The 106597-nt window shown below is 38.5% G+C and overlaps 7 protein-coding genes and 1 long non-coding RNA gene across 9 annotated transcripts; 7 read left to right on the top strand and 1 right to left on the bottom strand.

Moving 5' to 3' along the window:
- Positions 1-17159: 17159 nt before the first annotated feature.
- Positions 17160-59491, top strand: si:dkey-234i14.2 (heterogeneous nuclear ribonucleoprotein C). Its single transcript, XM_044347899.1, has 7 exons — positions 17160-17346; positions 22745-22820; positions 50179-50229; positions 54450-54619; positions 55040-55153; positions 56276-56433; positions 58161-59491. Exons 1-7 carry the CDS (start codon positions 17325-17327, stop codon positions 58197-58199), a joined length of 630 nt encoding a protein of 209 aa, XP_044203834.1. The 5' UTR covers positions 17160-17324; the 3' UTR covers positions 58200-59491.
- Positions 59492-60408: 917 nt separating this feature from the next.
- Positions 60409-61198, bottom strand: LOC122980201. Its single transcript, XR_006403008.1, has 2 exons — positions 61113-61198; positions 60409-60999 (listed from the first exon to the last, which is right to left on the bottom strand). It is a non-coding gene; the product is annotated as an uncharacterized LOC122980201 (long non-coding RNA).
- On the top strand, positions 60988-63332 carry uraha (urate (5-hydroxyiso-) hydrolase a). The gene is made up of 5 exons (XM_044347926.1): positions 60988-61072; positions 61159-61217; positions 62303-62442; positions 62550-62685; positions 62970-63332. Exons 2-5 carry the CDS (start codon positions 61164-61166, stop codon positions 63057-63059), a joined length of 420 nt encoding a protein of 139 aa, XP_044203861.1. The 5' UTR covers positions 60988-61072; positions 61159-61163; the 3' UTR covers positions 63060-63332.
- Positions 63333-65860: 2528 nt separating this feature from the next.
- On the top strand, positions 65861-71413 carry pdcd5 (programmed cell death 5). Its single transcript, XM_044347939.1, has 6 exons — positions 65861-66081; positions 68998-69038; positions 69608-69669; positions 70084-70175; positions 70263-70334; positions 70423-71413. Exons 1-6 carry the CDS (start codon positions 66016-66018, stop codon positions 70468-70470), a joined length of 381 nt encoding a protein of 126 aa, XP_044203874.1. The 5' UTR covers positions 65861-66015; the 3' UTR covers positions 70471-71413.
- Positions 71414-72416: 1003 nt separating this feature from the next.
- Positions 72417-77010, top strand: mvda (mevalonate (diphospho) decarboxylase a). The gene is made up of 10 exons (XM_044347885.1): positions 72417-72649; positions 72878-72948; positions 73872-73986; positions 74101-74247; positions 74511-74710; positions 74954-75028; positions 75176-75394; positions 75967-76082; positions 76264-76372; positions 76858-77010. Exons 1-10 carry the CDS (start codon positions 72574-72576, stop codon positions 76936-76938), a joined length of 1209 nt encoding a protein of 402 aa, XP_044203820.1. The 5' UTR covers positions 72417-72573; the 3' UTR covers positions 76939-77010.
- Positions 77011-78217: 1207 nt separating this feature from the next.
- Positions 78218-81422, top strand: LOC122980158 (cytochrome b-245 light chain). The gene is made up of 6 exons (XM_044347914.1): positions 78218-78457; positions 78815-78884; positions 79646-79720; positions 79813-79896; positions 80048-80129; positions 80589-81422. The coding sequence occupies exons 1-6, from the start codon at positions 78400-78402 to the stop codon at positions 80781-80783; spliced, it is 564 nt and encodes a 187-aa protein (XP_044203849.1). The 5' UTR covers positions 78218-78399; the 3' UTR covers positions 80784-81422.
- A 1758-nt stretch (positions 81423-83180) lies between these two features.
- tcf25 (transcription factor 25 (basic helix-loop-helix)) lies at positions 83181-98326 on the top strand. 2 transcript variants are annotated; one of them, XM_044347813.1, is made up of 18 exons: positions 83181-83530; positions 84669-84803; positions 84912-84983; positions 85235-85365; positions 86745-86810; positions 86901-86983; positions 88789-88919; positions 90103-90202; positions 91148-91241; positions 91366-91458; positions 92749-92854; positions 92943-93102; positions 93293-93380; positions 93672-93830; positions 94064-94154; positions 94849-94928; positions 95077-95152; positions 97812-98326. In XM_044347813.1, the coding sequence occupies exons 1-18, from the start codon at positions 83318-83320 to the stop codon at positions 97977-97979; spliced, it is 2046 nt and encodes a 681-aa protein (XP_044203748.1). In that variant the 5' UTR covers positions 83181-83317; the 3' UTR covers positions 97980-98326. The 2 variants fall into 2 exon arrangements, with proteins under 2 accessions (XP_044203748.1, XP_044203740.1); XM_044347805.1 differs by having other exon boundaries at positions 84669-84815.
- A 3046-nt stretch (positions 98327-101372) lies between these two features.
- Positions 101373-105855, top strand: mc1r (melanocortin 1 receptor). Its single transcript, XM_044347797.1, has one exon. It carries the CDS (start codon positions 103275-103277, stop codon positions 104250-104252), a length of 978 nt encoding a protein of 325 aa, XP_044203732.1. The 5' UTR covers positions 101373-103274; the 3' UTR covers positions 104253-105855.
- The last annotated feature ends 742 nt before the right edge of the window (positions 105856-106597 follow it).

Raw genomic sequence — 106597 nt, 5'->3', positions numbered from 1 at the left:
GTGGAGGGACATAGAGCCAGACTGGGAGAGAACAGTGACACTCAGTGCTTTGATGGCAGCTGAGAGTGCACTGACCATCTTGTATCTGAAAGTGTATTCAGTGTTTCGTTGTGGTCTTTTTCATTAGCTTTCAGTCCCACAGTGATAACCCACCAGCGAGATGTAGACATGGAAGAGAAGTTGAAGAGTGTTTGAACAAAACTAAAAAACTTCTGTTTCTTCACAGCAATTTACACTATTAATTCAGTGTGTGGGTGGTGCAGGGTGCCCACTTTGCCGGTGGATTAATCTCTTGATAAAGGACTGCAAATTTTTGTATGTGGCCGACATGTTGCTTGCATTATCATAACACTGTCTGTTGACAGTGACAATGACCATCTCTTGTAACACACGTAAAATGGAATTACAGAGGGCTTCTCTGGTGTGGCTAGTGATTGGCAGAAATTTAAGGAAACACTCCTCAATATGGCCCTCCAGGAATACATGGCACAGGATGAAGGTAAGCTTATCAGCAATGGTTATATCTGGCGTGGAGTCAGTGCTGATTGAGAAGTATTTTGCCAATTTACCATAACTGATGATTCCAGTAAGAACCCTCTTTCCCATTATTAGTTCAATAAATTCTTTGCACACATTCAGGGACAGATATGAGGGGCTCCCCCTGCCAGCATTTCAATACTTTTTGATTTGGCCTTTCAGGAATGGATCAAACTGGCTTATAATCTCCAAACTACTGCAATAATTTCCATTGTTAACATCTCCAAATTTGTGGCTATGACCCCTCAAAGGAAGTCTGTGCTCTGTCAAATACTTAATGACAGCAGCTACTCTCTGAAGATCCTGGGTCCAATAGTTGCACTCGTCATTGAAATGTTTTTTCAGTTCACTGTCAGCTGACTGGCTGATATAAGTGTTAGTAGCTTTCTTGTCGTAGACAGAGCCTTCATATTCTTGTATTCGCTCCATGGCATGCTTCCAGTTACAATGGCCTACACTGCCAAATGGTGACTTTTTTTTATTGCCAAAAAGCAAGAAACAAAAGATGCTACATTGAGATGGCGAGTAGCAAAGCTCTCTGGATACATACTCCCAATTCCCCAGTTTTTGTTTGAAATTAAATTTTGAGAAGTATCTATTCTGTTTTCTGTATTCTTCTTTATACTGCCATTCAGAGGTGAAGAAGTTGGAGTTTTTATTCTGGTAGGATTCAGGTCCCATTTTGTCCCAAAAGTAAAGTAGGCTAGTCAACATTCTGAAAGCCAGTGCACTGTGCTACGGCTACCTGATTGGTGATTTGACGAATTATAAGACATATATTTTGTTCTACACTACAGTGTGCTGATGCATAGCTAGCTAGCTATGCATGGGAAACCTCTGGGACTTCCGTAGCCCAATATTGTTCACGGCAGTGGTGCAAATATATAATATTATAATTTCTAACATATATATTTAAACTTTTTTTTTTTTTTTAAGCACATATCTGGTGAGGCCCCTGGTCCTTGGTCTTGGTTACAATAGCCTTTACTGCCAAATGGTGACTTTTATAATTGCCAAAAAGCAAAAAACAAAAGATGTTACATTGAGATGGTGAGTAGCAAAGCTCTCTGGACACATACTCCCCGTTCCCCAGTTTCTGTTTGAAATGAAATTTTGAGAAGTATCTTATCTGTTGTTTATGCTGCTGTTCAGAGGCAGAGAAGTTGGAGTTTTAATTCTGGCAGGATTCATGTCCCATTTTGTCCCAGTAAGCACGCACCTGTTGGTCTATTATTTTGCCCCAGCAACCCGAGACAGTACTGTAGGGGTCTGACGTGTCTCCTACAGGCGCTTCTCCTCCGATTGTCAGTGCCACTCCATCTCTTCCCTCTACCTCAGCACACAGTCCTCCGTCCTCCACAGCAGCAGACGTAGTAGCCCTGTTTTCCTCATTAGGTGGGATAAAGACTTGTTCGTTTGGATTTTTTGCACTTGAAACTCAGCTACAGCTAACCTGAAAGTAGGCTAGCCAACGTTCCTGAAAGCCTGTGCACAGTGCTACAGCTGCCTGATCGGTGATTTGATGAATTACTAAACGCAGATATATTTTGTTCTACACTACAGTGCGCTGATCATAGCTGGCGGCGGTGCAAATATATAATATTATAATTTATAATATATATTTAAAAAAATTTCTTAGCTCATAGCTTGTTAGGCCCCTGGTCCTCGGTCGAGGCCTCAGGCCTTGGCTTAAGTCACGGTAAACCCGTGCATTAAGGTGCAATTGATAGTATGTGTGTGTTCATTCCCTGATACAAGATGTACACAGTCTTGCACTCTCAAGTCTTTGCATTTTATAAATTTCCAAATACTTTATTACCCCCAATCTGTTATTATAAGGTCATGTCTGACAGCTGGCTGAACAAGATGAAAGATTCATGGTTCGCAGTTGAATGTTTAAAATGCTACATACTGTATATGTGAAAGAAAATGAGAAAAGAAAATTAATAGAAAATGAATAAGACATTTACTATCATAATTCACACAGACATGTAATGTTTCAAGCACCATAAAACAAACTGACACTGTGCCTCGAAAAGCCTCTTTTTTTCACGATGCATTGTCAAGAAAGATCAACAGCACTAGTTCAGCACTGCATTATCTGCTTACAATCTGCTGTCAATTTTAAATGGGAAAGCAATCTTCACAAAATCACAGAGATAACCCATAAACTTTTTGTGTTAGCTCAACAACTTTTGGAGTATCTAAAAAAGTAGTGGTGCAATTTTACACATCAGTTGTGGCAAGTCTGCTAACTCTCCCCATTAAAGTTTGGCTTGTTATCCTGTCCTCTACAGAAAAGAATCAAGTTAAGACTGCTTCCAAAATCACGGTTATTCCCTCCTCTATTCCCCCTCCTCAATCTATCGACTCTCCTCTGCCAAAAGGGGTTTGAATGCTATAAGAGAAAACTCTCACCTAAAAAAGAAACTCCTTCCGGGAGAAGATTTAGACAACTTTGGTTCAAAATGGATCGATTTGAGAGAAACTATCCAACTTCTGAACATTCAATTGCAGGCGATGTACAACTTGACTTTTTACATTCTTTTGTTATTTTTAATCTATTTTCTGTATGGTATAAGTCTTATATGTGATGCATTTTTAAATGGTGTCTTTAGCATTCATGAGATGTGATGAATTTTAGTATTTTGTATTGAGTTGAATGGTGTTCACACAAGCATGTTTTGTGTTAATATCAATAAAGTCAACTCATGTTTCTCTACAGTATGCTGTTGATTGAAACTATGTAAGATGAGGCAGATAGTGATGCTAGTAGAGGGAAAAGGTTCAATATGGGAGAGAAGGAAACAAAGTCCTTGAGCAGGCAGGGTGAGAGAGATTGGAGAGGGACCAAAAAACAGATCAAGAGGAAAAATATATCTAACAGGAGATAGAATGAGTCAGGGAATCTGAGGAGAAGTGACCAGATGATTGTAAGATGTCAGTAAAACTACACATTAAGGGCAAACTGAGTAAAGCAATGGGGGTGCTCAACAGAGAGGCCTAATTTGTCTTTATCCACTGATGAGAAAGACCTTTAACGTGAGAGGAGAGGAGAGGAGAGGAGAGGAGAGGAAGAGCAAAAGGGACCAGGAGGCAAACGGGTGGAACATCTTGAGAAGGGTGCTGATAAATGAATAAATAAAGAGTTAAGAGGGGGGAGGGCTTCTCAAGGATGTCATATCTTAATTGAAAATGACAGCTTCAATTAAAAATGTAATCATTCTGTCCGTTTTCTAATTAAAAGCGAAACGACTGATAGTTTTGACTCATTAACTTCAAAGAGTGACACAGCCCGACAGAGTGGGGGGAGTGTATCATTTTCAGAATGGAGAAGGAGCGAGCAGATGAGAAGTAGTACCAAGGATGAAGAGGACTGATGTGGCGAGTGAGGATAATCTGCTACAATGACTCTCTATGAGAGACATGGAACTTTTGGTTGGTGGATGAGTGGTTAGATGATAATAACCATGCTGGAAGCAGTGAGCTACTACTCAGTATCGTTACAGAGGTTGCTACAGGCCTGACAAAAAGCAGACCGTTCACAAGAATAAGTGACAATTATCAAAAAAAAAAAAAAAAAAAAAAAAAGAGCAGCTTCTTCATCATTACTGCTGTTCTGAGCTAATACAACCAGCACTGATACAACCTTTTTCACAGAGTCAGTGATCTGAGCCCATTACCTGAGTCACACATAAGATCATGTCGTCAGGAGCCATAATGGCCAGTCCAATTTTTGATGGGGTTGTTCACTGAGTGTGAGGACGACAGACCTGTCAGGGCAGCGAGTGTTTTCTTGAGTTGTTAAAGATCCCCATCAGAAATGTTTGAAGACTTAAAAATACTCTGCTTTGACAAAAGTTTGTTTCTGATATGTTTTTTCCATAAAAAAGTCCAGTTACTTCCTTAAAAATCTTTAAATTAACATTGATTCCTTCTCCCTCCTTGAAAAATCCAGAATTTATGAATATGCAAATATTTTTCATTTCAAAAGATTAATTGCTGAAACAAGATGTCCCCTATTCATAACCTGGATATAAAGATGGACGTATATCAACAATCACACAGCAGACATCAATTTTACCATAAGTCTTCAAATCTTATTAACTAGCAATAATTTCCAAAGTGACCACGAGCACACTTATTAGACTGTCTGAATTTAGCAATTGAGGCCAGAATGGCTTGCAAAAAATTACTAGCTTTGTTTTTCTAGAAAGAAGTTGATGCATTTGAATGGGATTTGGAATTTGGAGCCAGCATCTTGCACTTTAAGGTACTTCTGCATTGTGCTGTACAGAGGCACAAACAGATGACCTAATGGCTATTTTAGCATTTAGTTTAAGATGATTTTCTCTGGCCTAAAACTGACATTTAACTTAATAATTTCTGAATATTACAGTTATTTTGTCCTCTCTTCTTTCCCTCTCAAACTGTATGTATTTTAAGGCAGATGAAGGTCATTCAAGCCTTGTTTTCCACTTACCTCAGCAATATGCAAGCTAATGGTCTAATGATACACCTCCTTTTGTTGTGAATGATTATCAATCTGGTTCAATTTCAGATCAGAGGAAAATTTTTTGTCATGCCTGATGTTATTGTGCTGTGTTGGCCTATTTGTGCTTAGAAACAGTGCAACTGTGTAGTGTGTATAACTGTGTAGTGTGTGTGGGTATTTTGGTTCTCTAGTGGGGTCAACATTATACGCATCAATGTTTGCAAATGCAGGATTAAGGCCAGACAAGCTGACCAAAGGGTATTTAAGGACAGCAGGACTCTGATAAAGAAATGTGTTTGTGATGGGAACAAAGTATGACATCTGGATGAGAAAATCTGTGCCGAAAATGGAGGCTGAACAAGGCACTTGTTGCCCAATAGAAAGAGAAGAGGGAGCAGCTGCTGGCTCTGGAAGAGTTATCCCCTCTTATAATTAGCATTTTGAAGTTTCTGATAACCTCAATGTTACAGAACTCCGGCCTGACCCTACTCAAAACAAAAACAATCCTGGATAATTGAATGATTTATTATTATAATTATATTATTATACACTCAAGTTTGTCCCAGTGGTTATACATCCTTCACCTTTATTCACCTTATTAATACTCCAACCAATACTCATGAGCTAACAACAAATTATTGTTAAGGAACAAAACATTATATTTGTACTACAACATACTGTATCACTTCAGTCACTGCACTTCTTCACTGCTACCTGTGAATATTAGAGCTGATTTTAGGATATAATCAGCCATTTTAAGGTACAGTTGGTCAGATTTGTCATTACATTATGAGCCAGAGTGCTGCCAGAGATCCTCAAATATTTCCTCTCTGATTCGTCTTTAATCAAGGCTAAAGTCGACTACACCTTGGCCTGTTGAGCCTCTGGCTTTTTGGAAATATATGCTTGAGGAGATCAGATAAAATACATTTTTATACTTGTGATGCAACTAAGGCGATGTCCATTCAAGTGTTGCAGAAGCTAGAACAGCCATTAATGTAACATCCTCTATTGGAAAAGTGAATAATGCTGTTAATATTCAGTCTGTAACTGGATATATGTGAAGCAGGATTATAAAAAAGAGCAGACAAGATGAGCCTGTCATGAATGCAGAATAGTTTAACCACTTATGCTGAATAACATTTATGATAGTGGATTTAAATAAGTGGCTACTGTGGTACTGATTTGAGGTCTATAATCTTATTTTTTTGTTAAATTAATTTGTTTGAAAATATAAGTCCACTCCTTATGAATACACATTTTGCTTATCATATTGTTTTCTTCTATGGTACCAAAATAGATTTTGCACAGTAAAGGAAAAATCAATATGTTTCTTTTACATGTGATAAAGAAATGGCTGTTAAAGGTATTAGGAATGAAAAATCAAAGGGAGAGAGAGAGAGAAGGGAGGGAGGGAGGTGCAGCATAAGAGGCGCCTCTTTGTCTGATGCACCTTTTTCATGACGATCGAAGCGTCTCAGCACACGTCTGCTGGTTCCTGTCAGAGTCTGTAAGACAAAACAAGACTAAGGCTGCTTACATACTACTGGGAGGAAACCAACGCAGTAATGATTCATGCTAATGACGAGACAAAATGTAATCCTCCAGGAAATGCCTTAGTCACAGTTTGTGTGTGTGTGTGTCTGTGTGTAGTATTGCTGTACATGTATTATTGTATTTCTTCAAGGATTCATCTTCAAATGAAGACTTCAAACAAGTAAATATCACATACTGTGTAAACGTGACTGACTTTTATAATAGTTACAGGTAAAGTCTGTGTAGCATTCAAGTTTGTTCTATTCCCAGCTCCTCCTCTCCACAGTGTCCTTGAGCATGACGCTAACCCTAAACTGCTCCCAATGTCTGTGTATGAGGAAAAAATGTAAGTATGTGTAATGAACCAACAATATGATATTATGTCATAAACGTTCATTCTTCTTTGTCTTGCTCTAGTGTGACTATAAGGAACCTGAGATGAGAACAACTGCATGTTGGTTTGATATTATTGCCTAGTAGCTATACAGGACATACACTAACTTTTTGCTCTTAAAGCTGCCACAATCAGTATTAACAATGGATCATATATGGGGATATAGTAAATAAATAAATAACCATACTTATTTATAATTTTATTTATATTTATGTTATGACAAAACATCAACATCAATTCATCACAGAAACACTGCAATCTAACTACAAAACACATCAACTTACATTAACATTATCATTTCATGACCATAATATTAATCTGTGTGTCTATGTATGCATTTGCTTTTGAGTTGATGTGTGTGTTGTTGTTGTATGCTTGTTTAAGCTAGTCTAAGTAAACGTCTTAGCTCCTGTCTCTTTAAGGTCCCCCTCTAGATGATCCCACTCTGTTTTGATTGATCAGCTCCTCAAAGCTGCCCCTCAGCTTGGGAGGCTACATAAACAAACAGTTGTAATAGGATTTCACTTCTTTTTCTTGTTCTTTACTCAAATGGAAACTTCTAAAATACATCTGTACATGTTCAAGCCCGAATCTGATATTTGAGTGGACAATATTAACAACCAAAACTTTAGCAACAAAGGCTACTGAACGGACAGATGTTTGTGGGTGTGCACAAACGATATGATTTCATCACGAGGAGAAGGTAGAGATAAGAACAGAATATAAGAATAAGAATAGTATAAGATAAGAATAGTGTAAGAGTAACAGAAAATCCCAAAAAGCAAGATATGTCGCCTTTAAGTAGAATATGTTGTATCTCAGATACTCACCTGAAATACCCTGAATTGTCCACAACAGCTGATATTTTGAGGTCTTAGCCTAAACAGTAGACATCAAAATAATTAACTTTTGCAGTGTAATAAACACATTATGGATTATTCAGCTCCATTTAGATTCAGAGTCAGGCTGACGCAGAAACGTCTGGCTAGTTAAGAGTTTTGTGGGGGTTTTCGTCACAGCCTGGCAGTTCGAGTGAACAAGGCTATCCCTGACGCAGAAAGATAGGGCTGTGGAGGATGATGAATGGGGCTGTTTGAGAATGCTACTCAGTTCAGCCGAGCTCTCCATTGTGTCTGTCTCACTGCACGCAGTCGCTGCTTGCAAGAGACGAGGAAAAAGGCGCTAATGCAAAGTTAACTTTACACTCACTATCTCAGAGCATACTTAAATCCTCCTTCTAATTGCTCATCAGAGACTGGCCAGCATAAATTGGATTATCCTCTGAGGAACCTGCTCTGCTCCTAGCTCTGCCAGTTTTCTTTGTTCAATACATCACAAGTTTGGAAACACTGTGTGTGAGTGTGTGTGTGTGTTCTGTATTCTGAGAGATGCCTATGGGATAGACAGCCTCATCCAAAACTGAGATCAAACTGGACAGAGGACACTGTTATCGCACATCCAAGTGACCAGCATTAAAACCAAATCCAAACCACAAAAACAGTCTAATTCCATGTTTTACAACACTGTACACTGGCCCACATTATTCAGTCAAAGCAGCAAAAAGGAGAAGAAGATATAGATTGTTCTCCACAGATTTCAACATTTTAAATCCATAAAAAGCTGGAGATAGAAGTGAATCACAGGTTCCCATGTTAAAATATATCTACCTACATTCTGTATGAAAAAAGACACAGTGGTCCTAAAGAATGTGTTTTATTGAGCAGGAGAATGTTTTAAGTGTAATAACTGAGGGCCGGCAGCAAAGCAAAGTGAATGAGGTGCCAGTTAAAGCTTTGTGAAGTGTGTAGCTGGCCGCAGGCCTCTTATCATCAGTCCAGCCAGCTCACGCTACTGCCACAGTTACCTAATGCTCAAAAAAGGGGAAAATCTCACCACCTAGGCATTGTCACACTGATGTAGCCCTTCCTGATTCAGTCACCACTGATCCAACATACAGGTACCCACACACACAAATGCAGGCATGTATGCATGTGCATCCACACTCACACAAAAGCACAATACAGACACACTGATTCTAGCTGTCTGTCCAATTGAGTTTGCAGGTCCAGTAGCAGAACATAATGAGCTTTTCACACTGAGACACTCCAGCTAGAGAGTGGAGGACGGTGTGAGGGGGAGGGAGGGTTGGTGGGTGTGACAGAGAGAGAGAGGGAGAAGGAAAGAGAAAAGGCACTCAATGATAATGTATGAGCTGAGTGTCTGCAGTGCTCCATGGTGGGGGAAAAGAGTGCAGTGGTGCATTTAAAAAGAAGATTATCATGTCAAGATACAGTAATACCTCGGTGAACACTGATTTTCATTGGGTGTTGGTGCTCTGGTCGATCTGTCTGGGTGTGAACACTCAGACTAGCTAATCAGGAGAGGAGGATGTGTTGACTCAGAGCAGTTTCATAAACTGACCAGCTTGAGTAAGAATGAGAACCAGCATCTGATGGTTTCTCTTGTGTGTCATACAAATGGCTACTGACACACCTCTATCGCACATAAATGCCCTTCTATAATGTGCTTGCTCATGTAATGACATATGTTTTGTACATTTTGTACATTTTTAGCAAAATGAAGATAAAAAGTGCATCTTTTGTATGCATTTTTAAACAAAATGGATCAATGACAAAAAAGAAATATTGTACAGACTGGAAAAGCAGCATGCAGGTGAATGTGCCAAAATGAAAGATGTGTTTCACTTGCAAACAAGCAGGTCACCAGTGGGCCCACAGGCTGATAATGATGATGATGTGGCAGGTAGAAGAAGAAGGAAAACCAAACTGAATCATGTGATATGGCTGCAATTTCAGTTATTAATGCTGTTCTGCTAATTATACAGTATATATGCTTTATGTGAGGGAAAATGCTATAGTTTAATATGTACAGGAATGCATATCATGCATATAATGGCGTGTAAGAGTGTCAGTTGTTGGTGCTTTTCTAAGTTATTGATGAGGCAGAGTCAGGAGCGTCCTTGAGGTCAGGATGGCCAGAGTTATCACCAAAAGTGAAAAATAGCTATTGTGGATGAAAATATATCAAGAGTAGAGAAGTGCATTTTCTCTTAAGCATTTTTTTTTTGGATTGAGGCATTCCTCTTCTCTTCAGAATTGTGATTAAAGTCATGAAGTCAAAAGCATGACATAGCAAGCACAGTTAATCTGGCACATCAGGAAACATCACACAAGTTATAATTCAGTGGGATTTTGGACACCACAGTGAGCTCCATTACAATTTGGATACAATTTAGCTCCCCCTTCTATCTCTAATTCACAGCTTGTTTGTATGTATTTCTTGCCATATTCAATGTAAAGCTGAAAAATTGTTTTGAGGCATTTTTTTGGAGTATGTAATCACAAAATATTTGTCCACATATGATTTGTGGGTGTCACAAGTCGATACTGAGATCCATACTCTTGATATCACATTTCAGGTTTTTCTCTCAAACTGATTTGCATCTCAATCTTCATGAGAATTCAGCTGTGACTTGGCTTTAAATCACCCAGTTTGAATGCAGCAGCAGTTAGTGGATTCAGTATGAATGAGCACAAGCATGCAAGGATCTTCATTATCAAGCTAGTTGTGACTTGTCAAGTTCTGGAAACACAGATTCAACCAAACTGCAGCCAGTTTTTTCTAATCTTAAGTTTCCATACAGGAAAAATGTTCATATTTTTTGGAAGGCTGACACCAACAATCTTTTCAGTCTGACGGCTAAACCTCAGTATGGCTGTCTGCCTCCCTGTGTGAGTTCATCAACAGTATGTAGCCAGCAGCCTTTATCCTTTGCAATGTGGTCAATGTGTCAGTTGGCTAAGCACAGTTTGAGTATGTCAGTTAAAACAAACCTCTTTCTGTGGGCCTGTAGCCCAACTTCAAAAGACATGCTTACTTTAAATATATTAACACCAATTTATTTTCCATACACAAGGAAACATTTTACAGTTAGAACCAGGTGTATTTGCAAGAAGTAGTTATGTTTATCAATACTTTGTTGGGCAAATAGCAGACCAGCAATAATATCTGTGACCTGTTTTGATTCCCAATCATGTATTCTTTCAATTTTCACACCTAAAGTATAAAATGTATAGGCCTATCTTAAGGTAAAACTATTCCTCCATTAGGCGACTGTATATCAGCTCAAATTTTTTCTGAACTCTTTCTCCTACTCTCATAATTTTTCATTTCTCCTTATTATTTCTCTCTGTAATATTCTGTCTGTTCCTTCTACATTTAAACTCATTCCAGCCATTTCCTGAGCCTGCAGGCTAATTCTCTCTGTCCTTGCCTTCCTTCCTTTGTTTCCGCCCTCCCCCTCAGCCCTTTCAGTTTAGGTGAGTCAGTCCGCTGGGCTGCATCAAGCCAAGTTCTGCTCCACCAATTCTTTCCCTCTCTCATTCCCTTTGCTTCTCTGCTGTCTCTCTATTTAATAGATCTGATAGCTGACAGTAAACCCCAAATCAAATCATTCCATGAAACTGCAAAAGAATGTCATTCCACATAATACAGACAAGGCTTCATCCATTTTCTTGTGACGTACCGTGGCTTTCTCCAGTGAAGTTGTTTCTAAAAACAAAAACAAAAAGCTCTGTCACTTAAATAACTAGGCTGTCAAGTACATTTAATTGACTAGCTAGCCACAAGTTCCAAGTGCACGCCTCCCTTCACAGTATGCCACGGCAACATTAATTCAGCACTCTGCGTCTGTGGACAGCAAAAAATAGTAAATGGAGTTCCCTCCTTATCAGTAAACAGAATATGAAACCCACCAAAATAAGAAAAAACGTCAACAATAAGTCAAGACAAAGTGAGGTTATCAGCCAAGTAGGCCTGTGTGTGTGCACAGTGGCAGCAAAAGAAGATCAGTATTTTCAATTAAAAACCAGCAAACATCACAAGCAAAGAACCAGTACAAAAGAGCATATTGTCTTGCCTTCAGAAGTGCTTCCTTCTGGTCTTCTTCACCACAAACTCCTTGATTGTGTCTTTAAAATCCATGGTCCAAAGAATGTCATGTCCGATGGACATTAGGGTGGGGTGGCCCAGTCTTTCTTGCTGCATAGTTGACTACCACCTACTTTTATAAGAGGAAATTTTTTACAAAAGAAAGATCGCTCTCTGCTTGCACTGGTGATTGGAATGGTAAGAAAAAGGCAAAGAGCTATGTCCGTACACGGTCGGCAATTTTCCTTGCCTCAAGAGTTTGAGCAGTTCATGCCAGTTCAATTCCAAAAATTGAATAACTTCTGCCACAAAGTCCTCCTCCAAATCCATGTGATATTTTTGTTGGCGGCTCTACACTGATGAGTGGAGCTCCTGTGGGGAAATTGCCTGAAATTTGTTTTAAAAGTGAAAGCTTTCCAGAATATCGTTGTATGACTGGTATCTTCTGTCCAGCTCTGCCACTAGCCTGTCAATCACAACGGTAAACACTGACATGGAAAACTTGCTTTGGCTTGACATCTGACAGTCTGGTTCAGACGATTCATTGGCCTGTCTTTTTCATTTTCTCACATGTTGTGTGTCTGCTTTATAGATCTCTGATACAGTTGGAGACATCTTCTTTGCTGTCATCTCAAAACGATCAAATTGATCGTATAAGCCTGCCACATACAGCATTACACAGGTCAAGTTCAACTGCCTGTAGTGGAGCGCTCACTCTACGAAGCTGCAGAAGAATGTCATTCCATATATTGCAGAGAAATGCTTTTTCCAGCTTATCCATTTTCTTATGAAGTACTCTGGCCTACTCCCATGTATTTAGGGACTGGTGCTTATTGTCAGCAATGTTTCATAGTGGTTGCTGGATAAATGCATAATTCAAACTCAGGGCTTTGGTGGCGTCTGAGTGTACTGACCATCTTGTATCTGAAAGTGTTTTCAGCATTTCAATGCAGTTCTTTTCATTGTCCTGCAGTTCCACAGTGATAACCCGCCAGTGAGATGTAGACATGGAAGAGAAGTTGAAGAGTGTTTGAACAAAACTAAAAAACTGTTCTGATTCTTCACAGCAATTTACACTATTAATTCAGCGTGTGGGCAACACAGGTTACCCACTCTGCCAGTGGGACTGCAAACCTTTGTATGTGGCCGACATGTTGCTTGCATTATCATAACACTGTCCGCAACAGTTGTTGATGTCAATGCTTGCAACACACTTAAAATGGAATTAAAGAGGGCTTCTCTGGTGTGGCTAGTGATTGGCAGAAATTTAAGGTAACACTCCTCAATATCGCCCTGCGGGGACATATAGTGCAGGATGAAGGTAAGCTGGTCAACATGGGTTACATCTGGCGTGGTGTCCATGCTGATTGAGAAGTATTTTGCCACTTTAACACGACTGATTTCAGTAAGGATTTTTTCTCCTAGTAGCTCAATATATTCTTCACACACATTGAGAGACAGATATGAGGGGCTCCCCCTGTAGGCATTTCCATACTTTTCAATAAAGTTTTTCTCTTCTCTCTACCTCAGTACACAGTCCTCCATCTTCCTCCACAGCAGCAGAAGTTGTAGCCCTGTTTTCCTCATTAGGCGGGATGGAGACTTGGTCATTTGCTTGCAGCTGCTGATTGACATTGCTGCTTCTAGGCTTACTAGTAAAAAAGTCGGTGACCTTTGGCAAAATTTCATCATACACTTTCGTCTGTTTGTTTTACTTAATTATTTTTCTTTCATTTCTGAGCACTGCTAGAATGCGAATGCTTCATCTTTCGCACTGGAACCTCAGCTACAGCTAATCTGAAAGTAGGCTAGTCGACATTCAGAAAGCCAGTCCTACAGCTACCTGATTGGTGATTTGATGAATTACAAAACATATGAATAAATTTAAACATTTTATTTTTTTGGTAAAAGCTACGAGATGTCCTTTCTGTTGGATGTAAATATAAAAAGAAATTACACTGTTTTCACACTTAACATAATTTTTACAATATTTAAAGGTACTGTAATCAATATTATTTTGTTAACAATAGATCAAATGACTGAATATGTATGAAAGGGGTTGCTTGTGGTGACAAAGCCACAGGTAATTATCACCTGTGTATTTTCAGTTCATTGTTTTTGTTTTATGGCCCACAACTTTACTGTTTTGGTCCAGTCTCCCTGATAAAGTTAGTGACTAACTGGTGAATGTAATGGAGCATTTAGCAGCTATAGAGCCAGATATTTATTTCAGGAGTTGGTGGAGAGTAAAACAGAGCTAAAAGGAGAGTGAACATTGGACTTACATTTGCCAGATGGGCAGAAACACAACTTCAAATGAATGCTAACGTTGCTCTGTGTTTGCTCAATGTGTAAATAGGCAAGTCTGCTAACACATTTGCCATAGTAGCTTTATAAGCTGCCCCCCAATGACCAAAACATTTATCAATGCAGGTTTAAGTATATCCAATATCCATCCTCCTGATCATCCTCATGGTATTATTTTTATCCCCATTCTTTTGTTTTGGAATCATGTTTGAGCCATTACACTTTACATTACAACAAATGCATAATAACATACATCAAAGCTGAGAATGGACCCTAACCCAAGCAAGGCAATGAGAACACTTGGCTACAATATGTGTAGTTGAAGGGAACCAGAGGTCAGCCTGGCTTCTATAATCACCAGCTGTCGTTGAACCACTCTGAACAGGCCTATTTAGTCAGGAATGCCTGACAGCCGGGTCGCAACAAAGTGTATTGGTGCAAATAGGTGTTGGAGGTTTGAAAGTACCCCAAGATGGCCCTCTAACGGGTCATCACTGGAGGAGGCCCACTCTGATGGTCGTGGTCATTCACCTGGTTTTATAGGGTGGCTTTGATGCCCTGGCCCTAACAGTTTAGCCATTTAAACACCTATAATAAATATAATAAACCTTTCAATCTGATTCTGTGCAGAAATTATACATTATCTTTAGCAAATTTCATTATAAATTTGTAATCTAAATAAATTTAAATCTCATGACAGCCTGATCGGAGGGGGGCGACTTCTTACCTGGAAGGAGATACCTAAAGACCTCAGAGATGAGCACAAGTCAGGAACTTTGCTTGGAGTGTACAAAAACACAAACCGGTTTTATTTGGTTTTCACAAAAATGAGTAATACAAAATACAAAAGTTTGAGTTAAAAATTAAAAATGCAAAAGAAAAAAAGCAGACCTCAAGTGACGACCCAAAAAGGAAGCCCAAAAAGAGAGACCCCCAGTCTCTCTTGGCTTTTCTTTTTATATCAATACATCTCCCCCTTCTTACATTCCTACACCCATATATGGTCTTCCACCAGGACATCTACCAGCTACATGCTGATGTTTTATGACTTTGCACAAAACAGGGACCTTTCTTTGTCTGTCACTTATAACACGTTCCATGGAACATTTCAAACTTCTACTTTTTTACGTTTGAGGTTAAAATTTTAGGGATGTCTGCTAGGTGCAGGAAACCACAGCTTCTCCTTTGGCCTGAGGTTCTTTACGGGTTATCTAAGTCCAAGGTGATTGTTTATGTCTTTTTAGTCTCACTTGAAAGTTCAGATGTAGTTCAGTAAAAATTGTGCAAGTTCTGCACAAATGGTATAAGACATTTGACCATATTTTGACTTATCACCAATTATAATTAAATAATTTAGTCAGAGGTAGGTGTGAGTGGAGTTTGTCTCAACCACTTATAGTGGAGCTTTCAACAGAAGGACAAACTGATGCAAGGTCATATGAGTCAGAAACACCTTTTTGCATGCAAATAATAGTATCAGTTTATAATTTTCTTATTTAATTAAGCACAAATGTATTTTTTTTTTTTTGCAATATGCACCTATGTTAAACTGTCTTCAAATATTTTGGTAGCTTTATTACTATCATTTTTCTTGTATGTTGTTAAAAAAAAAATGCAATGAGCATGAAACTATCCATATTAAAATCACACAGTTCTTTATATTTTGTATTGAAACAGAAACATTACATGTCACATTATATATTTCTTACTTAGTGCGATTGTACCTTACAGGCTCAGGGCTAATTTAGCTCCTTGTCACACAATTGACAGCACAGTTATCCAATGGTTAACAGTTTAATAATGCAATTGTGACTGGGTTAAGTGTAGTGTGAAAAGAGGTAATAATCATTTTAGAATTGAGTAAGATTAAAGTTTGACTCACAGCCAGTCTTACCCTGTGTTGGTTGTTAAAGAAGCTAATTAAACCCACATGAAAGCCTCTCCTCGGGAGCCAGAAAGATTAAACACCCTCAGGTGAATTCTTTCTCCAACTACCACACAACAAAAATAGAGCAACGATTAGACTGCACGCACAGTCATGCAATACGGATTCATATTCATTAATTAATTCAGATGCAGGATTAATGAGAATCAAGATCCCAGTGATGGAAATAACGTGTAATAATAATGATATTACTAGAGATGTAATAAAAAATGTCTCTTTACTTGTAGTTCACCCACAGTATTCAGTATGGTTCAGGCTGAGTGCAGTGATTAAGTCACTGTGAGTTTGAGCGTCTCCAACTTATAATTGCTTGTAAATTCATAAAATATGAACAGCAACAGCAGCAGTGAGCAGCAATTTCTGTACTTGTCATTAATCCCTTTGTCTCCTGTCTTACATAATTACACTGTGTTGAAGGCAGTTTGTGCTTCTTTCTTCAACATGTGTGTGCTTGTCCTCAGTGTGTATATTTTTCCCTGAATGCCTCTCTTTTAGATTACCATTAATTAATGCATTAATGACACGTTGAGTCTCTTTTTTTCCTGCCAACCTCATTGTGAGTGAGTGTATAATTTTGCTTTTTTCATATGAATATTATATGAGAAATATGAAGTCAGGCAACTGCACAGCTGTGTCTTCAGGTTTCTGTGTTTTGACATGTGAATTAAGATACACGCACATGCACGCATACACACACACACACACACACACACACACACACACACACACACACACACACACACACACACAAACACACACACACACACACACACACACACACACACACACACACACACACACACGGCAGCTTCCTCTTCGCCTGGCTGGATTTTGTAAGCCCTGAGCTCTAGCCAAGCTCCTGTTGCTGAGGGGAAACCAGCTGCACACTCATCCAATCCTCCTGCCAGTTCTCCCGTTAATGGAACAGCCCAGTGCACCCTTGTCCACCCCTGCCAAAGAAAAACACTTGGTACATCCCATTGGTGCTTCTCTAGCTGGTTTGTCACTGACTCAGTAGTATCATAGCAGTCAGCCAAAAGCCAGCCTGAACACACACACAGCAAGAGTGAGGACGTAAAAAGGAGAGAGTTGCAAGAGAGACGCAAAGAAATCAGCTAGCCTCTGTTATCTCAGTCGCCTGGTTGTTTTGCATCCCTGATATGACCCTGTTCAGCCCAAGATGTGAGTATACCGGAGTGCATACCTCTGTGTTTGTGTGTGTGTGTGTGTGTGTGTGTGTGTGTGTGTGTGTGTGTGTGTGTGCATTTGTTAGTGGATGTTTGCATGCAGCACTGTGTGTCTGAAAGACAATATTTTCCACAGTGCCTCTCATTTTTTAGCTATCCCCTCCTATGTTTTGCCTCTCTGTCTACTAGCCCTTCTCACAGGAGAATCATGCCTTATTATTTGCTTGTCTCTGTACTTCATTGTGAAGCCCAGGTTTCCTTTCACTTTTGCCTCATATGGCATGTTTTCTCTGGCTTTTCTTGTACATTCACATTAATTTAACCAGATGGTGGTTTGGTAGTGAGTCAGAGGAAACAGGGATGTTGGAGTTAATGATGGTAAACACTGGGGTGAACTGAGAGGTGTTTCTGACAACTTTATGTCTACATTAGGTATGGTGAGAGGTATGATCCAAGCCCAACCTGTCTCTCACATTGGCAAGGTCAGCATGCTCTTTGGGCATAATGGCTCTGGCCACAGGTTTAATTACTTTATAGTCCTGCTTTCTGCTGATTAAAGCTTAGATTTTGTTTTCTTTTTTCTAAACAATTAGCATGAATAGTTCCTTTCTTCTGTAATCAGAGCATTTTACCAGACATGCAGGCAGAGCAGCTACTGTACAGCTACACTCACAACTTCCACACTTGATCAGAAGCAGCACTCAGCTCACAAAGCTACATGTCTGTTGGGAAAGAAAAGGATTCAGTAGAGTTCTGTAAAGGCTGAAAGACTTTATGCTTAAGTGAAACTCATCTTAGACTGTGGCTGTGTCATTCGCTGTGATGTGGATGTCAAGAGGGTTTTCAGGATCTATAACTCAGATCATGTGTAGTCATGTAACTGCAAAAGCTTCCATTTGCCTCTTTTTCCACTGCTGTGGTGTTAAGAGCCAATCTTTTCACTTTGGCACACCACAACATCTCCCCCTACATGCAGTCTATCCGTATCCGTACCATCTCTTTGTTTCTGTTAGGGTTATATTCCTCCCTTTTATGTTGACAGCCATGTCTGTGATCACTCTGCATTTAGCCCCGAGCATGGAAACTAAACCTCTTCCTTCATGGTTACAGACTTAACTCTAGGTCTGACCTGAGGTCAGTTGCAGTGCAGGAAATGGAGAAAATGCAGCATGACAGAGTGCGGAGCCTGTCAGCAAGAGGCATGCATGTTGTACTATTACATCCACATTTCATTTCATATGTAGGGGTCAGACTGTGGCCTGATTAATAAACTTCATGGCAAGTCAGGGCTAAAAAGCTGTGAACGCATTAAAGTGGAAACAAGCAAAGAATGGCCTCTTTACTGATCTACAAAATGTTCTAAACATCAGCCAAATACACAGCAGGCTGCAAACAAGGTGTAACAACAAAGCATATACTATATAATATAAAGTATGCCCAGTTAATTTGAAGTTTAAGACCTTAATTATATTTGAAAAAAATCAGCAAACCTAGGTGAAGAAATCAAGTTGAAAATTTTCTCGCTTGACCTTTTTGCTGCTTGAAAGCATGTAGCATTATATCTTAACTTTTCTGCGAGCTAAGATAAAAAATTGTAGGTTGTACCAATATCGTTACCACAATGAGAAGAAGCAATCTGCCAAAAGCAGTTAAAGTGAAATCAGTTTTGCAGTCTCAGTTGTCCTCGGTTAAATGATTGTTGCAAAGGCATTCAGTCATAATTGCTTTGCTTTTAGGCAGAGAAAATAAAGATATGTGAGCAGGATTACTAAACATTATTTTTTCTCTGATAAAAATGTTTGTGTCACTCATCCACTCAAGCGTTTAATAAAAGTAATTTTGTGTTCTGTTTTGAAATTAGTTGTTTGATTTAGACGTTAATTGAAAATTACATAAAAATGTAAGGATGCGGCTCAGCCCATCACATGAAAAATGAAAGAATCAGGAAGAGAGCAAATTATGATGAATACAGAAGACAGAAATTTTAGTGATGTTTTTATCTGATCACATTATTATTCCATCTCCCACACATCAGTGACTTCAAAGTGCACAGATTAATAAGACATACAGCGGTAATTTATAGTTTGTTACGCACATTACTGTCTGTATGGGTTTCAAGGCAAATTTTAGTGGCCTTACTGCAAGAATTAATTTTTGGGGGAAACAGTAGTAGTAACAGTTGTGTGTGTGCGTGCGTGCACATGTTGTGCAGAAGATAAAACTGCTTGCCAAAAAGTCTGTGAACATAAAGTGCATGCTCATGTGTTTCTGCAGAGCTGATGACCGCATGTCTCATTCTGGAGTTTTAAAGTTGCATTCATTAAAAAAAATCACATGAAGCCTATCTTGTGGTAGTAATAAAAACAATAGGATACTTGATTGACCCTGGTAGGAAAACTCTCTTTTCAGTGTATGCAGGGAGGTCAAATCACAGGTGGAGATCCGGTGTTTTGCTCAAGGACACTTCAGCAGGGTGGATGCTGTCTGACTTCAAAGGCTGCCCAGTCAGTTGAAGCATTCCCCCCCCCCCCAGAAATTTAAAATCAGTAAAAGCTTTTCCACTGTGTAATTTTGTTTCCAGGTAGGGTGATTAAGCCGGCTCTCACTCTGGCTTAGTACAAAGTGACAGTCTGGCACTTGACCTGACATCCGTCGATATAAAGCACAGTGACAAACTGAAGACCGAGGCAAAGGCTTTATAACTCATTATGGCTGATCGTGTGTGGCCTTGATGTGTCCTCTGGTGCCCTTTGCTCCTATTTTACAAACATGCTGTTAAATAATTGTTGATGTCTGTTTGATGTATTCACACTTTTTCAGCAAGAGTGTGTTGAGCTTATCTCTGATTCAGCTGATATATAGTAAGAATCATGTGGTGACTCATCATGCGTTCATGACATGCTGCCCATTTTGTCATATGCAGTATAATGTAAAGCAGCTGTTTTAATACTGTTGTAAAATATCTATTTTAATACAGAGGAAAACGAACCTCTAGGATGGCAAAATAATCTTTCAAAAGTCAACAGTTCCTCATAATACTGTTCATGATTTCATGAAGTTCCATCATTTACATTTTATAGACAACCAAGGCGAAACAAAGTGCATCAAAGGGTACAAAGCCTGAGCCATTTCAACACACATACAGATGCTATCATTCTTTTTTAATAGTTTATTATGTTGGAGTCCAATTTCATTGGCATGTTACATGTTGCATGTTAAGTTGTAACTTAAAAAAGTAAATAAATAAGATAAAATTAGAAAGGCACACATGAGAAAAAATTAATCACATATCTATAACGATATGGGCAAAATGTATAATTACTTAACATCAATCACCATTATCATTGCATTCATCGTCATCACAGCCAACACAATTACTGAGCATAATGTGGGTTATCACAGAGGACATCTGCCTTAAGTGGTATTTATAAAGGCTCGATGTTTGGGTTGAGAGCACATATGGCACTCACCAAAAAAGAACAAAGAAGGGAGGAAAAAGACATCATAACAATCGTCATCGTCGATTTGACTTCATTCTAATGTAAAACATTCATACACCTCGCTAAAGATTGGACTGTTTTCAGTAAATGAAGGAAACACAATGTACTAAATTTAACTCAACACAAACCTCAAATCAGAAAAAAAAATTCTAATGTAAAAGCCACCATCCATCCATCTAACAAAAATACACATGCATCTATGTTTCTTTATTTGTGCATGGGTGTGTATGTGAAGTCTGCACTGGAGAGGCTAATTGCAGCGTATACGATTTTGTTTACCAAATAGCAGTCTGATTACCTCCTGAGGTTTTTCTCCTGTGGAGCGAGACAACTGTGCTCAGCAGCATCCTCCCCTCTTTTCCTGTGTAATGGCTTCATCATGCAGTCAATCATACAGTCATCATGTTGCCAGCAAACATGCCATAAAATGCAGTTTTGTTTCTGTCTGACACATGACTTCAGCACCATTTTGTGTAGATGAAAAACAGTCCAGTATGTTTTTAAAGTGGTCTGTCTAATACATATTGTCATAAACATAAATCTTTTGTCATCTTAGTGGAAGAAGATATAACTAAAAAGACCGAAGATCACATTGCATCTGATTTTATTTAATTTTATCTTGAAAAACTTTAAATAGATTAATTTTCTGGTCTGTAGGCTGCAATACAAGTTTATTTTTGCTGTTTTACCTATGTTACATGAACAATGATTGGCCATCAAGTTAAAAAATCATATTCATCATATTCTAAAAGTAAAATGTGTTCACGTATCTCCTACAAGTACCAGTAATATTCCTTCAAAAATTGTCACTTTGATCAGCATTTAGATATTTAAAACATGTCATAATATTTGATAGGGTTATTACACAGTAGTAGTTTTCCATCTGGATGCAGGTGTGCATGCATGTATAGTTCAGAGAAGTTAGATGTCAGCAGCAGGGGCCTGTTCCTCACCAGCAGAGACACTGTTGGCTGCAGACAAGTCATCCAGTGGGTCACTGTTTGACTATAAACTCAGAAAATAATCTCTGCTGTGGGAGGTAAAGGCACTTACACGTGTCTATTTTTTTTTTTTCACACATTCAAACCCATACTTAATTAATTGTAGCTTCCAGCCATTTGACAGTCAAGCTGTGTGAGTGCATGTGCAGCTGGCCCGGTCACACTCCATTCACCGCCCATCTGTCCATGTCAGACTGGCCTCCTCTCCTCTCCTCTCCTCTCCTCTCCTCTCCTCTCCTCTCCTCTCCTCTCCTCTCCTCTCCTCTCCTCTTCTCTCCTCTCTTTTCCTCTCCTCTCCTCATTCCTTCCTTTTTCTCTCTTTTATTCTCACTTTTGGTAAATCAATACCACACCACCACCAGCACAAGCAGTGAGCTGTTGGCATATCCTGTAGTAAAGATGGCTCATGGTTAATTGGCTCATTGGAACATGTGTATGGAGGTATTTGCAAGAGAGACATACAAAGACAGAGAGAAGGGGGCAGGGGCACACCACTAAAGCTGCACCCGGTTCCTGTTGTATGCTTGCAGACAGGAGACAAAAATGGAGGTGAACAGCTGGCTCAGACTGGCAGGAGCAATCAACATGGGTGTGAAGGAAGATGGACATGAAGAACAGCTTCTGTCAGTTTTAGCCGACCCTTCATTCATTATCATGTCAAATTATGGCAATGAGTACAACACAGAATTGTGTGAAACTGCTGTGAAAACAAACAAAAGACAGATTAGGGGTTATTTTGGTCAAATGAAAAGAGTGAAGTTTCAGGCAGGATGAACATAACCAGACAATGTTGCATGTTAGTTAATCATCTGAAAGTTCTTCTCATGCTGTGTTGTTTTATGATGCTCTTTACTGTATCAGTATGACGTTAATTGGTTGCTCTCCCATGCAGACATGAGCATGAGTGGAGACTTGAAGTCCAGCCGCCCCAGGGCAGCAAGTAAGAGGGCCAGCAACACCACTTACGGGTAAGTACAAACCATGGCCCCCCCAACAACCCCCCCTTTCCCTGCCCCCCGAAACACACTCCCACCCACACACACTCACAGATAATCATGTGCTCTATTATTTGCTGCAGCCCTTTATCTGTGATTCAAAGGCTGCACATCAGCATTGCAATCAATGCAGTATTATGTGTTATTAGCTGCATACCAGCTGTGTATGTAGGCAGCTATTGATTTTAGCCAGAGGTGCTGTCTCCATCAGTCAATGTTTTAATCTATCTGTTGATGTAGTGCACACATATGATTTGAGCTGATTACTGTTTATTGCCAGCGGTTCAATACAGCGCAGTGGAGCTACACTAACATTAACTGTGTGCTTAGATAGCTGGTGGATGGAATGGAGGGCAGAGGGGGATAGTGTGTGGGCTTGTTTGAATTCATTCATGCCTAGATTACTCTTACCTCCAACTCTCTCTCTCCTTAAACAGCATCTCTCTGAACGGCACCTACTCTGGCTGCAGCTCTGTTGGCTTGAGCTCCTCTGATGAGAATAAACCACCAATAAACTGTCTGTTTGAGTAGATTCCAGTTTCTTAGCTCTTACCTCACTGACTCTGACAGTGCATTTTTCTTCCACATGTCATCTGGAAGTCCATGAGAATCTCTTTTGTTCCTCTGTTGTCATACACTGATAGACATGCAAGCAAAGCAAGGCACTTCGGAGACATCCTTTAAACAAAAAAGAGAAGAGAGACACCAGTAATGCAAAAAAATTATATATATTGTCTTCCTGAAAACATATGTTTAGCTCCACTTACACACATGTAATAATACACACATGTCTTTTTGCTGACAATAGAGCTATTGTAAGGGCATATGTTAGCATTAAAGCAACTAGGGTAAACATGATAAATATTCAATAAATAATACTGAAATTCTTTGCAGGACATCCACCCCAGGACACCAAAATGCAAAACAGATTAGGAATACAAACAAGAATAGGAAATGAATATTAACAGATGTAATAATATTAATGCCAGCTTGTTTGTCCCACGCCGAATCAGTAAATCTCATTAATATTCTGTGCTTCTGCAGAACTGGGACTCCACATATGTTTGCAGCTCCCAAATAAATACTGATATTTCTACATTCCTGGCAGCTCCATTCCCTCTCCCTCTGTTATGCTTCATCATTATCATACAGTACTATGAATACTGCAGTATGGGACATTATATATTATGTCCCCAGCCTGTCCTTCAGAACAGTTAATCCAGCGAGGCTGCTGCTCTCCGCTCCCTCCTCCATTCCCCACGTCTCTGACCATCTCTGCCTAAACCTTAAAACCCCAAACACTGTTTGCCCATTCCACCATGTAGTTATTCAACAGCGTGCGGCCATGCATTAATGAGGTTAGTCATACAGTACAACACACGCACACACATACAAATGGAACACACCTGAGGTATCAGCCCTGATATAGCCTCAGCCCACGAGACAAGACAATCTACATTATAATCTCCCAGAAACAGAAAACTACATTACAGCTAAAGTCACAAATGTAAATCAGGGTGAGACAGCCACCAAAAATCTCCCTGTCCAGACTCCAATAATCCTGCTCTGTGCTGCTGGCAGCAGCGTGCCCCGTCTCCTCCCTCCTCCCACTGTTCTCACAGAGCTGGCCAACAAACGCTGCTGCCTGTGGCCTAGATTACTTTGCGAACAAACTTTCTAACTCATGTCTAAGATGCGAAAGCAATGTAATCTCCCAATGCAACACCATGCGGGCTGCTAGCATTTCTGGATTGTTATTACTGCTAAAGAGTTGGATTATCATTTTAAAGAAAAATGATTGCCTCCCCTTTATTTCAATCAAAGCTTTTCTTCTATTTTTTTCTCCTTCTTTCTCCCCACTGCCACTTGCTCATATGTCACCCCACAGGCCATTTGCTTCAGAGCGAGTCTGACGACATAAGGGTTTTGTCATCATTTATCGTCCATGTTTCATGACTGTCACAGGTCCCCTCTAGCTTGTCAAGCCCCAGCTGTGGAAGGAGGGATGGGGTAGACAGAGTGGTGAGCATTTCACAGCCCAGATGCTGCTGCTACAGCCGTGGCCTCTGTTTGCTCCATTGCACTACTACAAAAGCTCACTGTACTGTGTGGCCTATATAGGGAGGCTCAGGTGCCAGAGGAAGGGTCTCAGCGGTCTGTGTGTATGAGTGTGTGTAGCAATTATCCAATGATTTAGAAAACTGTGCGGGTTATGACAAAAAAACTTCTGTAGTTAAGCAATTCTTTCATCTTTCTTCTCTTACTTTTTGTCTTTTTCGTGCCATTAAGAGACAGAGAAATATTGAAGATGGAAGCTCCACAATCCAAAATCTATTTAATTATTTTAAGGTTAAGTCTCTTCCCTCCCTGATGTTTTAACCAAACTTCAAAGGAAATCTCTGCAAACTTATAACAGTGATTCTTAGTTTGTGTGGTCATAGCTTTATCAGTATAAATGTCCAGCTGTGTTGTGTGCTTGTGTTTTATCGCTTGTCACATTAGTGAAGAGGGGAAAGAGAGAGCGACTGAGAAGGAGGAGAGGGGACTGGCCTGAACACTGAGTGGCAGAGTGTACTGAGCATATGGTCTCTGGTATTTTTGTCTGCTTTCTCTGTGTGCTTCATTCTTTTAATATTCTCTCATCTGTTTCAATTATCAGAAGGGCTGGTCATAGAGGAGTTTGAGTTAGGCTGGAAACAATGCAGCGAGCCCATCTGTCGTATAGGCTCAAAGATTTCAAATGGAGCAGGAAGGATGGAGGCATCAGGGTATGAACTCTCTGTCCTATCCGATGTGTAGTCTTCCACAAGCTAATCTGATAGCAGACATTACAAAGATAGATAAGAAAGTGACAAAAAATAATCCCAGTATATTAAAACTTATTCTGGCCATCACTCTTATCAGTAATAATATTATTGTACTCCTCAAATTAATTCCTGAGTTCTGGATGTCAACATCATTAAAAACAAATCTGATGGAGAAAGAAACATGACATGTAGGTTTTAAATAAACCCCAGGTTAGCCAAACTTATTTGTGAGAGAAAATGGAGGCATATGATAAAATTACAACCAAAGGTGTCCATTAGAGTTAACAGACCAACTTACAGACCTTCCATAATGGCTTTAGATGTACATGGTTTATATAATGTGGTATACCGTCATCTGACTGCCTCTTTCTTGCCCAATTAGGCACTGTTGTTGTAATGCCACCATGTTCCTAAATCTCAGCTATTACTTTAATCAGTGTAATGTTGCCATAATCGATAGAAATGATGACCAAAACTATGAAAATAAAGACCCAAGATGTAATAAACCAGAATTACCCTTCAACATTTTAGTGACCAAATCTTTAGAATAGATCCTTTAAAGTTAATATGCAGCTGAAGTGTGTATCTCATTTTGTTCCCCATGCAACACTTGTCACTTATTTTGATGGACCATATATTTGTATCTCGCCGGAGGCTCAGCTGCCTGACATCTGTAAAACCACCAGAAGCAGCGGAAAAAGCAAAGGGCAAATCTAGGCAATCTGCAGTAAAGAAAACGATACTGAGGTCAATCCATGTTTATGGAAGACATCAGCCTGCCAGACATATTTCTGTGACATTACCCTTATTGTCACAACACAGCTGACTGCCAGCTGTTATGACACCCACCCACAGCTAAAGCTGTACACGCTACATCCTGATCATCATTTAAAAACTGACAGCTATAGACATTATTTAAAGAGGGCAGTATAATGTACAGGGTCACAGATTGGCAGATAATATCTATTTATTTATTGTTAATGGGAATAAATAACATTTTGTTGCTTGCAAAAAACATAAAATACATGCAACATACCCATGTCCACCTACCTTTTTACCAGTGTGTCCTGGAACTGTGGTCAATGTGGGTCCGTGCTGAAGTGTTGTGTCAGCTCATGGCCAGGCTGATGATGGTGACTCTGTGAGGGATACAGTAACCCACCACATTAATTCTCTCCCAGGACATAGATATGGTCTCCCTGCATTTGATGACTTGGCTGGAAGACATCGTAGCATGTGATATTTGATGGTTTTTGATGGATAGTCAGCAAATCAACTGATAAAGGCAAACGTTGCAAATTACATACAGAAAAAAAAATCACCATACCACAGCAATACCGTCAGTTTGCGTTGTTCATTTGTTGTTGGAAAAATGCTTCAGAATATATGCTGCAGTTCACTGTGATGAATTTCTCGCCATTTAGTTTCTCCTCACAAAATAGCAGGACCATTCTGCTTATGTCTGCACCTTGGTAAAATGAAGTTAAATGAAGTGTGGAGAGAGTCCTCGGCCTGTGTGACTAATATATCCGTATTCATTCTGAATAGCAATGTTGTTCTGGCCATGTCAGACACTTTGGGTCTGTAGAAACTCATTTATAATAAATGTGCATAATGTAATAAAAACTGTTAATATAATAATCTGCCAATAATGTAATCAAAATGGTGAGCGCAAAATATAATAACTTTCTGTGCATAATATAATAAGTTATTACATTTTGTGCAAGTTATTACATTGTGAGTTTAGTGGAAAGTTTTTTGTTAAAAATATAATCACTTGACATATATTGTAATAACAAATTAAAATGTAATGCTCTCAGGTCCAATATATACAGTATTTGATCCATATACAGCATGATCCACATTTCAATTGTGCCCCGTGTTTTTTCAAGTATAGGATAGCTATTCAAATGCAAATCACAAACAATTATTCCTTTTTGTGCATTTCAGGTGTTCTATATACTGCAATAATGCACACTGTCTCAGAATCCACCTCAACAAAAGACCAAAGCCAAAAAATAAACAAGATATTGGCAAATCTAATTCAGTTTATGAAAGTATAGATATTATAAATGTAAATATAATGTATACAGGATGTTGCAAACTGTTTATCAGAAATCAAAATCTTTGACGTGTAATTCTGTGCATAAATAGTGGCGGATGAATAGTAGTAGAGGTTTCACAACAGGCTTCTTTTCTTTTGAAACATCTAAATGCATGCATGTCAATCTATTAATACAAAAACAAGATGAATTTGAGAAAGCCCTGTTGCACTAGTAGCACAACGCTCAACAAATGCAGCAATGCACTCAACACAAGCAGATGTCATGCAAGGGTTTTTCTTTATTTTTACTATTTTCTACATTGTAAACAATACTGAAGGCATCAAAACTAACACATATAACATTCTCTCAACCAACTTCATGAGGTAGTCACCTATAATGCCTTTCAATTAACAGGTGTGGCTTGTAAATGAATTAATTGGTGGAATTTCTTGCCTTCTTAATGCATTTGAGACTACTGTAGTAATCCATATTATGGCAAGAACCACTCAAAATAATTTCTAGCTCTGATCGAATAATCAGAACTAGAAAATTGCATTTCCTGCGATGTGAACGTTAGAGGCTGACCTGAATCTCAAAGCATTGCTGAAAATGCAGAAATATGAAACAAATTGCCTGAAAAATCTGAAAGCTCAAATGCACTGACTGCACTGCTGAAAAACCTGGAAGCTGAAAAATGTAAAACTGGCAGAACTGGAAGATGAACTGCGTTACCTAAAGAAATACATTGCTAGAAAAGCTGAAAGCTAAACTTAAGTACTGTAAAAGCTGGAAGTTTCCATGAATTGCCTGAAAAGGTGGAGAGAAGAAATTATTTGTATAGATATCAGACAGATGAACTGAATTGCTAAACACTTTGGAACAAAAAAGGTATTAGAGTAAAGAGCTGAGAGCTGCAAAACATTGCTGAAAATGCAGAAATGTTAAGTAAAATGCTAGAAGTAGAAACTGAACTGCATAATCTAAAGAAGCTAAGAGCTGAAATACATTGGTAGAAAAGCTGGAAGCTAAACTGTAATGGCTTTCCCTGCAAAAGTCCCCACAAAGATAGATAAATGTTTGTGTATGTGTGTGTGTTTTTGTGTCAGTGTGTGTGTCAGTATGTGTGTATCTGTATGTGTGTGAGGCACAAACTGCTGGAGGATTAATCAGCTAATCACAATCAGCTGTGTGTTACTGTATGTTGATTAGAACTGGTGATAACACACAGAGAGCTCTGCCGAGGTACAACTCAAAGAAGACACCATCATTTAAAAACTGCAGGTCATATTGTTGAAATGTCCTCACTGTCACAATCATAAGACTTTGCTGAAGATGTAGATGTGTAATTTGTGTGGATGAAGTTAAAAATGACAGAGTCACAGTTTCAAAAGTCAGCACATTTGTGTTTTTGTCTAAGACAGTGAGAGGTAAAGTAACATGACAGTCAGTGAGACAGCTGAAGGGCTCTCTTGGTGCTTTAAGGTAGAAAATTCAAAAACTGTAAGTCCTATTGCTTAAATAGGCACATTATCTGAAATAAGACAAATTTGTCTACGTTTTGATGTATAACTTGTCTATGAGAAGTGAACGTTGTGGAAGTTATAAGGGTTGAAGATTTTTTTGAAAAAAACAGAGGAGCAGAAAGGGATAGCTGAAAGTCTCCACCTTGACCTGTTTAAAGTTCAAATGACGTCTATAGTAATAGTATATATAGTTAAAGTATGCAGAAGGAAAAGCATTTCAAAGTGAAGAGGATTTGGAGATTGCTCCCATTTACTTACATTGTGAAAATTTGTTGAAAAAAGGTTAATATTTTAAAAAGTAGAAAAGGCAGAAAAAAGCTGAATACAAGCACAAGTTTCTTGAAAGAGCTGAACATTTTGGTATTTGAATGGCTTCTGTAGCTGAAAGTATCTAGAAGTAGTAGTCAATCGAAAAACATATGGAAGATGGAAAAAGAATAATAAAGCTTAGAAGAACAATAATGCGTCTCTCCTATTCTCTTCAATTGACAAACTGATTAATACCTCCAAATCTATCCCTCATGAGTTTCCCTCTATTACCAAATGTGATGAATTTGCCGTTTTCTTTGAGGAAAAAGTCTCTCATATTAGAGATAATTTCTTGCAGCAATACTCCTGGCCCCTTGTCACCCTCATACCAATTTACTGCCATGAGCTCAATGTCTACATTCTCACCTGTTAACTCCAGAAATGTGGAGGAAGTAATTCAGCGCCTTAAGTCTTGCACCTGTTCTCTTGATTCCTTCCCTACCTGTCTCTCACTGCTTTAGAAATGACATAGTAAGTATTATTAATAGCTCTCTGCAGACTGGCATTTTCTCTGCTTCTCCCAAGCATGCTGTAATCTCACCTCTGTTGAATAAATACAACCTAGATCCATCTATAGACCAATTTCCAATCTCCCTTTTCTAAGTAAAATACTTGAAAAAGTTGTAGACAAACAACTGGATGAATATCTTTGAATTCACAATATATATGATACATACTGGTCGCGTTTCAGAGCAAATCATAGCACTGAAACAGCTCTCAAAAGAGTAATCAGTGACCTTAAGATCAACAGTGACTCACAGGGAACTTCCATTTTAGTACTACTTGATCTCACTGCTGCCTTTGATACTGTTGATCATGACATTTTAATTCAAAGGCTTCATGATTCAGTCGGCTTAACGGGTCCTGTTCTTAACTGGTTTCCATCCTACTATAAGGACAGGAGCTTTTATGTTTCAATTGGCAGTTTTAAATCTGTAGAGACAATCTGGGGTTCTACAAGGGTCAGTCCTTGAACAACTGCTCTTTAATTTACACATGCTCCTGTTTGGTATCATCATAGAGAAACATAATATATCTTATCATTCATACGCTGACGACACACAGTTGTACATTTCACTTTCCTCCTGTAATCTCAGTCCTCTTCACAAACTAGTAAACTGTATTGATGATATTGATTACTGAATGTCCAGACACTTTTTAAATCTGAATACAGACAAGAATGATACACTCATAGTTGGTCCTAAAAAACAGAGACAGGAAATTTATTCACACTTGGCACCACAGGTCTCTGAAATGCAGTGAGCAAGTCAGAAACCTTGGTATTATTTTGGATATTGCTCTCAATTTTGAAAATCACATTACAAATATCACCAGATCAGTGTTTTATCACTTAAAAATATATAAAAACTCAGAGCATTCATATTTCAAATTGACTCTGAGAAACTGGTTCATCTACAACACTCTACTTGCTAGATTACCCAAACAGCCAGTAAGACGGTTCCAGCTCAATCAAAATGCAGCAACCAGAGTCCTTCACGTACATGAAACATATTGCTCCGATACTGAAATCACTTCATTGGCTCTCCATACAATACGGGATAGTCTATAAAGCACTTAATGGTTTGGCTCCTCAGTACATTTCTGACTTGCTCACTGATTATAGCCTGATCAGGCCTCTGAGGTCATCAGGCGCAGGTCTTCTAGCTGTACCCAGAATTAGATGCAGGTCCGGTGAGGGTGCCCTCTGTTGTTGTGGTCCTGCTCTCTGGAACAAGCTGCCTGCTGACCTGAGGTCCATCACAACTGTGTTCACATTCAAAAGCAAACTGAAAACTTTCCTATTCTCCCAGGTTTATGGTTAAGTACTGTGTGCGTGTTTGTGTGTCTGTGTACGCATTTGGTAGCACTTGTTACAGTTACAGTTGGGTAGATGTGATAGGACAGGATTGTGTTGATGTTTCTGGGTTTTTAATTGCTGTGTGGTATGTTTAATGTACGGTGGCTGTATGTTTCATTCATTCGGTTTCTGCATTTTACTTATGTTTATATTCTGATATTTATATTGTTTATGTTACCTATGTTCTCATGTTTATGCCTATGTTTTTTAATGGAAATCATCTTACTTGCAATGAAATGTACTATATAAATAAAATTGCCATTTCCAACTATATATGCACGCCATGATTCTATCGCATCTCTCTTATTGTGTAACCATCTGGGGCCAGACAACCCAATCAGTAATGAAACCTACGATGTGGTTATACAAACAAGCTTTGAAGATATTGGATCAGAGCCCAATAAAATGGCACCATTGCATCATTCCGAAAATAGAATAATTTATTAAGCTTTGAGAATTTTATAAATCTCTCATTTATAAAATTGATTTTTAAGTGTGTGAATGGCCTTGCCCCAGAACTAGTCAGTCAAATGATTTTAAAATATAATAGCAAAGGAGCCACTTTGGAGACTGCAAACCAGCAAAATGCAAAATAACATTTGGTCAATCCTCTTTTCCAGTTAAATGCCCACAGATTTGGAATACCCTGTCATCAGAAATAAAAACATTAATTGATTTTTAAAGCTTTCAATACTAAGGCAAAACTATGGCTTAAACAAAGGCAAATCTGTGAACACCGAGATACATGAGTTTATAGCATACGTACTTTCTTTCCTTTTTGTTGTTCTTAATCGTTTTCAGTCATTGTTCTTGATTATCGTTTGTCATCTTTGTTGTCTAAATTACTGTTTGTAGTGGTTTTTTGTCTATATCTATTTTATTGTTAGTCTCTATGCCTGAATTAGGGTGTTGTATTATGTGTGTGTTTTATCCCTTAAAAGCCTAACCAGGGACAATGACTGAAAATTAGCTACAGCTGGAAGTCCTATTCACATTGCATCAGTTGCATTTTATAACTTGCACATAATGCAAACAGTTATTACATTTTGCGCTCAACATTTTGATTACATTATTGGCAGATTATCACATTAACAGTTTTTATTACATTTTTTATTACATTATGCGCCGTTATTACTTTATGAGTTTGTGCAGGGCCCAATCAGTTCCTCTGACTGACTGTAGAACAAGCCTGAAACCAGTACAGGCCCATGATGCATGTGTACATATTTAAGGCTCACTCTCTGCTCAGTGCCACAGGATTTTGTGTGTAGTGTCACATAAATCTTTGTGTTAGTGTAAATGAAAGCAGGAGAAGCTGAACAAAGTGATATCCAACAGTGGAAAATGTAAATTAAAGTCAACCAAGGTAAACGAAAAAAAGAAAATATGGAAACATGATATACAATGCAACTCCTGTTGCATTGTAGATTAGACCTGTGACTAAAAGTGTGTTGCTGCAGATATGTGAGCTCCTGTTCAAATGAATGTAATCTGCTCTATTGATTGAGATCATACACAAGTTCACAGTTTTCCCAAGTCTGTCTAATATTCAGGTGCCCAAATAAACATTGAAACAGGTTTTGCTCACTGTAATCATTCCTCCTGTTCATTAAAAGATCCCTCTCAAATTTGCTTACAATGTAAGCAATGAGGGACAAGATTCGCAGTCCTTGTTTTGAGCAAAAATATATTTCAAAGTTTATCTTAAGCTAATGTGACAAAATTAAGTCAAATGAAGTGGATATCTTCCAACATTAAAGTGTTTTAGTACAAAATTCCCTCTTTGTGTTTCCCTGGACAGTGTTTCTCTACTGAGCGGCAGTGAGAGGATAATAATTTGCAGTAAAAAGGTGGTAACTCTGTAAGTTATCCTCTTAATTTTGCTCATTTGGACTACTGAAGCTTCATATGAGCTTCTGACTTTCAAATACATTTTTGCACAGAAGGAGGACTGTGGATTCTGTCCCCCATAACCAGGGCCTGACATTAAATTTTGCTTGCCAACTTGATGGCTGGGGCTGGATCAGCGTCTGTGATGGATGCAGAGGACAGCTGTACAGTCAGCAGGTCTGACAAGTTCTGACTCTTAAGACCGGCCCGCCAGTCCCTTTTGACCAGCTTCATGGCATTGAATCCCCACTCACAATCAGCTGTTGAAGCGGGGTTGCAAAGGATGAGGTCAACCACATGGAGTATGTCCAGGCAGTTCCGGCCAAACCGCTGATTGACCTCAGGCCAGGGGTCCTGGTACAGCCTCGACTTTTGAGAAGACTACAATTTAATATGTGTGTGTGTGTATATATATATATATATATATATATATATATATATATATATATATATATATATAAATTGTGAAACTATCCTTTAATTGTATTGGGGCAGCGGCACATTGATTTATGCAACAGATTTTTAGGCAATTGCAGTGAATTAGCAATAGTTTCAACATTGAGCCAGCATGAAGAGGTAAGGCCTCAAACAAATTACTGTACTTTGAACAGCACCTAAAACCTCCTCACATAACACAGAGGTGGGGTTCTGGCCATTTTTGTAACTATCCAAAACTGACAGTCTGACAAGCACGCCCTACTTTACACAGTGATTGAAGGCAGAGAACTTGTCTCTCAAGCTTTTTTATTTTTGTTGTTGTTGTTCACACACTTACGTCTGTCTCTTTTATGCCCTTGAGGAGAGACTGTGAAAGTGTGCACCTTTATCCCTATTTTTACAATTAATTACTCACTTCTCTACATGACAGCAGACATTTCGCCTCATCTTTGAGTGCGATTGTTCAGAACAGCCATAAACACTTGCCTTTAAACATGTTGGGAAGAGACTTCATACGCACGGGTTTGCTCGAAGCATACTGAACCGAGCATCCTTGCACACCATCCTTGAGAGAGAGAGAGTGACTACGATTGACAAGCACATGGACGTGGTGGCAGTTTTTGCTTGTGCTGTTGCAAAAAAACAGCACACCAACTACTCAGCAAAGCCTACTGTACCTTCCCCTTTCATTTCAGAAACAATTTTACTGTGTAACCTATTTTCATTTCTCTGTCCAGCTTTTCTCCCTGACCTTTCCTGGCCTTCTCTCTGCATGGATGCACAAGCGATGTAATACTGTCGGCAGTCTGTTCCTGTGAGAGATGACGGGGGCTGTACTGTAGGTAAAGGTCAGTGCAGTCAGAGGTGGATGTACTGCTGGAGAAAAGGTCACACTGTGCGGAGAAGGGAGGGGAGTGCATCTGCTGGTTTCAGGGCCACTGCCGAGCCTTTGAGACAGCAGAGATGAAGAGGTTTGAAGGAAGGAGGGAGAGAGTGATATGGTGGCTGTAGACATGATGCTCTGTAGAGATAAGGTCATGAGCCTGCGGTGGTGACACCAATAGCTCAGGGTATGCTTGTAAGAATGACCATGATAACAGAGTGACTAAGAAAATACAAATATTTTCTTGTTGTTTCAGTGTGTGTGGGGTTGTGTGTTGTTCTATATCCATATATTCTGTGGCGTTACCAAGCTAGATGAGTTATCTCTGCTGTCCGGCAGGTGTATCACTCTACAGAGGTTGGTCCCCCTACTAATGAAGTTCTCTCTGTCCCTACTGCCTGCTCTAAGTTGGAAGGAAAAAAGTAAAGGAAGCAGGTGGAAGAGGGAGAAAAGGAGGCATGAATAAGGATTGATGCAAAAGGGTGAAAGGCATAGGGTGTAACACAAAGTAACAACAGTACAGCGGACAAGTGTGAAACAATTGAAAGAGAGAGGAGTAGATAGAGGAGAAAAAATGCAGAGAGAGAAAGAAATAACAACAGTCAGGGAGAGTGAGGGGTGAAGAAAGCAAAGGAGGGAAAGCAAGTGAGCACTGCACTGCGTGTCATTGGCCCCCTGGCGTGAACAATCCATCTCAAATTGATCTTCTAGCTCAGCCCAGCAGGGCATTCTGAATCAATCTCAAATTGATCTCTGTGCCAGAGGTCGGGAAAACTAGCGGTGGAGCTTATCAGAAATATAGTGGTGCTGGGAGGATCTGACAGGGAAACTTATCACACTGCACAACAGGAAATGGGCTCTGAGCCCCCGGGGCAGCAAGAGGACGAGCCTACTCCTTCCACACAAACACACACACACACACACAAGCACACACAAGCACACACAGATTCAATGTCTCTGTGTGTACCCAACACAACCATACGCTGACACATGCTCCCCAGTGTTCAGCACAGTACAGAGATGATACACACATGTAGACACAAACACATAAACAAACACATAAGCTCACACAAACACACACATCCCAGGCATCAGTGCACACCTAGAGGCTGCCTCTAAAAATAAAAAAGTTTGTCAGAGCACAGTATGTCAATATATTTTAACTTAGACAGGTGAGATTTGACGCCTGGAGCTCTTAATGACTTATAACACGTTTAATGTGTCCTCAGCAAAGCTGTGTGAAAGGCCTGAGGAAGGACAATCAATACCGGCTTGCATTTAGACGGTCAGTCAGCTTAGGGGAGCAACGTGCCTCTCCAGGCCCGATAAACAATAAAACCATATGAACAATTGTTCAAAAATACCTTTCACTGCATTCTTTCACAAAATGTGTAAGAATTCAGAGCTTCACTACAAGATAGAGCTCCCTTAGCAAAATTAATGTTTGTCCTCATGAAAAATAACCACTGAGGATATTTGGTAACTTTAGTAGACTCCAGTTTGCTGTGATTACTGTCTAGTGGCCAGTGTTTCTAAGGGGTTCTGGACTTCTCAGCACTTTTTTCTCACTTCCCGTCACTGCTTGGGTCACCAGATTGAAGCTGACAGTGACTTTACAGAGCACAACCAGTGACCAGAACACACAGAAAAATATTTCAAAGTTCATTTTGATGACAGAGAGAGTTGCAGAATGACACAGAGATAGGATCGGGGGGGGGGGGGGGGAGCAAAACAGGCAATGAGAGTCTGAGGGAGTGCAGAGGAAAAGAGTGAGGAAAGGGAGGGGTGTGTTTGAGCATGTCAGCTTTTGGGAGGCAGCAGGAGAGCCTTTTCTGTGACCTGGACTGGAAAAGCTCTCTGTCAGCACAGAGGGGTAATGGGGGTTAGCAGGGGGAATAGAGGGAGTCAAGGCGAGTGTGTGAGTACATAAAAGTGTGAGTGTGTGGGTGCAAGTGGTTGCATGTCCCAAGGAATACAATATCAGCGACCTCAGTGATCCTGACTACAGAGAAATAACAAAAAACACACACATATGCATGTACTAAAAAATGGTAGTCACTTGTTATAAAGTTACGTAAGCGTAGAGTGAAATTATTCCAAAGGCAGAAATTAAAGTGATGTGACTGCACACCAAATATATTCTACCAGAGTGCATTGCAAAAAAAATCTCGTGTACAAAATCCCATAGGAGAGGAAACAGCAACTCAGCTGCCATGATACAAAGATAGATGCTGATTTTACAAACTGATCCTTAAGTGGACACCGTGTTGTGGCTCGGCCTGCTTTCTGCTACAGTGCCACAGTTCCAAAATGATTTTTAATGCCCAAACTATCTTAAAATATTGCATTTTCCACTGAGAATAAAAGGAATGGCAGCCATTTTGTTTGTTTTTGCAGACAGAAACTTCACGTGATGTGGACGCAGGCTAAAAGAAAAGAATAGGCCAAACACAGGCATCTCACAATTTTAGGGGTGTTATTGTGAAACTAATATGTTTTGCACTGTGGACCGACATAGCTATTAAACATTTTGATGTGAGACTGGGTTGTTCATCATTATGAAGACATACTGTTGATTGAATTAATACAGGTCTTTTTCACAGAAAACATTTTGACATGTCACAGGAGGAAAAGCACAGGTGTAAATGATTCAGATTAATGATGGCTGAATTCAATTTAGCTGTTTCAGTGTCAAGGTCCTGAGACACTTGAATATAACAGAGCCATCAGTACCGTTGTTAGTAACACCTGTGCTTTTTTTGCTTTGACAAGTCAAAATGCCTGCTGTGAAAAAGTATTATCCCTTTACACCTAACCCTAACCATTATTACTACATACCTATGTCAACCTTTATCCTAACTTAAATCTACATTTTAAAACTAAAACAGACATTTTAGACTGGATGATTCAGATAAAATACACTAGGATATAGCATATTTTTCAAAATATATGTCCATTTATGTCATGATGAACATATATTGAGAAATTGTTACTGGATAAAATACCCTGACATGAATGTCTGCCTCTGGCTAATCCAGTAAATTGAATAAAATAAAATTACTTCATCACACAGATGCAGAAATTGTATAAGAATCCAATACTGCCATCAATCAGTCCTGCTTATTGATTTGCAACATTTCCCACACTGGCCTAACACACTGGATTAAAGGGATAGACAACGTGTTATGGAAAAATATCTGACAGTAGACAAATGTATATTGTTTAAATGTATATATCAAATCACTCAGCCCTAGTTTAAAGAATTAGCAGATTTTATAAAAATGTCCTCATTCTAAGAGTCATAAACTAAAATAGAAGTGCACAAGCACCTCTATTTTAGGTGTTAGGGATGTGCAGAGAGCCCAGTATATGTATATGTATCTGTATTTGTTGAGGCAGCAAAATTATTTGTATTTGTATTTGTATTCGAATAAAAATGGAAAGAGGCTTTGCCCTTTTCATTTATTGCCTATTTTTTACAACCTAACTTTATGGAAAGGAGAAGGGGAACAACAGGTTATGGAGAACCCCTTGAGAGCTCTTCGCTTGTGTCAGTCGTTTGTGTCTTTATCTCTGGGGAACACCCCCAACTCCAGGAGTGATGTCCAAATTAGGAAATGTGCATCATGTAGCACGTGGATGTGACTCCCCTCGTTGAGACCTGCTGATAGACTTAACAGTGGAGTAGAGGACAGAGACTGAGATAGCGATGTAATGTATTTGACTTTTTTTTTTCTTCTCGAAAACAAATAATTTAAAAAATATTTGTATGAAACAAATATTCATTAAATAACCCCACTATTTGTGCTTTGTCGAATAACGTACTTGTATTCGGGCCCACCCCTAATACACGTTATCATATTCATTATGTGTGAGGGTAATAATTTGCATTTCCTATCAACATACATTTTGTAAAATCTTCTGACAGAATGTATCTGACCATTTAGCTCTGCAGCATCAGTCCTTAGATCTCTTAAAAAATCTTCTAATGGCTCTTTTTGTGTAGTACCAGCCCACTTTGTTTTTTTTCTCTCAGCTATATAATCACAGCGTCTTGAAGTACGTAATACACTTGTCTCCCTGTTTTAATACATCTCTGTCTCTTTTCTTTTGATTTTTATGCCTCTCTCAACCTCTATGTTAACAAAAGCGTGGCAGATACAGGGAGGTTGTTGACTGAGCAGGGCTAATGTTAGCTGAGGTTAAACTTTTGTCCAGTGAGGATCACAGACTGCAGTCTGAGGTTGACTCAGCAAATGTCAGTCCTGTCGATCATAGCTAAAACCACAGATGGCTCCCATAAGGATTATTTTGAATGGCAGGTTATTATTTTCCCTACATATCCCCTAAATGTTCAGATCCTCTCTTTCTGTCCAAGATGAGACCTGGATTTGTTTGCTCCATGGGTGGATGACAAAGTCTAACTTGACACAGATACTCACACACACTGAGAATTTTGGTATTTTTGTGACAGCGTCTTGTCTTTTTTACTTTCCTTTTGGTTAGCCAGCAAAGAAGTAAATTTTAGCTCAGTGTGACCATGCTGCTTTTGCCCTTCATGCAGTTGAGCTAAAATGACTTTTAGCTTTTAATTCTTTAATAATTTCAGGACAACAGCATAGTTCAGGATGTGAAACGATGCAGGGGCTTGACAGAGTTGAAAAGGCTGGAAGGATTAATTACTCCAGGCAGTAACCTTTTTAACTTTGCGCTCTAAGTCGGTTCTGACAAGGATATCTGTGCTCCTCGCCCTCTTTGTGGGTAATGGGTACAGGGAAGGGGTCTCTGAAAGTGCCCTGGATGTCACTTGTCACCTTACTGCTGTGTAATGCAGCTAATTAGCACTAAGTATCCTGGACTCCTGAAAATTTCCAATTATTGCTCCCAGTGAGACCCTGAGCTTTTGATGAACGCACAAAGGTACAGCAGCTGGCCATCCTGGAGAGAAGTCACACATATACATATAGGAAGAAGTACATGCACTGCATCACTAACAGGCAGGTAACACGTTAACCAGCACTCATTTCCACCACCTCTCAATCTTTCATATGAATATTTGTTCTGGGAACAAGCTTTAGTTCAAAAGACCTTTTCAAAGTAAAAAAAGTAGCATCATTTGCTTGTTTTGTTATGTGTTGAGTTGTGTGCAGATGGTCTCAAGTCATGCAGAAGAATTGGACTTATCCCACCCCAAACACTCTGCCTCCAGGAGGATTAGGCCGCATTGTCAGCGCCACTGAGGGGAGCATGTTGCTGCAACACATACACACAGAGCTAAACCCACACTTATCTACATATGCACATATTTACGGTGTGTAGACATACCTACCCACATACTGTTCATGCGCTCTCACATAGAAACGACTGGATTATGCATAAAGACACACAGACATAAATTACACTGTATATCTTCCTCTTATTTAATTTCAGAGGTTGGAGTTTTTAGCTCTGTGATCTTTTTTATTTTTAGCCCTGCTTTGTATTTCTGTGTCAAACAGAGGCCAGCCAAATCTACCACCTGATCAACATGGATTATATGGGAGTGTTTTTACACTGACAACAAAGCACATAGAGTGTTATTCGTTTATCAATGCCCTGTCCTGCAAGCGTGCTAAATAAGCAATTATTATAAAAGCTTTCAGGTTTTTAATCACTGCAAACACCTGTAACACGGTCTGATTTGAAAGGCAGATTATGTTAATCTTTTGGTTAGACAGTCCAGGGCCACTGACAGTCTCCTCTTCTCTCCTCTCCTCCTCTATACAGTATCTGCAACATCACTTTATTTCCTCTCACTGAAATGTTTCTTTCATGTTTTTCCGGTGTTTTTGAGCTACTCTGCAGTCTTTTGTACCTCTTCAGTTGCCGTGTGATCAAAGCCCTCCTGCAAATGGTGACATTAAGGTTTAATGGTTACAGACTGTACTGACACTGTCTTCTGTCCCTTGTGGGAAAACATTTAAAAGCACTGTCTCTTGACTTAGTCGTGTCAATTTGACATTTTCCACACATCAAATAAAGTAATAAAACTGTCATTTTTCTATCATTGTTACCACTCACTGGTAATGATGCTAAAAACACCAGCTGATTCATGAGACGCACTCATTATTTCCAACCCTGGCATGCTTTGGCCAGTTGGCTAATCAAACAGCAACCATACCGTGCCGTGCCACGCCTCGTCGTCCCTGCCAGGCTGATCCTACCAGCCCATTGTATCAGTCAGGAATGTCCGCACCCTGACAGCTGTAGGAGAATCTGACTCATTCCTCTCTGTGTCCCTATCATCCTTGCCTCCTTTACAAACGCTCCACTCATCCTTCTTCATACTCCCTGTCCACTCCACTTTATCCACTCATGTCTGAGGGCTTTGGCAAGGTGGTACTGCCTCTTCCTGCCATCTGAGTGTGATTTTACTGCTGATGAGTACACCTATTTCAGGGGAACAAGAGGGATGCATGCTGATGGGCAAATGGACTAGAGGGACAAAGAGGAAAACCTCTTTCTCCTTTGGGACACTTTTTATTGAGTCTCCTGTTCTCTGATGCGTGCCTGTTGTCTGATATGTACTGCCTGTTATGCTCTAGCTCTAGTTCTGGCTCCTGTTCAATGCCTTATTGATGCAGCAACACTCTCCAGCTCCTCTCTATCAATGCAGTGCTCTTCTGCTGCTCTGCAATCAAATCTAAAGGGCTGTCAGCCATTCAGGGCTACTTAAACTAAAGAGAGGAAGGATGAGTGCAATATGACACACAACCCTTATCTATGTACCTCTATTTCTCGGACTGAATAAATTGCTCTCGGGCTATAATTTCACCTTGATGCATGTAGGATATAAATTTATGAGCTCTTCGAGTTGCCATTACTCTAGTACCTCTCATGCTCTGGCCTGTAGCTGTAGATCACCACCTGCACTACATACAGTATATCCAAATGATGCAGACCAGTGGGCCAAGCAGTAATGGATGTCAAGGAGCAGATTACATGGTGATGTGTTATTGATCGGCTACTATCCTGCACATGTCATTGATTAAATCAGCAGAGTGTGTGATCACTGCGTGTTTAAGTAGGTTCTCAGGAAATAATAAAGATGCTCTTTGTCAAATGTTAATTCTCCCTCAGGATTTGTTGCAAGACCTGGTGTGTGTATACATTTGTGCATGTATTACTCGTATTGTGGGGACAAAACTGTGTTCACACAGTCTGGAATCAGAGGGCCATAATGTACCCACAAGATAAACAATTAGATTTTATTATTAGTTAATATAAGGGTAAGGGTTGGGGTCAGAGGAATGGTGCCCATTCAACTTGAGGGGCCGCACACCCCCTCACATATTTAAGATTGGATGGCTTTATTATTACTTAATAATAGAGTATATAAACAAAATTTGTTTTCTGTATGTTTTTATTCATACTTAACTCTGCCTAACTCTTTTTATGCAAAATAAGTATATGTGAAGTATCACTGCATTTTAGAAAAAACAAGAAGGACAGAGCAAGAAATTGTGAAAGTGAGTGAAATGGAGAGAGAAAAACAACGACAGTGATTAAATGAAAGGGAAAGAAGGAGTAGATTAGCTCAGAGTCTCCCTCTGAGAGGGACAAACGAGCTGCCAGCACTCCCTTCATCTTCCCCTCCTCCCCCATCAAAGCCTCTCTGCTCTCATCTTGATCATACTCACCCTTAACATCCTGTGCTCTCTCTTTCTTTTCTTTCCCTCCCCTAATTGTCAGTCCATAAATGTAGTTTTTCATTTTTTGGCAGGGCAAGAAGAAAAAATCCCTCTGTACATTACACACAGTAATCTTATTTCTTCTTGACTGCACGCTGTTGTCAGCCTCTCTGTGTAGGTGTGGGTTGTTTTCCAATATGTTCTCTCATGATTATTCTGCTTTGTTATGTTCTCCTTAAACTTCACTATAACTCTAGGTGGGGGGCCTGCTGCTAGTAAACACACTCTTGTTTTTTAGCTGCAGGAGTTTCAAGTCCCAGTGAAGACAAACCAGAAGAAAATACTTCTTTCTGATTGGCTGGCGGTTGTGCATTGACTGTACAGTATATGAAAACACTGCAGTTTAGTCAACAGATTAAACTTAGTTCAGTCAACACTTTAATCACTATCTAAAGTGATGATCATATACTCTGGCTACAGTATATATACACTGTAAACATTTTCTGATTGACAGCTGTTTATGTTCAAATAAAAATCATTTGAATGTCGAAAATTAATTGACACTTATACAGATTCAGTGAACAAACATTTGAAAATGTTCAAAATGGTATGACATCATACCAAAATCAAATTCACAAATATCAAGAGGATTGATTTGGATACACATTTAAAACATAAGCAAATCATTCTCATGCAAGTCTTTCAATGTCGATTTTTGATATTACATATAAAAATGTTTTGCTATGTCTAGAGCATCTGCAGTGTCAGACAAATAAAGAAAATGTAGCTTCGCCACACTGCAGCTGCTTCTGTAACCGTAGAGTAACGAGACACAGACTGGTAGGGTTGGGGAGGACGAGAAGGGTTGAAAGGCATTTTACGCTGTCGAGGTCTAGCAGGATTATAGTTATCAACAGGTGGGCAGATTGGATCAGGCAAACAAACATATGAGAATCATCATGCAGACAGGACATTGCTGACAAGAAGTCAGGCAGGTAGTATGGATGCAGGTAAGAAAACCTGGACAACTGCAGCAGTGAAACAAGGAAGATCTGGCAAAGAGTAACTCTGACGTTCTTTCAACATTTTACGCTCAATGTTTTTTAATGAAATTGCAAAAAACATGTTCAAGGCCGCTTATTTAGTGTGAACTGACCATGTCTGGAACATTATTGACTCTATCTAGTCTGTCTAGCAGTGTGTCTTGGGTCTTTCGTCAGCTGGATTTTTATCATGTCTCACTGCACTCCTCTTTCACTTACACAATGTAAAAATCTTCCATCACAAAAGATACAGAGCTCTCAGAGTCACTGTTGGGGCTTTAAGGGGCAATGAAACCCAGAGGGAACATGAAAAAGGCCCATAAACACCAGTAGTGTCTTGGTCTGTTGCTCAGTCGTGATTTCCAACTGATCAGCATTTCTTACCGCTTCCTGCTGCTTCTTAGTTATGTCTGTTTGTTGCATAAAGAGAGAGAAAAGCTTTCTGCACACTGTCTACTGAACTTTGCTATTACATTATTTTATTAGGAGTAACATTTCACCACTAGACCTTCATCTGGATTTTATGGCTTCCATAAACATTAAAAATAATGAACCATTTGCTTAGGTTGCAGTTAATCAAGTTACACATTGTTTCAGCTCATATGTCCAGAAAGACCCACAAATGGAACAGAGAGGGGAACTCAAGTAAGTAAGTAAGATTTATTTATATTGTACTTTTCATATGAAAATGTCAGTGCTTCAGAATGAAAACTGTAAAGCACAAAGACATACAGGCAGGATTGTAACAGATGTAAGAGAATACAACAAATCAGATTTAATTCAGGAATAACATAAACAAGAGAGGAAAAAGTGAAGGAATATAAATGGGGCTTGAAATGTTTTTAAAAAATGTCCATTGAATTAGACTATGTCATATAAGAAGTATTGTACCTAGTCTCCCTAAAGTTGCTTCCTGTACTTGGACACAAGTCCAAACAACTCAGAAATGTATTCTGGGACTTAGCCCTCTACTTGAAAGGTAATTACAAGAGTTTATATTTAATTCTAAACTCCACTGGTAGCTAATGGAGAGAGGCCAGCACTGGAGTAATGTGCTCCCTGTGCTTTGTCTTTGTTAGAAGAGACGAGCTGCTGTGTTTTGAACCAGCTGAAGACGAGCTGCAGCTCCTTGGCTGAGGCAAGCATATGAAGAATTACAGTAATCTAGGCGTGAAGACACAGAAGCACGGCTTAATTTCTCAGCACTTTAAAGGAGAGAATATGTCTTATCGTAGAATTATTTCTTAACAGGAAAAAGCATGACTGAACAAGTTTCTTAATGTGGAAAAATTCAGACAGGAATTAACATGGGAAGTAAAACGGAAGGAAGAGGGTAGTCAGCAAGGTTTGAAGAGTCTCTCTCTGTTTAATTGCACTGTTTATGGCAACTGTCTGGTTTATTGCACATTTTGTAGTGGAAAAAAATCATGTACATTAAATAGAGCAGATGATTTCAGTGTTTAGACACTAATGTGGTGAGTTAGGGTTCACAGGTAGGAAGAACTTAGCAGAGAGGAGATTATAACTTGAATAGCAGCTTTATTTGTAGTAACAGTCATACCCTCAACACAGCAACAAATCCATATTTGTAACCACATCAGGGAGAATGAGACCAATTGTAGACACGACATCACCCGCAGTCTGACTGCGTTTGCTCATATGACTGATACAGTGTAACAATAGGTGAGGTAATGGATATATTTTGGAACACAATTAACAATGCAGAAACATGCAAAACATGAGACATGCATTTATAAATTCTTGCCACGTTGCATACTGAGAGGCTTCCCAACACACAAACAACCAGGAACACTAAACAAACATTTGCCTTTATATTGATGGATTTATCAAAACAGTTTGATACAGTTGATTGTGTGAAACTCTGTTGTCTCTTAATGGTTTGAGACTCTGGATTCCTGATGGTTACTCAGGAACGGTTACTTTCCAAATACGTCTTTATGCTGATGATACCCCTCTGAACCACTGATTTTTGTTGTTGTTGTTGATGCAGATGAATATGATCATCCTTGTTAAAACTGGTTAAGTGGTATTATGTGGTGCTTTCAGCCCCGTGTACCTGTGTTGGATTTGTTTTCTGGGTTGGGTTATTACCATTTCTTTTTTATTCTAACACTTAACCAGGCTTCAAAATTCATAGGCAGTTAACATTCAATTTTGTCCACTCTGACCGGCGTTAACATTGAGAAAGTACAAATATATATATATAAAAACCAGGGCATCCGGGTTGATCAGAAACTTTATGATTTAAATATCATAGACATCCAGATTACAACAAAAGCTTGACTTTTTTGCACAGGAACAAAATCACCACTGACAATAATGTTACAATACAGTGTAACTCAGACCTGCACTTGCACAGTAGATCTAGAAAGCATGAACAAAGTTTAGGCCCTGCCTGAACAAATTACTGAGCAACTAAAGATTTCAAAATCTAGTCCAAATTAAAAGCTACTCCTGCATCAGTTTTTAGCACCTATTCATCTCTGAATGTTTTTGAAGGTTGACTTTTTTCCTTTGCAGCAGCAAAAGACAAATTATTATTTCTTTGCGCATATACAAACACATACTGCACATTCATGAAGTAGGCATGCATGGACACACACACACACACACACGCTCAAGTATACTGTGCTCACACAATCTGAGCACAGCAATGTGTGCAGTACACTAATGAATTAAATTGAATAACAATTTGATATCATTCGTCATGCACAGCACAAAACCTTGTAAAGCATGAATTAGTTCCAGTTACTTCACTTCAACATGTATTATGTTCTCTTAAAAATGTGATAGTGATTGATTTATAGTTTCATCTAGAATTACATTACCATTCAAAAGTTTGGACACACTTTCTCATTCAAGGGAATTGGAAAGTATGTCCAAACTTTTGACTGGTGCTGCAGATGAAGGACCAGACATGTTTAATGACTGTCTTGAGAATACAGATTAAAGGCAGAACTGAACGTATGTTTAGTTGAAGCAGTCACTGTAGAGGCAGATACGAATGGTCTTGAATCTTTGAAGGTGTGTAAGTAATTTTTAGGTGGCTTTGCAGATTATTCCAGTGCACTAACAGTAAAGATAGTCTTTCCTAAATCAGCTGTGGTGTAGGGATCTTGAAGCATGGTCCACATTTCAGATCATTAAAAATGTAGGTGTACACAAGTAATTCATGTATCAGTTGTAAAGAACAAGAGTAGAATTATAAACTGAATCTAAGCATGTTTTTAAATTGCATCTTATTCCAGAACTGTGAGACAAACTGTGTTATGTACTGTAACTAAGCAGTTATAAAATATGTTTTTGGTATGTTGTGAATTAATTGTAAGGAAGTGCAGAACAAAAGAGTATAGCAGTGATCGTTTATCACCAAAGATGTCACCATAACCAGAAACACAAGAATCTTGCAGAAAATGTCACTCTGATTCATTGTCAGTAAGATTTAAATTGCATCTGTCAAGGCTCTAAGCCAATTGCACCACATCTCTAATAATTCATCTCACACACACACAACTTTGAGGTTCTTCCATAGATTGAGCCTCTGTGAGACTGATTTCCGATTTTCTGTCTTGGGTGCATGTTGGTAGAAATTTCTGTGATGCTTTGTTCACAAAAACAACTTGTCTTTGCCTTATACAGGCACACACACACACACACACACACACACACACACAGACACACACACACACATTATGAGGCAGAGATGATTTATAGCGAGCCATGTCTAATGGATTGCTTTGGCACTTGAGAAATTATGAAAAGAAATTAATTAGCCTTTAGTGACCCTGTGTCCATCTCTCTCTTTCTCTCACACACACACAAACCTTGAAACATACACACACAGTGACCCAGGCACTTGGCTGCTCACTTTGGAGGTAATTCAATTCTAAATAGGCTGTGCTTTCCTGCCACAAATTTATCTTCACTAAATCACATGAAAATACCTGTTTATGTCTTATCATTACTGTACCATGGTGACATATTTTAATGACCTGATCATCATCAAGTGAGTAATGAATTACCCAGTATTTATTATTCATAATCATTCAAATAATTTACATTAGTTAGTATATAATACAGGATATTGTTAAGCACTAATTAATCATTAATCAGTATTAAGTAATGATGATACCTGAAATACAAAAAATATAATACAAAAAATAGTGTGAAAATGCTCCGAGAATAAATAACCAACAATGAATAGATGAGAAAAAAAGAAAATAGAATTGAAATATTAAAAAAAAATCTAAAAAATACACAGTCAAATGGATAACAACAGACAAGACACAACAACAGAAATAAAACTGTTTTGTAAACCAGTGAACGCCAACGTAAAAGAAACAAGCAGAGAGTGAACAGCAGCTTAGTTCCCCCTCAGTGAGGATTCTGGTGAATAGCTGTTATTTTCTGTCTCACTTCTGGCTGAATTCACTTGGAAAGTGGAAAGCTTAGCTCAGTTGAGGTCTGCGGTGTGTCCTCCACTTCCTTACTTTTGTTTCCTCAAGTGCAGAAAAATCAAGATGTTTCAACTGGTTTGACAAAATCAGCTGAAACAACATGTAGACCTCCTCCATTTCAAACAGGATAACAGACGGCAGTCTATAAATTGGATTCAAAGGATGCTTTGCTTTTTTGGCATGAGTGTGCAGCTCAGACGTGAGCACTTGTTATAAATTATTTTGTGGTCTCCTGTCTCCTGAGCTCCGAAAACCAGCTGGTACGAGACAGAAGAGAGTCAGTGAGAGTAGTGCTGGAGGAGATGTGATTAAAGTCCACTCCAAAATAAGTTTGCACTTCAGATCCACACAAACACACACACAGATTGAGATGTTTTCCTTTCTTACTATCTTGTGATGTTTGTCTGTGTCCATGTATTACACATCAAAGCATGTGTGTAATTCTGACTGTGGAGAAGTATTGGGTTTAGTCCCTTGCTATTTATCCTGACATACAAAAACACATCTCTTCTTTGAGATGAGCTGCATGACTACAACCAGGGGAATCACTGCCTCCCTGAGCGACAGATAAGCAGATGGGAAGGGCTGTGGGTGTGTTAGTTTCCTGAAATATATCGAAGTGTCCTGAAAAATAACACATTTTTTACCAGTATCTTGTCTGAACATGTGCTATTACTTGGATGAGAATATGTGATAACAAGTTGCTCTAAAATGTGTCTGAAGCCTGTTAACCCCTACTCAGTCATGTTTCATTATCTATACTTTGTTGCCTTTATTATGCATGAAGTTTTTCTTTCATATTTACTTACTTAAAGGATCAGTGTGTAGGATTTAGTGGCATCTAGAAGTGAGGTTGCAGATTGCAACCAACTGAATACCCCTCCCCTCCACCTCCCTTTCCAAGCATGTAGGAGAACCTACAGTGGCCAAAAAACTCACGCAAAACACAAAAGGCCCTCTCTAGACCCAGTGTTTGGTTTGTCCATTCTGGACTACCATAGAAACATGGTGGTGTGTGGAAGAGGACCCGCTCTCTATGTAGATATAAAGGGCTCATTCAAAGCTAACGAAAACACAGTGATTCTTGTTTTCAGGTGATTATACACTAATGAAAACATACTGATGAATATTATATTCGATTTCTGCAAATATTTCTTCCAGTGGATCCCCTAAATCTTACACACACACTGGTCCTTTAAAACAGGTTAGATTTGCATATCCAGAGATCCTTTTATTACCATACTCTAAAGGGTTCAGTATGCTTCAAACTAACTAGGTCGTATAAAGCAAAAGCTAAAAAGCTAAAAGTGTTTATACCTGTTCTGTATTAGTCACACTCAAAGGGCATGATGTGATGAATCGGAAAGTGCCTCCTCAAAGGCATTCATGGTCTTGCACTCAGTTGTACAGGTGAGAAAAAGTAAAATAGTTGTGTAAGGAATGAAAAAAGAGAATTTGAGAGAGAAGTTCAGAAGTGTCAAAAAAATTACAGAAATTGTTGGACACAGCCCACCTTTTTCTGATGGTGGAAAAGTGAGGGGGGAGGTAGTTTCAGGCACCGTTCAACACCTTCCAACAAGCACTTTGTTTGAAGCATACTGATGCCTTAACTCATACACTGAGCAAATATGCAGTGATAAGAAATTTCCTTGTTTACAATATATTTGCTTACTTTTACAATGTTGTTTTGCAAGTAAAGCTGTAATAAGAGAGAAATGGAGAGACTGAGGTCAGTATAAATGAAAAGAAAGCATGACAGATACAGTAAAAGAAAGACTGATGGAGAGAATGAGTCAGCGAGAGAGACAAAGAGACACAGAGGGAGGGTGAGCGACATGGGGGGATTATTAGCGACTCTGTGCAGGGATTAGGGAGGAATGCTAAGGTCTGACACACCAGAATATGATCTCATTCTGGCTTAGTGTCACTTTTCTCTTCTCCACTTCCTCTGGTCTGTTCTGCAGGTACACGCCAGCTACCAGCCTATATAAGTTCACTCCTGTCACATCACTCACCTGCCTCTGATTCTCTCATAGTCACATTCATGCCTCACAGCTTCCCTTACCAAGCCTCACGCATACACACACAGTTAGAGAACAAGACAATTTCTATGGATTTTCCGGCTTGGAGGCTGCAGCAGAACAAATCCAATGTCTTTTTCCAGCTGGTTGGAGATCATGAACACTGTATTCTTTCCAGATGAAGTGATTTTGCCGTATAACTCTGTAGCAGCTCACACACACATTCACACACTAACACACTAAGCAAGTTGAAAGTGAAATATGTGATAACCTCAGTAAAAGTACATCATGTAGTTTATGTCGTTTTGACAAAAACTTTACTAACCACCCGTTCTGTCTCTGTCTCCTTCCCCACCTCCCCTGCAGATCTGAGTTTGACCTGGACTATGACAGCTATCACGAGGACTACTATGACAGGTACTGTCAGAAAGCTACACATGGCAGCTCACACACCTCATTGCTTGTCTGTGTGTCACAGCAGGCTAAAGGAAGAGGCTTAAAGCGGATTCTCCATCCCCGCTGTCTCTCGTAGTCTCTGCCCTCCATTGATGTTTGCCACACAGCTGTCAATCAACAACATTGCCTGTTACTGGTCAACAGTCATGAGCTCACTCGTCACACACACAAATGCGCACACTCTCAAAAATACATATTTCCAGATATATACAGACAGTTGCACACTTACACACACCCAGATCATAGATTTGTGCTGTGTGGTCCCGTTTGAGTTAAGATCAAAGACACTTTTACTCAAACTAAATCTCAGCTCTCTTAGCTCAGACTGAGTTATATCATTTGCATAAGCTGCATCCGTCCAAAGGTGAGGAGGTCTCCTTGAACTTCAGAGGCAATACATTAAGCTTTTCTTGCATGATATAGCCCAAAATGGCCATAACATACAGCTGTGTGACAGGAAAAACCACCATTAAAAGATAAAGATATTCCCTCATTTGGTGGTGGATAATGATGGTGGTTGAGAGCACTGTCTAACACCAAATCTACTATAGTGTTCAGTTGAGTTGAGATCTGCTGGTGACTGTGAAGGCCATAGCATTATGTATGATTCACATCATTGTCACAGTCATCAAACTATTCAGTATCTTTTCCTCAAGCCCTGCATCTTCTTTTGTCATGTTTCTTTGCTCACTCTTCATATTCTACACTCAGGTTTTTCTAACAACTGAAGACTAAAATTATAAAGAAAATTTACAACAAACATTTCAGTGTCTGTTGTTAAAGGGGATATATCATGTTTTTTTGTGATTTTCTGTTATTTATACTGTTGTAATGTCAGGACATATGTAAAATGCCAGCTGTGAATGCTTCATTTGCCATGTTACCTCTACTTCCTCCTCATGATGACATCAGATTGTTCATGCATGCCTCCGTAGCCTTTGTTGCTAAGGTTGTTCACATTGGATTCAGGCTCCAAGAGTGTATTTGAGAAGTTTCCATTTCGAGTAAAGAACAAGTGAAAAAAAGTGAAATCCTACTACTGCTATTAGTTTAGGTAGATTCCTGGGGTCATCGGGAGGGGGGCCTTAAAGAGACAGGAGCTAAAACTGCCTGTTTCAGACAGAGGCTGAACTGAGGGGCTGCATCAAGTGCCAATAAAAATAATACATTTTTACAATGATTTTTTTAATCGTAAATCATGCAAAGATATTCCAGTAGAGCCCCAGAATATAAATGTAGACCTGGAAATATGCATAATGTGTCCCCTTCACAATTTCACATACAGGCCACTTATTGTAGTCAACTTGCAGTTCCTACCAGCTTACAGAGCAGGTTCACAACAAATATTGCTTTTAGTTATGTAATTCCCGATATAAAAATTGAGCATGTAGTTTGGTATTATTCATCAACTCAGTAGTTTTACAGCAGTTTACAGTGTGTTTACCTTATCCATGTTACCTCAGAATACAGTTTTGTGCAGTGGTTAGGTAGATGAGGTAGTTGGTTAGACAGAGCTCCACAGCTCCACTCAGAGTGGCTCTTTATTATTGGTCCTCGACTGAAATTGCTCAGGGACTTTCTTACATCCCCTAGGCCTCACTCATAAACACACACACACACACATACACACACACACACACACACACGCAAAATATGCACCTCATTCCATCGCCTTTCTCGCACATATCGATGCTCTGTTGCTTTAAGTATTAACCATCATCTTTTCTTTGTTTTTTTTTCATTTGGTTTGCCTTGCTCTGCATTTTTCTGTCTTTGCTCAGGAGGGAACACTAACCACTGATTTTCAATTTGTTTTTAACACAGTGCATGATTATTTCCCATGCTGTTGGCTAGCACTATTGACAGCTGTGTGTGTGTGTGTGTGTGTGTGTGTGTGTGTGTGACAATTTTTGTATATGTGCATATTTATGTGTGTAAGCACACATGTTTGCCTATGGGTGTGAGCATGTGGGGACTGTGTGTGTATGTGTGTGTGTGCACGCATTTCTGTTTTGGTGTTTGTTGTTTGTGCACATGAGTATGTGGGAAAGAGAGAAATGACTGTTATTGTCCGCTGTCCTCTTGCGCGAACACGAAAGAAAAGTGTTTTTCAACACAAAGATAACAGCTCGAGCTGACAAAGCTGCTTTCCGTGTGGGGTCTAATCCATAGAGACAAACACTCTCTCTCACACACACTCACACACTTCTCTGTAATCCTCGCTCGTCTACAGTCTCTCATTGTCTGAGCTTCCATTCTCTGAGATGACACTTCAAAGCCGGTGTAACAACACATTGTCTATCTGCCCCTGCAAACTGCTCTAAAGGACTTTAAACTCCCATAAGTCTTTGGTCTCTGTGTCTCCCCACACGGACAATGCTCAAATCCTCTAATCTCTCACACTTATGGTGGCCTAATACACTTCATCCTTATGTGACATTGTGAGGCGTGTGTCTGTGTGTGCACTGTGGATGTCCTATGAACACATTATGTGCAGAAATCACTGTATCGAGCAGAGAGGAAACAATAAAAACAAAACTTTTCAGGAAGCACAGCTCCATCTGACTGACTGGCTAACAGCTCAATCAGTAAATCTACATTACAGTACGACTCGTAGTCCTTGCAGCTGACAGCTTGCCTCCCTGTTGTTGGCTTGTGATATACAGCAGAGGAGCTTTTTACTCTCCTGGCTTTGCTGAAACTATTTGCACTGTGCTAAGACTGTCCTCTATCCTGATATATCCAGATTGTGTTTAGATCCAGTTAAGATGGATTGCTGTTCCCATATAGCATCACAATACATGAAAAATATTCTGAAATATCCACTTGAGATCACAATTTGCTACTGTTTCTATAAAAATCAACTAAGAAATTTCTTCATCATACCTCAGTATGATTTCTCTCAGTATGATGATCATTTACGCCTGATACACATAAACTAAGCAGAATATTAGATTTGTACAACGTTGCTCATTGGTGATTGGTTGGTTATTATCATGTGTCTGTGTTTCACCTGGTCATTGGGTCAGTGAGTGTTGAGATCAAATGAGTCTATGTTTCAATCACAGCATCAACTCTATTTCTATTAAAACATTCGCACAAACACACATGCACAACACACACACAGTGCCGTTTCTGTAACCACTATAGAGTTTGACTGTGATACACCCTCTGTCACCAGCACTACTAGCCTGGCGGGGAGCTATTGATTGGCCCTGACAGAACCAATTACATTCAGTGACAGATAGAGACATGGAGCTGTCCACAGGGAGGAGGCAACGCCAGAGCGAGCGAGAGAGTGAAACAGAGATAGACAGTAAAAGACAAAAGAACATAGAATATAAATATCCATATTTATGTATGAGATGTTTGAACTGCTGTTTTTCTTCACTGTCATGTCTCTCATGTAATTTCTTATTTTTCTTAAATTTTGAATCACCTACTTGCTTCAGCTAGGGCTGGGTATGGTTTGAAATTTTTCAATATGAATGTAGATTTGACAGAGTTTCAGTACTGATACCAAAATGATATTTTTCTCAAATTTATTGAATATAAACGTATTTTTATACAGTACTCATTTTTCATTTAACAAAAGTCACATTTCTCAAATGTTGAATATCTATTTTGTCTAAATGAGATAGTCAAAAATTAGCAAAATTTTGATTTAAATCAGGGTGAAGAATAAATAAACAAGACTACTAATCTCATTTAATTCTAACTTGACAGTTTTAGACACTTTGTGTTTTGGTCAGGTCCAAAAAAAGGATTTAGGTTTGAGTACCAGCCCAAGTACTGTGTACAATATCAGTGTATCATCTAGATGAAGGTTTAAACAGTGGTTTTTAAAAAATTATTTCTAATTTGCTTTTTCACAGGGAACAGAGGCTGTGGTCAACGTCTCACATAATGACGTCTCAGAATAATCCTACTCTCTGCTGTTCATCTGTATGCTTGGTTTAGTCATATTCAGCAGCATAATATATTTTATTACATTGTTTTCAACTCCATCCTAATGCTAATTCCATGCTTGTGAGCAGGTTCCCTTTCATCATGATTTCAGAAAGAAAAAACTGGATTACATAAAACCACAAAGCACCTTCCCACAAATTCAGTAAAAACACAACTTGCTGCATGAACACAGTTAAAGACGAGTTGTTTTTAAATATCTAATAAATTTCTAGGGTGTACGACTACCAGCGTGTGCCAGCATCCCTGTCTCCTCTGCCCCTGGGACCCAGTCTGGCCAAGCGATCCCGCTCCTCCTCCTACTCCTCCAAGCACAGACGCAGCCGAGACAGAACCCACTCCAAAAGCTCCAGAGCCCACTCCACTAGTTCAACCACAGCCAAGTGTGAGTAATATGAACGGGCTCCAATTCAGATTTGACTCAATTTAAGATGCTCAAGACTGTTTTGTAAAAAAAAAAAAAAATCTGTTAATTTTAATAAATCACATAGAAGGGTTGCATCATAGAAGAGGAGAAGAACATGGTGAATTCCCTCCAGGGCTGCATTATACCTAAATCTGAGCTTAAGTGGCAAATCAGAAACACAAATAAATTATACATCCTGCCCAACATGTTCAGAACATGCACTGTTTTAATATAAAATACCCAAAATGGCTTACTTTGTATGTTGCGTTTTATCTATCATAGGATGCGTTTGTCATTGCAGAACCAATAGTGGCTATTTATGTTTTTTCAGCGCACATTTTCAGGTTTTGTAATTTCCTAATGTCCCGTATATTCTCTCTCTCCTCACTCTCCCTGCAGTGGGCATGGAGGAGTTGCAGGTGATTAAAAAGGAGCTGACTCTGATAAAGACACAGATCGATGGGCTGCTTGACAGTCTTGACAGGATGGACACACAGAGGAATGACCACAAAGGTGAGACACTCATTCAGAAAGACAGTGGAGGCAGGCAGGTGTGAGATCCAATGATAGATAATCTATTCTCACATCAAAAAACATTTCAAGGCGGACTCCAGCAATATGCCACTTTCAGATTTTCTGCGTGATTAGCTCCACCAGTCACAACCCCAATCAAAATGATTCAGGATCTGTGCCGCAGGAAAACTGGGGGATGGAATACACTGCACCGCCTGAGCCACTCCTATTTTACCTGACATATCAATTATTTTTCCTCCAGTCAGGAATTTTAAAAAGTTGGATTAAGGACGATATCAACCGCAGTGGGGATGGGTGCCTGTTGTGGTTGTGAGCAAATTATGGAACATGCTGAACAAACAGTGTGGTTGAAGAAACAGATGAAGCTTCAGAAAACAAACATCAGAGACCGAGAACAACAGCAGAGCAGCATCATACATGGAGATGAGAGTTGTTGCTGCCCTCTTGTGGACATTTGAACACTATACAGTCACTGCGCCTGCCAACAAGAGCAACAGCCCAAGGGGTGAACAAGACAAAGATTTGTTATCCTTCTGAAGGAAATCAATTTTACTGCATTCTTAATTAAACTGATCATAAACTAAAACACAGTTTACACCACTAATTTGCTGCAGTCCGCCTTCCTCTGAACACCATATCCTCAGTTGCTGCTTCACTAAAATGTTCTTGTAAAAACAAACAGAGGCAGTGCTTTAACCTTGAATCTAGAAGCCATTATTATAACATCAGCCTGGATATACAAAGTGTGCTAAAAAAGAGTATGTGTCTTGCTCACACTGCAGTTTAGCAGTTGTACACCTGCAGGAAAGTGTGTGTCCACGTGTGTGTTTTCCCATCCACTTTGAATGACCTTGGGCGATTGATAGCTCTCATCTTCATATTAATTTATCTCCAGCTCTACTTGATTCCCCTGTCCCTCACTATCTAGCTCGCTGTCTCTCACCTCCCTCTCGTCATCTCCTCATCTGTACTTCATTCTGTCACTTTTCTGCACGTCATCTGATGAAGTTTTCTTCATATTTATGCCAACATAAAACAAGACCTATGCTTCACACCAAACTGTTATTCCTATGAACTCCATGTTTGCATGTGTTGTTGCAGGGTCTCCCCTGAGAGAGGACAGTCCAGCTGGCTCACCGTACGCTCTGTCAGCCAGCAGTCCCGAGCACTCCCTCTCCTCCCTCTCCCCACCCAGCTCCCGCCATCGAATCCACAGGGAGAGCCCTGATCTGAGGGAGCCTGATGATGACCACCACACGGTAAATGAACGTCAAGACTGCACACACCTTTTCAGGAATGACTAAGAAGTGTATCAGCGAGAGACAGTTCTGTTCTGTGAAGTCTCTTCATTGTCCTTAAAGCATGTGTTAAACAGAGGTTCCCAGACTATTTATGTCAGGCCCCTCTTTTGTGAGAAAATATTTCAATTTGTCAAACAAAAATCAGCAAATGTCCAGAGACCAGATTTGAATTTTCAAAATTTAAATAAATTCATCACAATCTCTATTCTGTCCCCTGTGTGCGTGGCTCTACACAAAGTGACAGGTAGCTAAACAGGTGTACTAGGCACTGAAAGGTTAAAATGATGACTCAGATGTGGAAGCAAAGTTGAGGTCTGTTTACTTGTATATCTTCATCAACATGCTTGCTTACAATGCTTTTCCAGAAACTCTGTGAAACTGAAAATAAATACACAAGAAAATGTTCTTACTGTAAGTAAAAAGAGCGTAGAAATATAAATACTTGTTTAATACTACACAATTAAACCAATGTTTGCACTATATGTTGCCAAAAAAGGGATTTAGGTAATTATCTATAAATCTCCCCAAATATTAAATGAAACAACAAAATATGCATCAATCCTTATCTATAAAGATAAAACATGTAACATAAACTTACAAACAAAGCTTCTCCAAGGTTCAACACAGGTGGATGCAAAGGATTAAACAGAGAGAGTTCTAGGGCACCTTGCTGTGCAAAATTTCAATCAAAATGGCCGGTCTCAGACTACGACCTTACCTATGTGATCACAAATAACAGGTAGAGTTTAAGTACAATGAGCTGACATTAATCTTCAAAGCAACCACTAGGAGATGCTAAAATGCGCTTTAACTACATGTAACAAAATAACCTCATGATTTCAATAAAATACACTACACAAAACCTATTCATGTAGTAGTGGCTATGTAGTGACATGTTGGAATTGTGCAGTAAATGTGTAGTTTATTTACTACTCGTGATACACTAGTAGAGTTCTGTAGCAAAACAGCAGTGTTTCCAGTAGTAATCAAGCAGAGAGTTTTACTACTTGGTGTTAGTAGTGAATAAGTTGTCAAAACATTACTGCTTTACTACACATGCTTTTAAATAGTAGTCATGTAGAGGCTCTAGTACTTGCTTTTATAGTGATTATGTAGACACAACACTACACATACAGAAGGAAGGAAGTCAAAAGGGACTGTGAAGGCATACAGCAGTACGTATGTAGTATATTGTGTAGTAATTCCATAATAAATGTGAAGGAATGAGTAGTTTTTATGTAGTCATTTCCCAAAAGCTAAATAGTGAGACAGTAGTAATTAAGTAATAATCATGCAGTGATTAAAATAGTCATTATGTAGTAATCATCAGTAGACATATGTCTCAAAACTCTACTTATTACTACTGAAATTACTACATAAATCACTACAGTTTGCTACACATCTCAGTAGCCATCAAGTAGTGAAACCAGTAGGTTTTGAGTAGATATTGTATAATAGTGATGAGTAGTGATTAATTAGTTTTTTTCAGGAGGGCAACTAGAGGTTTCAGTCTTGTGAGGCCTCTGGACATGAAACAACTACTGAGACTCCACTACTGTGAAATCAATTTATACTTGCATGATGAAATTTTACTTAGTCATTCTGAGCTTGCAGTTAAATGAAATGTTTCTTTGTCTTATCTTGCCGCTCTGTCTTTATCCTTTCTGCCTGTCTGTCTGTCACAGATGAGCAATCACAGCTCTGACCCTGAAGAGGAAATATGAGGGTGGAAAAAGAGAAAATGTAGAAGACGTGGATAAAGTGCCAAACATTGAGGAAGAGAACAACAACCATCAAGCCAACGCCCATATTGGAGGCTCCACTGAGTGTGCACATATCAAATAACACATAAAGTACACTCAGTTTTATCGAAGCAGCTCAGTTTCTGTGACCATAATTTTAAGTAAAACAAAAATACAGACAAATGTGACTTATATACACCAATTACTTGTATATGTGATTGAGAATAATTTGTTAGATCAGATGGAGGGAGGGAGTGATTTTAGAGTAGTTACATAAAAGACAGCTAGAGGCAGGATGGTGAATTCAACTTTAAAAATCCTGCCTAAGCAGGCAGTTCTGTAGTACTGTACAAGTGTGTTTGCATAAACACAAATATTAGTATTAATCCAAATGAGACAATATAGTTCCCTGATTAAAACATTATGTAAGCAGCTTATAATTTATCACATTCATTAAAGTCTTCTGCTGAAAACAGGCAGCATATGGCAGTATCAGACTGTACAGTACATAATAATTTGTGTAGAGTCATGGGGTCTGTGTGAGAATGTTTCTGCTGCTTCACCAGTTTCTCCCAGGAGGACACAAAATTTTAATGAATCTCTGTTTATGAAGGACCTTTAATTAGACTTAGGCACACAAAATGTGGGAAACAGGAGTAATGATGAAGCAGGGGCTGCAGGAAAAACTGGAATATTGTGTGCATGTACTGTAAAATGAAAATTATTGCTTTCTGTAAAAGAAATCTGTACACTGTCAAGTTAGATCTTTCAAGACACTCGACTCACACTTTACCTTCATTGTGTACCTTCAAGGTATCATAATTCAGACATTCAAAGTAACTAAATCCTTGAGAGATTGGATAGTCACACTGGTCATTTAGGAAAGAAACAAGTTGTATGTATGCTTCTTCTCTGATTGTGCTTCCCTGACAAGTTTGTAAACCACCTGTCACACCTTTCAGAAGTACTTTCTCTACTTTAAACATATTAGAGGAAAGTTAACACTCTCTTCCACCATGTATTTGGCACTAAGTTGTGCAGAGGCCCAGGTCAGTGTGTAATATTGTGTATTATTGTAAACTTTACTGTAATTGTTCAGCTGTCTGATTTTAATCTTGCTTTAGGACTTCTCATATGATTTTTTTTAAAGAAAACAATGATGTTATTATGATTCCTATGGTGGTACATGTTTTTGTTTGCATTCTTAAGATAAGCCAAGTGGAAATACTCATTGTCACAGTAGTAAAGGTATTTTCATATTGACTACAAATACAGTTCATGGGAGTGTGTTTTTATTATGCTGAATAGACACATGGAGGAAATGTTTCAAAACCTGATCAATTCAAGTATGCAAATAATATGAAGTCTATGTCTTATATGATAACTGAGTCCATACCTTAGGCCATAATGGTAAATATCATCTTGCTTGCTCCCTGAACCATAAAAACCTTTTCTTCAGTGCATGGATGTGATTGTGCACAGCAACATTCACACTGTGTTTGTTGCTTTGAGGGCCGCTGTGTGCCTAGTTAAGGATGATGCCACCAACAGAAGCAGTTTCCACCAGGTCAAAGAAAAAAAGAAAACTAGTCTGCCCTTCTCCTCAACAGCACATGGTTTCCTGCTGACTCACTATACTGAAAAAAGGCCAATTCTACCTGCAGCCTTCCTATCACCAGCTGTTTCACTGGAAAACCACCTTGAAAAAGACAAATGAGTGAGGAAGAGACAGATTGACAGAGTTAATAACTGAGATGCTGAGGCCATACAGGGAGAAAATGGTCTATAACAATCAGCTGGTCCTATGTATAGCTCATGTATACAATATTTCTGGTGTAGCATAAACTGTGAGATGCGATTTTGGGCAGAGTTTAAGGTGTTTATGGGTGATTATTGAGTCAAAAGAGAAAAATTAGCATGATATAAAGTTAACTGGAAAGACATTTGATAATAATAGAAACTATGTCAAATCACATCAGGAAATGTAGTTTGGAATAATTCATGTTAATTTTTGAAACCAATTATTTAGCGACATGTCATTTACTTTTATTGACAGTTGTATCTAAGGCAAAAAACTATAAAATACTACTACAGTCTCGTTTTAGCACTTCGGCCTAAATTTACTATTTTACTCTTATCAATAACAACAGGAATGACTGATTAAGACACAAGGAGAAAAACAATCTAAAAATGGGAGATTCAAGGTGCTTTATAAGGACATTCTCATTTTATAAAGCATGATCAGAAATAAAGAGTAGACAAACACCCCTGCCAGATCATTTTCTGTCATGATAAAAGTTTTTTTTTTAATATAATTTTGTATTATAATATAATCAGCAATGTGCATTAGACTACTTAAAGCACACTGTAGTCTTTGGATCAAAAGCCAGCATGATCACCATGATTGAACTTATTTACAAAGTCATGCTTGTTGTCAAGGTTGTAGCCCAGAAGATCCTCCATATTTAAAAATATTATATTCAACCCTTAGAAGTTTGAATTTTATTAGAATCAGAGACTGTGGGGAAAATGTATCACAGGTAATAAGCACATGAGCACATGTTTGTGGAATTCAAGCAGGAAGTTGTACAGGAAGATCATTAACCCAGCAGTCAAATATAGGAATATCAGAAAATAAAAAATACTTTTTAAAAAATCCATTAATCGTACTCATCTGCATGTGCCTCAGCCTCAGTGTAGTCCACTTTGATCATCCATTTCCACTAAGTTCAAAGTGCTGAAAGCAAAGTGTGACAAAAGACGCTCTTGCACAACTGGTCTTCTGTTGACAAAAAGATAAGCACATGTGTACTGAGTGTCACACTGAAGAGGACAGGGGGTAGAACTGCATGACGGTAATGTGACAAAAACCTGTTAAATAAACCTTGAAATTACATTTTTCAGTCAGGACTGCTGACCCACTTTGGATTTTATTCAACAGCACACATGAGTGCATACAGGCTGCAGCAACTCAAAGGTCATATTTTGCCTGAAAATAAGGTAAGAAAAAGATTTAACAGGATAACTGTACAGTGATACAGCATTATATATTCAGTATGTTGTATTGCACCATATACTGTATTTTGTAGCATCTACGTGAACTCTGTGGCTAAGGAGATATTTTGGACACATAAATGTAAAATCTTATATCCAGGGGTTCTACTTACTGCCATTTTACAGTCTGATGTTGTGACCCAGCATTAACCACCACCTTGTACTGTAGCAACTAGAGGTTATTCATGTATCCTTAGGATTTATACATAATAAATCTCAACATGCATGCTTAATTTGCTACTTTTATTTCAACTTTTCAAATTTCAATAGGTGATGGACAAAATAACTACAATTGTTTGCAAACAGTATTATTGTCTATGATTTTTTGAAGCAGGATTTTCACTTTGCACGCCTAAATAACTTCCACACGTTGTTTCAAATTATTACACCATGTAACAAATTCTTACTTGTTTTTTGTTCCTGCATAGTAAGTGTTATTTCCTAATTGCTTCTGCATAAAAAGTACAGAAAATGGCTACTATTCCCTTCAAACTTTGCTTTTGTGATCAGGACAGTGATATTTTGAAATGTATCTATTTCCAATGTGAAAATTTGCACATTTTCATTCAAATAAAGTCAGAAAAAACAACGTATGAATCACTGGATACAATGATGGGGGACTATATTTGGAGGCTGATTCATGATAGTGATTTACATTTTGTAAATCTTTTCTAAATCACATCGAAAATGTGCAGATTCACCTGTTTTCCCATTGGAAATAGATACATTTCAAAATATCATTGTCCAGGTCACAAAAACAAAGTTTGAAGGGAGTAAGCCTTTACTGTACTTTTTAGGTATAGGCAATTAGGAAATAACTTACTAACCAGGAACAAAAATCATGTTACATATTTTTCTCAGATTTGAAGGTTTCCTCTATAAATGATGAAGGAAGCTGAAAGCACAGTATTCAAATTAAAACATGCATAATAAAAAAAAGTCGATGTGCAATTTTTAATACTGTAGTATAATATGACGTCTAAGCTTCAGATTTAAGCTGATCCATAAAGTCTTGCATCCTTGTCTTGTAGATCACAGCAATGGCAGGCTCACCTAGTCCTCTGACCACCCATGTGCTGAATACTGCGATGGGCGTCCCTGGGTCGAACATGGCCCTCAATCTCTACCGCCAGGACTCCTCAACTGAGGCCTGGAGTTTGATTACCGCTGGGTAAAAACCTGAAATACAGTCATATGAAGAATAGCAAGTGACCATAAATCTCAAACATTACTACTGCAAAATTTTCGTTAATCTTCGACCATATTTTGTGTCAACAGGACCACTAATGATGATGGCCGCTGCCCAGGACTCATCACACAACAAATGTTTACACCTGGTGTGTATAAAATGTATTTTGAGACTGGTCAGTACTGGGCCAGTATGGGGGAGAAAAGCTTTTACCCATATGTTGAGGTGAGAAATGGTTCATCATATATATTTTATACTTAATATCCTCAGCTGCCATCGTTTTACCAGATTCTTCAGTCTGCCTTTGTTGTGTTCTCATACTTCTAAACTAGGCCCAAACGTACTTTTGTGTTATTATTTTGTAACTGAATCAGTGGCTTCATATTTAGCCTTATTTAACCTATATGACTATGATGCTGCTGATAATCTATATCAGTTTAACATGTAATTGCTGATCTCTTTCATGTTATTCATGTTTTTTTTTTGTTTGTTTGTTTGTTTTGTTGCAGATTGTCTTCACTATAAATGATCCTGGCCAAAAGTACCATATCCCTCTGCTCCTGAGTCGTTTCTCTTACAGTACATACAGAGGAAGCTAGAGATCATGCTTGGTGAGCATCCTGAGGCCACCTCCCTCTGTCAGTGGTCATTAATAGGTCACTTCCACAGGAACATTCATCTCAGCACCTGTTGAACTGTCACACCTACTGACAGCACATAATACTCCATTTGAATAAATTCATAACCAACATCATCTTTGAAGTTAAACAAACCATATTACTTATTTTACACTTATGCTATCATGTTTAACATCTATTGTGAACAGTTTAAGTGTAATATCTAATTAAATATGTTGCATGTTCACTGTCAAATGTCTTTTTCCTTTTGTAAACTGTCTGAATCCACCCACTAATAATTTTTTTACCCTGCTAGTTCTTGTACAGTAGCATTTTGCCCCAGAAAGTGATTATTACAAAGATGTTTCTAATCAATGCTTCTCACATATTTCCAGTGGTGGAATACAACTAGGCTAATTACATTTACTCAAGTACTGTAATTGTACAATTTTGAGACTCTTGGACTTTGAGTGTTTCCATTTTATGCTTACCCCACGAGACTTCAGAGGGAAATATTGCACTTTTTACTCCACTGCATTTATTTTACAACTTTTAGATCAATATATTATAGGCCATGTGAAAAAAAACATATGATCAGTTAATAAAATATGCATATTAGACTAACCCAACAATATAAACATCTAGCATTGACAAGAGTAATGATGTACTACTTACATCAGTATTAACATTTCAATAATATACATATATGATAAATTTAACACTAAATGGGGTCATTTTGCATAATGAGTACTTTTACTTTTACTTTAAGGAGGTAGTGTTTTCCTGCAATACGAATACAATTTAGTAAGATTTTGATTGCAGGGCTTCAGAATCTGTTCATTAACTGAGTATGGCTAATGGAGTTTGCTCACACAAATGCAACATAGAAGAATAAAAATAGAATATGAGTAAGGTATAATAATAATGAAATAAACAAAGCAGTACTAAAATGAAATAAAATGTTTAAATTTAAAACCTATTTACAGAATAGAATAATAACAGTTTTTAAATGGGATATAAAATGAATTAAAGCTGCAAGCAGCGATGATCGGGCCCTCACACCCTTGCGCACGTCAGGGCATGGCGCAGTTGAAGGGCTTCTATGCTATATAGCTATGGACCCAGTTTGCATCACTGACTGAATATTGTCATGTAGACGTGTTAAGGCTTAGACTGTTATCAAACATGTGAAGTTTCAGGCAGATCTAACCATGTACACTAAAGTTATAGCAATTTCCTTTGTCATGGCAAAACATCAAAACTCAACGCCACGCCACGGCCACACGCTTCAACCATAACTAAATCTTTTGATAACTTTTGATCAGAAACTAGTCTACATGACACTCCATGATTTTGAAGTTGTTATGATGAATTCTGTAGGAGGAGTTAAAATACAGGGTGTGCGAAATTGCCAAAATTGCCCACTAAATTCAAAATGGCCGACTTCCTGTTGGGTTTCAGCTATGGGTCCAAGAGATTTTTTTGTGTGTCCTGGCATGATACATGTGTGTACCGATTTTCATACATGTACACACATGCTCTTAACAAGCATATGAAATTTGGAAAATATCAGACCATGTGGAGTCAAGTTATAGGGCTTTGAAATTTCATGGCGAGACATTGAAATTCACTGCGTCGTCATGGCAACACCTTTCAACAAAAAGTCACCAACTTCAGACTATACAAACTCCAAGGTCTTGAGACTATTCTGAGTAAATTTGAGGTGGGTCCAATCACTGTGCTACCCACAGGGCGTCTAAGTGTAAAACATGTTACTTCATGTTGCCAGTAAGTGGCGCTATGACTCAGATTCAATATTTACACATTGATGTGGCGGGACTCTTTTCAAGCACAGAAGGTTTGGGTCTCTTAGGATCATGTATGCTGGAGTTATGGCCGTTTCAATTTTCATGGCGAAGGATTGAAATTCACCGCCCGGTCACGCCCCCTTGGCAATGTCGAAAACTCACTGTTTTGATAACTTCTCATTTCCAAGGTCTGTAGATGATACTGACTGAATTTGAAGTTGCTGAGGTCAAATTTCTAGGAGGAGTTCGTTAAAGTATGCAGGCTGGAAATGGCAAAATCTGAGTCAAAATGGCAACTTTAATTCAAAATGGCTTCCTGTTGGACTTATGGTATGTGTGTAAGAGACTTTTTGGTGCGTCTGGTCATGATACATAAGTATACCGAATTTCATTTTTCTATGACAATCTGTATCGAGGGGCTCAATTTTCTTAGTTTTCTAGGGGGCGCTGTTGAGCCATTTTGCCCCGCCTTTTTGCGAGACCCATAAAATATCAAATTTTTCACCACTTCTGATGTATGTGCAAAGTTTAACAACTTTTCGTGCACGTTTAGGCCCTCAAAAATGCATTTTTTCGGAATAATAATAATAATAATAATAATAATAATAATAATAATAATAATAATAATAGAGAAAAATAATTCCTTCAGATCCAATAGGGCCTTCGCACCGTTCGGTGCTCGGGCCCTAAATATTGACGGTACAAAGGAAATATAGATTGTGCTATGGACAAAGAAATGAAGTGTATGAAATATATGAAGTAGACAAGTGCAAAAATGAAATGTGACGTGCAACAAGTAATTAGATTGTGTCATGGTGCAACATTTACACTTGCAATGGAGTATTTTTTCATTGTGGTATTGTTATTTTTACTTAAGTAAAAGGTCTCAGTACGTCCACACTTCTGGGCTCTTCAGTTCTTTTTGCTTTAGTATCATATGATCCTGACTCTGTGCTCGATAGCTTTAGCCTGTGTTGGATCGGTCATCGATGTTGATTACTCTCCCCTGAGCTAGGTAGGGCACATACAGTGAATGGTGGGGCCTGACATCTGATGCGAGTTTAGTGTGCGCAAAATAACGCTATCTCATCCAGTTTCAGTCTTTTAGGTCTACATTATTGTAATAAACCATGGCAGACGACGAATTAGAGGCTATTAGGCGGCAAAGGATGGCGGAGCTACAGGCAAAGCACGGGGTAAGGACAAAACATGAGCAGAGAAGCGTGTTTGCGCTCACCTTATAAGGAGACGCTGTTATAAGGAGACGCCGCTAGCTAGTGTAGCTAAACCAACCACCATGACTCAAACTAATTTAACTGTCACCCAGAGGATATACATAGCTCACATATGAGAGTCACGCTCGATGTATATCAACTGTAACAAGCTAACTCAGCAGTTAGAGAAATAACAGGAGAAACCAACATTAGCTTAGTGTCGACAGGACAGCGCACACCCCTCTGACGTTAGCGGAGCGAAACTGAACCAACATTTTATTTAAAATCCAAGAAAAATTAGCCTATTTTAGGGTATATTTGGCAAAAAGCACAAATAGATAGTGAAACGGTGGGCTTAGTTTGGGTATTTTCTGCTTTGTTCTGTTCCCTGTTGAACTTAAGGGTTTATTTACTGAATAATAAACTGAAAAATTAACAAATAGAAAAAGGTAACTGCTTTGTTGTATGTCAGTAATAAATATATATTAATACTGAATCATAACTATGCTTATGGTGGCAGCCTTAAAGGATGGGTTCCCAATATTTCAATTCTGTCTTAAAACAACAATCAAGTGTCCAAATGAACATTGAATCATTTCTTTTGTTCATACTGGCCATTAGAAGATCCCTTCATAATACATTTACAATGTATGTGATGTGGGCCAAAATCCACAGTCCTCCTTCTGTGCGAAAATGCATTTAAAAGTTTATCTGAAGATGATATGAAGCTTCAGCCGTTCAAATGAGTAAAATCAAATAGACATCTTTCAACATTACAGTCTTTTTAGTGCCAAAGTCCCTCTTTTTGTTGTTATACTTCCACCACAGCTCAGCAGGGAAACACTGTCCGAGGAAACACAGAGAGGGAATTTTGCTAAAAAGACTATGAATGTGGCAGATGTCCGCTTGATACGACTAACTCAGGCTGCTGAAGCCTCATATAAACTTGGCAAAAACCTTTAAATGCGTTTTTGCATTAACTGACTGTGTGGATAACTAGATTTTGGCCCCCATCATTTACATTGAAAGTGCATTTGAAGGGGATCTTTTAACAGCCAGTATGAACAGGAGGAATGATTACAGCAAGGAAAATCTCTTTCAGTGTTTATGTGGACACCTGACTGTTGTTTTAAGACATTCATGAAAATTGTGAACCTGTCCTTTAATTAATAAAATATTAAGACCTTGCTTTTTTGAAACACATTTCAATCAGTGCTCTTAGGTTTCAACTAACTGAACACACACTATGTTGGTGTGTTACTGGGCTTAAACTATGGGGAGTTGAGCAGAGATCCACACACCAAGTAACTTCTGTTTAAAGGGCTTTTATTTTTTCCTGTGATGTTTCGAGCACATGGCTCTTCCTCAGACTTCTGATAAATACAGAGTTGCCATCTTAATACCCATAGTTCATACTACAAACACACGTGAGATAATATACCGGTTCCAGATTGCCATCAATAAAACTGTAGCAAACCTTACATTTCATATTTTACATATACAGTACAATATGCACAGATTTTTATAAATAGGCTACATATATACAAAAGGTGCATGAAGAAAAATATACAGCTCATGTACTTCCAGTAGTTTTTACTCCAACAAAGGACTCAGGCTAAAAAGCCGTCATACATACTACCTATTAGAGGCGCTTATGTCTATTTATGAAAGTATCTATTATTTTGACATAGGGAAAATGTAACACCATTTGCAAAAAAAGGAACACTGACATGACTCAACATACAGAAAGGCATTATTACTGTAAGAGACATGACACATAGGGTATGCATTTACAAAAATGGTCTAATGTCAAAGTCCTCATTAAGACCTTTTGGGGCCAAAGTGTCCAGTGTATGTACTCAGAACAGTTCACATTTTAGGAGCATAGAATTAGTATCTTCCCCTCTGCATGGGTGTTTTAAAGTTTCAATCCTCATGTATCTGAAACTAGAGATGTTATGTTTCGCCTTGGAAAAATGTACAGCTACAGGACTAGATGTTACATTATTTCTGATTGTACTGTGGTGTTCAGCAATTCGAGTTTTTAGAGGTCTGGTGGTCTTACCAGTGTATGCCAGTCCACATGGGTATTTAAGCATGTATATGACATTAGCAGTAGAACATGAAATAACACCTTCAATGTTGTATTTCCTTTCTGTGTGAGGGTAGTTTAACGAGTCAGTTTTTTTTATGTGAAATGGTATTGTTGGCAATGACCACATGGGTTATTTCCAGAGGGGACTGAGCTAAGGAAATGTGAGGATGATGGAGGGGGAAGGTCTGCCCTCACCACCATGTTACATAGATTAGGGGGTCTCTTATAGACCACACAAGGGGGTTTGGAAAAACAGTTCTTAAAGGGAAATTTCGCCATGTATTACGCAAATGTCCAATCAGTGTTGATGGTAAATGTAGTCAACTGAAACAATAAGTTCCTTAGTGCGTGCAATATTGACCAAGAAAGATACGTTTTCCTGCTCTGCACTGACAACTTTATCTTCCAACTGTAATTACATATCTTGGTACACATCATTACAACAGTTTTATAATTAAATTGAAGAGATACTTTTCAGAAATGTCTGTTCATGTTATGAGCACAATATGTTAAAGAACTAATATATATTGTTTCCAAATATTGTCCTCAAGTATCAGTCTCCAAAATCCAGATTTGTTTGGGCTTTAGTGCTCTCTACCTTTCCTCACCTTTCAGTGCTTGAACCAAACTAGACATTTCTACTAAATTTAAATTCAAAATATGATGCAAAATTGTGCACATTCCTATGAAAAACAGCACACTATGTGAGTTTGGTTTGGTTTGTGGATTACTGTCTGATATATCTATAAAATACAACATATTAGATTAATGTGATGGCGCTGTATTCTTTTATATTCTTTTAGGATTCCTCAAATAATCAGCAAGGAGAAGAGGCCAAACAAAGGTAAGATGTACTGCATAAATCATTTACATACATACATTTGGAGCAAAGATTCTTATGGAAAAATGCTGTGTGATCAGTCGAATTGTTTTCTTACTTTTCTTTTTTTTTTGTGACCTTAACTCACATCATTTAAATTAAAATACACATGTTCTAAATTATCGGCAAAATATTGTGAGATGACTACTGTTACACAGAGCCATTTGGAAATAAAGTAATGGACATTATGATATTATACCCAGGGCTTCCGCTAGTGTATTGCAAGCCCAGCAGCCCGCCAGGCTTAAGTTGAATAGCTCAGTGCATAGGTTGTGTATGTAGTGAGTGTGTGGTTGAGAGAGAGAGAGAGACTGTGAGTATGAAGTTAGCAGTAACGTTATAGCTGTGAGCGTGGCAGTGCAGTGTGTGTACAGTTTAGACTATTTGTAAATAAATGCTCCTCCAGACCCAAGCCAAGTTCCCTTGTCTTGCTTGCCACCCAGCTGAAGTGCTCCTCTGAGTTTTGCTTGGCACCCCCACCCCCCCAAGTAGCGCTGGTGTGCTAATATTGTTGTGGTACTTTTTATTCACAGAGAAACAGATATGAGAAACTCCATATTGGCTCAAGTTCTAGACCAATCTGCCCGTGCCAGATGTAAGTGTATTCTCAAAGTTATTATTTAGCTGATTTTTCCCTTTAAAAAATAATATTAATAGATATAATAATACAAAAAGCTGTGCAAAAATGAAATCACATGCCAGATGATGTTAACTAATTGCCTAACAGACATTGTAAAAGCTTTTTTAAGGAGTATAAATGCAGAAAGCCAGATCAGTACTGGTGAGTCTGTGTTATGAATAATGTAGTAAAGATTCATAACAAAATTTGTAACTTACCAGTGGTTCCAGTTACACTAATGACAGTATCATACATGATTTATTAATGGCTCCTTTTGAGAAAATTGTTATTTAAACTATATTGTGTGATGGATGGGTGGTAATGCAGTATATATCTATTAATGGTGGTCATGTGTAAACACACAGTGGTAAAACAATTTTCTCTTTACAGTGAGCAATCTTGCTTTGGTTAAGCCGGAGAAAGCCAATGCAGTTGAGAACTATCTCATTCAAATGGCTCGTTTTGGAAAGTTAGGAGGAAAGGTAAGAGAATGACCTCTGATGCTTAAAATATGTTGTTGATTTTCTTTCACATACCAGCAGCGCAACAAATGTTTTCTCTCTTTTCAGATTTCAGAGTCAGGCTTGATTGAGATCCTAGAAAAAGTTAGTCAGCAAACAGAGAAAAAGACAACTGTCAAAGTAAGTTCCACTGAAATATCACCTTTTCTTTATTCATCATCAACCACTTGTCTGTCTTACGTTTCTTTTAATGCTGTATACTTTTCAGTTCAACAGACGGAGGGTGATGGACTCAGATGATGAGGACGATTACTAACTTTGAACTGGAGCCCTGGAATGAGCCAAGAAATCGGGAGGGGATATGCTTGACTGGGACTCTTAATAGCATCCTTGACCAGCGTGTTACTGTTAGTTGAAACCTGGGATGCCACACTACCCTCTGTGTGTCTCTGGAAACTACATGCCAAGAGAGAGGAACAAGGACATGGAGTTGATATGATGGCATAAGGGATGGGAGGGGGTAGAATACACGCAGTGTTTAATTAGATGATCATTTGCAACCTTTTTTCAAGCAAGTTGCTACAAAGTTGCACTGCTTGTGTTTTACCCCTGACAGCCCGTGGCACTGTTTGACTCCTCTGGTCCTTTTCAGTAGTTACTCTTTTTTTTTCTTTATTTTTCACATTGGTTGACTTCTGTTCTTCAAACACAAGAAACTAGACAAAATGCAAAACCTAAGTGCTGCTGATGCATTTTTATCTAGACTGCTCTGTGAATATTATACATTGTTCTTCATTCAGGGCCAGCATCCCACCAACCTTGGATGTTGCACTTTGATATTTTCTTTTTGCTGACATGTATCTTAAAGGTTTACATAAAAATAAATTTAAAAAAAAAAGGCTAGTGTATAAAAATTCTTGTGTACCATTTTTACAGTTCAGTTATAAGAATTAGTGTTTAACCCTCTTGAAAAGTTTCCCATTTTGGATCTTCACAGAAATGATGTTCCAAGCCACAGATGTATCACGGTTGTAACAGTGGTCAAAGTAAAAACAGAAAAACTTTGCAGCATCTTAAACATATGATTCTCACCACCTTACAAAAAGATGACTGTATCTGTATGTTGTTTTTTTTTTTTGGTTGTTTTTTTTTTTAACAATATCTACAATTTCAAGTTCTGGATTTCATTTCAGAAACAAGAATTAACGCATTGCCAAATGTGTCCAGCTTCTTTTCAAATAAAAGGCATAAAGGAGAAACATGATTTTATTTTTTATCTAAATGCTCTGTATTATTTGTTGACATGCAAATAACTTCTTCTCAGTTCAAGTCTGGTTTACCAAAGGAAATGCTTTTTAAACTGATATATTACCCCTTTGGCATTGATTTTTATACAATACAACAATACATCACAATAGTTAAGTGACATTTTTATTCAATTTTCCATTTTAAATTTGATCATTTCTTTATTCATTTTTGTTCCCATTGCCAAGTAGAGAAGAGATATCCAGTTCTGTAAGAGAAGGAGTTTCTAGATGGCTTAATAGTTGTGGCACCAGTGGTGGAAGTTTTTACATCCTTTATTGAGGTAAAAGTAACAATATCACTGTATAAAAATGCTCCATGATGAGTAAAAGTCATGCATTTAAAAATGTAAATAAAAGTTAAAAAAAACAAGCATTATCTGCAACATATACAGAAAGTGCCAATAGTAGTGGAGTTAATTGTAAATATACTGTTTGGTCCCTTAATGTATAGCAATGTATATTTCATGAGGTTGTGTGTAACTTAGTGTACTTACCAAATACATATGGTAGATTAAAACGTACTGTTTGCCTCCAAAATATAGCGAGGTTAAAGTATTAAAGAGTATAAAATTGAAATACTCAAGTACAATTACCTCAGAATTGTACTGAACTACAGTATATGAGTACTGTCCAATATTATAGTCCAATGAATTTTATATTTAAATGTTTACATCTAACTAACTGCAACTTTCGTTATTATTTATAGTCATTTAGATATATTTTTCTCACAATCATCATCATCATTTCTTTAGGCTGTTATATGGACTTTACAGTCCATATAAATAAAGAATAAAAAAAAGTCAATCTTGCTGTGGATGGGTTGCTACAATGGGCTGGCCCATTTTCGCACGACCGTGGTCAGATGATCTCTCATTGGCTGTGCCGTCTGTTTAATTAAAACGACTCGGCTCTGATTGGTTGCGGGGGTAGCCACATGTTCAACGCCAGCCAATCGGGAGAGACCTCGAAGAGACGCTACAAACGCCGTAGCAAGGTTGAGTTATGTTAGCTACACGCTGAAACTGCTAAAGACGAGAAGACCCCTGCTCTGCACATTTCAGTGTTTTCAGTCACTAGTTGATCAATATAAACATCGGTTTATTTACTCAGTTATGCCTGAGAGCAGTATGGAGAAGACAAACATAGTTACATGCACTGCTCCGGTAAATATAGCCGTCATCAAGTACTGTGAGTATCACCTCGATTTATTTTTAATCCAGTGTAATGTTAGTAGCTTTGGATAGCTTTAGGACGTAAAGTGAACTTGTCTATTGTATAATAACTTGTATGTCATGTGTCACTGAATACTGGTCAGTAACAGGCTGGATTCAGTGTCCAGCATTTTTATTTTGTTTCATTGTGACAGCGTGATAATATCGAAGTTGTGCATTGTGTGTCAAACGTGTTGTTTTTCAGGGGGGAAGAGAAATGAAGAATTAATCCTCCCCATTAACTCATCTTTGAGCGTCACGTTGCATCAAGATCAGGTAAACATATTCATGAGAACAGTGATTTTTGTGTATAGGCAGTTAGCTTCCTCAATGTCTTGTAGGATTTTCCAAAGTTTTACTGTTTGTGTCCAGAATAGCTACAGTAAACAAAACTGTAAATGAGGCTAATTTGGTCACAATACCATGTTTGTGTTTACTGGTAGTTTCAGTTAGGATGGTCAGTCTTGAAATACTTACATTCACTTGTGCTATTTCATACATTGTGAACCCAGTCTGCCAAAACTTGTGAATACTTGGTGGCTACTGCGAAAGGCTATTGAAAAATATCCTGGAAATATAGCAAGATGATACAAATCCATGACTAGGATTGTGGAAAATGATGGCATTGCCTTTAAATTGAGTCTGGATTGAAATGTACAGTTACAGAATGTTGAGTGAAAAATATAAGGTTTAAAGTATTTATTTTTTTACTATCGTTCTATTATTTTCTCAATAAATCATTTGGTCAGTAAAGTGTCAGAAAAAGTAAAAACCTGTCCATTATAACTTCTCAGAGATCAAGTTGACATGTTCAAACTGCCTGTTTTGTCCAACCAAGAATCCAAAAACAGATCAGAGTTTAGTTCATATCATAGAAAACAAAGACGACAAGCAAATATGTACATTTGAGAGGTTAGAATCAGTAAATAGTTGGTGTTTTTGTTTTTAAAATTACTTAAACGGTTAATCGATAATCATAATAGTTGCCATAATCTAGCTACAGTGTGGTGGGGCCCTGGTAGTCTACTGGTTATGGCAGTTCAATTCTGGCTGTGGACCTTTGTTGCATGTCATATCCTTCTCTGTTTCCTGTCTCTCTGCACTTTCCACTATCAAATAAAGGCAAAATTGCCCCAAAATACTGGGGTGTATAAAAGTATATGTGTGTGTGTGTGTCTCATCTCCCTTCTCTTGTTTAGCTGAAAACAACAACAACAGTGGCAACCAGCAGATCATTTCAGGAAGATCGAATATGGCTCAATGGCAAAGAGGAGGATATCAGCCAGCCCAGACTGCAGTCCTGCCTGAGAGAGAGTAAGTCTTTTCTGTTTAATTTTTCCTCACAACAAGCACAGAGAGAACAAAAAGCATGAGAGTTAAAGGGAGGGCAGGACACGACATTGTCATTGTTCTGTGTTCTGTATCTAGTTCGACGACTTGCAAGGAAGAGACGAAATGATGTGGACCCCGGTTTGGATTTGACTGGTTTGTCTCACAAAGTCCACATCTGCTCCGTTAACAATTTCCCCACTGCTGCTGGACTGGCCTCCTCTGCTGCTGGATTTGCTTGTCTAGGTGAGATTGTGTGTGTACATTAGTAAAAGTTTCCCTGCTCAACAGCTGCTTTAAAAAATGTTACGTTGCCCGATGTATAACTTGAGTATACAAGCTAACACTGAGTTAAGATTCATCTTAATAAATATAATACTAAATATTTTCATCATGAAACTATGGTGGGGCTTTTCTGACCGTAGAATGAAGCCTAAAGACATTTGACACATCTGCATTTCATCCTTGTCTTCTCTGCTCTTCCCCCCTCTTTTGTCACTGTATTGCAGTTTACACACTGGCTCGGGTGTTTGGTGTAGAAGGGGAATTGTCTGGGATTGCCCGGCAAGGCTCGGGCAGCGCATGTCGGAGTATGTATGGAGGATTTGTTCAGTGGATCATGGGACACCAAGACAATGGCAAGGACAGTCTTGCCCAGCAGGTGGAGCCAGAAACTCATTGGCCAGAGCTCAGAATACTTGTTCTTGTGGTAGGTCTGTGTATGTTTCCGTGTATGTGATTGAGTGACTGAGAGTGACAAAATGAGAATGAAAGCATGATGTGAGTCAATACTGTATTGGCACATCTGCGCTTGCTTGTGAAAGTCACTTACTTCTATAAATGACCATTTCTTGTGTAACGCACAGAGCAAGTGTCTTGACTAGTGCACAAAATGCCAATTGAAAATAAACAAGTTATATCAAGTGTAATTGCATGCATTTCTTCATCACAGGCCAGTGCTGAGCGGAAGCATGTAGGCAGCACCTCTGGGATGCAAACCAGTGTACAAACAAGCTGTCTCTTAAAGGTACTTTGCTCAGCCTCAAACATGCATCAATCAGTGTACTAACATTATTATCAATACTGTTAAATTGGAGATTATGTTTGTTTAAACCTCACCCATTGTCACTCACCTGAAAGTCTATATAAATCCATCTTTTCTGTGTGCGGGTAGCACCGGGCTGAGTCTGTCGTCCCAGGCCGGATGGTTGAAATGATTGAAGCGGTGCGCAGAAAAGACTTCACTGCATTTGCTGAACTAACCATGAAGGACAGTAACCAGTTCCATGCCACCTGCCTTGACACATACCCTCCTATCTTCTACCTCAACAGTGTGTCTCACCAGGTCATCAACTTGGTTCATCGGTACAACCGGCACTATGGGGAGACAAGGGTGAGCGACTCTGCGGTTATGTTTCTGAAAGAGAGAGCAGAAAATAAGAACGTAGTAGTCCTCTTGGTATACTGTTTTAACCCAGTGTTTTCGTCATTACATCTGGGCAGCTGTGTGTTTACTAATTTTTCAAATACTTACTTTATTAATGTGCAACAATAACCCAACTTCAATAGTAATAGGAAGATCAAACAGTAAACATGATGGATTAAGATAATTCTCTGCAAAATTAAAATTTGTGGAAACATGGCTGCTTTAAAAGGTAGAAAAGCGTTCCGAAAATCATGAAATGTCTTGGAAAATAGCTGGAATTTACATTACTTTTTACACACTTCTTACAGTGTACTGTATATTTACTGCATCTGTAGCTGTTGTCTGCTTACTTTTGTATCCCTCTTATTGAGTGTGTGTTCTTCTTTCTTTGTCAGAGGTTTGTCTCAGTTCATGCCGCTGAATTTCCAAGATGGTATAATGAAGATGTGAAACTTGTGGGGGGGGTTTCAAACTCAATGGGGAACAGAACAGCTCTTGCTCTTTATATGATTGCTCCAGTTTCCCCTGTTTCCCTTTAGGTGGCCTACACCTTTGATGCAGGACCCAATGCTGTGATCTTCACTCTACAGCAGCATGTTCCTGAGTTTGTCCAGGCGGTTCGACATTTCTTTCCCCCAGAGACCAACGGAGGACAGTGAGTTGACAGTTATCAGCTTTCTTAGCTTTAGTGCAAATTTCTCTGTAAAATTCTGCTTCCATACAAATTAAGTTGTCTATCTGAAATATAATTTAGATACATAAACACAGAATGTTTGTATACAAAGGTGTGTTTGCCTTACGGCCCTTTGAGGTGTTATTCTCTTCCTTATCTGCAGGTTTCTTAATGGTCTTCCAGTTAACCATGCTGCTCTTTCTGAGGAACTGAAGCAGGCTATTGGTTTAGAGCCCATGCCAAAAGGAATACGCTACGTTATTAGTACCAAGGTAGACACACACACACACAGATCACACGGATGTATTTACACTGTGGGCGAGTTCTTTTAACAATTTATTTAAAACATTGACTAAAAATCAGTGTTTTCTATTTTTAATTTATATATCTTGGTGTGTCTAGAAAGATATGACTCAGCAATTTTCACAGAAAGAGTCCAAGACCAGTTTGGAGTTATGTCTCCATTTCCACTGTTTTACACAACATTAAGTTGCATTACTTCAGCTGAATATTGTAGCACTTAGTGTGAATTAAAGTAGTTCCTCTGCTTTGCTGATGTATATAATAGAGAGCTGATCCAGTCTTTGACCAATGGATGTTTTATTAATCAGCACTGTTTTGTTTTTTTAGGGTTATATCTCGTTAGAACAAGCTTTTGATTCAGATGGATTTTTAGATGTTAACACACAGACACACTTACAGGGTCTATTCTTTGGTTGTACTTTCTTACCTGATCCTTTCTTGTTTTGTGTTTAAGGCTGGACCAGGCCCTTGTGTTGTGGACGATCACACGCAGCATCTGCTTGGATCTGATGGGTTGCCTAAGAATACAGCTTGATGCCACACAGCTCTAAATGGACAAAGGAGCAATAATGAATCTAATTCAGCACCAATAAAAATCTGTTTTATACATATGTATCAAGGTTTCTATAAATCACAACAACAACAGGCACCTCTTTTACAGTTGTGGATTGAGGTTGTTAATATGTCTCCCTTCAATTATCAAATGTCTCTGAGTCATTTATATGACACTCTCTTCCTGTATGCTCTTGAATAGCTCTTTGTATTTCTTAGTATCTACTGGTAGATACAGGTCAAGAGGAATTTGACTAATGGATTCAGTCATAAACATGAGCATGGGCTGGACTCTGAGGTGCTAAATATAGGATACCAACTCTGCCAACGTGCCCTTCAGCAAGGCACTGAACCATTAAAAACTGTTCACAACTGCAACTTTGTGCTCTCTGACCTATCTGAGCAAAAGCCTATGCTTGAATTTATGTATGTATCCATGTGTTTAAGGGGGGTATTTTAATGTATCAGTCACATTGGTAATTAGTTTTCATTTTCATCTCATTAAAACATGATTTCAGACAAAGAGTACAGACTTAAAGTTTTATTCTGTAAAATTAAATAAAATATATTTTAGTCACTACACCTGTTGTTGCATCTTGTTTCATGGTGAGTCATTGTGTTTATAGTGAGGGCGATAAACAGTGTGTACTGCAGAGCAAGAGGCCCTGGAAACTGAAAGGTGAACGTATGGTCATAAAAGTCTGGGTGATAAATTGTATTTTACCATTTCTACTGTAAAATTCTTTTCCTTTTCCTGGACAGGTGCACAGAAAAAGGTAAATGAAATATAAAACCTATGTTCTACTCAATGCAGAGCTTAAAGTTTTTGGGCACCATGTCTGATTTAGCAGCAGTTTAGAGCAGTTTTAAATTCATATGATACTTAATTCAAAACATTGTATGTATTTCCTCCTGTAAAACTTATCAGGCTCACAAATCTTTTCTTACTTTAATCCCTGCCATTGTACTTAACATTAAAAACTCAAATGCTCTGTATGACATACAGTATAAAGCCTATAGTAAGCAGGTTCTCGGCTAAAAAGAAGTGCTCTCTCGTGTAAACCAGTCAAACTAGACCACTGTGGAAAAACTGGACGTCTGAACTTTGTGTATAAACTTCATATTTTAAAAAGACCTGAAGACTGACAACAACTAGCAAGATGTAGATGTGACATTTACTGCCTGCTTGGTTACTATTTCACCTGTTAGTTGGAGTTGATGCGGAGTTGCTTGGCCCCTCCTCTCTCGATATGCTCCTGCACCGTCGGGAAATGACGACTGAAATGGGGAGAGGCCAAGGTCGGTCCGGCCTCCTCATTCTTCATATTTACACCTCTCTCTCACATTTCACAAATTCATTTTCTTCCTTGTACGCACAATCAAAGCAGCCAGTCGCTGTGTGAAAAGTATCCGCCGTCTGCAGAGGGGCTTTTAGGTGAATACAATGGGGAAAATAGAGTGGGCGATGTGGGCCAATGAGCAGGCTCTGGCTTCGGGACTCAGTGAGTATACAAACCTTGTCTAAAGATTTTTTTAAAAGGTATATTCTTTGTTTCACTGGAATTAAAGTGTGCGTATTCTATAATTTTGTAATGAAATGATATTTTTATTTTTTATATTTATATTCTTAAAGCTGTATTCACCTGATTGTTCATAAAGTAAAACTATTTATTGATTTTATTACAGTAATATTAAATCATTTTAATCAAGTGTAGCCAAATCTGATAATCTAATAAGAAAATTAAACTGAATTTAAGAGTCAAGTAAAAGTAAAGTTTAACACTTAGGGCGTGTCTATTCTGCAGAGTTAAAAAGAATGTGTGTGATGTTTATTTTATCCTCCTGCTTCCTTCTTTCAGTTCTCCTCACTGGAGGCATTGTGGGGGTGGCTGGACAGTTCAGAGGATGGCAGTTTGCTGCTTATGCAGTGTATCCTTTAAGATTTGCATAAACCAGAACGATGGTGTTTAATCTAAAGAAGTAACATTCAGGTTGTCCATTTGTGAAAATGTTCAATATCCGGTTTCCAGAGTCCCTCCTCAAAGATCTGCTATTATAGATGTAGAATTTCTGCAATAATTTTGAAGTCTGTGCAAAAGCTTTCTACTGTTATGACAGACTTAAATGCAATAGGATGTTGTGAAATAATTCATAAAAACTAAAGTATTAAAGTATAGATGTGGATAACTAAAAATGCATTGTTGGTTAGGTTGAGCCACTATTTGTTTTTGTGCTACAGCGGCAAGGTACATGTACATTTATTGTATTTCAGACAATAGTTGCTGTGTATATGTGAGGTTGATCTACAGAAGTTGAAATACTTTCTACAAACACAGGGAGGCTGAGCACAGTTGTGTGGGAAGTTAACACTCAAACTTGGCCTTATATCCCACCATATGAAGGCTTGGGCCAAAATATAACAAGTCTCAAATGTGTCTGCTTCCATTTAGAGTCATGATATTTTTACTATTGTGAAAATATAACATAGGTACAAGTAGTTTTTACCTGACTTTCTTACCACATTCTGCATGTATTCTCCTCCATCTCAGAATCAGTCCACCCACCCATACCTGTGTACCCCGCTCAGAGTCACTTATATTTATTTGAAGTTGCTTTGATTTCCTATCAGTTATTATGTGATCAGGAAAAACCTGTAAGAAACTATGAAACAGCCTTGACAGAATACTTAGTGCTGCCGGGGTGTTTGTGTGTTTACTTGAATACCCTAGAAGCAAGAGGGCCAAAGGCACAAGTGTGGAGAGAACGTAAGTGATGTTATTTAAGCATAATTTATATATTTAACCTCCGTGAAGACAGTGATGCTTATTGGTCACTGCTGTCTCTTGTTTTCCCTCAGGGGCCAGTACTGCTTCACTGTGTGTGTGAAATCCTTTGGACCATTGACAAGGAACTACTATGTCAGAGCATTTTTACATGCCGCGTAAGTTCATTATTCATTAGCCACTTTCCTTTGCTAGACAGCATTCCTCACCTTCACAAACAGACACTCCAACAAAAGACTAATTGCATATCATTATGATCTTAAATTCTCCACCACCCTTATTCTCTGTCTTTGTCTCTTTCTTTCTCAGACTCTGTGTTCCTGGAGGATTTATGCTTGCTACTGTCCTTGGGTGTGTCTGCCTCGGTATCGCCAGCCTCATCTACCTTGCAGTAAGTTGGTACCTTTTACCACTCTAGTTAAGTAGGTTAAATATTGCTCACTTTGATAAGGTTGTTTGCTGAAGCAGGAAGTGGACAGTTGATGGAAACAAGGAAATGGTAACAAGGAAGACATTTCATTACTGGTACCACTGTTGAGACATGGCTCTGTTGTTTTGAAATCTGACCAGTCAGGGGTGGGACTGAATTCTTCAACAGTCTTTGCTGTGGTAATTAAAGTTATAAAGCTTTCCTGGCTACACAATTATTATGAGTGTACAAGATAAAGGCCACTTAATTGTGCTGATAGTCAGTTACTCATCATCCAAGCAACAATAAGTTTCAATCAAGATTAAATTGATTTTACACTTGGGATAATCTAAAAAACTTCCGGAGGTGACAGGTCACCCACATTAGTGGATCAATCATTCATTACTGACTTGTATTTGCTTTAATCATCTTGTTTTCTAGGCAGCCATTCGAGGTGAACATTGGGAGCCAATTCTTCCACGAAAGGAGATCAGGAAGCCGCAAGTTGGGGAGAGCATCAAGAATCCTCCTCAGAATCCTCCACCAAGACCTCCTCCAGAGACGCGCAGGAAACGAGTGGATGACCTGGAGGGAGCAGCCTACGACAATCCCATGACTGTTACTGACGAGTCGTAACCTGTCCAGTGCCCCATCTTCATTTCCTCTACCAGAACCCATCAGAACCAGTCATAATGAGAAGTCACCAGATTCTGTGATTCTGGTCAAATGAAGTTTAGTCAAGCTAGTGACTGTTGGGTCCGCACCTTCATACCTCAACCTGCAGAGGAGTGTACTGATAACAGAGGAAAAAATGTTTCTTAGGAGGATGGATAAAGTGAATGTCATATTTTATTTGTGAAAAAAAGGAAGCCGAAGGAAATAAATGTAAATGTTAAGGCTGCTAAATGGCAGCCACATACAAATATTGTTCAGTTAAAAGATTGTAGGTGATGTTGGTGTGTTTACCAGTACCTGTTTTCTGCTCCAACCGCAATATATATTATGAGCTGTACTGCCATACATAGATCAAACAAAATATTGAATTCTGTATGTATTTACACTGTCTTATTATACCCTGTGTATTCACATTATGAAGGTATTTTTCTTTGAGTCAATTAATGACATTACTGTTGGTCTAGACAGTACTGTTTATTAGGATTAAATTGACATGTTGTCTTTTGGCTGTATCATGCTAATGTTAGCCATTTATTAAATTTTTAGGGGTTTTTTCTGTAATGTTTATGTCTTGTAAATAAATACTTTTCCTACTCTGAATGTTGTGGGTTTGCACATTAATACCACTTCACTGTCATTGTCTTATTTTAGAGGGTTCCTTTGGAAAATTATTTTAAGTGAGGACATTTGCAACTTCCCTCTTTCCACCTTTCGCAAGCAACCTGAATTTCAATACATCAGAATTTCCCTTTCTTATCTTGAGGGTTTGTCACATTGCCATCCATTGTTGGCTTGTGATGGAAAAAATGTAAGATTGATGGTTCAACTGGTGGTTGTCAGACACGTTCTAAGCATTGGTGTCATTTCTTTTCTCACTTCTTAAGGTTTTCTTTTTTTTTTTCTTTGGTCACAGCTGACCTGCTAAGCAGCTGGATTCTGTGGAAACCACTGAGGTATAATCGTACTTCCTCATTTTAGTTTGTGGGGCCAAAATATTTGAGACACGCCACCAATGAACAGTACTTATGGGTTTTACATTATTATTACCATTATATATTAATGCCTCTTATGAATACTTATAAGTTAAATAATCAACACTATAAGATGCTGTTTTAAAACTGAGTGTATTTTCCAGCTCATAGTGCTAAACTCAAAACAATAACATTTGTTCAAAACTTGCTCATCTTGTTCAGGCAGTTTTACTTACTTAAGGTTAATGCTGCCTCCCCCTGCTGCACAAGAGAACTACAAACAGACTGAGTTGATTTGGGGAGCTATGTATCAGATTTTATTTTTAGGCAAAGTGAGGGAAACAAGTTAATCTATATAGCACAATTCATGCACTGAAGCTGCCTCCAAGTATTTACGTTTTAACTTACAAGAAATGAAAAACAACACAAGTACAAATCTCCATGAGGTAAAATATCAATGTGCATACATGCATAAAAGAAGTAGCCTTTTTAGAATGACTTAGCAATATAAAAGAAAAAAATGTGCAAAAATATAAACAAATGTATGTTCCAATAACTTATATTTATGCAAACAGAGATGTTAAAAAGGAAATTATAATATTCTCAGAACTTATGTGAAAGGAGCCATAGATATTGCATCCCTCGGCAGAGTAGAATTGAGAAGCAAAAAAGAGAATGAGGAGGACATATCAAACACAAACTATTATTCAAAGCAATATATTTGTATATATCTTAAAACATGTCTGGATGGGATCTTTAATAAGACAAAGGCTGGGACACTCTAGGTTTGTAAATTGTAAAAAAAAAAAATCATTCATTTGGGCTCTGCAAATGTGGTAGTCCCATGACCACAAATATGAATTCATTGTTCAGTGAAGGTCTTGGGGACTTCCTCTTTTCCTTTTGAAATTTAGTTTGGCTGTGGCACAACCATCAACTGAAACAAAATCACACAGTTCCTACATGCTACAGGACTGTATGTGTGAATATAAACACTACTGTTATGATGGTTTCGCACACGTCTGCTTATATTATCCACTTATGTTTATAAGTTGTCATGTTTTAACTGCTTGCATTGATTGTTTGCATAACATGTTCTTTGTTTTGTATAATTTGATTGCATTGCACAGTATATTACCCTGTTGTGCATAATGCTTTCCTCTCTCTTTTTAGCTCTTCATCATCTAATTCTTGTCTGTTTAATTTTAAGGGTAAATTGTTTCAAATTAGTAACTTGGTTTACAGTGGTACCTTTACAGTGATGTTGATAAATGTGCATTGTCCCCTATGAAAAATAAAATGTGATCCATAAATGAGTAGTGTTTGGTGCATTTTCCCTCCATCCTGTAGAGGGCAGTGATACACTCAGAAGCATTGAAGCTTCTAAAACATTTAGAAGAAGAAAAAGAAAAAGAAACCAATGGAATCGACCCTCTCTCCACTGGTCCGCGGTGTCTCTCAGCTAACTAAAAACTATCTTAGTCGCAAATATTGACGTGGCTGTGTCCATATGAGCAGTGGACAATGTCTAGCCGGGCTCTGCGACGGCTCAGGGGGAAACAGCGGGGTCAGGAGGCCCTGGACTTCGGGGATCTAACTTTCGGTGACAGCCCGGAGGAGGAGGAGGAGCAGCAGCTGGACACGGCTAGTGTTAGTCCACCGTCAAACAGTAATGGCAACAGCCGAAAGGCAAAGAAAAACAAGGCTCAGAAAAACTTCAGCAACATTTATGAACTGGTAAGGTGACGTTACACTTCCGCTACTAAACGTTACTTATAACGTAACGTCAATATGTGCGGTGAAACTTGCTAACACAGGCTAACGTTAGCCGTGTGGCGTTAGCTCATGTCTCAGTTTATTTAACGTTTACCCTGCGGTGTCAGCCCAGATACATTAGCTTACATTATTTTATGATTATTACACACAAACGTTAACGAACAAGCTAACTATACATGTCAGAAATATTCAGCAGCACCAACCGTGAGAAGCACAGAGAAAGAAAATATCCAATGTAACCACTGTACAGTGACAACAGACATGTTCATTATAACGTAAAATGTAACCTATTCTTTACGTGACACAAAATTGACATACAGCTCAAACAAATTCATAAAATTGAGTTTACTCATCCAACTCTAGTTTACTAAACGTTACTGTTAAAGACAGTAAAGTGTAAAGTATATAAAAACGTAGGCTATAACTTCAGAGCTGAAACCATTAGTCAATTAATTGATTAGTCGATTGACAGATAATGAATCGACAGCTATTTTCATGATTTCTTTTTTCTTTTAGAAAAATTCTCTTGTTTCAGCTTCTCAAATGTAAATATTTTCTGGTGTCTTGAGTCCTCTGTCACAGCAAACTAAATATCTTTGGGCTGAGGACTGTTGGACGGGACGAAACAACACTAATCTTGTCCATGAGTAGTGGCTGGCATTTGATTGTTTTAACCATTTCATAATTTTAGGAAAAGATGATGTCGATTTTGCTAATCCAAATTTTAATCATTGGCTGCGCAGGAAGGGAGACACACAAACCCATACAGAGGATCACAGGAAGTTGCACCAAAAGCATTTTGAAGCATAGCTACTACTCTGGTCAAAAGGAGGGTTTTTTGATATTTTACATGAACTGACTATGACCATGTTATATCAGGTAAAGAATGAACTGTAGAATTTAACACTTCTCATCATCACTGATTACTTTCCTCTAAAGCAGTCTATAATGTCCATTTAAAACTGCTCCTTCTCAATGCTGGACAAAGATGTCGACAATCTCTGCAACGCATCTAGCCATGGGGTTTTTACTCACTTTCAGCACTGCATTACCCAACACACTTTCTTGCCAATTTCACTTTTTTTTTTTTTTTTACCAGATATGTGATGCAGACAAGGAGGCAGAGAAAATCTCACCTGATGAAGATTCAGAGAAACCAGATGGAAATAAGACAAGTGGCACAGGACGGAATGATAACAAAGATGTTGAGAGGAGCAGTCAAAAGCAGGAGGAGGTATCTACAAAGGTAAAGAAAGATGTCTGTTTGTGGTCCTGATATATCTAAATATGTTCTATATGTGCCTATAATATTTTAATCTGTCATCTCTCTTTTCTTTATCAGTCTTTGTCTGGAGACAGAGTTAAGAAGAAGAAGAAAAAGAAGAAGACAAAAGTGACGTCAGAAGATGGACAGGTATGTTTGTTGAGATTCTATATCTGCTTTGGCAAGACAGCTGTATAACTTTACCTATGTGATAATCCACAATAAAGTCTGATAAGTTTAGATTGCATTATTATGGATTTATAATTTTGGTCCCATTTATTACATATCATAATACAAGTTATTTTGCAGACAAATACAATGCTTTGCAGTCGATATTTGGAGATATAAAATATGCCCCTGATCTATAAAACAGTGTCTTTTTTACTGACTTCTCTGTGTAGTGTCAGAATGCAGCACCAGATGATAACATTGATTTATTGCTGGAGAGCCTGGAGCAGTCCAGTGGTCAGGGTTTGCAAAATGAAGATTGTGGAGGCTCTGACAGAAGATCTGTGCTACATGTGGAGCATAGGTGAGGAGACCAACATCTCTCTTTTAGACGAAGTAGATAGGCTCAGATCTGATGTAATCTCTTTGTTTTATTATATTTCAGACACACTTTCAAAACTGAATGAAGAGTGAAGTTTTACATAGAAAACCTTGCCTCCTTTATTGGAAAATTGTGTCTATAGCTGAGCTGTTGCTACATGTATGTGTACTTATTGTATATTTACATGCACACATTTTCTTTCCTTCTCCTATGTTTTCCCAACAGTATTTCTGTAAGATGTGTTTTTAAGAGTAGTTTTATCTGAAAAAAACACCTGAACATGTGACAGGTGCATCAGACAAAGGTGCAACTTCAAAACAGTGAGAAGAACTCCTGCACACTGTCTTGCTTTCTGCTTGAATATTTATTAAGTCACAATGTTTCGGTATGTCAGACCTACATCAGGCTGCTGATTCTGATATTCTGATATTTGTGATGAAGGTCAGACAGACGAAAAAGTTGTGAAATATTCCAGCAGTAATCGAGACAGTGTGCGGGAGTTCTTCTCCTTGTTTTCAAGAGTAGTAATATCTAAAACAGCTCTTGACCAGGACATACGGTCAATTCAGTGGCCGCACACACTCAAGATACAAATCTGTGATTCCAGGTTGCCACCATGTGGTGGCGCTTAGCTCACATAAGAATAGTAAATCATTTTGAGGCTGTTAACACAGAAGGTTAAAACTCGTTGCAACTCATTGTTGCACTTCTGGCCACAAACCAAATAGTGACATCAAAACCATTTGACATGTCAGGTTGTTTCCAACAGCTGTCAAAGCTGTCATGTAGGCAGTTTTCATTGATGCAGTCACTACTCACTGCTCATACAGAGCAAGCAGTTTGCTCACCTCTTCGTAGAGTGGATTTTATATGTGCAAACTCTGTGCAGCCGTGATGTCATCGACGGAGTATCTATAGTATGCAGTGATGCGCACCTTATTTGCTGCTATTTTTGTTCATTTACAGAAAAGACAATAAAAAATGTAAAAGTAAAATGACTTTTGCGAACATCAACACAGGCATACAATCAGGCAGATTACATAGTTTTGTTTCAGTTTTTTACATTGGCATTCACAAACAGTGAGCCATGATTTGGGTGTCCCACCAGTACAATTACTTACGTACTTAATCTTGCCTCTCGTATGTATCTTATTTGTTCAGTTTTGTTACCACTGATACTGTCAATGTCGTGTGCTCTTGAAAACTTTTGTATTAGAGTCTAGAGTTAACATGGACTGACATCAAAAAAAAGTTTAATCAAACAGTCTGTATCGTTCCCTTGGATTGTATTTCCTTAACTGGTCTACATTGTAATTTAGCCTGTCAAGATGTTAATGACAATTTCTTTGTTAATTTATTAGGAATCTTAACCCAGAGACGGAGCTGAAGAGATATTTTGGGGCTCGAGCTGTTTTGGGGAATCAAAGGTAAAAAAAAAAAGAAAAGTGATTGTTTTGATTTAAATGGTCCACATCTTCTGTCTGTATTCTTCTGCTCATTATGTCTTCTTTTGACAGACCACGACAAAGAAACAGGCAGTTTCACCGTAGCACCTGGATGACCAGTCCCAAGGACAGCTGGCCTCGCTTCAGCCGCCCAGGTAAGCCCTTCCTTACAGTCATCGGAATTACAGCTTATACCTTTTTTTAAACATATCATGTAGATTTTTTAAATTAACTGTTAGCTAGTTTTAAAGGTCTGTCCTATATTGATATTATGAGCTGTTGCACAAACTATTTAGTTCTGAGAATACTCTTAGAGAGCTCCTAACTTAGTCTAAAAAATTCCAGCAAGGAGTCCTAGTTTAGGAATGATTTAGGAAAATTCTCAGAGGAACTCTGAGCAAGAAAGGGACAGAAACTTTTACCATAGTGAGGAGGTGTGGTTGACCCCCGTTGCTAGGTATGACAAATATCTTAGTGTTGTGATCACTTTCATTTCTGGCGTTACAGCATCATAGCACTGGGTGGGAGATGTGAGTGCATCTCTGATAAGATCGACCACAAACATTATCCCTGCACAATCTAATCTGCAGCGTTTCAGCGCTTGGAGAATATTTCTCCCTCCTCTTTGTCTGTCAGCCATTTTCTCCTCTGCTGAAGAAACTCTTGAGCCTTTTAAAAGTCTTCCTCCCTACTCCTAACAGTTTTTCACCTTAGGGGCTCTCTTAAGGGCTAAGATGTTTTGTGAATAACTTTACCAGGATCTAGTCTTAACTGTAAGGGGAAATTCTTAGAAAACGTCATAATTCTTAGAATTTCGTCACGAGGAGCAACTCATATTACTGGGAAGCTTTATGAATATGACCCCTGATCTCCTGACAGACCAATGTCCATTTCTATACCTCTGTTGAAATTTTATGGGCATGTTTTGTGAACTTTTTATATTAGTGTATATACTTTTATACAGAAAATGGAAGCGATTTAACTTTTTTAAATTTATATGTTCTGTTTTAATTACACATAATTCAAACTGACAAGAACATAAACAGCCCAAAGCACTATTAGATGCTCCTTCACCTTGTAGTCTGAAGGAAGAACAAGCAACGATTTATGAATGGTAAGAGCCTCAAACTACCTCAGTAGCAACAGATATTTTAAGATTTAGCCAACGCAATAGAAGCTGAATGTAGCTTCTGTTATACTGACGTCATCATTAAGACTGCCTCCTTGTGTACAGACTGAAAGTCACCATTGACGTATTGTGTAAAATTTCTGTTAGTTGTTCATGCCACGGTTGGATTTGATTTTTCCCACAAATGTCATCTTGGGTAGCTACTGAAGTGACCTTATCTGTTCCTTCATAATAAATTTGAGAATAAGAATATGATTTTCTTGAAAATATGTCTTATGTAAACACTTTGAACAGTGTTTAAAGAGTAAAAGTTCTCGTAACATCTACATAATTTTATATCACTGTTACATCGCCTTTAAAATCTGGGACATCTTGGATCTTGTTATTATTGTTCCACCATGATATGCCATGAGAAGCCATGATTTACAGTCTTTTTCAGTGTTGGTAGACACAAAATGAAGCAAGCAAATAATCATTCCCAAAAATATGTTCAATAAATCATGTTTTTTTAACTTATAATAAGTGAGGAATAATGTTTTTCTTTTTAAAAGCAGTGTTGAACGGTAAATAAAATAGCATATAAAGCAAACTTTTACTGTCACTTCAAACATGATATAAAAGTTACAACTGGAACAATCAGTATTGTAATTCAAATTCTTAATGCATATTAGACATTTTTATGCTATGATAACAATTGCAAGGGCTTGCCTCTGTAATGGGCCTCGTCTTCCAGATTTAATTCTGTTAGTGTGAATTACATTTATCCTAACATTGTATCACCCTATTGTGTCCACATGTTGTCTTTCTTAACTCGGCCTGACATCTCTGCAGGAATCTCAATGACCTTAATCCAGTCAAAGGATGGCATTCAGTATTTTACCTTCGAGCACGGTCGAGACTACCAACAAGTACAGTTCAAGTTCCTCGATGCTGTCGAGTCCATGGACCCAAACAACATTGTGGTAAAAAGTTCATCCTCTGCTGTGGGCTTTGTTGTCTGAGTTTGTCTGTAGTAATATATTAAAGTAGGCATGCTAATTGTTGGCTTTGCCTGGAATGCGTAAAATAATGTAATAGAGTTTCAGAGAGGGCTGAGTGATAAGGGATGGCAAAGCCTGGCATGTAACTTTGTATAGATAATATTATGTGTCTTCAACTCTTGAATAGGCATGAAACTATCGTATTGAATCATCAGTACAAACATTCAACAACTATAATACGAACATCCTGGTTCTTTGATACAAAGTCAGAAGTACAAGACTATATAGAGCAGCTTCAGGAGAGAAGTCAGTGACAAGTGCCAAAGAGCACTGCAGTAAAAAAATGCGTAACATTTTTTAGTGAAGCTTAATGTTAAGCTTTGATGTACTTTTGTTGGTCATTTGTGAATTTTGGATCCATTCCACTGTTATGGTGCAGTGTTACTGAGTCCAACACTGATGAATTCTGAATATTCTATGTTTTTACATACCAACCTGATAAAAGTATACCACTATACAGTATCATTAAATTATCCTGGAGAGTCATGTGTTTCTGCATTTAGTAGTAAAATGTTCCTTTTAAAAGTAAACATTCAAATGTAAATGTACATTGTTGGAAAAATGACTAGATACCATTTAGTTGACACACCATTAAAGGATAGGTTCACAATTTTTCAAGTCCACCTTAAACCAATAGTCAGGTGCCCATGTGTCTATTGAAACGGCTTTCTGTAGTCATTCCTGCCTTCCTTATTTCAGTTTTAATGATGGGGGACACCCTCCTTGTTTTGTGCAAAAATCTATTCCAAAGTTTATCTGAAAATAATATGAGGCATCAGCAGTCTGAGTCAGTAAAATCAAGAGGATAACACTCTTTTTAGTATAAAATTCCCACTGTCTTTTCCTCTGGATATTGTTTCTCTGTTAAGCTGCAGTAGAGAAACAATAATATATAGCAATGTTCTTCCATTACAGCTATAGCCCGTTTTGACACAGCGAAGACCTGCCTGTCTGTGCATGTAAACATACTGACAAATCTAGAGTTTCAGAAATGGTGTAATCACATGATCAGATCACATACATTTATATTAAATTTTGACCCATGTCTTGAATTGTACTCCAGTAAACTTAATACTTACACATTGTCTCTCTTTTCTCCCTGTAGGCTCTGCTGCAGCTGAACCCCTACCACATCGACTCTTTGCTGCAGCTCTCTGATGTCTGCCGCATACAGGAGGACCAAGAGATGGCCAGGGACCTTATTGGTGAGGATCATTGGCTCTTTCTATAAAAAAAACATTTAATCTTACCAAAGACCGGAGTGAATATGTGTCGATGACCCAGACGCCAAATCGATAAGCAGTGAACTTTAGTACCTCATCCAGGTCCACCACACTTCACCATAACTGCATCCCCCTGGATCTATTTAAGAGGAACTGTTACATATGTACATACTTTATGTAGCTTAATGGCAAACTGATACTTATTGTTGTATTAAGAGTTTGATGATGTTCTTCCCAAGTTAATGTCAATTATTACAACATATATATTTTACGTTTCGTTACGTTTTGTTAATATTAATTCATCACTTAATTTGCTCCAAAGATGGATGTGACTTGGATGAATTATGTTGAGCCCATGAAAGATCTACTGTAAGCCTTTGCTCTTACAATTTTCAGCATTTTAGTTTTAAAACAGAATCGTTATGATTTTATATTTCTATTAGAGCTGCAATGATTCGATATGTAAAAAGTGCCGTAGAAATTGAACTGAAGATTTACAATTTTTGTCAGATTGTGGTTGTCTTGGCGTCTTTATGCTTTTGTTAATCGTAAAATCAACAAAACATCCATTGTTAAAAAGTTCATGCTTTATGCCATGCACAGTAATGGGTCTATCATTACAGGCCCCCTCCTCAACTGAACATCTACAAAAAGTTTATGTAGATGACCAGAGGGATAATTTAACAAACGGCATTTGTCTTATTCTCTGGATAATTTAATAGCATGTCATGCAAAGCTTTGCTAGTGAGGCGATTGTCTGTGAGAACATGGCTGACACAACCTGCACCTGCAATGTTGTATGACTGTGATTACCACTGATCTCTGTACATTATGCCATACCCTGTGTGCCATTGTTTCAGGGAAAATGTTATATTTTTGTTTATATAGATATAAATAAAAGTGACGATTACTTATCTTTTTTTTCAGAAAGGGCCTTGTACAGCTTTGAGTGTGCTTTTCACCCTTTGTTCAGTCTGACTTCAGGTACCTGCCGACTTGATTATCTCAGGCCAGAAAACAGGTTGGTTGTTTCTCTCTTGTTGCTTGTTTTTGTGAGACATCAGTTGTACTCCAGATTCTCAATTGTAACTGAAATTGTGTTTTCAAGGACTCTGCAATTAAATGACTGATTAATGTGTTTGCAGGGCATTTTATCTGACTCTTTATAAGCACATGATGTTCCTGGAGAAGAGAGGATGCCCACGGACAGCTTTAGAGTACTGCAAACTGATCCTGAGGTACAAAAAGAAAAGCAGGAGCGTTGGGAAAGACGTGCTTTAGAGTGAAAGGCAAACAATCAATTTTTTATAAGAGAATACATAAAAACCCCACATGCTTCTCTATTTAACGGTTGACCAATATTATAGCTTTTAGTTCATTTATAGTCAATACATCCCCAATCTCTTTATGACTTACTTATCTACTCTGTGCCCATTATCTTAAAATGAAGGAGGGTGGCGGTTAGACACTCTATTCTATGTAGTGTGCCTACTTCCGTTGTTTTTGTCATCACATTGAAAAGCGTTACATATGATCACATGGCTTGCTAGCTAAACAAAAAGAACTCTTATTTCCCTGAATTAAGTAACCACCGAGAGCAGTCATCAGACTTGGAAGATATTCTTCAAAGACAGTAAACTATTAGTTTTATATTCTGTCTGTTCAGGCTCAGAGTGAAGTGAAAAGTAACAATTTTGTTGGTTGTATGACATGATTATATATGCCAAATATGTGCTGCTTTATTGATGATCAGGTATTATACATTTGAACACATTTACCTATTTATATAAACAGTGACATAGTTATATATAGGCTAGTATAAACTCATTTTTGTGATCAAGATAATACAAATGATAAAATCATTTACATTAAGATTGGTAATAAGATGCAGAAATAGTCCATGCAAGAGTTAAAATGTCAGTACACAACATAAAACCTCCCATTTCGTGGTGGTACAGAGACCACTTACATAAGGTTTTCTCCACACTAAGAGTCCTGCTTCCACATGCTGCTGCCATAGTTGTCATAGCTTGGGCTTTAGAGCCTATACATATCATGCTTATCTTTGATTTCCATCAAACTCTTGCTTCCTCACTTCATGAGATCTTTGCTCTGGTCCTTTTGTAAAGCAACAGTGTGGGAATAAAAGCTGACGGCTGTCCCCCTCCAACCAGCAGAGATTAAATCACTCGTAGCTTAAAATGGAAACATAACTGATAACAGAATCTGGAAAAAGCGCTGTCAATATACTGTTTTAGAGAAAAGAACCAGTAATTGCATTTTTATTCTCTTATTGTCTTTCACACTGTATTCGATATCATCAGATGGCAGACTGCATGCCCAGATGGTATTGAATACATTCTTGTGGGTGTTAAAGGAAACCATAAAGATTAACTTATTTCACTATCATTGTCAGTAGCAATTGGTGCTACGAGTTGTCAGAGTAGACTGACTGAGTTTAATCTTTTTAAATGGAGTCTCTATTGATCTTTTGCCCGTGATCTTTGTCTGCCTCTTTTTTTTTTTAGTTTGGACACAGATGCTGACCCACTCTGCATGCTGCTGCTCATTGATTTCCTGTCGCTGCGTTCCAGAGAGTACCAGTCTCTCCTCCAGCTATATCAGGACTGGGAGGTAAAGCACGTGCACATGTGTGTGTGTATACATGTGATTTAGGCAACTTTTCAGTCTGACACAGAAACGGTTTGTTTTTGTATTTCAGGAGCACAGAAATCTGTCCCAGCTGCCAAACTTTGCGTTCTCCACTGCACTCTGCCGTTTCCATCTCAGTCAGCAGGAAGATATGGATCCTGAAGAAAGCGACAAACAAAGAAAAAAAGCTGACCAGATGCTGCAGGACGCTCTCATCATGTTCCCTGGAGGTTAGACAGTCAGATATATATCACAACCAGAATATGAATATATAGATGTGATATCCTTCAGTCACGTCTGGCAATAACTAAAAGGATTTCTATAAAATAATAGGGGTCTTTTGGCATTCACATCATGATCTAAGAAGTTTTAAATGTGTGTTTTCACGTGCTTGTCTTGCTGTTAATGTGTTTTCTGCAGTCTTGATGCCTTTGTTGGATCTGTGTACTGTGCAGCCAGATGCATCAGTCACTTCACATGCCTTCTTTGGTCCAAAGAGTCAGATAGGGTAAAGTACGGTCTTTTTATTTTCTGTGTTGTATAACCCATCATTTATTAAAATGAAGATTAACTCCATTATATTAATGTAGCATGATGTCATTAATCCGTCAGTACTATTATAGCCATTTACTAGAACAAATACATTATATTATTGTTACAAATATTTTCCTTGCCTTTAAATTTGTCCTCATTTTGTATCCATTATGTGTTTCCATTGTTTTTTTTCCTCCACTTCTTCTACCCTAACTTTACAAACTCATCCATCTACCTTCCCTGGCCTCTGCATCTCACTCTCTAGGCAGCCCCCAGCCCTGGCTGAACTGACTGCTCTGTATGTGGGGAGGACTTACAGCCTGTGGAAGGAGGCGGCAGTAATGCTTTGGTTGGAAGAGAGCGTGAAGGAGGTGCTGCGTCGATGTGATGCAAAAGACCCTCTGGTGGAGGACTCACAAAACAAGTAAGATGTGAGATACTCTGCTGCCACAAGTCCACAGTGATGACAAGTTTGGTTTTGTCAGCAATAGAGACATTAATTAAGGACAATAAAAAAGCAAACTAAAAAGAGTAAATGAAGCATGTTATCATATGAAGAAATTAAATATGATATGGAATGGATTTGTTACCAAGTTTACTTGGTTTTCCACTGAGATAACTGTTCTCAAAGCTTTCACCTTCATCACTCTGTTGTAGGAGAAAGCAGAGGTACCAGAGTGCACCACGGAACATCCATCGTCACGTCCTGCTATCCGAGATCAAGGAAGCCACCTCCAGTCTGCCTTTAGTAAGACACAATCAGCCTCTACGTTTAAACATCCATAATCTCTGCAATACAGTAACTGTAGGTGTGATGGACATTAAAAGGGTTGTAAAGATTGATATGTTCCAGTTGTCTTGATACAGCCTTTAAGTGCTCTGTGACTTCTTTTAAAAACCAAAAACACTGCCAGAGGAAAGATCAAACTGTCAAATCCAGTGTGGAAAAATCAACTTTTTCTCTTTTTTTTGATAAAATTTTTTTTTCCTCTGTGTTGTTGTTTGTTCTACACATACATTTACATTTTAAAATTATGGAAATGATAGAAGATCGTGCTCCAAACACAAAGCCAGTGCTGCTATATTCCAGTCCTCCAAGTCATCCGTCCCTCTGCAAATTATGGAAATTCAAACTGAAAATTGTGGCAATCAAGTAGTCTATTATAAGGTCTTAAATATCTGAACTATTTTGAAAATTGAATGAATCACACATTTTTCAGTTTTTTTGGTCTCTGAATCGTAATTATGGTCACACAAGTCAAAGTACCAAAACAAACACTAAGAAGAAGTGTTATGTACTTAAAGATATAACCACATCTGGTGTTAACAGTAGTATCATAGTATCGTTAAAATGCTGATTGTGCCATGCTGATCACTTGTGGAATATTCATGTGCCTCAGAGGAAGCAACTCCAATCTTACTTATTTGTTTGACACCCTCAGGAAGTGACCACTCAGCCTGTGATGGGCTTCGACCCTCTGCCTCCACTGGACTCAGTGATATCTTACACCCGACCAGAGAGGTAATAGACGACCCGTACATCTGCACTCATAAAATTCCATTTTACAGTCAAAAGTGATGCAGATATTGTGGTTTATAAACCAACAGGCGCTATATCCTCAGTTAGTCTTCATACTTATATATTTCTGTATGTGTGTGTCTGCATGTAGGCAGCATGTTGGAGCATCTAATGAGAGTACGTTGTCGCTGTTTTTCCGGTCTTTGCTGCCAAATTTCAACCTTCAGGTGAGTTGCATGGATCAGCCAAAATAATGAGCAAACTGACGAGACAGCTATGTACATATGAAAATGTTTTGTGTGTTAGTTTTATGAGAAGACACAATAACAGTTGTCTCCCATGACTAAAAAAATGTTTCAGTTGTTTCAAATATTTAAAGGACAATTACACCCTAAAAGAATTCACATACAGTCAAAAGTTTGGACACATCTTCCCATTCACTTGAATAAGAAAGTGTGTCCAAACTTTTGAGCGATTTTTAAATTTTAACAAGGAGGGAAATTCCTGGTGCTGCTGAATATATGGGAAACAATAGAAAAACTTCCTCTCACACTATGAAAGCAACCGTGGTGATTTGTGGTTGTGGAGGCACAAATTGATAACAGCTTTAACATGTGAACAACATGTAAAAAAAAAAAAAAAAAAAACTCATCCGGATGCAGTCTCTCTAATAATTTGTGTGAGCCCATAGAGTCTGTCACTAATTCACGGTGAATTGACCTACTTCAAAGATTATCAACTGATGGGATCATAAATCGACTTCCTCCTGCTTAGGGACAATCATCATCATCCATTTATCATCCAAAAATCATTGAAATAGTACAAAGTAAATCCTGTTTAATGTTGAATATTTCTATTCAGAGCTTTCTAAAATAAAACACATTTAGTTACACCCACTTAGTAGCCTCCAGGGACCCTCCAGGGATGAACTGGTAAAGATCTGGGCCAACATCTTAACACATATCTTTGACTGATTAAACACTTCCTCCCCAGACTCATGGTCACCTCAAGGGGACAACTGAAAAATATCAAAGAAGGCATATGACTTTGTTTCAGTTAATTCTGTCCAGCATTTCTCAGTGTCACTGAAGAACAAAACAATAACAACATTCATGAAGTGCAAAGTTATTTGTCTTGGCTTTGCTATTTGCTGCTGTATATATATTTTGTTGGAGGCTATCCCATAATTATTGTGGGTTGTTGTCAATCTTCATTGTTACCTGTATTTATAAGAGCAAAAGGTTTGGAATATGTTTAGTGCTAGTTGAGTAAAATATTTTTTTCATCCTATACTAAAACATTGAACCATTACAATAGCCCTCATGTGATGCTGAATTTTGAGACCCAAAACTGCCACTGCATGCACCTATTTCTGCAACAAGAAATGGAGTGAAAAGGGCAGATATCAGGGAATTTACTGCACTTTTTTCACAGACTGCACATTTAAAAGAAAAAAGTGGCTTTTTTTTGTCAGAAGTGGATGTTACATTGAAGCTACTTAATCAGTCATCCTTTATTTTTATTTGTAGAAATTCACTAAGTTAACTATAGTAATAATTTTATTTGAAACGACTTTAAATGTCGGCAACATGTTGGTCTGTTTAGGTAGGGGGCGGTATTATATAATTAAACCGGTGCAGTTATTGAGTCATCCCAAGTTCCATATAGTCCTCAGCAACAAATGAGTATTTGCTCTTTCCGCTCATTTACTAAACATTATTTGCTCACCCCTTGTTCCCTCAGAATGGACTGTAGTTTGGCCACGATCATGTAGAAGAGGACAAATATACGGAAAGACCATATGATGAACACCTTTTGATGTAGGGCAGGACACTGAGACCGAGAATTATCATTTGCAAGACAAGTCTTATGCAACCTGTTGTGTTCATTTTTGACTGGCAGCAACGTTACTTACATTATAGGCCTTCTGTAGTTAATAACCTCGCTAAAGTGACCAAATGTAGAATTTGAAAATGTCTGACTTTGGCACTCCCTAATGGTAGTAACAAAAAGACACTCTGGCAGACAGCAACTCACACAGCATCAAGCATCGAGTATGAAAGCAGTATGAGGTGAATGAGTTCCACTGGGCTCATTTTATTTTCCTACCAACGAAAACGTATGTCATCAACGTGTTCTTGAAATATAATAATATATAATATAATAGTTTAAAGACTCAAAGGCTGCTTTGGTGCTGTTAAAGGATGCTGGTGCCTGACCAAACACAGAATGTTTAGCTAATATCCAAACAAAGTTAAACAAGGGGGCGTTTACAATTTTACGATGACTGAGGTGCCTAATGTGGAACAGTGTGTACCCAAGGGATGTTATGTGAAGACTACACATGCATATTCCTCAATTTGTCTATACAGTAGAAGATTTCTGTCTATCTCATCTTTGGTCTTCTAGTTCAATGCCAGTTTGCAGCACAAGCCAACTGCTGCTACATTAAGATACATGTATCAGGTACAACCACACATACAACATCCTCAGTCAGCCATAAATACTTAATGTTAATTAACATGCCCAAGGCATGTTTCCATCAGGACAGTTCCATCCATCCTGATCGTGTTATCCACTTATGGAGAGGAAGAGATACAAAATGGATAAAAGAAATAAAGTTAAGACTACCGCGTTCTTCTTTCTTACTGTTCAAATAGAGTTACATGTCTGAAAACAACATTATGTTATGTTATATAACACAAACCCAGATTACCCTGCTGTTGATGTTTTTTTTGCATTCAATGTTCAGTGCATGGTATTTCTAAAAACATAAAAATGCTTTGTGTTGATATCTGCAGCGATGTTAAAACATAAATAATATCAGTTTGAAGAGCTTAGAGTCTCAGCATTTGCATATTTATTGACATCTCTTTCCTTATTAAGGGCGGACAGAGGCAGGAGGATGAAATGGAAGTGGCTCGAGCTGGTCAAGAGCTGAACCAGGAAGTGAATCGTCTAATGGTGGCAATGAGAGACATGCTGGCAAACATCAGGTTTCAAGAGCCACCGAGAGACGACAACCCCTACAGAGACGAGGACGAATGGGACTGAAAGAGGAGTAGAACGATAAGTGTCAAGGATAAAGAGGAATCAAATAGACAAAAACAAGTTAAGAAAAAATGAAAATATTTAATGGTGTTTATAATAATTGAGAAGAGATGGAGTGAGACAACTGAAGTGTTTTTTTTTTAATTGTCACAGTATCAGAATACTAAAGTGAAAGGAGGAGATGCTTGGTGTTATGAGCCTGTCCTCTCTGCTTTAAAATAAAACACTCTGGTGAAATCCAGATAGTTATGAACATGAGCAACTTTCTCCCAAACTCAGAGTACAGACTTTCATGTCACCCCAGTTGACAATGTTACTTAAAATAATAATAAAACATTTTGCAGATTCAACATCTCCAGTCATTGTCAATGCAGCACATAATGGATGCTTCTCTTCTTCCATTTCCGGCGTTCTGAGAATTTTTCATGCTCACAGACAGTGGGCCGCTTCATGAAAATGCAGAGGTGAAATGGGGAGGTTAATTAATCACGTTAAAGCACATCGTTCCCGTCAAGCATTTTTAATCGGTTAAATCTGTTTTTGCAAATGGAATATTAACCTCTTTCATTCTAGGGATTCTGTTTTATGAGTCTTACTGACATTTTAATAAAACTTTATTTCTTAGAAACACATTTATAGTTAATTTTTGACATGTCACTGATGTGCAACCAGTTTGGAGAAATCATTATTTTTCACAGAAGCATTTTGGGCGGGGGGAGCTGTAACCATAATCAGCTTGTACAGAGTTTATTCTGATGTAAAAAAAGAAGAAAAATCAAAAGTCAATAAATATGAAGTTCTTTTATAAACAACAACTGTGTTTACCCAAATCTCGGCCTTCTGTGATTTCCTACCAAATAACAAGATTTCTGAAACAAAAGAAACAAACACATTTCATTTCTGATCACAAAAATCATCACTCACATCGTAACATCCTCTGATTATTTTTGTGACTTTTCATCTGCAGTTATGACATTACTCATTCTCTAGGCTTTATAAAATAATTCATATTTACCAATTTCTGACTGTATCGTAAATATAATTTTAATTTTGTTTCATATCTGCTAATTTCATAATTTACTCAATTTAAACAGTGCTGGGTATCCTCTCTTTTCAAAAAATAAATACATTGGTTAAAAGGTTATTTTTCTTACTTGTGTTACACAGTAATTTCAGGGGAAAACTGCAGTCTGAGAATCTGATCACATTTTCTTGGGCCTGCGGCGTGTGTTTTTTTTTATTCTTGTGTAAATCTTATCATTACTGCAGGATGTCTGCTGTTTTCCTGCACTGTTTTGCACCCTCCCTCCTGGCACAGAGTCTCACATTTCAGTCTGGGTCATCTTGCCAATATTTAATTATTTGTGGTTTACTCCACCCAAGTAGGACAGCGCAGAGAACTGGCCTGAATTTTTCCAGTATTCTGCTGCCGTCCATTAAGTTATATCCAGTACGAGAGTATGACAGATATGTTATCAATTTTGCCTTAAATGATTTTAATGTTTCCTTTGCGCTCGTAATCAGATACTCATGACCTCACTCGATGACGGCTGATTCACTGCACCATAAACCTGAGGCTATAAATGTTGTTATGGCAACACACCAACTATGTACTTATAACATCACTTCACATTTTCCACCATTCTCCAAGTATTTCAGTCTTGTGTCGTCGATTTTTCATCATAATTACATCTGAAGTAAGATGCTGAGATGTCTCTTGTCAGCCTGACAGCCTCAGAATCAGTCTCATGATGTGCTAAGACAAAAAGTTGTCAGATAAGTCTTTATTTTAGGCATCTCTTTTCTTTAGTTACAAGTAGCCAAACAGATTTTCATTCAAGTTAAATTACAGCCATCCAAAACAGCTTCTATATCACAAACAGGGCATAAACCTTGGAGACACTGAACTAATGACTCTCTACACATACTGTGGCTTTCCATACGCTAACTTTGTTACTCAGTGGGACACATGATAACACAGTGTGACTGATGGTCAAATGATGTCATTGTTCCCAGTTCACCTGGAGCTATGGTTGAGGTTGTGAGAACTGTTCATGTGATCGGTCGTCAGTATAGAAAGGCTTTCATATCAGTGCCTCAGAAGGAGCTGTGTTGTGGCGGTCAGAGGCTGCCTGATGGTGCCACCACTCTCAGTAATGACTGTATAGTTAATGACAGGTATTAGATCTCAAAATAAAAGCCTGGAGCAAATCTAAATCAATAACATACAGTAATCCTCCATATCCAACAATGCAACAAAGAAAGTCAAAGTTTCTTTCAACATATCTACTGTAATAGTGCATAGTTTATTTTATTATTGATTTATGTGTAAATCCTTTATTTGATTAACTGATAAAGTGTCAGAGAATTGTGAAATTCTCTGACAAAGAGTGTTGTCTTCTTGAAAAGCAGCAAATTCCAGCTGGCACTAGATCATGTTTGGCATTTTTGCTAGAAAAAATAAATTAAACTATTGATTGGATTATCAAAATAGTTGCCAGTTAATTCTCTCTTGATTGACTAATTGATCAACAGTTTCAGCTCTAAATGTGTGTTTCCTAAAAGCATCATTTGTTCGATCGATGGGTCACCACGTTGAGCTTAGCCTGAGTGGGATTTACAGGACTACAGGTATGAAGTAGTGAACACAGGACTGAAATGTTACACTATGTCTAATAAAATCTAAGGCCTAAAGTTTTGATGGCACAATATACACTGAAAATTAAAAACAAATCGTTCTGAGTCACACCCACAAATGGAAGTTAAAAGATAATTTGTAAAGGTCTGTTTTCAAAGTAAACCTCTATTAGTAAATGTGAAAACATTCACAATGAATCGGTGATGATATCCTAATTCATTGTTATGAAGTAATAACCAATTATATCAATTTAAAGATTGCATATTGAGTAACACAGCACATCTAACAGTCTTGTCAATAAATTAATAAATAAACCACTGGATTTCCTTCTTTTTTGTTCAAATTTAACTGACATTAATTTTATGATGTGTAGGTGAAAAGACATAGAGCTGCCTAGGTTCAAACTAGAGGCTAATTTTGATCAGGTTTTCACCTTAATTACACCATTAAACTGACTATATTTCAAGGTTGGGTTAGTCATTTAAATAATGCTAAAACAATTTGAATACTAGATGTGTAACAAACTTTTCAAGCACAGTTAGTCCAGTTTTAACCAAGACACTTGAACATACTTTGAGCTGCAAATTTCCAAAATGCTGCTTATTGAGTTTCTCAAAGTCTGCTGTGTTGTTTTGCAGTGCAAAACAGTTTGGGATGTTTTTACACTCATTGTTTCTTTATATTTATATCTAAATATCATTATATTTACACTTACATATATAATCTATGGTGAGAAAAATGTTACTTCCAAACTCTGCTGTTAAATCCAGTCATTTAACAACAGTTGCAGTGCTGCTCAAATGGAAAACGGCCTTATGGATGATTCCACATATGTTTTCTCTGCAGGTCAATAACACTCGAATTGTCACAAGTTTTGACAGATATTCTATTTATAATCACCATTCTTTGTTCAGCTGACATTTTCTTCAAACAGGAGTTCATCGTTAATTACTTTAATTTTTGCATGACTTGGGAGCTGAGGAGTCAACAACAATATGTTCTGCTAAATCTGAACCCCCTGACTTCTAAACTCTGTTTCAGTTGTTTAAAATCTACACAGTTATAGAAACATAAGAGAAACCAGGAGTCAAACTCAAACTTGGGGTTGAATTAAATATGTTCATATTTTTCAGTCTGTCTTAAAACAAATCTCACAGATGTACAATGAAAGACTTTTTGTTAGCTGTAATTTTGCTAAATACTGTAACTCTGCCAGACTTGTGATTGATTTGTTAAACTCAGACTGCTGAAGCCTAATTAGCTAATTTTTACACAGAATGAAGAGGGGTTTTGACCTCAATCACTTACACTGAAATCACTTAAGGAATGAATTTCTTTTCAGCCAGTATGGACAGGAAGAACAATTACAGCGAACAGTAACTCTTTCAGTGTACATGGCTGTTTAAACAGGGCGCTAACTGCATACATGATTGCAAAAGAAAGTGCTTTTTAAAGCGCTTCATAAAGTGCACTAAGTAAAAAAGTTTACTGTGTCTCAGCAGAGGGCTGATCAGTGAAGCGCAGACTTTTGCGCAGGGTGCGTGAAAGTGTTCATTGAGAGGGAGAGGTCATTACGATGTTAAAATGAAACAGCTGGAATACACCAAGAATGTAGACGGGGCGGAGCGGGGTTTTCTACCTGCCACATAAACTAGCCTCAGTTACTGCGTGCATTTTGAGTTTTGCCAAGTGATAATGCAGTTGGTTATATTAACTGGTACTGGATTAACTAGATCGTTTTAACTACACGGATATACGTCGATTTGATTGATTTACTTTAATGTGCAATGAAAAAACCCCACAAGGTTGCATTGCTGTTTTCATTCTAATCATTTTCAAACAGTTTGTACTTGTTTTTTACACAGTTCTATGTAGATTTGACCTGTTGGAGGGCCGCGTAGCCGCACATAGAGAAAAAAAAAGAAACACACACGCCATGGTCAGTGTAGCAGCTATAGTTGATTATAATGACAAACTAGGCCTGTCCCATTTTTCTGCATGCCTATCAGACATTACTGTGGAGACAGAAGTGGAGCCCAGCTGACGCTTGCGTGAGAGGAGGAGTCCCCCTGAAGTCTTTCAGAGTCCAGCATCACTTTGAGAAATGTTCAAGCAAGCCACAGTCTCCAACTCCCGGGGTACCAAAGACACTTCTATCACTGTCATCATGATAGTCGGAATAGTTTGAAGTGATACGAGTAGCTTTCCGGATGGGTGGGACAGGCGCCCTACACAAGTGATAAGACATGTATTGTGAGCGAAATGTTTTGATGGAGAAGGACATTTTATGGATCTTCGCGCTGGACAATTTGCACAAATAAGAAAGAAGAGGGCGAGGAGACAGATTTTACACGGACTGCTATGGTGCGTTAGGTTGACTGATCTTCAAACAGCCGATAAGCATTTATAAACGGCTGAAATGATAATCAATAACAAACTGTTATTAGGAGGAAGCTTTTAGTTTTCAACTTGTTGATGGGATTAACAATCGCACAGCTGTTCGGGCGAATTGCTTGATTTTTCCCACTGGTTGTGAGGCACCAGCTGAAGCCGAAAAAAACTTCCAAACCAAAGAGAAATTCTGGTAAAACACTAAGTTTATCTCTGTGCTGCAGCAAACTCCAACATCTTGTTAACCTGTCATCATAAAGAGGTTAGACATGGAAATTGCCAACAGGACCCAGCATAACCCCTTCATCCTCCATGCGGATCTCAGCCCGCTAAATGACTTTATGGAAGAGAACGACACGAACGTCACAACCGGAGAGCGAAACTCGTTTGGCTGCGTGCAGATCCGCATCCCTCAGGAGCTCTTCTTGGCGCTGGGGCTCATCAGTCTGGTGGAGAACATCCTTGTGGTGCTAGCCATCATCAAGAACCGCAACCTGCACTCACCCATGTACTACTTCATCTGTTGCCTGGCCGTGTCCGACATGCTGGTCAGTGTCAGCAACGTGGTGGAGACCATGTTCATGCTCCTCAATGACCACGGCCTGCTGGACCTGCACCCGGGCATGCTGCGCCACCTGGACAATGTCATAGACGTGATGATCTGCAGCTCCGTGGTGTCTTCGCTCTCCTTCCTGTGCACCATCGCCGCGGATCGCTACATCACCATCTTTTACGCCCTGCGTTATCACAGCATCATGACCACGCAGCGCGCGGTGACCATCATCGTGGTGGTGTGGCTGGCCAGCACCACCTCCAGCATCCTCTTCATCGTGTACCACACCGACAACGCTGTGATCGTGTGCCTCGTTACCTTCTTCTGCACTACCCTGGTGTTTAACGCCGTGTTATACCTGCACATGTTCCTCCTGGCGCACGTGCACTCCCGGCGCATCATGGCTTTCCACAAAAGCAGGCGCCAGTCCACGAGCATGAAGGGAGCGATTACGCTGACTATCCTGCTCGGTGTCTTCATTTTATGCTGGGGTCCTTTCTTCCTCCACCTCATCCTCATCCTCACCTGCCCCACCAGCCCCTTCTGCAACTGTTTCTTCAGAAACTTTAACCTTTTCCTCATCCTCATCATCTGCAACTCGCTTATCGACCCGCTCATCTACGCCTACAGGAGCCAGGAGCTGCGTAAAACCTTGCAGGAGCTGGTCCTGTGTTCTTGGTGCTTCGGCGTGTGACATAATATATATAGGCTACACACACACACACATTCAGGAAGAAATCGAGAGAAAATAAGGTTATCCACAACTTCGGCTATCTCTTCCTCCTGAATGTACATGTCAGAAGCAGAAGTAAACCGAGGCTGATGTACGCTTGAACTGGCAAATGATGCCTCTCAATAACAGACTAAGACTGTATCTCTGTCACACTCAGACTTTTATACATCTCATTGTGGATTTGCTGATCATTTCCACGCATGGCTTCAGTTTTATTTGGGTATTTATTTATTGTTGCGTTACGGCACAGCTATCGCACAGGTTCCTGCGCTGTGAAACATCTGGACGTTTAATCCAGCAGTGAGAGGGATACTGAGATAGTAAACTTTCTTAGTTAAGAGAGTCAGAAGGTTATCTGACTAATACCGGACACAATCTTTAAAAAATCTTTCTTCTGTAAATCAATTTATATATACAGTAGTGCCTCTTTTTGTTGATCTGTCCCAACTTTGCTCTTAAATCAATACTGTTCAGAAAGAAACTGGAAAAACTGCTCTGTAAATATGTTAAATTATATGCCTTAACTGAATTTCTTGTATTATTAAATTAAAACAGAATTTAGTGTGCAAGTATTGTTTGTTACATATTGGGCACACAGTCAGTGAAATAACCCTGCACGAAAGTCTGCATTATCCCAGTAGTTTGATCCAGATTCAGGGTGAGATTAAACCTACAAAACTGGTTTTAGGTTTGATAGTGTTGCAATGTTTAAAGAACATGTGATGTGTTATAGAGAAGAAATTACCACGGTTGGCCTGGTGTTTGCATTTCTTCCACCCAGGCGTCCTGTTAACGCCGTCCATCCTAATCGGCAATTTTACGCATCATTCAGAAAAAAGAAGCTATAAAAAGCAGTAGAGAATCGTCACTCCTTAGAGATCAGAATAATGTTGCAATTATTCTAGCAGCAAGAATTAAGCTAAGATATGTGCGGTTCATTTAGCAATAAATTGGCCAGGATTTATTTAAGCAGGGTACAAGAACAGCAGAAAACTGCTGAAACGTTAGAAAGGAAAGAGGAAAGTGATTTGAAGGCATTTGAAGAGACGCGTAATTATTCTGGTTTGTTGCTTTCTGTTTATGGTGCTGTATGTGGATGTGTTTCCCCTAAAATACGGTAAATGTTCGGAAGTAAAAGTACTGATGGGCAAAATCACATGAATAGCCTCATCTGGCAGGCCTGGGACCCATGCAGGGCATAAGAGGGTTTGTAAAGTTGAAAATATATTCACAGACTCGAACTTCCCGGATCAGTAACTCCTAAGCGAAACGTTGTTAAAACACAAAGGACGCCTCTTTCCTACCGTAGTACAACGAGCTACAACCTAATCTTCACGAACACAGCCGTCCTTTGAGCAGGATTAATAACATTGTTCTCAATGCACAGCTGTGAGACGAATGCGCAGGGACCGTCTGAAAAGTGCAACACCGAAAAGAGATTCTTCAAACAATATTCAATAACTTCACTCTCATACAGTGTAGTTTCCCCCAAATCACTTGGTCACATCAATGGCCTCCTGTTGGTTATAGTACAACACTTAGTTTGGAAAAATGTGCTTTTGCATAATTTGGGGGATTTTTTGGGAGGGGGGGGGGGGGGGGTTTGGGGGGGGGGGGGGGGGGTATTCAATAACTTGACTAATACATTGTAGTGTCCTCAGAATCAATTCACACATTAATGGTCTCCTGTTACTACAACACTTCGTTTGGAAAATGTTTTCGTTTTGATGATATTAATGCTTTTTAAGATAAAGTGTAGTGTCATGTCTAACACCAGGAGACGCCTGATGGTTATACAGAACCACCTAGCTTTTTAAGATTTTTTTGCTTAATTTTGCTTAATTTTACCAGAATCTCTTTAGCATTGAAACCGTGTAAGAAGGTGTCCTGTTTGCTTTCCACAAACCAGAACATTGGTTTAGGATACTTTCATGAATACAGACTCAAACACACAATCCGTCTTATATTTACTTTATTTAAGTTTTTGTTAAGGAGCCCTTCCCAGTGGTCAGTAGTAGAAAAGTGAGGACACTCTGAACAGTTTATTGGTGCATTACAGTCCCAAAATAAAAATATTTTTTTAGGAAATGAATTGTGAACCTCCATTTATTTTTATGACCAATAAGTGAAAAGATATGCAATCGTGTTTGACAGGTGTTGTCCAATTCTTTTTGTGGTGAGAATTCCAAGTTACATTGGTATGAAGTATCATGTGATTTGGTCAAACTGGTGTAACTGTGGACCTATGATGTTTTGTATGGTGTATTTGTCTTGAATAAAAATATAGTATCACATAAATCAAGAGA

Source organism: Thunnus albacares, chromosome 1 (assembly GCF_914725855.1).
Source record: "Thunnus albacares chromosome 1, fThuAlb1.1, whole genome shotgun sequence".
NCBI classification, from domain to species: Eukaryota; Metazoa; Chordata; class Actinopteri; order Scombriformes; family Scombridae; genus Thunnus; species Thunnus albacares.
The sequence above is the reverse complement of the archived record's forward strand: the minus strand, read 5'-3'. Positions and strand labels throughout refer to the sequence as shown.

Coding starts and splice junctions, on each gene's coding strand:
- pdcd5 (XM_044347939.1), top strand. CDS start 66,016: ATGGCAGACGACGAATTAGAGGCTATTAGGCGGCAAAGGATGGCGGAG. Junction 66,082..68,997: donor AGCTACAGGCAAAGCACGGG/GTAAGGACAAAA, acceptor ATATTCTTTTAG/GATTCCTCAAATAATCAGCA. Junction 70,335..70,422: donor AGAAAAAGACAACTGTCAAA/GTAAGTTCCACT, acceptor TATACTTTTCAG/TTCAACAGACGGAGGGTGAT.
- mvda (XM_044347885.1), top strand. CDS start 72,574: ATGCCTGAGAGCAGTATGGAGAAGACAAACATAGTTACATGCACTGCT. Junction 72,949..73,871: donor TCACGTTGCATCAAGATCAG/GTAAACATATTC, acceptor TCTCTTGTTTAG/CTGAAAACAACAACAACAGT. Junction 75,029..75,175: donor AAACAAGCTGTCTCTTAAAG/GTACTTTGCTCA, acceptor GTGTGCGGGTAG/CACCGGGCTGAGTCTGTCGT.
- tcf25 (XM_044347805.1), top strand. CDS start 83,318: ATGTCTAGCCGGGCTCTGCGACGGCTCAGGGGGAAACAGCGGGGTCAG. Junction 85,366..86,744: donor GTGCTACATGTGGAGCATAG/GTGAGGAGACCA, acceptor TTAATTTATTAG/GAATCTTAACCCAGAGACGG. Junction 95,153..97,811: donor TGCCAAATTTCAACCTTCAG/GTGAGTTGCATG, acceptor TTCCTTATTAAG/GGCGGACAGAGGCAGGAGGA.
- uraha (XM_044347926.1), top strand. CDS start 61,164: ATGAGTGCATACAGGCTGCAGCAACTCAAAGGTCATATTTTGCCTGAA. Junction 61,218..62,302: donor ATATTTTGCCTGAAAATAAG/GTAAGAAAAAGA, acceptor CTTGTCTTGTAG/ATCACAGCAATGGCAGGCTC. Junction 62,443..62,549: donor TGGAGTTTGATTACCGCTGG/GTAAAAACCTGA, acceptor TTGTGTCAACAG/GACCACTAATGATGATGGCC.
- mc1r (XM_044347797.1), top strand. CDS start 103,275: ATGGAAATTGCCAACAGGACCCAGCATAACCCCTTCATCCTCCATGCG.
- LOC122980158 (XM_044347914.1), top strand. CDS start 78,400: ATGGGGAAAATAGAGTGGGCGATGTGGGCCAATGAGCAGGCTCTGGCT. Junction 78,458..78,814: donor GGCTCTGGCTTCGGGACTCA/GTGAGTATACAA, acceptor TCCTTCTTTCAG/TTCTCCTCACTGGAGGCATT. Junction 78,885..79,645: donor CAGTTTGCTGCTTATGCAGT/GTATCCTTTAAG, acceptor CAGAATACTTAG/TGCTGCCGGGGTGTTTGTGT.
- si:dkey-234i14.2 (XM_044347899.1), top strand. CDS start 17,325: ATGACCCTGTTCAGCCCAAGAT. Junction 17,347..22,744: donor GACCCTGTTCAGCCCAAGAT/GTGAGTATACCG, acceptor TCTCCCATGCAG/ACATGAGCATGAGTGGAGAC. Junction 50,230..54,449: donor CACGAGGACTACTATGACAG/GTACTGTCAGAA, acceptor ATAAATTTCTAG/GGTGTACGACTACCAGCGTG.